This window comes from Lepeophtheirus salmonis, chromosome 14 (assembly GCF_016086655.4).
Source record: "Lepeophtheirus salmonis chromosome 14, UVic_Lsal_1.4, whole genome shotgun sequence".
Lineage (NCBI taxonomy): Eukaryota > Metazoa > Arthropoda > Copepoda > Siphonostomatoida > Caligidae > Lepeophtheirus > Lepeophtheirus salmonis.
Genome location: NC_052144.2, coordinates 4,688,344 through 4,807,576, shown reverse-complemented (window position 1 = coordinate 4,807,576; position 119,233 = coordinate 4,688,344). Strand labels below are relative to the sequence as shown.

The 119,233-nt window shown below is 31.4% G+C and overlaps 4 protein-coding genes and 1 pseudogene across 4 annotated transcripts in view; 3 read left to right on the top strand and 2 right to left on the bottom strand.

Annotated features, from left to right (window-relative positions):
* The window catches only part of LOC121129505 (uncharacterized), an 8,853-nt gene extending 5,625 nt beyond the window's left edge, over nucleotides 1–3,228 (bottom strand). Inside the window, 1 exon segment of the mRNA XM_071893534.1 lies at nucleotides 1–3,228. This exon segment is cut by the window's left edge and continues 44 nt beyond it. Within this exon segment, the coding sequence (XP_071749635.1) occupies nucleotides 1–733 (733 nt within the window). The 5' untranslated portion in view covers nucleotides 734–3,228.
* A 2,448-nt stretch (nucleotides 3,229–5,676) lies between these two features.
* Nucleotides 5,677–12,777, top strand: LOC121129506 (uncharacterized; annotated as a pseudogene).
* Nucleotides 12,778–14,627: 1,850 nt separating this feature from the next.
* On the top strand, nucleotides 14,628–16,570 carry SecS (Sec synthetase). Its single transcript, XM_040725120.2, has 5 exons — nucleotides 14,628–14,970; nucleotides 15,064–15,193; nucleotides 15,252–15,370; nucleotides 15,427–16,333; nucleotides 16,390–16,570. Exons 1-5 carry the CDS (start codon nucleotides 14,857–14,859, stop codon nucleotides 16,524–16,526), a joined length of 1,407 nt encoding a protein of 468 aa, XP_040581054.1. The 5' UTR covers nucleotides 14,628–14,856; the 3' UTR covers nucleotides 16,527–16,570.
* Nucleotides 16,571–20,394: 3,824 nt separating this feature from the next.
* Nucleotides 20,395–87,752, bottom strand: LOC121129784 (uncharacterized). Its single transcript, XM_040725511.2, has 6 exons — nucleotides 87,603–87,752; nucleotides 80,188–80,328; nucleotides 24,645–24,983; nucleotides 22,521–22,654; nucleotides 22,315–22,457; nucleotides 20,395–20,639 (listed from the first exon to the last, which is right to left on the bottom strand). The coding sequence occupies exons 2-6, from the start codon at nucleotides 80,240–80,242 to the stop codon at nucleotides 20,447–20,449; spliced, it is 864 nt and encodes a 287-aa protein (XP_040581445.1). The 5' UTR covers nucleotides 80,243–80,328; nucleotides 87,603–87,752; the 3' UTR covers nucleotides 20,395–20,446.
* Nucleotides 35,349–38,041, top strand: LOC121129783 (glutamate receptor ionotropic, kainate 4-like). Its single transcript, XM_040725510.2, has 2 exons — nucleotides 35,349–36,593; nucleotides 36,655–38,041. Exons 1-2 carry the CDS (start codon nucleotides 35,898–35,900, stop codon nucleotides 37,852–37,854), a joined length of 1,896 nt encoding a protein of 631 aa, XP_040581444.1. The 5' UTR covers nucleotides 35,349–35,897; the 3' UTR covers nucleotides 37,855–38,041.
* Nucleotides 87,753–119,233: the final 31,481 nt, after the last annotated feature.

Sequence of the window (119,233 nt, the reverse complement as noted above, 5' to 3'; positions counted from 1 at the left end):
TTAATTTATTATTCTTGGCATAATCCAAAAAGTATATTATTTGAAGAAACTTTTTCAAAGTGAATTTCTTCAGAGCCTCTTGATAACCAGGTCTATACAAATGAGGAACTGTAGGATGCATAAACTCCTCGGAAATAGCTGGATTGCTCAGAAGTCTGGTAATGATGAACCGACTAATTCCAATGATATCATAGTTTCCAGTAACATGAAGAATCTCCCCGTAGATTGTTTCTAATCCAATACGTAGCCAAAGGGGATTATAGTTCAGAAGAAGTGATAGAAACTCCTGCTTCATTCCAAGGTCCTTATTTAAACAACGATCATCTCGAACATATAGTCGTTTTTTTTCTATTTCAATCTCGAGTCTAGTAATAACATTCACTACTTTTGATGACTGCCATAGACGACATGCTGAAATGCGGAGATTATTCATTTCTTTACCCGCTGTATATGCACGAAAAGACATAACTTCTCGAGTTGGAGCTCTATGAGCGCCTACTGTCTCAGAGCATGCAGACCATAATTTAGCAGCGTCTATTTTTTTTTCAAATGAAGTTGAATTGAAGATTTCATTCCAGGGAGTGATAATAAAGTTTAGCCATTTAGTGAAACCCTTCTCTTGTTTTTCAATCCAACGCTCATCGTAATAAATATTATTGGCCGAATATAAATTTGGATGTCGAATAAGAGAAGCCGCATCATTACTTAATTTCGTATTCGTTGCAGCTGCCATTTTAATCAATGTTAAATTTTTTTTGAAGGTTGGTTTAAAATTTATCGCATTGTAAGCCTGCTGCTTTAGTAATGATTCCTTTTTCGAAGAACTAGATCTCTTATGAAATGTACTAATGATTTGCTGTTGTTTAGTAGTATCCATGAGGTTATTCCCTAAAGTTTTAGCATGTATAATTTCTTCTTTTTTTGGCTCTTTAGAATCCTCCAAAGAAATGACAAAGTCTAAAGATAGAGCAGACGTTTCAGAGATAGGGGAAAAAACCAAGTCATCACTTCGAAGATTTTTAACATGATTCGATTTTGAAGCACTATTCAAGGGATCTGATTTTTCAAAAAATATTTTAGAGGTACATTTGGAATCAAAATCAATTTCCTCTGAAATTTCATTGATGGTATTAAGTCTTGAGACATCGGGTGATTTTGTATAAGTTTCGGAGGAAATTTGGCATTCCTCTTCCTCAGTTTCTAGAATTGATTTTTTTATGGTCAACTTGATAATTTGGACCAACTACCGTGTCTGGAACAGAGTGACTGTCATACATAAAAGAACAATATTGCTCCTCAGCGAATAGATCTTTACTAAGTACTGAAGCTTTATCAGTACTAAAAAGAGGGTGGATATCAGCTTTGGTCTTGTCTTTGACAGCGGTGGAACAATACACTTTTTGGGGAATGGGCATGAAATTGTGTTCGTTAATTGTCGATTGAAGAAAGCTTTCCTTACACTCATTGAGATTTGTTTCGTACACTGACTCTTCTCTAAAGTCAAATCTTTTGACTCCTTCATTAACCTCAGAGGGTGTCAGATAAACTTGTTCCTTGGAGATGCAAATATCTTCGAATCCATTAACCATACCCTTCTTCTGTTCCTCTTCTTCCTCTTGTAAATGCTGAGCAACCAAAAGTGATACATCTGCCAAGTCCTTCTCACTATATACTTTATCAGATGAGGACATGTCAACTTCAGTGTGCTCCTGCGACATATCTTCAATTTCAAATGTACTTCCTTTAATAACCACAACTTTTGATGAATACGGCCCAAATCCTATAGGTTTTTTTCATCCATGAGTGGAGTAACACCATCAACTTCAATTTCGTATTCGTTCTCAACTCCTATGATTTTTTCTTCGGTGTATATAACCTCTTCGATACTTTGTTCTTCTGTGTATATAACCTCTTCAAGTATTTGTTCCTCCGTGCATAAAATTTCCTTGTATATTATTTCGGATTCATAGTCCTTGTTCACATTTTCTTCACTTATTTCGGTATGAGTAAATAACTCCCGTACTCGAGGTTGTTTGTTTTCTTTATCTTCGCTACTTAAATCCAAGTCATAGGTGTGTCTATTAGCAACATGCGCCTGCAAATGATTAATTATTGAACTATTTCTAGAAGGACTACAAATAATGTCAGTTTGGATGTCATTCAAAACAACTTTATGACTTTTGGAAGGATTCTTATTCCACTCTTCTTTTATGACTCTATCGGTTACAGATTCCTCAAGTCTAGACTTGACATTTTTAATTTCAGTCAAAACCGATTTGGTGCTCCGTTGTTGGGGAGGAGCTGCTGGAACAATAAAAGTATCCTTGAAGGAAGGAATTTGTTCTCCATTTGAGAATACTTGAGGTGTCGTGGAGTTGATTGTAAATGTTTCTCGACGTGTATCTGCATGATTGACATCTTTTTCTTTTAGAATGACAACTTGGTGATTCCTTGATAAGTAAAATGTTTCATTTTTGGCCTCATCCACTGTTTCCACATTAGAAGTGATGGTTGTGGTCGTGGTTCCTGCGATGTGCTCCTCCTTTCCCTCGCCCAATGGGACAAGGACTTCCCTTGAAGAGGATTCCATGTTCATATCTCTTCTTCGAATACTAATGTCGGGTACGTTGACTTCTCCCATCGGAACTTTGGGAGGACTCAATCCTACCTGTGTCTCTACGGGATGAGGGGGAGGCTGAAAAGTGGGCCCGGAGCCTTTGTCTTTGTTCTTTTTCGCGGTTCTCTGTGAGAATGGGACTTTTCTTCGTGGTTTCTCCTCTTGGGGATCAAAGCACAAGCCCGTCATTTGAATTATCGTCTTAAATGGAGCATATTTGAGCGTGGCCTTTTCTCTGATGGCTCCTTTGGCGGAAGGGGCCCAACCCAGACTCAAAATGGCATCTTCTTTGGGACCCAATGAGAAAGGTCCAAGGAAATCCATTCTAAACCCTTTCTCGTCTTTGGGGAAGTTTTCGATTGAAACGTTGATGCTTTTATTGGATGGATTTCGACATCTTAATCTCCGAATCCGTGTTTTACCGAGTTTCAATTCTCCGAAGTCTATTTTCGGAGCAGGATTGAATGGAGCCAAAATGGCGAGCGTCTCTGGCGGATTTTTCTCATCCTTCATCTGGATCTTACGTGAGTCGTGTAAAGTACTCTCGATATAAAGAGCTTCCGAACGTCTACATCCAGCCATCGCACAGAAATTACAGGATTAATAATAATAGAGGGTTCCAATTTTATTTCATTCCGATGGACGAAAGGCGATAACGTTCAAGTACTGAATTGACAATTTGAAATTCCCACTAGTAGCCAATGAATTCCCTCTTTTTTAGACACCACCAACGGATCCAATGAAAAAAGAGTATCCTTCTACCCCTCTATGACGTCACACATTCTTTATTATTTTAATTTAATTTAGCACAAAAACATCTTTTACTCTTTTTTAAGTAAAAGATGTCTTTCAATTTTGCAAGGCATTGTTATTATAATTTGATTATAAAGAATAGGTATCTTTAAAAAAAATTCAAATTTTATTTTTTCCTTTTTAAACCTGTTTTATCTAAAAAATAATGGTAAATAAGACATCTTGATACCAAAATAATGTCTAACTTCAATATTAAGGAAGTTATGACCAATTTTTAAACAGAATTTCACGGCTTTTTTCCGTAGTGTTTATGATACTTTTATATAACCTGGGACTATATAAAGGGGGATTTACATCTTATTTTCATACTATACCTTAGTAGGTATAGAAGAATGTATGATGATTATTATGTGGTTATATCGTAGAAAGGTGTTATATAATAAATCATTTATGAATATTATTTAATAGATTTATTTTAATTAAGGGAACATGTATCATTATGTTAATATTACGTATATATTTTTAATAAATAAAGAAATCAATTTATAAAAGAAACTTAAGAATATTAAATGAAAATAAAATAATACGCATGAATGTCAAAATAAAAACATCACATAATTTTACACTGATCCAATTGTTCCAAATACATCTATTTGGAACAATTTTTCTAATTCTAATTTTACTATGGAAGAATCTCAAGCCAATCTATTGTTTTATATATTAGGATACTTAGCCTCTTCCATCATTAAGTTTTTCACAATTAAAGATTGCGAATGCACAACCTTTTTGATTTCTGAGAAATCAATAACTCATGGTGTTGAATTTTCTGGCGAAGATCGAGATCTCATCGAAACTTTTCAAGGTAGTGTTAATAGGGGTGGAGGTCTTAAAAGGGCTTCAGATTTATTATACTTAACTACGTTACATCGTAGTCAGCTTTACAATATGATATTCTCAGCGACCAAAACTCGACAAATTTTATTGACCTCGATAAATCCAAGACGATGCTTTACAAATCTATTTATCAATTTATTAGAAACGGGATTCCTATTGGATTAAAGTGTAAAAATAACATCATTTTGCTAATTATATTGCTCAAGTTGGATTTGAATATTTAAATATATCTAGCAAAAAATCCCATAATTGAGGTTAATAGTAGTATACACTCGGGTAAAAAAGGTTTAATTCTCGTGGTGTAAGTTCCAGAAAAGTTATCTAGTTATATTCTAAATCTTAAATTTTCATTTTGGTTCGTTTAATAAAGAATTTACTCTAAAAAAGTGTTTTATTCATATCTTAAAATAATAAAACATTTTCATACTATTTATATTATGTGTATGTATAAATCAAAGAAAAGCAGGATAAAATATAAATATTTAGCTTTTAATTTTGAACGTCTGTACCAATCCCATTAATGAGTATTTTTAAAATAATCAATAATTAAATATGAGAATTTTTATGGGAAGCATTTATTAATAAGCTTTATTAGTGTGGAGATCCTAAATCTGCATGGGAGTAATACTCTAATATTAAAGTGATAAGTAATTAAGTTTTTTTTAGAAGATTAAGACTAAGTTTTGAAACAGCAAATATATTTAGGTTTTACAACAGAAGTTAAGAGGTAACTTATAATTTGTTATCAGATAATCACCTAGTACCAACAATTAACAAAATCTATTTATGTAGATAACAGTAAAATATAATTTGTATTGATATGTATCGATAAAAAAAAGCTGCATATTCATTAAGAGTCTAAAATTAGCTTCTACTTTTTTCCAAAAAGGAAACTGAAGGATTCTTAACAATGAAATATTTTTCTCAGAAAAAGAGACGAAAAAAAGTCGACTATGTAAGGAACAGGCTTCAAGAGTTTCAACGAAGGAGCTGTGGATGAGAAATGATAATTCTTTGTTCCTCACTCGGTAATTCATTCGGGAATTATTTCTTATTGTGGAACTCTCCAGTTCTAAATAACAATTTATATGTAATATCATAATAGAATATGTATTGTAGACCAAAATATTGAGAAAAGAGAAGCACATCATCTTTACGAGTCTAGAATTATCTTGCACTTGTTTTCCAATGACAAATGAGACTCAGTAGCAATAAATAAATCAAGTATAAGATTGAAGTGTCCAGGTTTTATAATTATCCGTTTAGACTGTATATAAAAAAGTCTCCATATAGTCCGTTTTCCGACTATATGTAACCTTCAACCTTCAGTAAAGGCCAGTTACCTAATTGTTAATGAAATAGTATTAGCATCAAAGCCGTACTCTGACGGTAATTTTGTTTAAAGATGCATGATGAAGGCGTCTGAACTTGTATGTCCCGAAAAGCGACAAGCCGTTGCCAAAATAAGCCTGACGAGGAACACGATAGCAGAGAGGATTTCTGAACTATCGGAAGATTCGACTAGTCAATTGAAGCAAAGAGTTGGGTGTTTCGTTTCATTTTCCGTTGCAATTGACGAGAGCACTGACATCACGGATGTGGCTCAATTGGCGATATTTATCCGTAGTTTCGATAATAGATTGACAGTTACTGAAGAATTTGTTGAGTTGGTGCCCATGATGGACACAACAACAGCTGAAGACATTTTTGTGTCTATCGTAGCTGTACTGGACAGAGTGGGAGTGGACTGGTCACTCGCTGTCAGCATTGTTACATACGGTGCACCATACATGATTGGAAAAAAGGCAGGGGTTGTGACAAATTTCAAAGCGAAAGTGCAAGTACAAAATGGAGGAGATCGCTTCTGGGGATTCTATTGTATTTTGCACCAGGAGGATTGTGTTGTAAGTCCTTGAAAATGGACCACGTTATGGAGGTGGTTGTTCGAACTGTAAATTTTATCCGAGCCAGAGGGCTAAACCATCGTCCGTTTGAGACCTTTTTTCGTGACAGGAACATTACACACAGCCTGCCATATCACAGTGAAGTAAGATGGTTAAGCCGAGGTGCTGTGTTGATGCATTTCTATGATCTACGAGAGGAGATCAGTCATTTTGTGAAGAACAAAGGAAAAACGGTTCCGGAATTACAATCCCAGGAATGGCAACAGGATCTTGCATTTTTGGTTGATATTACTGGACACTTGAACAGCCTTAACAAAATGTTGCAAGGACGTAAAAAAGTTATCCCACAGTTTTATAACAAAATAAAAGCATTTAAATTGAAGCTGGCTTTGTGGGAGACCCAAATGGAAAGTTGCGACCCTACTCATTTTCTATGCCTGAGAAATATGTGCGAAGAAAGACATAATACAGACTTGAAGCGATACAAAGACAAGATTGCAGAATTACTGGCAGATATTAAAACGATTTGGGGTATTTGATGAACTTGAGAGAGAATTTTCAGTTTTTAGGTCACTTTTCACAGTTAAAGACATTAATCTTCAAGCCGACATCCAGCTATAAATAATTGATAAGCAATGTGACGCAGATTTGAGGGACAAATTTAACTCCGTTGTTCTGAATACATTTGATCAGTATCTAATACCTAGATCAACAGCTCTTGCGGCTAAAATTCTATGCATGTTTAGAACAACTTATCTCTTTGAACAAATCTTTTCAGTTATGAATATCAATAAAACACAATTGCTTTCTAAAATAACCAATAAGTACTTAAATGGCATTATAAAAGTTACAACCAGTCAGGACATTACACCTGATGTTGATGCACTGGGTCAGGCTAAAAGATACCAAGTTGAAGGAGTAAAAACAACTCCAGAATAGATTTTTAATATCATGCCTTGCTATTTGAATTTGCAGATAATGTTCAGACACAAAGGTGCAGCTCTTTAAGAATGTCTACTTATTGTTTAATTTATTAAAATGTGCAATTTAATGTCCTTATTTCTTCATAATCTTTATAAAATCTCATATAAAGTGTATTTTTAATTAATTTATTTTTACTTTTTAAATTAAAATTTTAGCTAAATTTACCTTCTCTTTTTTACATAGGAACAAAGTAAATACATGAGGTGTGGTTATTTAGAGCCAAGTATGCTGTAATTTTAATAGCCGGGCCCTGAACGAACACATAACGCTCCTATGTGTTCGTTCAGGTGAAATGTGAAATGAGTTTGACACCCCTAGACTATAGTATGATTTTTGGACATACAATTGAATATCACATGGATGGTTAATGTCGCATTCATGAAATTTTGTTAAATTATAGTTACAACTAAGGAACTCAAGAGACCCATGAGTCTAGATAAAGAGTAGGAACGGGGCTCCTACTCCTCGTCCTTTAACCCCTGACCAACTACACTTATTATTATAATATTTTGTAATTAATTATCATAATGACAATTAATAAATCATAAATAAATGTATAGCTAATGGAAAACTCCTCTTTAAGTTTCAAGAGGTGACAAGTGATCAGGTCAAGAGAAGGCTGATACATAACAAATACTTACGACATTAAGTTAAATTCGAAGAGGTAAAAAATTACACACTATATCTCTATGGTTAAATTAATAATTATCTTTGTATGGTTGTTAAAAGATTGAATGTTTGGTAGTATGGTTGCTATTTATTATATATGTGGTAAAATGCTGGGGGGGGATAGATGGTTCAAGGGGTGAATTGTTAGTGGGCAAAAGGAGGTAAGTAGTGGGAGTTAAAGGACGAAGGGTTAGATCCCTACAACCCTTAGTTATATAGATTTGTTAGTTGAATTTTTACAGTTGAATTCCAGCTATGATAAATTAGAAACAAAAAGGTAAGCAAGCTTGAAAATCACAATTATTCAAACCTTAATACGCAGGTTTCAAATCATTTGGAAATAATCACATAATTACTACAGATCCGTTCCGTTGCGAAGAATTATTCACATTCATTAGCATAAAGCAGTACAGTTCTTCATCAAAAAGCCATGAAGATATATTGAATATCTACTTTACATCAAGGATTGTATTAAATACAAGTACGGCCAGCGTTTTCTATATATTTGTTACGTCATTAAAATGGGCCTGCTTACTTCTGTCAAATAATAAAAGTCGTGAGCGACGCAACTTTTTCATCTCACATCTGTCATACTGATCAACCACCTTGATTAATAAGTTATATGGAGTGGAATATATCTGGAGACATGCATTTTGTTCATATCCGCTATAAAACTTATATTTATACATATAACAATTATGTAATTAAATGTAATTCTTATATTTATTTAATACTGATACATGCATAATATTTTATTTAAAACAAGTTAAAATTATTTATAAGAAAAATAAGTCATATTGAAATTGTAGGGACAATGAGTTTTAGAATAACAACACTTAATAAAATTAAACTACCAATATTATACACATTATATTTTACACAAATGGAAATGATTTTTTATTTTATCTTGCAGTACTACAAGCAATTAAACTAATTAAGTTTTTATTTTTAAATTATACATGATTTTTAATTAATTTTAAATCAAACTTAGGTAATATCCATCACAATTATACATTTAAATAATTTGGTTTGTCTTTTTTTGGGTCTTTGTGATGACGTAATATAAAAATCGATTCCTGGCAAAAAAAATTATAACAAATAATAGCTACTATCAAAATTTAGAGGACATGGAAATTAAATATTGTAATATCAACGATCCATATCTTCAACACTTCCAAGGAATACTAAAAACAACTGCAAGTGGATTTTAAAATCCCGCTCACTTTTTTTCCACACGAGGTGGCTGACACATTCTTCCTTTGTTTTATAAGTTATTATAAAGGAAAACGTGGTTAACAAAAGTTAATTAATTAATTTTTTTATTACTTAGAAAATAATTTATAATGGTGTACATTGTCACTTTTTTGGGTTCCACGGACGGTCAGACAGAGAAAGAGACATTTGTGAACAGCTCCTTAATTTTTCTAACTCGGCAGAAATGGACTAGATTCAATCTTCCAAGCTCACTTTTATAATAGAGCAAATGTCTCATCTCTTCAAAAAGCCTAAAGGTAGAAGATATTCTTCTGGGCTCCTTCCGTTGCTTTGATATGGTACAATATCAGTTCTGGCCTCTACGAGCAAATATATACGTCTAATGCCCTGTCACTTTAGTCTCCCTGATATCTTAGGACCGTATCCAGTATAATTACGGTAGAAACATGATTATTTTCATCCACAGCAAGGTACTTAAAAGTACAAATTAGAAAGAGTAGAGAAAAAATGTAACACTGATGATCGACGAGATTTATTTGGCCCAAAGAGTAGAGTTTGTTAGAGGAAAATTTGTGGGAACTACAAATAATTCAACTTCTAAAACTGTCCTCACCTTCATGATCAAGTCAGCCTTGGAGAAATAAATGGACGTTGTTGCCCTTATCGCAGTGGTAAACTTAACAGCGGAGTTCCTGTTTAATCAGTATAATCCCATCATGAGAACTCTTTGGGAAATAGGTTTAACTGTTGTGACATTATTTGTTGACAATCACATAGTAAATAGAAAATTATACATTAAATGCAGTTTAAAATAACAAAATTATTCTAGCTAGTGCAAAAAAAGTGAATTCTTCTCGTCTTATCAATCTGTGATGCTTATATCTGCAAAAATAAGTTAGTTAATGTACTTAGCTGTACTTCAGTAAAAATCTGTTTATTTAACAAATATCCAAAGGATACTACATAAACGTAAATAGTTTCATTATTTGATCAAATTCGATCCATACAAAGCCGAAGAAAAAAATAATTTCTAAAATCTTACCCTTGAAAGTAGATCAATATTTGAGACCTAAATTGAGAACATTATGGGGAAATCTCCCCGTTAAATAGCTTTCTCTAGAGGATCTTCAACACCAACCAGTCGATAAACTTTTCAACGTTATGGTGAAGAATTATGTATTGCTTACTGAGGATAAAATATTTTCTATCATCCATAGAACAACAAGAACATTGTCAAACTGCATTCGAACTAACAGATGATTGTTCTTCCAATATTATATTTTTATTATTATATACGATAAAAAACTATTTTTAAACTTATGTAAAAAAATATATATATGCTAAATGAATGTGGAAAGTAACATAAATTAAGTTTTAATCTGTCTGGGTATAAAATGAAATTATTAGGCTGAAGGATAAATGTAATTTAGGATAAGTGAAGAAATTGACTAATTTATATTGTGAGAAATTGTTACAGAGTCGAATAAATTTATCAATGTTCATAAATCATACTTGTCATTTCTCATTTCTGTAGTTACAGAAAAAGAGAGTCAGCCTTCTTGTGTGAGCGCGATATTTTTGTTTCCTTTACAGTTGTTCTATGTAGTATTCCTTGACTCTTTACATGTCGTTATTGAGAGCATCACCATTTAAGGATACAAATGATCCACTACTGGATCCTTTTCCTCAAATTTAAACATTTGTTATTCCCAAAAATATTTTTTTTTATTTGCATTAATTAGAACAATAGAAATTCACGATGACTATAACCTATTTGCATAATCAAATTCAGTGTTCTTTTGAAGTAAAAAAAAATGATAATCAATTAATTTAATTTTCCTAAAAACAATATATTAGACTTGTCAAAAATGATTTATCCGAATAATAAAATAAAAGTTTAACATGTCAAATTTAAACTTAATATAAAAAATTATATTTTGCTCTATTCATGACGAATGTTATATTTGACTATTAAACGTATTATTTGATTTGATTTGGTATTCACAGACGTATATAGATTGGAGCAGGGTCGGCACCAGAGGAAGAGGCCGTAAGATCCCCCTACCACAAACGTAGCTCTTCACCTCTTGATTTATGTAGTAAATATGTGAAACTATTCCCTCCGTGGGGATTTTCAGAACATATTACTTCACTCTAATCCAAATAGCATTGATTATTATTTGCATCAAGTAGTATTCAATGTAGATATTAAGTCTTTTTAATTCTTAAATCCATTTTATATATGGAGTTTAATCAAGATTTATTATACATTAGTCCATTTTATGTAGTAAAAATATGAACTTTGAGCCTCAAGCGTCTCTTTCAATTATGATGTCATTTAAGGCACCAGTGAAAATGCTCTATTAATCCCCTTATAATTAAATAATTACCCCGGCTCTGGGTTCGAGTATGTATCTAATCTCTTTGGATAATTATATGTAATACTGTTAGCTCAGGAGCTGTATTGAAGCTGCATTTAATAAATTGAAGCGACATACTCATATCAAGCACATTGATACCTAAAAAATGTAAAGTATTTACTTTACAATTAAATAATGTTTTATATATCATTTTTAGCCAAAAAGTGGAGTAGCTAAATCGTCGTTTATATTAATTGAAGAAATGTATATGATTAAACAATTAGAGGATATGGGTGAGTTATACAATAATTGCCTATCATAATCGTTTATTATTATATTAAATAGATAAAAATTTACTCTTAGATCATGCATTTCCTTACAGGACACAATGTAGACTTTAAAGGGATCCTAAAGCATGATCCTGTACAAGAAATTAAGGGAAAGGGAATGGCTCTCAATCGAGAAAATGTCCATGCTTATAACCTAAAGGTATTAATAATGTACTATTATTACCGCTTACTCTTAAACATTTCTCCAAATTGATTGTCATTACGGTTAAAAACCGAAGTGTCCAATATTCTTAAGGACAATCGCTTTTGTCTAGTGATTGGAGGTGATCATTCCATTGGTTTAGGAACCGTTTCAGGATTTACAAGTGTTCATTCACATGGATGTCTCCTGTGGGTTGATGCTCACTCCGATATTAATACACCGGATACATCTGATTCTGGAAATGCCGGGCGTATCAGATTAGAGAGATTTACAACAGTTTCAAGGATAAATGTTCGATCTGTGACTGGCATGAGCCGAGATTAAGTCCAGATAGAATAGCTTTCATAGGATTAAGGTCCGTTGATCCAGAGGAAGCAAAAATATTAAAAGATTTAAATATAGAAGCTTACTACATGAATGACGTCGACGAACTAGGTACCACGGGAACACCAGGTATTCAAATGTTCAATAAAAATGATAGTCACTATAGAAAAGCTTTCAATATAGTTTGTGGTGGACTGACTCTAAGAGAAGGATTTAGAATCCTTTACGAATGTCATAAATCTGGTTGTTTGACAGCTTTGGATATGGTGGAAGTCAATAAATACATATTTGGGCAATGAAAAAGAATCTATAAAAACTTTGAATTCGGCTGAACAGTTAATTTATCTGCTTTTGGACAATTGACAAGGTGATTTTGGTCTTCTTCCAAATAAAGTTTACTATAATGTTTACTTATACTTAATGAGTGCAACTCTATCTAACCAATTAAAGGAACCAAAAAAAAATCCATATCAATTTCCATCACTAAGTTAAACCCAACTATCATTTTATAATCTTTGATTCATGTTGAATAAAACCTATAGAATATTTGCAATTATTTTTATACAATAAATGATTTTTTAGAATATATTTTTTCAAACAGGTCTATTTTGATTCATGTCCTAAATGAGCAAAATAATACTATTTCTTTCATTGAAAATTTTGTTAATTTTGATAATGAGTCTTCCTTTTGATTGTGAAAAAAAGAATGTAAATGCAAGTCTCTTCCCATTTCATTTTTTTGCAGCTGCCGGCTCAAATAATTACGTCACATGACGTCACATTTTGTAATATGATATCAGATATGATAATTATCAAGGTTAATGTATTTCTATTAACCTTGAAAATTTTAAATCTGGGACATATAATTAAAAATATATCCCAGGAGGATAATTCAAGAGAGAATACGAAGTGCCACGAAGCCTTGTACATTTAAACTACTTCATGGGGTGAAGGAGCAATAAATAAAATGCTTTGGCATATTTTTTTGAAAACAATTCGTGTGATAAACATTATACTTCAGTCAGAATACTGATATACATATTTAATATTATATACATCCAATTAATTAATTCTAAGACAATAAGGATATTTTGGATGGATCTTTTTCGAGGAATACTTATATATATATTGATCTGAATCACCTCAAAGTTCCATTGAATACATATCTGTTTATGTCATTGGGATATACTACAAAATGTTAAGGGAGCTCATTTCTTTAGAAAAGGTTCTTGGCCTTACTCGGAAGATGTCATCTCATTTAATGGAATTATCATTCATTCTGAAAATGTCCTTTAATATCCAAACTGGTTACTTCATCATCCATTGGTCTAAATACGCATCCGTCGCTCTATATCTTTATATGGAATTGTTGTATACTTAATACTTCTATAATAACTGAGGATATGTTTCATAAAGATGAATAATACTGGAATAAATTGTACAGTGAGGAACAAATAGTCCAATCATCCTTTATCTGCAGCTCTTCCATTGAAACTCCTTCCAGAGTCTACTCTATTTTGTCGCCTAATATTATTAGAAAACTCATTCATTGATTTGAGTCCTTAATTGTCATTGATGTACATTACAAACAAGCAGCTCAAACCTATGACACTAAACCCGTGAATAAGGCTGTATTATTTCTGTAATTGTAGACACTTCTCGAGAACCACAGCACTATTACATGATATGTAATTTTGTACAAATTGATCGGATCCAATTTCTTTGCTATTTCTGTTGTGATATAGCCGTATAAAGATTAGAACTGAATGCGATACTGCGATCAGCGATATAATATAGCAATTGATCGCCGATCAGAAAAAACTTCGATCAACAACCCTGAAAATTCCTATCAATGAAGTAAAAACATACGAATACAGACTACCCCAATGTATCTTCTCTCGCACGTTTTCTCTTCCTTTTAGATAAAGCAAAGCCCTATAATTATCTTATCTTATTATAGGGTTTTGAGATAAAGTATTCATTAAAGTGGTATAATTTCATAAAATTATATCCGCTGACATAGACGTTATTTGAATGGTGAAAATATGTTTTCTTATCACAATGACTTATCTTAGATATAATAAACATTAAATACTTATTATCAGTCAGGACTGATAAAGAAAATATGAAATATAAGAGACATTATGACGTCATATATATAAAAAATATTCAATCGAAAGTGGATGTCATAACTAATGCTATAAGGAAGGGTGTTTGTATGTTATACTTTATTAAGTATAATTTAAAAAAAATTATTAACCACTATTTTACAAATAAATTTATAATTTGTATTATAACCGATGGATTTCTTAGAAATTCATGTTTAACCTTTAATTTAATGGAAAATAAATATTAAAATCAATGGGCTGAGTATAGGATGAGGCATCTACCATATAAACATAAAAATTAAAAAGAACAAGTGACGTATTTTTTTGAAGAGGTATGAGGAGATATTTCAATTTTTGCCAGAAAAACTACAATTATTTAGTGCTTATCCGACAAATAAAAGTCATTTTGCTTTTGGTGTCAATAAAATTCTACAATCAATATACATAGCAGGAACCTATTTAAAGTCCTACATTCAGTTATTTTTAATTTTTCGAAACCTATCTTGTATCTACATATTAACAACATAAGTTAAAATATGAATGAAAAAGCGTTTAGTAGTTCCATGAAATGGATTCCGGAGACGTATGTAAATCTAGCATTAGAGGCCAAAAAATCTCGCGAATCCAAAATCACTCATCTTATTCAACAAGTACCGATGATTTAATTAATAATTACAATTTATTTTCATGTTGACGTTTAATTAATTAGAAAGACGATTTTATATTTTTTTTTTTGTATTTAGCGGAAGGTTCCAGATGAGGGTTGGAATGAGGAGGAAATTGAGACTCTTCTCCGAGAATGGGCCATGATGGATACCAATAATTTCTCTTCCAATGTGGGAGCTGGCGAAAGAGAAGCTCGTATTTACTCGAGTAAAACACTATGTTTTTCCAATATGAATTCATTGATAATTGATGCTTAATTTTTTAGAATTAGTTTATCACCGCCATTTTGGAGCTGGTCATGGAATTGGACGCTCAGGAGATTTAACAGAGGTTCAACCCAAAGCTGCTGGATCTAGTCTAATGAATAAAATCACAAACGGCTTGGTGTGCACTTATTCCAAGTTATTGTTAAGCTTAACTTTATATATAATTCTATCTAGATATTGGATATCATCCGTCAATCCGGTATTCGAAGTGCTACAGATTGTTTTTTAGTCCCTGTAGCTACAGGAATGGCACTAACTCTTTGCTTATTGTCATTTCGTCATATAAGTGGCCCTCAAGCCAAATATGTCATCTGGTCAAGGATTGATCAAAAATCATGCTTTAAAAGTATTTCAACAGCGGGATTCATCCCTGTGGTGATTGAACTTACCCAAAAAGGAGATGAACTAAATACTTCTGTGACTGGAATTGAATCTTGTATAACGGAAATTGGACCAGAAAATATTGCTGCAATCATGACAACGACATCATGTTTTGCTCCGAGAGGACCGGATGATATTCCTACAGTTGCTAAATTATGCCAAAGATTTGCAATACCTCATCTTGTAAATAATGCATATGGTATTCAAAGTTCAAAATGCATGCATCTGATTGAGGAATCTCATAAAACCGGGGGTCGAATTGATGCATTTGTTCAAAGTACTGATAAAAATTTCATGGTTCCAGTTGGAGGAGCAGTCATTTCTGGTTTTGATAAAAGTGTTATAGGAAATATAAGTAAGACCTATCCAGGTCGAGCTTCCTCCACACCATCCACTGACGTGTTCATAACTCTTATCTCGATGGGAATGAATGAATTCAAGAATCTTCTCAAGGTCAGAAAAGACAATTTTGTTCTTCTCAAAAGTCTTATGAGTGATGTTGCCGAAAAGCATGGGGAGCGTATCCTCAGTACACCAACAAACTCTATTTCTATGGCAATGACCCTTTCAACTATAGATAATTCAGGAGATGGAAAATCAGTGTCAGATTTAGGTTCTAAATTGTTCATCCGTGGTATTTCAGGAGCGCGTGTCGTCACAGGAAAGGGTTCGAAAGTTATTGATCAGCACGAGTTTCTACGTAATGTTTAAACTATTGAATTATTCACTTCTTACACTAATTACTGTTTTTTCTAGGCTGGGGTTCACATAGTGATGATACCTCTGTGCCCTATCTTACAGCTGCAGTTGCTATTGGAATGACCAAAGAGGATGTTTATGCATTTATCAAAAAGTTGGACAAAGTATTAGAAACCAAAATGAAAAAGTTATAAAAATAAATTATTATTATTCTTAGCAAATATATTTATTTAATCTATCTCAAGATTTGTACTCTCAAGCCATCGATATGAATAAGTTTATTTAATACTTAGACTTGAAAAAGGGTCTTGTGTTGTGTTGGTAGTAACAGTGGAATTGAAGCCATAGGCCCAAATAAACAAAAAATAGGGATCCAAATAATATCTTTTCTAAAAAACAAAAAAGAGCTGCATTTTCCTAATATAAAAACGTTTCCTACGCCTCTCAGTATTATTTGACTACATATAATTTTTTTTTAAAAACCTCATAAGCGTTGTTTTTCAAATACGTGTGCAAAAAGTGAAATCATGCCGTCAAATTTTGCTTAAAAAAAATTAGTAACGGGACGATCAATCGGAATCAGAAAATTTGGTGTTGATTTTTCTCGAATCGGTATCGCGAAAAGAATGTTTAATTTGAGATTCCTATCCGATTCGATACTTAGCTAGGTTATGAAAAAAAAAAAAAAATAGCCCCCTCAAAATTAAGGAATTTTGTTTTTCCTTCAAAATTTAATTATTTGTGAATAGTTGTAGATTTTTCAAAAAATACAGTCAATTTTCCTCCATGGTTATTTTCTCTTTTAAAAAATTCTCCAAATTTTACTCTTTTGATTTTTAGTTTTTAAAATGTCCAGAATGACAACAATTTTCATCAAAACATTAGATCGAATTTAGTACTTTGAATAAATCCATAAATGACAACTTTTTTTTGAAAATTAATTTTGTCTGAAAAATAAATTTTTTGGAAAAAAATTTCTAAAATCCACAGATATCCACAAAAAATTAAACGTAAAAAAAGTTCAAAATTTCGTAGTTATTTTCAAAAAATTAATCAGAAAAAAATTTCTAAAGTTCATAGTTATTCTCATAAAATTAAATTTTTTGGAAAGAAATTTCTAAAACTGAATTTGAAATGTATAATTTTTAAATTTTAAATTATTTTTAGAAAGATTTCAAAAATCTATAAAAAATAAAGAAAAATTAAATTTTTTGAAAAAATATTTTAAATAATTAATTTTTCAGAGAAAATTGTCAAAAATCCATGGCTATTTGTAAAAATTATATATTTTTTGGAAAAAAAACAACATTAGTGAGCGAGAGCGCACTCATCGTTTTGAATATTGAGCGAAAGCGCGTTCATCATTTTAGAAAAGTAATAAAAATCGCTCGAATTTTGTTGTTATAGATAATTAAGAAAGTTTATAAAATTCATAGCTATTCACAGATGATTAAATTTTTTGGAAAAAAATTTCAAATATTAAATATTTTAGTAAGAATTAAAAATTCCTTTATTTATTATCTTTTTTAGAGGGGGGAGGGTTACTGCCCCTCCAGCCCTCCCCTTGCGGACGCCCTTTCGGTTGACGAGTTTATTTCTTATGTATCTGGCCACTTAAAAAAGACTGAGATATCAGCTACTCCGAGAGATATCACCACCTCCTTCCCTTGTGGAGGTACCGTTGCAAGATGAATCTTTATTTTTGTAAACGATTTTTCCTAACTTAAATACGATTTATTATATTTTTTTTGTAGAAAATTGACGTAACATCTCAAAATCTCACGCAAGCATAAGTTCAGAAACTTGAGAAACCTTTATGAAAGTTCAAGCTAATTATCAGTATTAACTGGATAATATTACACGAAACCTCAAAAATACATGTCTCCTTAGACAGTGGCTCCCAAACTTTTACCAAAACACAAATAAAATTTTTATGGCACACCTATTTTAATTAAACCAATCATTTGGGTTATTATAAGCTATTGTAAATAATGTATGGTTGTCACAAATCGTACGGCACACTTGAACTTGCAATATATTGAATTTAAGTATTATTGTAAATAGTTGTCAAATTCAAATACAAATATTCGAGCGAAAAAATGAGTGTCCTCACAAAATTAGTAAATGAGCGTGAGGGGAGCGCGCTCATGATTTCTTGAGGGGACTAATGCTCTGCTTTTAAAGTATCTATCTGTATTGGAATCTGTGTACTTATTGTTTTTCTTCTTCTGTCGTATGTAATCGTATGTTTAACGCTAGAGGTGTATAAACATTACCTTAACACGTGCAATAATTTTTATATGTGACAATCTGAGGAGTGTTATTTTATTTTCCAAAGCTATTATCATTATTCATTAATTCTTGAAGAGACAACTTCGAAATATAGAATAATCTCTAGACAGTGTGCTCATGAAAGACAGGGAGTAATATTGATGATTCTTTGGGAGAGACATGATGTGAAGAAGTAGTTGAGGCCGTCAAAAAAAAGAAAAAAAAGAAGGAAATAGCAGACCAATACATTCGAATTATAAGGGTTATGTATGTTAAAAACATAGATGGCGCTTCATATTTTTTTAAATGTTAGTTGAAATAATATTAAATACATTATACAATTAATAAGTAATACCTTATTACTATAACTATATGAATTTAAAGATGTTAATAAAGTATTTTTGAACATATTATTTTATGTAGTACTAGGACGTACCCATATTAAATATATTTTATTTCAAATTATTAATGCTTTAAATGACTCAAAAATCTTTTAAAACTTGTCAATAGACAATATGACCCCTTTTTAACCATAATGAAGATGTATACTACAACTAACTCGCTAATCCTCTTTTTTAATTCGTATTCAACATAAGTTCTCCCTTATTCCGTTCGTTCAATAATTAGTTTTTTTGATTTTTAATTTTTTTTGTTGAATTTTCGAATCTACAACCCAAATCTTTACAAAAAAACTTTGAGACACGGAGAATCGATCTTGTTTTATGAAAAAAATTACCTTATTAGCGGAAAAAAACACTTGCCTCCAGAGCCCAGTTTTAATTCTCGGATCAAGATGAAACATAGCCTTAGGGACGTAATCAGAATTCTGAACAACTTTTATGTTTAAAGTCTGTATTTGTCTCTATTTTTGAAATAAATACCCTACCCTATGCGTTATATGAGGGGACATCATACAACTATAATATTAAATTGAAGTAGATATTAATATTTTATTCCAATTTTTAAATTTAAAGATAATTTCATTTACCCTTTTCAAAATATTAATGATGGATTTTGGAGATTATTTTGACTATAATTCAATTTAAGAATCAATTATTCTTAAATTGAATAAGATATGTGACTCAACTCCGATTTTTGGTCCCTAGAATCCTCTCACTTTCACGTTTTCCAAAAATATATAATTTTATACGTTTATAACATTTTGAAATATATTTAATTAGTGCCAATATATGGTTTGATTCAGGAAATGAATCAAATATATGATTATTAATAGATTGAAATACTCTGAAAACTGATATTTTTACAACAGCTATACTAATACTTTAAAAATTATTTGAGCTTATAGTGGTAAATAATATGTTTACAATTGTCTTGGTCAGTTGTTTTGTTTCTCTCCTCTGCTGTCACGACGTCAAAGAATTTTCCTTCCTATTGTTCTGCATCATCACTCTATGTATTTTATCTCTATGAGTATAACGCGATATAAGCAGCTCTCCTCCGAAACATTCTTCAAATAGTCAAGATTACCATATCATTTTTCAGTTTCTTTAATTTACATACCGACAGGTCATATTTTACACAATTCTATTTATTGCAGTACCTCTCCTGTAGATCTTATGTAAATAACAAATTTTGAAATGATGAGTCAAGTAAGACCTAAAATATCATTTGTTGCATTTTCACTATTCCCCCCTTCCCGTTCAAAACACTGGTCCCTCCTTGGGCTACCTAGATAAATTTGGTAGGTCCATCATGGGTAATAGTTAAATCAACATTTAACTTTACAAAGCATCACAACTCACAAAACACAAGTGAAAAACGGAAAACAAATTAAATAATTATAATGTTATATAATTAATAAACAGTAGAAATGAAACAAAATTTAAAGAATGCTATTAAACAATTCAACAATAATATATAAATGCAACAATATTTTCAATATAAATTCTGACTGTGGTCCCATACCACTACCACTGATCCGATCCGAAGATTTGGGAATGTTCGGCTTGAAATTTTTGACTAACACCGTTTCACTACGAGTTCTTGAGTATATTTTCATTATATTTGCTTCACAACTAAAATATATAAAAGTAAGGATACAAATATGAGCTTTTGAGTACAGGTTGAATTAAATAGGGGTATGAGCAAAAAAATATAAATTATATCCGCAAGGTGACGCTCCTGTACTTATATATAATAATTAACAAACAAGTATATGTACATTATATGTAGACCTGTTCAAATTTTAACTTTTTTTTCAAACCATTTAATATTTTACTTTGTGCCGTTCTCCAAGGGTTATAGAAACTAAATATACCAGTCATTTGGATTTTGGACCGCGGCTATGCTTGCCACATGGCCCATGAAAATTTATTGTTAGTAGCTCTAAAAAAAAAAGTTTAAAAAAACTGTGATTGTTTATATTCTTTTGTCTATAGCTTCGTAATGGCTTGTTGTATAGCATTAATATGGGTATTAAATCAAAGCCATTAAATTGTGCTTCAATTTGTGCTATAATTATATTATTAAACCTTTATTTGTGCTCAATTTACCCCAGATATTAAACTAATGCTTGTTTTTTATATTTTATACTATTGTTATTTAAGCATCATAATTGGAAGCTAATATATTTAAATATTTTTTTCTATTGCTTATTTTATAGCTAAAAATGTGTTGTCAAAAAAAAAAAATCGATATTAATCATTTTTTCAATTTAACCTTTAATTTTCTTATAGCTGTAGAACATTAAAAAAATTAACAATGTAAGTTTCTGTGACAAAATGTTCCGAAATTAAAAATAATTATGTCAATTGTTTGACTAATTGTAATTAGTAACTCACTTTTGAGAGACAAGTGGATTAATTCTAATTCAAATATGTTTCATATCCAATCTATTTGATTAGTATTTATTACACTCTGAGTCATCTAATTGACTTATTTATATAAAAGTTTGGAACTTTTCACGCAACCTTACTTTTGTATATTTATCAAATATTCCATAAGAAAACTAAAAGTTAAACTAAAAAATCAATCAAAGTAGACCTTTTTTTTGGATAAACATCTTTTGAAATTGTTATATAAAGTTTAGTGGTAAGTTTCAGTTATAATATAAAGAATTGTAGAAAAAAAGACATGGAAAAATATTAGTTTCCATCTTTGAAATGTTTTTATCAACTGTTATTCCCTTTATTTTTCTTTAAAAATATGATTTGAATTCAAAAGGCTCTAAAGGCTAAACCTTTTGAGGTTTAAGGTTTTAATTGTCATATTCGTGTTCTATGGCTATAAACGTTTAAATAGACAATGAGGGGATATGCGCCTTAAATCAGTTTCCTTCCTCGGATATCTAGATATTCTAAAACTATCTGATGTTCTGGGAGGCTCTTAATAACGGCTCTCTTGATGCCTTCAAATAGGATAAAGTATCCTGAATTCTAAGCCAATTGAGCAAGAGGGTGTGCACGAGACATTAATGTATCATAATTGAAATTGCTTGGATTATGCTCCGAACAACTTGGATGGAGTCATTCCAAATTATGAGAACACTTGTAAAGGGAAAATAAGTAAAAAAAAAAAAAATATACAACTGAAATCAAAATACAAAGCATTTTGTATATTAGTGATGTAATACCGTGATATATTGTTATACGGGGTAACTGTCTTAAGTAAAAACAGTATGAACAGGGCTGGTCAAATTCAATGTTTGAATATCTTACCCGGAATCTTTTTTTAATTTTGTATGATATTTACCTAACATGAATTCGGGAATTAACTACATGGTGACGTTTCACCTTAAGTTCCATTGATAAAATAGATGTCTCTGTCTTTGGTCGATCCTTTTCATTTGTGATGACATATTTTCTTAAACTGATATGAGACCTACGGCCTTTGATCTGAAAGAAAAAAAGGAAATCAAGACTTACTCAACATTCAACATGAAAGTAATATGTAGTCACCTTCTTATTATTGATATAAAAAGTGAGTTGAGCAGCAGGTTTTGACTTTAAAGACGTACAATTCAGAATGAGGGTGTCTCCTACTTCTACGATCTCATGATATCCCTGAATATGAGGACCTCCTTTAGGTATAACTACAATACATAATTTAATAAAAAAGAATGATTTTCAAATGTCATATTTCATTATTTTTTATTTATAGAGTCGTAAATTCTAAGCATCTATGCGTGTGTAAAACTTTTTGTAGTTGGACATCGGAAGAATGTTTTTTATATTTTCCAAAGATATTTTCATTAGTATTTAATTTTTGAGGAGGGAACATCTAATTAAAAACTGCGTGTCTTCATGAAAGACGGAGACTAACAAAGAGGATTTGCTGAGGGGTTTTAAGTGTAAGTCCTTGTTGGATTCGGATAATAATTAAGGATTGACATCGGAGTAATTCCATTGATAGATATGGAGTGGTATTTGTTTATACTTCCTTCTTCTTATGACTGCTTGAAGCTAATCTAGTAAAAGGCCATGATAGTTAAGCTCATAAATAACTATAGATTGCTTGAGGGCGTTGATATCGCATAAGTTCACGCTTGTCAAGGTTAATAGAAATACCAGGTTATACCATAACGCATGTACAACATAAGTTTGATTTCCACTATGCTTTTAATATTGACGTCATAGTAGACGAGTGGTTGTGTGTTTTGTCAAAATCTGTTTTTCCTTCCCGGCAGCCGGAACGATACATTAAATTGAAAATTCTAGCACTAGTGACTATGAATGGTTCTGTGTTTTGTCAAAATCTGCCTGTCTTGCCCAGCAGTCGCTACAATACCTAGTTTAATTCTAGCAAGCCCGATTACATGATGGTCTAACCTTGTATTTCTATTAACCTTGACGCTGGCCAGCAGTTTATGATGTACCAATATAAACTTGAAAATCAAGAAAAATATATAAGATAAAAATCTAATATATATAAATATGTAAATATTGCATAAATCCCCCAACAACAGTTGAAAAAAATTATGCGATCACAGATAAAAACTTGATCACTCTGTGATTAAGTTGCTCTCGTCCAAAACGTTCTTCAAATTATAATCTTTACCTTGACTATTTTTGATTTCTTGTTCAGCTCCCCCCTCTCCCCTTATGGATAAGATGGAGTTGTACAGATTAGGTACAAGTTGGTAATGTTTGTTCTTTTAGTAGATTTATGTTAAAATCTGAAAGGGACAAAAGTATATTAAATTGATGGCCGTTTCGGTAAAATATTATCTCTTAAGTATACCAAAACTAAGAGCTGAAAGCAATGAAACAGTCCTTTGCATACCTAATCCCCTCTATATTTTCTTCCTCTATGGCAGTTGTTCTAAAATGGGGGTCACGATCCCTGTGAGGGTCGTGGGGCACAACGGTATGGGCTGCGAGATGATTTCCAAAAAAGAAGAATTACATTACTTTGAGTAGCATCAAAACTTAAGCAATGATGAATGTACATAATTTTTATAAGTCTCTTCTGGATAATTTTAAAAAGTATGTCCACAAAAACTTAACTGGCTTTTACCACCACAGTTAATCATCTGTCTTTTGACATAGAAGATGCGCTTATCGAACTTTTATGTGACCAAACACAAAAAGCAGATTTTGATTCTAAAACACTTGACGAATTCTGGATTTCTGTAATGAATGAGTATCTCGTGCTGGTTAGAATAGCTTTTGATTTACTTATACTATTAGACTCAATTTATTTATGTGAGAAAACATTTTCTGTATCAACTTATATCAACAATAAATACATATCACTGCTTAAGTTGGAAGATAATTTTCAAGTGGGTGTGTCCAAAATTAAACCTAGATTAGACCTACTTTGTGTCAAACTCAAAAATTTTGGGATCTACTGCTCTATCGTACAAGTTGACATTTTATATTTCAATTAATCTAGATGACTTTGGAAATTGAAGTCTATATAAATTTTAATGTATATTTCTTACTCGAGGGGTGACTGGGAATCAAACCTATGTACATTGATTTCACACATCCGCGTTGGTCACAGAGTTACGCTGCTCCATTTATTATTTTTGCATAGCGAAAATGGTTAGAATTTACAACTTTCAACATTTAAGTACTCACGAATAACATCCATTTTAGCAGATGCTTGCACGGTTTCGAAGGTTCCTTCCGTAGAGACTTCGCAGGTATATGTTCCTGTCATGTCCACGTGCAAATTTTTAAGGACCACAGTTGTAGAGTCAGAGCGTCGTGGATCTACGTCTAAATTTTCTACGAGAAATAATTTTATTTTATTTTCATCATTGGGTGAGTATCGATAGAACTCGTGGGATCCTTTATACCACTTGACTTGATATAGCCTTTGTCCCTGAAGGTCATAATCACATGTTAATTTGACGTCAAGGCCTGCTTTGGCTGCTTGAGGAACATCAAGTACCCGTATACGAACCGATGATATAACTGTGGATTCAAATTGGGAAAAAATAATTAAAACATACATACACTGGTGAGTAATAATAAATATTTTCGTCTTACTGATATTATATGGTAAATGTAATAGAAACTCCAACTCAATATGTTTAATCACTTGAGATGGAAGTAATAATTGAATAAATAATATTGTTCATACATGTCTCTATGGAAAAAGGAAAGTTAATAGCTATAATAACGTATTTGTTGCCCGTAGATAGAATGATTTTTCTCAAAATTGAGTGTGGATTACATTTGTATCCTTCGAGGAACCCTCGTCATAATCTATCCACAAATTATTCTTATGGACCTGCAAATTACATTTAAAGTAAGCAAAATCAGAGTCACCCGCAGGATATATTTTGAGGGGTGGGGGAGGGGGAAAATATTAGGATTAAAAAAAAAAAATTAAAGAAATAAATTAATTTATTCCACAGATAGTTACAAAAATTAAATTTTTTTTGGAAAAAATTTGAAAAATTAAAGTTTTGGAATTTTTTTTTCCAAGTATTAAACTTTTTTGGCAAAAATTAAATTTCAAAAATCTATTGCTACTCATAAAAAATCAAAATTTTTTTTTTTTTTTAAATGAAATTACAAATACTAAATTTATTGGAAAAAAAGTGAAATTTTAAATTTTTTTGAAAAAAAATTCAAAAATCCATTCAAAAAACTATTCACAAAAAATATTTTTTTTTCAAAAATGAATTTACGAATATTTAATATATATATATAAAATTTAAATTATTAAATTGCAAATATTAAATTTTTTGGAAAAAAAAAATACCCGAATAACGAAAAAAAAAAAAATACTGGGGGGAGGGGGCTATAGCCTTCTCGTCCATCCCTACGGGCGCCGTATTGATCATCACAATAACATAATGAGAATTGGACAAATTTTATTTGGAAGACCATATCGTGGGCAAAAGTTCTAAACAATAGGTAAAATTTTTCGGTATCTAAACTCATCCCTTTTTATTTATAAAACATAACATGGACATGATATCGTCTTTAAAAATAAGTCTCAATTTATAATTACTTTGTTGTTAAGATGATTTTTTACTTCTTTGAGTGCAAAGGGATGAATCTAAATCTAATTTTTCTAAAAATACAACCCTAATCCATCCTCATTTTGAGAGAAATCATTCTAGCTTGATTTTCTGTTGACGGGGCATATATGTCTAATAAACTTTCCCATGTTTGGTATTATATTTTTTTGACTGGTTGAACCAATTTTCTGCTTTGTATTGGTGCCAAAAATATGATTCCTGAAGTTGTACTAAATTTGATGCATTTTTGAAAAGATTTTGGTACTTTTAGCTTTAAAAAATCATTTTTTTGCGTCGAAATTTTTGTGCATTTTCACCATTTCAATTTTCTTTGTAAGTGTTCTTTGAATTTTTTGTATTCAAATAAATGTTGGAGCAAAGCTTATATTTCTATAAAGTATAAATATGATGAAAATCGCTTTAATTTAAATTAATAAAAAATATCTGTTATTCTATATAAAAACCATTAGACAAGAGTTTGTATAACTTAAAATGCCCATTGTCAGTAAATTACCTAGTTTTATAGATAAATATCAAGGTGTACTCAGGGCTGTCGTAACGGGATAGTTTGTATAGGTAGAGTTTTGCTGTGGCTCTTTCAAGATTGATCATATGTATACTTATACATATTTTATACACTAAGTATGAAAATTAATAAAATTAACCCCCCCTCCAATTAGAATAAACTTATTAACCCCTCCCCCTCCTAGTATTAATTTTAAACTCCGTCTAGAGAAAAGGTAATTACATATTTTAGTGTGTAAAAATTAGGGGTTTGTTGGAAAGTTTGGTATTTGGTGTCTTTTCTAAAAACAGAGAAAGATTAAAAATACTTCTTTTCTGTATAAAAATGTGTCATCACTTTTATTTTTTCCATAATATAAAAAAAAGTGAAATTCTGACGTTACTTTATTTTTAACCGATTTTATTAAAATTTTCACAAAGATATACATTAAAACATAAATTTAGTATTCAATTAATAAAATCTCCGTGAGCTTGGACCACACGTACACAAAATCCCCGAAGCGTCGCACTGCCTTTTTGGCTGTCCCACTGGTTAAAGTCCGGAATACCCTCCTTATCCCAGATCTCAGGAATCTCGTGGAGATGTTCATTGGAAACCTGTTCAACATTGCCCGGACGAAATAGTTTAAAAAGTTTTTATTCGAGCAAGTTAGGAGGCAAAAAACTCGTCGTGACGTACAGACATTCTCAGAATCAAGAAAATCAAGTGTTTGCATTTTTGCAATTAAGAACTCAGTTTTATAAGCTTCGTGGTGCTTAGGTGATGTTGTAATAAGCCTTCCAGAGGGGCTCAAGCCACACTATAGGATCCAAGAATAATACACTCAACCATTCCGATGAGGAAATTTATTTGTAGAGAGTAAAATAGAAGAAGGAAAGACGATTTACTCCAATGACCAATGAATCGACACTTGCCTTCGATTTATTTGTATAATGAGATAGTTTGGCATTTTTGGGGTGAGTGAGTGAATAGGTTCCTTATAATTATTATTAGGACCAGATGTGTCTACTTCATATGGAGCCCGAGTCTCATTTCTCTTCTCTCTACGATTTGGGTTGGGCTCTTGTGATCCTGACCCTTCATCAAGGCTCCATGGATTACCTCACTTCGTAGGGTCTACAAAGCGATGGATATCGAAACAGGGGGTCCCTGTTGTATAACTCATATTTCATTGGAAATATGTACCTTCTTTTTTGGCTCTCAAATATAATTAAAATTTTGAATTTTGAAATCCCTCTGGTTCTGAAATTGACCAACAGATGGGATATTATATTCATTGAGGCAACCGTCCCTATTATTGATCCTAGTATTAAATTTGACAGGCTCATCAGTTCCTAGTACCGGGCCGTGCAGAATTATTTACCGATTTTTGTTCAGAACATATTGCAGACATAATGACATATCGAATGACTTGAGAAACAATTTATTCATACATTTTTAGAATAATAAAATAGTTTGTGATCAAATTTAATCAATCTAGCCACCATTTGACTCAATGACACTGGTCAGGTGACGTCTGAAGCTGCCACAGACTTGCTGGATGTAATCGGCGTCCATGGAGGCCCAGGCCTTGTTGACAGCAGCCTCTAAGGCATTTATGTTCTTGTGTCGTTTTTTTGCAGGCCTTGGTCTCCACATGCACCGAGATAGAGAAGTCTTGTGGGTTCAGATCTGGGCTCTGAGGGGACCAGTAGTCCTTGGCCAAAAGTTCATGTTGTCCTTGAGCCACTCCTGAGCTTTCTTGGAAGCGTGGGCGGGTGCTTCATCTTGTTGAAAAACCCAAGGAGAGTTGCCGACTATGGATTTGATCCACGGAAGGACCTTGGACGCCAGAATCTTCACATAATCCTCCGCTGTTAATCTGAGCCAGTGGGGAACTATACCGGCTTCATGGCCTTCCCGTTGGATCTCCAAACATCTCCGAAGCTCATAACACGGTCATTTTGCCTGTTGAAAACAGGATCGACCGTAAAAGTTTTCTCATCTGAAAAAATGAGGATGCGTCCAGATGAGCTCTTGATATCATTCAAGATTTTCTTGCCACGCTCAAGTCTGACTTCTCGCTGACATTCAGTTAGCAAAGGGCGTTCAGTACGCCTCAGGGACGTTTCTCCAGCCCTTTTCAATGCCCTTGAAACAGTTGATATCGACGTTCCCATCTTTCTGGTCATGTCGGCAATGGACCTGTTGGGAGTTCTCTTGAACACTGCCTTTACTTGCCTTGTTGAGACAGTGGGCTTCCTGCCAGCCCCAGGGGAATGCTTGAGATCACCCCCAGCCTCCAAGCGCTTGGAAACGTTGTAAATTGTCTTCATCGAGGCCCAACCTATTCCTTAATGTTGTTATGAGGCACTCCCGCTCGGAGGAGGGCTGCAATTTCGATCCTCTTTGTTTCCTGATTGGACATGGTCTCACGTGTGGAAGTTGTTACGCTCTCACAGGAAGGATTTTTATTTATTTTAACAGTAAAAATACGAAACAATCAGATTGGTTGCTACAAAACCTCTTAAAAAGTATATTTACATCATCGGTAAATAATTTTGCACGGCCCGGTAGATAGACAACTAGGTTCAATATCAAGCCCCAAGATGGTACCATTTCTTTCCAATAGTGTCCACATTTTTATTATTTTTAATAGTTCCAACGTACCCAAGGTAACTGATAGATTTTTAATAATGTATTATACTTGTATTTATTGCTTTGGCTTACGATATATCGCTAATCAAATATTCATCGAAATGTAAATTTCTTCATATTTAAGGCCTCAAAAATCACAGTTGGATAAAGTTACAGATGAAAAATTTCAATGATACCACAATCCAAATTTGTGTAAAATTTGCTTCCTTGTGGAAATACAGAGTGAGGATTCAAAAATTAGAAAAATTTAAAAGCCGTTTTCACTTCTCCATATTTTTACTTTGTGTCCTTTATATGGCAAGCTTGTGAACCAAAAGTTTCTAATTCAACATTTTTGTACACTTTTTATTCAATATGTCCCCCTCCATTCTGAATGATGTCTTCAATACCGGTAGGAACAGAAGCACAGCTGAACTTGATGAAGTGCCAGAACAAGTTGTTCAACTCCTCCGTGATCACAGCCTCAGGGTATTGAAATTCGGGCTATAAGTTTTGTTTATCTTGCCCTCCAAGACAAATCAAGCAGCAAAAACTGGAAGCAGCCATGTTCTCCCTGCAGAGATGCTGCACCTTCTTGGACGTACGTGCAGTGGTGTCGTCTTTAGTAAGCACATAGTTGTCCCTGGGGAACGTGCTCTGCATCCATGGCAAGACGTAGTACCTAATGACCTAGTAGTAGACGTCCGTGGCCAAGAAGCGATCCTTTCTCCTGCTCAGAACAGACTCCACTTGTCGACTTATGCGCGGAGGAGATCGCACACCCTATGCCATTTTGCTTGATGCTCGAACATTTTTGAGAACACAAAAACGAAACAAACATCAAAGTGTAGGTTTTTGTCAGCTCTTTTGAATGATGCCAAGTACAGGCTTGTATAACTGAGTCTAGAGGGTCTTGAAGAGGATCCTGATTTTTTAGGCTTCACCCTATCTATCATGAAATAACCCCTGAAAAAATTATCTCAAAAACAAGACAGCCTAATTTACATTATTCATATTGTTATAAAAGGAAATCATAACTTTGACATGAATTTGAAAAATAGTAGGCTAGTGTTGTTTTGAACTCGTGCTAAAAATTATTTTTTCACTTTTATAGAACTAAGATAATAAGTGGTTATGTACTTTTATAAAAATACACAAGGAGTATTATTTAATATAATGTTACTAATATCCAATAGCCAAAATATCAAAAAGAAGTGAGAAAAACAATTTTCTAATGAATATTTTAAAACCAATTTATTTTCATCTAGAAAATTGAAGAGATTGTACGTTTCCCTTTTGTAAAAAATGTAATATAACCTTGTGCTTGAACTGTAGGTATGTACAGGGAAAATCTTGTAACTATATCCCAATTTGTTTGGGAAGGAGGATCAAGAACCAAAGTAGTCAGTTTCCACATCAATTTTTCGCCTAAGCCATAATTAATTTTCTAAAGTGTTTGCCTAAAAAAGAAGCTAAGACTCAAAAGTGGACAGGTATATTTTATTGATTGTCTTTTCTCATCATATTATAATTGCCAACTAATAAAAGTTTCTACAAATTCAAGTAGATGCTCTTGCTATATTTTCCATGTAAAACAAAATTTGTTATAGGAGACCATGTAAAAAGTATCTGTCAAGCTTTTAGTCTTATGTTGCCTTTTATACGCTAAATTTTCTGACAAATATGCTCAGAATTAAATAAATCCATAAAAAAAAAATCGAAAAAATATAGCAGTGTATAATTTTTAGCATTGAAACTCTGAACAGAAATACACTAAAAGTAATCAGTTACTACAACAAGTTTGTATAAATCCTTAGGAGAATATATTGCAAACCAGTGTTTTTATTGGGGTGTAGAGGGTAAATCTTATCTTGTGATCCTCATTTCACTATTTTCAATCCGGAACTACATTGGTCCAAAATCACGGAAGAGGACAGCACGACATCGTATCTTTAAACAGAGCAAGCTGACACGGTTGGAAAGTGCAAAGAAGATTCTAAATTTTCTCAAGGCAAACAAAAATTAGGACAAAGTTTTTTTATTTTCTGATGATTTTTTTTTCTCTCTTTGATGCCACTGTAAATAAGTAAAATAGACGATAAATCCCAACTGATCATCCATCCCATGTCTAAGCTTCAGTAGAGCATACTTTCAGAACAAAAAAAAAATCCAGAAAAATATAAAATAATATTTGTACCACTGGATAAGATCAACAACACTTTATATTGAATCAATAATCTATACAATAATTTATAAAAAATCTCTCCGAGCATCAACGTCAAAAATAAATAATTTGAATATTTTATTCATTACACATAACAAAATTTGATTTAATTTTTTTCCCATTGAGTGAGAACAAAAAATTTGGTATACGATCAGAGAAAAATTTCAATATTTGGAAAACTAAAACTTAGATTAATTATCGATACACATTATTGATACAGAACAGTATAGTTTAGCAAAGAACCAGTTGACCCCGGAGATGAACATTTACTGCCAATATTTAAATATAGTTGATTTAATCTACGCTATAGGTAATGTATGGATCATACATAAATACTCAATTATTGCATAATCTTTCTCACATGCTCTGCAAATTTTTCATCTTATTTTTTGATAGCAACTTATACAATTTGCTTTTACAAGTTATAACTTGCACACACTTATATATATGATGTGTAAAAGTTAAAATTTTATACAAATTTGAGAAAAATGACTGCAATCAACAAATGGTATGAATCCCTTTTAATAAATGATTAATAATTCATTTCTGATAAGAATTATAATTTGCTATGATTGAATTTCCATTGGAATTTTGTATATTAGTTAGATAATTAATTATTTTCAGGTCAAAATCATTAATTTATAAGTATTCTGTCTTTCATTAGATCATCCAAATGTACAAAGATCTATATTTAATCAAATACATACCTATACAATGAATAAGATATTAAGTGGTCAAAATGAAAAGTATCCATTAAAAGCTAATAACTAAAATAGATTGTTTCATAACTGAACATAAGTGTGTTCACACCTCAGAGTTAAAAAAGCTAAACTAAATTGCTCAATTAAGTCTTTAAATACATTTTAAAATGTCATAATTTGAAGTCAGATATTTTTTTTCGTTATGAACAATTATTTTCAGTGGACTGCAGAGCAGGTCTTCCCCATTTCATGGTTTGATATGTCTAAATGTAAAATGAATGCTCTGAACTCAGCTCCTATTTAGTCCTTTTGCCCCTCAGAGGTCATAATTTTTTGCAGAGTTATAATTGTAATTCCTTGTTGAACTAGGAGTATAATTGAGGATTTATTCTTGCCTTTGTCATTGTTGATTTCCTTCTCCTCCTCATCACAGCTGCCTATAGCCGATCTAATGGTACACCATGACTCTCCTCCAAAATATTTTTCAAATTGTCAGGGTTACCATGTTAATTTTCTAGTTTTTTTTTAATATTCCCAAATCTAGAACTATAGTGTATACTTATATAAGTACTTAATCGGTGCACCATGCCCAATTAAGGGATTAATTAAAATAAATGGGCCTCAAATCGAGTGTTTACACTATTGTTAGATATTTCTGATGGAGCAATTAATTGGAAAGTTTGATACTTGGATAATAAAATATATAAAAAGTATTATGAATTATGTTTTAATTTAATGCCTTTTTACATTCAATCTCCTCCTTTATCTATACTTTTTTTCCAAAAACTACCCAAAATGATTAAAAAATTGCATGATGGAATGCCGATGAGGCAGGTTATGGGACATATTTAAATCCCTTTTAATAATGATTTTTGACTTTCTTACATTTTAAAGCATGAAGAAAAATGCAGAAACATAAAAAAAGTAAATCTTTGAACAGATCTTCACCAGCATTTCTCAAAGTGAGTAGCACGGCACAATTTGGTGTGCCACTAAGACCGTGTCAGGGGTTCTACCTAAGAAATAAGGGCTTTAACATATAATTAGAAAAAATAAAAATAATAAGTATGGCATTTGATATATATTTGTAAACATGAATACATTCTTTTAACATATGAAAGGATACCATTTTGAAATCATCTAATCAATCGTATAAATCTGTCTCAAGTACGCATTGTCAATGACGTGGAAGGTCAATAGCCCACGGAGTTCAGCGTGACTACAATGCACACCCCATTGTTGTTTCATTTAAGCGCCAAAATACTTTTAATTTCATAAAAAGCAAAGAAAAACAACAGCATCATGCACCGGTTTCTAAATAAGAAAAACCCCAGTCAATCATGTCCAGGAACTGGACATGATTGACTGTAAAAGGGAGCTTCAGCCTAATTCCAGCTCTGAGTTTGCACCAAAGATCGCAAACTAGTAAGGCTAAAAAGAGAATATAGAAAGACTTCAAATTTGGATTCATCAGTACTGGGGAAAGGCAGTATGCCTTCTTCCTTTGTTGGGGGATCATCCAGCATGAAATTGTCAAATGTCATGGTTGGTTTTGGGGAAATTTAAACTTATTATTAATATTCGTTCGTATAATGCTCTGTTCATTACTGTCTCGTCTAAATAAACAGGACATTAGAATTATGTAGTATCACTTTAGCTATATTTTACAATGGAGTTCCTTGAGATTTGAAGGTCTTTTGAAAGGTGCCCTGATTAAAGAACGTTTGAGAAAGGCTGGTCTACATTGTACTTATTACCCTCCAACCAATGATTCTTTTTAAGTAATTAAAAATATGAAATGGTATAAAATAGTCTAAGGACCGTTAATAATTATATAAATAATTCGGAATCTGTAATTTTTATGTAGAATCGGGATTTTTTCTTTTGGTAATCGTGACATCAATAGTTGATTTCTATAACGTACTTGTAGCAATTACAACTCACGTCCCTACCCTGACATACCTACTCAGGGCTTTGCATATAAATTAGAAACTTTTTCAAATTGCTTAATCTCGTCTCCTACTTTGAATTTTATGCAAAAATTGCTTTGTTGTGATTGGCTGAATTCTCCTTTTCATATGAGGCTTTGTTTAGATTTTTCCGCCAGTAAATAAAAATGGAGAAAGATAACAGGTTATCGATAGTTTTTTCTTGCTCGTAATCGAAGGACAGCAAAGGTGATAATTGAGGCCACCAATCTCCCCAAGTTGATGGCCTATAGGTTCGTGAAAGTGATCTCTAACGGAATTGGAAGTTCTTAGTAGGGTAATAATGTGTTACTTGTGCAGAACTCAGACGCTTGCCATTCCTCCAAGGCGAATCAATTCTTCATATCTAAGAGGATCCCGTTTTTTGTCAAGCCTGAAATCTGACCCAGCAATAATTGAGTTTTGGAAATTATTATTGATTTCAATCTGTAGGACATCTTTCAAGAACAGGTCAAAAAACGTTTCTACAGCAGTGTTAGGTCCTTGAAGCCTAGCATCACCGAGAACTGCAGGATAATCCCATCTGATCTTATAATCAAGGAAGTAGAACGATTCAGGCTTTATGTATCACAATGTTTCTGTAAGCTTCAGGAGGATGTCACATCAAAAGAATAATTGGCAACAACTTAACAAAATTTCATTATATTTGACCAGTCTATAAATACTATCATTTACCGAGAATAAATTCTTACTATATATGCAAAGCTTGGTATATTATGGGCGACAATAACCATCATTTGTGCGTGTTTGGGTTAGTAGTAGGGTACATTGAGCAATCCACACCTTGCTCTTTCTAAGGATAATACACCTGCTAATTAATTAAATTAGAGCAAGGGAGTACATTTTTTGTCTGTAGCTATTCCCTTAACTCATACCCTGTGTACTTGATATTTAGTTACTATGTGACTCTACATTGTAAGAGTCCTTCTGTTCTCTGGACGTACTCTTAAAAAAAAGGAGCGATAAATAATACTACGAGGTATTAATATTATGAGATATTATTATATCTCTATGATTTATGTTGCATTTTCCAGGCATTTCTCTTACTTTACTTATTTTTGAAATGGACCTTTCCAAAATAAGTATTATTATTTTTTGGAGAGTCTTCTCTCTACCCTACGCCACCCTATTTCTCTTGCTAGCAAGCCCAATTTGAAGGGAGACAACCATCAAAATTAAATAATAATGAAATAGGGGAAGAAAAAAACCAGAACGATTTATTATTAAGAGTATTCTTTATTTTATTCTCGTCACTTTATCACTGATATTGTCATAGATATCTTAGTACTAAGGAATACACACACACATTATATTCCTATATTTCCATTAACAAAAGTCTTATTAATTTCTCCCTCCTTCACATCGACATATATATTATTATTGTTTAAAGCTTTCATCTTTCCATTTTACTTTTTATTTCTAATGCATAGTACACTATACATACTTGATCGTTAGGAGATGGGACCCACATATCTCTCCTAACTGTACATACATAGACTCAACGTATTACTCGTATTATGAAGAAAATAAATATATAAGACCACTGAGGTAAGAAAGCTTTACCGTTGATCCAGGTCCGTTAAAACCTCTTAAACATTGGGAAGGGAGTGGAAAAAAAACCCGTATATTTTGTAAAAGTTGTGACTTGCTAATCGACTCAAAAAGTTTTTTTTTTTTGACTTTTTGAAAAAAAAAAGGCGGGTAACATTTTCTATATAAAACAATTATTGAAGTTACAAAGAACCCCCTCCCACTTGTGGTGACGGCCCTGTGATCCCATTCTAATTTTTGTTTGATAGAAATGAACTGGTTCATGCTCCTCCGCCTTCTCTTGATTACTTCATCCCTTGATCTCCTCCCTGTAACCATGCCCAGACACACTTCCGCCTTTTGCTCACCCCTCATTGCATTTCTTTCGGAATTTAAAGAGGGCCATTATGCTGCTCTTACTCTCCTCTCTGATAGACCTTTACCCAATTATAAGCTACGAGAACTTGTATCCTGTCTTGATGCCATGGGTCGACCCTTGAATGTTCTCAATTTATACGAGTATCCCTTGCTGCTGATTGAGGAAATGGTTCAGATCTATGAGACTTTCATTATCTACGTTTTTGATGGTAATATTACCGCAAAGTTTTTTGAGCTAGAGGATGCTTCTACCTTTATAATCAATCCTTGGATGATGATCTCTTGGGCTGGAAACTACGATCTTGTTCCTAAGGATTTGGAGTCTGTCTATGAGCTTGTTCCCCATTTGACGGTTCAAACCAAGTTTTATCACTATTATGTTGATGAGGAGGAGAGAAGAGGCTGGATTGCTGAGGTGTATCGAATATTTCCAAAGGGATCCCTCAAGGTCCGTCCCCTCTTCACCATAAATAACTCGTCCCTAAAAATCATCGATAAAAGCTATATCTGGGCAAGAAGAAAGGATCTTGAGGGTCTTCATTTTCGAATTGGATACATTGGAAGCTCTAGTTTTTTCTCTGTAACTCCTGTGCGTATGTTTCCATGCCATATACCCAATTTTATTTACTCATATTTGCTTTTCATTTTAGGGAGGCACCCCAAAAGGGATATTCTACGATATATACAAGATCCTTAAAGCCAATCTAAACATTACCGAGACTTTTGTTGAGAGTGTGGATGGATTATATGGAGCTGATGAGAACACAGGATTGGTTGGTATGGCAAAAAGAGGAGAAATTGACTTTAGTATCTTGGATTTTGACATCACAGAGGAAAGGATAAAGTATGTGGATTTCACAGTAAGCATCTACGTGGATTACAAAATCTTCTATACTCTGAACTTTGGAAATACTCAATCCTGGGGCGCTTTTACCGGAGTTTTTAGCAATAAATTTTGGATTGCAACACTATTATGCAGTTTTCTCTTCATTCCGTTCCTTTGGCTCGTTTTTAAAGCTGTTGACGGAGAGCCTACCATTGAGATTGTTAACTCAGTTGCGACCCCGTTTCGAACAATGGGGGCTTTGGATACAACAGATAAGCCCCTAAAGACCCCTGGAAGGATTTTAGTGATAACTGTTTGTATTTTTGGATCCATGATTTACTGGGTTTACAATGCAGGGCTTACATCGGTCCTCACCGTGGACACATCCACGGCTCCCATCAATTCATTTTCCGATCTCCTCACAAGTAACGAATATCAATTGGTCATTCGCAGAGGTAGCGCATTGGAACAGGAATTAAAGGCAGCAACAGTCAATAGTAGTCCAGTTTTAAAGAAAGTCTACGATCGTTTCATCAAGGATAACCCCAAGGCCCTTGTGAGAAGTCTGAGAGAGGGAAAAGATTTACTCCTCAGTGGCTCTATGAGTGTACTCCTCTTCCCCAAGGTTGCATTACGGATTCAATATCCTAACCTAACGTGTTTATTTCACAAGAGTACAGGTATTGAATTCAAAGCGAATATAGGCTGGTTGGTAAAAAAGAACTTTTCCTATCTACCCCTTTTCAACTTCCAACTCTCACAGTATGCCCAAGCAGGAGTACTCAAGCGATTTTGGATCAAAAACAAAGGAGGAAAGCTTAATGTCTGCAGTAATGAGGACTTTAAGCCCATAGAAAACTCGAGTATCATTTCTGCTTATCTTATCCTTTCGATGGGGATAATTGTGGCTCTGGGTATCTTTCTATTTGAGTTTCTACATTTTCTTTTAATGAAGAAACTACAACAGAAAATATATTATAATGATAGGGCAAGGATGAAAAAGCCCATTGCTAAAAGATATTGAGAAGAGAGGAAAAAATTCCATAGTTTAAATCGATATCATATGTAAGGGGGGTTCATTAAGTTTTGAATTCTTGTTGCTTAATGAAGCAGAGAATAACAGTTGATAACATGTACATGAATTCAATAGGGATAAAAGTATTTTTTTCTTCATGTAGTATTCTTTGAAAATATAATAATTATTTAAAAGTACATTTAAGGACTAGCTATTTTTTTCATTCGCGTATAAGAAAATAATCTCTTTAGGGATGTTAAAAGTGTCAAAATCCTCACAAGCACAAAAACAACGCCTGAGAGAATGTCTTCACAAATAAGGTAACTCTGACTGAGATCACATTAAAGTAACAGCTAGAATGCTCTTAATATGTTTTCAAAATGAGAAATACGATCGTCGAAGCTAAACATCAAGTGGAAAAACGTAGACCACGTTCTATAATTTAAAAAAATGGAGTGTTCTTTGATTAACATCTCTATTAAGAAGGCAAGTTTTTCAAAGGGATGATAGAATTACATACGTTACGAGAAAAAATAATAGAGTCAACAGCAACGTCGTAGCTTTTATTCGTATCACGCAACTTTCCATACGAAAAGAAAGAGGAAAATGGGTTCAAAATCAGTTTGTAGTAGTTGGCCAATTTTCCCCAAATATAGGATGATTATTCAATCATTGTTAAGAATTGTTCACAGCTAAGAAGACCTAACTATAATTCAACCAATCAAAGTTCAAAACACTGATTACGGGAAAGGAAGCAAAACATCGACAGCTGACAACTAAATGCACTCTATATATTTGTGTGTGTTAGGTAACACCGTGCTGTGATATCTCCAAAAAAAAAGGACATATTTTAGGGGAAACATTTCTTGTAGTACCTAAAGAAATCTACTCAAAAAACAAAATCTGAAATCTTAGCAGAGCCCTGATTTTGTATAATCAAGTATTTTAAAAATCCACAACTGTTTACAAAATATTAAATTTTTTCAAATATTAAATATTTTGGAAAAAATCTCAAAAAATAAATTTTTTCAAATATTAAATATTTTGGAAAAAATATCAAAAAATAAATTTTTAGTAAAAAAAATTAAAATTAAATTTCTATTATTAATTTTTTTTTTGCAAAAAAATTTCAAAAATTCACAACTGTACCCAAAAAATTAAATTTCAAATAGATATTTTTTTGGAAAAAATTTCAAATATACAATTAAAAATATCAAATTTTTTGAGAAAATATTCAAAGATCATATTTTCTAGTAAAAAGCAAAAACTCCCTAATTTTTGGGGAAGGCTACAGCCCTTGCAACTAACCCCCTGCGGACGCTCCTGAGTGCTCTAAATTATATTTATTAACCTTTTTTTTGGAGGTTGCAACTTGTCAATCTACTTACACATGTTACAATTTGTACAAAATCGTGTCTTGTACATACACAATGTATATGTAATAACTAATAAATTATATACTTATAATAGGAAAATAATACTCCACCGCCGTAGCTACTGAGGCACTAAGGGGCCACGCCCTCCAAAACGACGGTGGTGTCCCTCTTCCTGCAGAAAAATGAACACAATTTAACTTGTATAAAATATTAAAATTGCAAGAACATACTAAATTATTTTGCTTACACAAGCCTTTATTTTTAAATGTACCCTTCAGACCTCTGGGTAATGTGGGTAATGGCATTGCTAGACCATTTTTTGAGGGATTTTTGAGCCCCCCTTTAAAAGTTTCTCAAACCCATACCATACCCCGCCCCCCAATTTTTTATTATATCTTATATATATTTATAAGCCTATTTTTGGTGTTATCCAAAATGAATGAATAGATCAGTCTGAAATTTAGTAAGTAGACCTATAAAATAATCAAACATGTTCCTTTGATATTTTTTTGGGTATCCAAGCTCATCAAGAGCTGTTTTTGACTAAAAATTAAACCATATTTTCCTTTTGTTCTCCCTTTGTATCTTTCTATATCCCTCACTCTGTCTCTTAACTCCTGCCTTCCTTCTTTGTTTCTATTCCCCTCTACTTTGCCCTGCAACGAAGGTACCCTCTCCTCGTATATATATTTAATAAACCTATTTATATGAGTAATTATATAAAAAGGTCGATAATTTATGGGTTAACCCTCCTAAGGATGAAAAATAGCAATGCCCCTTCTGAGGGATATAACCTTCAAAGATGATTTCATATTTTTGTGGGTTTTATAAAAAAGGCATAAATAAGAAAATTGTTTGTCCTCCTACCCGCTAGAATTTGGAGTACACGCACCTGAATAGAGGCAGATCCGGGCATAATGTAGAAACAAATACCAGTTTTGATATTAGAAGATAAAATTATCGATCGTTCTTTCTTGTTCATTCTTTAATGGCTAGTGAGATGTGTTAACACATCGACACTCTGAATAAAGAATCCCCGCCAAAAAACAAATGCATAATAAAATATATATTTTATAGAACTTTCCTTGCACTAATCCCCCAGGAGAATGTTAAAGATTCTACTCTCTTTAGCAGTGATACATTTTATCACCCCAAAATCATATACCTGATTTTGACATGGCTCTTAATTCAAGTGTACCATGCATCTTCTCCAAAAATCCCACCCCTAGATATGAGTTGGATTACGTAGTTCTTATGCGTACTCTTAATAGATTCTTCATCTAAAATTATTGACCTTTCTTTGTTGGTTACAACTTGTACAATTTCCTTTTACAAGTTACCATATATATTTAATTACATAATTACATACTCATAATAATAACAATATGGATGATGCGAGATATAGAATAACTACTAATAACTAAGGAACCCAGAACACACCAAGGAACTAAGCCTTCATTAGGCTAGATAGAAATGAAAGGCGTAGGACGCAGAGGGAAAACTTAATTCATCCCATTAAAGAAAACGATAAAACAAAGAAGAAGAAGCGTCTTTTCATGTCCTTTGTCCTGCTTTTTGCTTCATTAATTTATTTTTTATTTTTGTTGTTGTGCTATGAAAATGATTATAATTTGAATGACTTGAGAGATCAGGAGTAGTAGAGTTATTTTTTTTATATCCTCTTCAAAAAGGGGAAAAAGTACAAAATAATTCAATTTCCTTCTCAAATCAAACTATATCCGGACCTTTTTAACAAGTTTTTATTCAGTTAGTATACTACGAACAAATATACATAAATCACTTACCTATGAATACATAAGTTTAAAAAAGTATGCAGTTCCTAAAACTTAATTTATTTTTTCATAGGTTAGGTACTTCTCTTGTTGTTGTTGTTATTATTATTGATGTGCCAGTACATTACCCTTCTTATACCTTCTTTCGTTCATAAATAAACATTTCACTTTTTGTTAACTTGTCTCTATAAATCCTTCGAAAATGTCAAAATAATATAGTTACACAAAAAACTTTCTTTCTTAAATGTTTCTACATATAAATCGACTTTGGATAAATACTGTAAATTTTCATTAGACGTTTGCTCTAACCTACATACATGCATACATAGATATATACATACTTCCTGATGGTTCCTTCGATAATAGGTACATATTACATGGCTATGATAAAACCATAGATCATCCGCTTAATGAATTGAAGAACCATAGCTAGATATATGTCTTGCTCTCCTAGGCAAACACACTCTAAGTCAAATTCTATACCAAATAGTTGGCCCGTCTAAAAAGTTTCAGACCTCACCATGAAGATGACAGCACTCGTAAATAAAAGCTAGTCACATCTAAAGAGACTAAAAAGGAAAGAGAAACAAGAGGGTTGAAGTAAACAGTAAATAAAAACTATGTAGATGAATCATGTTCAGGATTAATTTAACATCGATCAAAAAATATGGAATATAAATACCCTTCGTAGATGATTAGAGTTATGTAATTTTGTTTTAAAATAACTTTTATAATATTTTCGAGCATAATTATGATTAAGACACTATGCACTATGGATTTTAATTAATAGTTTATGTTTCTGCTTTATTCTAAAGAAAAATACACAACCCTGTCCGAAACGTTGACTAGTATTAAATTACATGAGATGAATCTTAGTCAAAAGACGTGATCACAATCAACTGCGCAAGAGATGAAAATAGCGCATATACTAAATTTTAAACGAATCAGAATTAGAGATAAGAAAAAACATTCTTGTTTGATATACATGACGCCTCTTTCCCTTAGAGTATATTTAGTCACATCTATCAAGCAGGTGATGACAGTTACTTAGCAGAGTTTCAGACATTTTGGACGCGCAGTTGTTTTGTAAAAGTGGTTTGAGTGAGTTGATGTGATTGTTATTGGAGAGTGCGATTAAATAGATATTTGAGCACAAACTATATAATTAGAGCCTTATTTCTAAATTAGACATCCTTTCAAATTTATCTCCATTCTTACTTTTACAAGATTATTAGTAGGGATGTATCGATACCAAAACTTAAGCCGATTCATATACCAACTTTAGGGACGATTCCGATACTAATTCTTTATTATTTATAAAGAAATTATATTAACAAATAACAAAATGATTTACTTTTTGAATGTTTAACTTTCTACTCATTTGGGTTATGCAAGAAAATACATAAATATATAAATCAAAATCAAGTTTAATATCACTTGTAAGTAATTTTAAATTTAAATTTATAAAAGTTAATTCTTCTCTGTTCTCAGGAATTCAATTTATATATAGGGTTGTCCACCATATATTACTTGCATAATTAAACAGTCTTTTCACTTTTAATGATGAAGGTGGGCATGATAACTATGTATTTACAAGCTATTTCCTAGCATCTTTGTTTGGTGAAATATGTTTGTATATAATAACAAATTATTTTAATAGACCAAAATGAAATGGCAGCATTAATTAATAGTTGGTGATTAAAATAGTATTGTGTCGACTTGAGTTAATTGAGTGGTGTCATACCCAGTCGATTCCGATCGATTTGGATTGATAAATTATTAAAAAAGAGGAAAAAACATTAAGTAGCAATGGCCTATTGCCCACTGCCCATTTATCAAATTGTTGGATAATGTTTATGTACGTGGACAACAGATGGCTAATTGAATTGTTCTGTATTATTATCATGCGTTATTTATCTACTTTTTCTCGCACAATTTGGCGATTTTTTTTTCTTTCTGAGCACACATAAGCATATATTTTTTTTAGTAGTAGTTCGATACAAAACCGTGGTAACCATGATATTTCTATTTTGGTCTTATAAGAAGAATTTTATTAAAAATTCTGATTGATTAGATAATTACTCGGACAGCAAGACCACGAAACTCAAAACATTTGATGAGGTTTAGTGATACAAATCAAGTCAACTCTATAAATGTTTATAAAGTTGGCTCAATTTTTTTTTTCAAATTTGAAAATCATAGACTCGATTTGATTGAAGTCGACACAACTTATATTAAATTAAAATAACTGATTAAATCAAATGTAATACGACGTAGAAATTGTACAATTAGCTTTAATTGGAAGTTATGACTAGTGCACGCGGAGCGCGTGTATTAGCGTTTTTTAAAATGTACAAGAAAGTTTTTTTATACATACACAAATTTAGAAAAGTGACAAAATACGTTTTTAAAGTTTGACAATTAATTTTTTTTTGAGACACAAATTTGAAGAAAAAAATAGAAGCACATGAAATTTTTTAGAAATGACAAATTTTTGAAAAGGGAATATTGTTCATTTCAAAATTGTGAGAACAACATTTAAATCACAAAAAAGTTTTCATTTCAACTAATTGAACTATAATTTATATATATTTTAGTTCTTGTAGTGCAGAAATTGCAACTGAACAAATACAGCTGTACAGCAGACAATATTATCAAAAGAGCATTGCAGTTCTTGATTTTTTTTTTTAGAAAATCCTGTTCCCATTTGGTTCTTTCGAGGATTTTTTTTTCTTCACATAGAAAGCCCAAAGCATATTATATATATATACGTGTGTATTTCAAAGTATTGATATGCCTTCAAGAAATAAAATCTATGAGAGGCGAGTGGGAGGTTATAGACATTTTTTTAAACCAAGAAATACAACACATAGTTCCCCCTTTCTACTCTGATATTTTGTACACCTCAAAAGGAATGTAATATTATTAAGAGTAACATTTCATAAGGAAGGGAAATCAATTACAGTTATTTTAGCCAAAGGCTCGTATTATAACCTTTTTTCGTCCTTTTTATTCAACATTGTTATACTATTTCATGATTTTGAAAAAAAGAAAGAAAAAAGAATAGATATTCCGTCAATATTAGAAACACAAGAAAAAGTTTCGCCTCATTTATTTGACAAAATAATAAAACATAATTGTTACATCAGTAGGTTTGTCCGGGACATTAATAAACTAAAATTAATTAAGAATTCTTCTGCTTAATATATGTAAAACAAAAAATAAAGACTGAAATTTTTTAAGAATATTTCTCGTTGTATGTTGATGCTAGTTATGTATCTTTACGCCTTGTTTATATAAGGAGATATAGTAGGTTGGACGGCCTCGCCCGCGACATTAAGAAATTAAAATTATTTCTGAACTCTTTTGCTTTTTTAAAATAGAAGATTTTAAGGTTCAGAGAAGAAAAAATATTCAAGTATCGTTCGCTTATCTTTTATGTAACGTTTTAGGGACGTCCGCATGATTGGTTTTTGAGCTTTAAATATACATAGCCATTCACTCAAAATTAATTTTTTTTGGAAAGAAAATTTCAAATATTATTTTTTTTTATATTTTTTTTTTTCAAAAATCCATGGACACTCAAAGAAAAAAGAGAATCCTTGGAAATAAAAGTAAAAAATGAAATTTCAAATAATATATTTTTGAAAAAATATTCAAAAATCCACAGCTATTCACAAAAGCTAAATTTATTGGAAAAAAATTTCAAAAATTTAATTATAATTTTTAAATTTTTTGGAATTTTTTTCCAAAAATTCATAGTTATTTTCAATAAATGAATTTTCTTAACTAAAAATTTCCAAACCCCATAGTTTTTTACCAAAAAATTCAAATGTAAAATTTTTTGCTTTGCTGAATAATTTGCCCAAATGACAAAAAACAATACCTAGTAAAATGCAAGAAATCTTGTTTTTGGGGAGGGGGGTTTGTAAAATATTTTTTGAATAATGCTACTTTAAGCCCAATTTTTTTTTTCATAACCATTATTATTATATACCTACTTCTCCAATTAACAAAGATTTTTTTTTGTATGAATGCGAGTAGAAGGCAGGAGACAGACAATTTAGTAATTTTGACCTTTGTTAATATCAGCTGTCTGTTTTTTTAATCAAACCCATATTCACACTGAATTTATCGTATTTAAAGAATATTCCATTCTTTTTTCAGAAGAGTATTGAATTATTTTTTTTATATATCTGATTTATTCTGTTCATATATATGTGAGAAATACATTGAGGCCACAAGAAACATAAATGATTAAGCAAAGATTTCAACTGACAAAACGGGTAAAATATGATGTCATACTTGTTCCTTTTCCTACCTTCACAACCGGTCATTCCAACTAGGGAAATGGTATTCAACGAAGATGGTATAATAATTAGTTAACAAATTAACTTTATACCCCGAGATAAAATAAAAAACTGTAATACATATGAGTAGAGATGGTTTTTTTGTAAGAGCAGGAAGAGAAGGCTGGAGTTAGACATATGATACACGCGAATTAAGCCTTTTGTTAATATCAGCTGCCTGTTTTATGATTTTGGAGGGGGAAAATGAATCCCTGCGATAAATAGGGTAACCTTCTCATGTTTAAAGTAGCATTAGTTCAGAGAAAATATTATAATTATATTTAAATTCATATATATTTATTTCATTATGCATTTTTAAATCAATTTCACCAAAGATAGGTGATAATTTTTCTTTTAGAGGTAAATGAATGCTTCCCACGACATTTAAAAAAAACTACCTTCGTATCAACTGTTTTTTTTAGACACATCCCCTCTTTAACGATTAGTATGGAAAAGGGAAATGTTGTATGTGATGCCCATAACATGTCCTGCCGGCATGTACAAATAAAATAACCCGTAAATGAATGTGGTAATCCTGATAATTTGATGAATATTTGGGAGGGAGAACTGCTTAGTTGTCATGACGTTTAAACTGATGAGCTACAAGTAGTTGTGAGAAGAAAGAAATAAACACGAATCTCTCTCCGTATAGGGAAAGTACATATAACCTGGAATTACTCCGGCGTCGATCCTCAATTCTACTTCAAGTCCAACGAGGACTTGCATTCATAACTCCCAATCAATCTCTTTTTCTTACTCTCCTCTCCCACTTTCATGAGCAGCTGCACTAGTTATTACTATAACATTATATGTTCCCTTATCAAGAACAAAAAATAATAGGTGGCTTTTGATGGAGCAACGGCCGTAGTTCTACTTTACCTGTTGCTACAACAAAAATGTAACTTATAACTATAGCAGCTTTGGAATATAAAAATCCTGTTTAAATTGCCAAATAGACAAATTAGCTCACGACATATTTTATACACCTCTGGAGATGTCTTATTACGTGTTGACCTTGTCTTTTTGTATAATTATTTATTAATTTAGGAATAATTTATCATAAAGAGCAGTGAGTCCCAACCTTTTTATCACTGTGGAGTTGGAAGGGGGCAATTATTTTGATCTATGATATTTTTCTAATAAGTTATCGTTTAGGTAACACATTTTTTTTTTTTTTTAAATTCTAGAAAATAATTTTCCTTTCTAGATAATCTTGACAAGCCATGGTAAGGGGAATCACTGCTCTTCAATCAACAAAGTTTAGTATGGGTTTCTCCAAAATATCTTTAAGATTAATAATTTTTTATTTGGTTGATCAGGAGGGACACAGGGAGTGGGCTGAAGGGGGTATAGCCCCCCCCCCCATATTAAAAAAAAATATTTTTCAAACTTTTGTTACAAAAAATGTAATATTTGAAATTGTTTTCATAAAAAATTGATTTTTTGTCAATAGTTGTGAATTTTTGAAATTTTTGTCAATATCTATGGATTTCTGAAATTTTTTTCAAAAAATTATAAAAACCAAACCCCACCCCACTCCCAATGTATAATCCTGGAGACGCCTCTGTTGATGCTTAAAGTATCTTATCTAATAATTACTAACCATTATTAAAGTTTAGCAGCAAAATTAAAGTTTCATATTTTACAAAATATCCGAGAGAAGGTTGCGTTAGTATCTGTAGGGAAGTAACACCACTAGTTATTTTATCCAATCACAACCTTTATTGTCAAAATGGAAGGGAAAAATTTAAAAAAAAACATCAACAGATGGTACCTAATCTTCCGTATTTTCCTTGTTGCCAATTGATAGTCTTACAAACAACAGATTTAGAAATGAACAAATTTTAAATGAAGGTCCTTAGTAATATTAAATAAGTATATAATCCAAATCCTGCAAAATACCATTTTTGAGATCATAATACTACTTTAAAAAGTTACATGAGTCAAATTATAAAAATGAATGAACACAGCTGAAAAGAACATACGGTAGATCTTTGTTTATTTAAAAAAGGAGACGTGTTACTGAGGGTAATAAACAGTGATGTAAATTGTTTGTATTTTTTTAGCTGGACCGGTTTTTTTTTGGTAATCTAAAAAATGAATTTTCTTTTCCTCAGTATTTGTCATTATTATTTCGTACCTGAGTAACCTTGTTGATTTTCGGTTTTTATTATTTTTTAACATGCCCATTATACTCGTACACATGATTTTAATGACTAGTAATTTTTTTAAAAAATCCAAATTGTCGAATAAGAGAGGTTGCATTAATATAAAAGAAACAAAGGAAATAGTTCCGCCTCTTTTATTTGACAAAAAATAATGATGTATGTAAAATATAATAATTATTATAAAATAATAAAAGATTCAAAATGGTGGGCTTTTATTTTCTGTCTTGGCCGTAAAATTATATGCACATAAATATTAAGAGACACGGTAGGGTAAGCTTAGAAATAACAAAAGAAACTCATAAAAATAGAGAAAGCAAGGTAGGTAAAAACAGGCAATAAAGCAAATTATATTAGAATCGTATATCATAATTAATGGAGGTCATGAAAAGGATCAGAAATATACTATATATAAATGCTAGTTAATTATCAAACTGCAAACTATTAGTTTGTAAGGGGCTTTTTTGAGTTTACTCCATTTTGGTTTGCTTATTGTATATATATTTATACATAAATGTATAGTATATATTATCTATCTAATGAACATTAATAAAACAACAATATCTCCCAAAAAAACTTTACTCATTAGAGAAGATAATTCTAATTCTAAACAGGGAGAATTCGTATATATTAATTTATTAGTAGGGGGGACATGGAATAATTGCAGCACAACACTTGTAATGCAATCAAACTTAAAGCTTGGCTAGTGCGCCATTTGGAATATTTCGCAGTAATGTTTGCATCGTATTTTTTCTTTAAATATTAGTTAGAAAAAATTAAAGGACTTGCTCTTTTGAGTATTAAAAGCAAACATTTTTGGAATCATTTATGTTTGAGGGTTGTAATGTTCTACTGAAGTTTGAGGATCCTTTGTAAAGGGCCAAAATTAAGGGACACCGAAAATGGCCTTCGTGCTCACATAAGTCAAATTTTATTCACAGTGTTGTTTTGGTAGGATAATTACCTTTACCTAAAATTACAAAAATCGGAAAGAACTTAATCAAAAATTTCCAAAAGGTGTATACATTTGACAAAGAATGCTCCAGCAACTTGTATTATTCGGTGTAAAGAGGGCCAGCGGCCGAGGAATATATTTTAGTTTGGGAGGCAAATTATATAATAGTAACGTAACGTCATCAGGTGTGTCGAAAATTAGAATAAACGGCTTGGTCATTGGGGTTTCCACAATATTTTAACACAAAAGTTTTTTGTAGTAAAATGCTATATTTTACAAATAACTCTTTCTCAACAAAAAACTTTTTTTTAAATTTTAGATTTGAAATTTTAAGAAAGAGACTAAATTTCATCTAATTTCATTTTTTTTTTTAACAGAGGAAAATTGATTTTTCCTCTCGAAAATTATCACAAGTGGGAGAAGGCAATGCCCCTTTGCCTTGATGGTTCTGGGCCACAGCATAGGGGCGGTGTTATGATTTTTCTTTTTGTTTGGGAGAGGGGGTTCATTAAATATTTAATTCAATTTTCCGAATAATATCTCATTTTTTAGACTTTAATGTAAGGTTTCTTTTTTAATATATACAATATAGTCTTTTTCATTTCCCCTCAATGTTATGAAAGGCCTTCTTAATAAATAATTTCGTCTAACGACTTTTTTTTAAAAGAAAATAATACTTTATTAAAAGGACTTTTTTTAAGGCTTAAAGGTCAAGCTATTTTTGAGTTCCTTTTATAAATACATTTACATAAGTTATATTAATTCTACTTGTAATTTGGGGATTTTTTTAAGAGTAAAATATGACTTTGAACGATAATATTTCCAAATTACTATCATCCCAGATATTTCAGACTGGTATCCTCAAAAATATTAATAAACCAATTTCAAATAAAAACAAAAAAAGATAAAATAAGTCGATTTTTTTTTTTGCATATCTATTTTCTATTAACTTTTCATGATTCTCATAATTATTTACGATAGTCACATTTCATTGGTTACAATCACAATATCGTCTTCTTTGAATCGGCAGAGGATAACCTGCAAGCTGTTAAAGGATCTCTATGCGATTATTATAGGTTATTAATATACTTGTGACTAGAAGGATGGCACAGTCGGTTATCCTCGCAAGTTGATTCATGCTAGTCAGTTCTCTGGATGTTTATCAAAATTTTAAAGTATGAAGAAAACTTGATGCGCTTAGATATAATTCAACAGCTCGCAGGCCATCCTCTGCCTGTTCAAAGAAGACGATATTGTGATTGTAACCAAGTTAATGTGACTATTTTAAATGATTATGAGAATCGTGAACATTTTGATTATGTAAGAGTTATTGCTCATAATATTGTATTTTGAATAGTTAATTCTTGTAAAGTTAAAATATGTTTATGTTTTTTTTTATTATCTCATGTTTATATTTGCTGTGAATTTAGATAACATATAAAAAACATAATATATGCAAAAAAAAAAAAATCAACTTACATTATTTTATTTGAAATTGGTTTATTAATATAGGTTGGAATTTACCGGAGGGGAATTATCTACAGGGAATTTCTCGGAAATCTTTTGAAGTCAGATGACTGAGAGAAAAACTGGGATAAGTCTTGAATTATAGATCAATTATATTATTGTCTTCAATTCATTTGTAAAAAAATTTCACCCTAATTGTTCCCAAGTGTTATTTATCAAAAAGATTAATTTATAAAATAACCATGACGTATTAAGGGAGACGAGGGAATCGACAGCTGAAAACCAAACATCTTTATTATTTGGTTTTCAAACAATAGCAGACAAATGTAGATATGAATGTCATGTTAAAATTTGGAGAGTCTAAGTCAAATCAGCTCAGAGTAATACGGGGAAAATAAAAAGTGTTGCAACTGTCGCTGGTCTTCCCTATATGGTAATAGTTTTATGTATATTAATACTCGTCTAAAGGAAGGAGAAAGAAATGATAATTTTTGACATCTTTATTTACCGAATAAATATTATATATAATGTTTATTTATAACTACAATGATGTACAGTGTTACCAAAAGCTTATTCTTTAAAAGAGTGAGTGACCAAGGATGCCCTCAGGCTTTTTCTTCTCTTTTTCTTTTTGTAGAAGGGATTAAATATGTAGTAGTAGTTGTACATACACTTCATATTATGGATGATTTCTGTAATCGACTCACCCCCCTCTCTCAAATGAAAAGTTTGGCTTTTGGCTCAGAGGATTTATTTATTGAATCTTTCTTTTTTTAATAACAAAGTTCGTAAATATTAATATCTCATCTTGAATGGAGAAGCAAATATATGGTACGTCACCATAAAAACAATCTAGAACAAAAATCCAGAAAAAGGGAAAATTCCCAATTTATTACCAGAGGTGAGTGAAGAAAGTTCTTATACTGCAACTCCTAGTCAAGGCACAAGTACCAATCAAGTTAAATGAGTCCTTGAATATTTGTTATCAAGTCAGTTCAAGTGCTCGGATTTCATTTTAAGTACATAATTAATGTATGGAGTCAAGAAATTTCTTGAGTTCAAAAGAATTTTTGTCTCAAATCAAATCTAGTTCTTGATTGTGAGTTTAATTAAAATTGAGTAGATTCATAAACAAGTTTGTGCCCGGTTCAGGTTCAGCAGTTCTATCGGTCTCAGTCTCAGTTCTTTCATTTCAACAGTTTCGATTTTGGTCTTGGTTCAGCTTTATCGGTCTCAGTTCCGGGTTTCGGTCTCAGGCGTTTTTTATGCAGGCTCTGTTTTGTAACAGACACTTAAAGCAAGGGGTGCTGCTAGAAAAGTCGGTCCCAGGAAATGATATTTGATACAAACAGGGCTGGAGCTATCTTATACGTAGATCGCGTACTGTCTAAATTTCCCTCAGGGGCCCCAAAAACCATGTTGCTTAAGAACATGGTTTTCAAAGTGAAGATCCAGGTTCCAGGAAGATGGATAATTGAGGATTGCTTTCAGTCTATAGATACATAGTACATATGTTTCGTATAAAGGGTGCCTCAGCTATTATTACTGATTGGAGCTGTGGCATAGTAAAGTTTGAGAAGCCCTTGCATAAGAAATATTATAGTTATCATTTTTAGGACCCAGCAAGCTTAGTAGCAGATCTGGGTCCATAATCTACCACACCCCTTCCCTTTTTATTTGCAGCTTCTGGTCCTATTCCATAAAAACCCTTAGCTATTTGGAACTCAGATAAAACTGTCTCACCTTGGCGACGTAAAATAATTATTGGAAAATGTTGAAATTTTAAATAAGAAACTCATATAAAATTGACTTCTTGATTAAAGTTAATTTATTTTTTTAAATATATGTATAATGTATTTTCTTTATATATTCTATACAGGAACAAATGCACAAGAACCGAGACCGATAGGCAATATATTGCAAGGAACCTCTTGAACCGCTATAATCACTAGACCAATAAGGACACTACCTTGTTCATAAATAATAACATAGACCCAAGTCTAAGCCCCTAATATTGTGAGACACTCAGTGGCCAATAATGTTAGCTATATGTAGCTAAGAACAGTGTTTTTAAACTCTGTACTCCGAATTATATCAAAATTTAAGTTTTCTTTAATTAAATAAGACCAATAATTTATGCATCCGACCAGTTTAATTATTCAATTAATCCACCTCGAGATATAAAAGATTGAGAAGCACTGACATAAAGTATCATTTGACTCATTATATTTTAACTACTTCCGATATGACCTTTCAAAAAAAGAAGTTATATTAACAAACATGAAAGTTATTAGAATCATACTTTCTCTCTATTTTTGCAACATCTAGTAACCAAAAGTAATAGATATTTCCTTAGAAGGGATTATATACATATGTACCTTTAAGAATAGAAATCATATTTATTCAAAAAAAAATTTAAAAATTACTCCGACAAAAAGGTTTAGAAAGTGTAATTGAATTGATGGACGTTATTTTTTATTTACTTAAATTTCTTTATCCTTTTATGGAACTTATCCTGATCCAATACTGACAAATTAATTAGTATCTTACCTAAACACTATCAATAATTGATTAAACACTTATGAAAATGGGGGACTACGTCATATTGTATTGTTATTTTATATGATTAATCATTCTGTAAAAGTAATTATAAAACATCTTTGGAGATTAAATTAAAGAATCATAATTTGAGAAGTAAATACAAATATTATGCACTCAGATATAAGGAAATACAATGAAACTGTTTTCATGTATTAAGATACAAAAATATACTAAAGTATTAATTGTTAGTTAATTCATTTTTTTTTAAATATAAAGAGATTTGACAAACACAAATGCAATTCAGACTCATTTCTGATGTGAAAAGGATCCTAGCTTTCTCTTAATGTAACGGGCCATATACATTTGAGTCATCCACAATGCTACGCCTTAAACATTAAAAATTCTCATTTAAAGATTCTTGTCAGTTATTGATCTCCTTGGTCTGGTCTCTTATTTGTAGAGATGAAGAATTACTCAATAAGACCCTTTTTAATATCATTTATCTATTATATAGATATATATATATATTTTTTTTTTTTTTTGGGGGGGGGATGATTCTTTGCTATGATGAAGAAAACCTTCCACATTTAAAATAGTATTAGTATAGATATCATAACTATGTTCAAATTCATATAAATCTATTTTATTATCCAATTAAGACCGAAGGTATAACATTTTACAGAATTTGAAGAGCTCCTTTTTTTGAAATGATAATTTAAAAAAATGAAAAATGAATCTATAAGTCTCAAAATTTGCACGTATATTTTCTAGATAGTACTCAACAATTAAGTATTTACATGCAAAAAGGTATGACTAACAAAATACAGAAGAAATTATTTTATTTGTAAAAATTGATTAAGTCTCCTTCATAAAAGTATGTTTGAAAAAAATGTCGTTACACTATGTTCAAAATGTGGGGGCACCATTTTTTAAATTATTCTTATGAATATAGCTAAAATATTTATTTTGAAAGTACTTCATATCTAATAAATATATAGAAATATGTTACTATCTCAATCATCATGAGTGTCCTTAGCAAAAACGGAGATATTTTGCATGTTTAAAATGGTAGAAATAGACGCGTAGAAACATCTACACTTTGGTCTTAATGGGTTATGCATTTTTAAAAAATACACCTAAAATAAGCGAGAATGCTTCGTTCAAAGAGGGAAGTAAACACCACAACCATCTTAAATAATGAACAAAAAAAGAAAGAAAGAACACACTCCCCATCCATTTTTTCTTTTCTAATCGCTTAGCTTTGTTGTTTTTTTCTACAAAAATACCATCCATACTTACTAGTACTCTGAACAATCATTAATTGACATCAGATGATTTTTTTATAGTATCTCTTAAATCGTCTAAAATCAATTGGCAGTAGTAATAATTCCTCTTTCCAACTACATAATTACCGAGTGATCCATTACATTATTAACAAATTATATTTTAAAATTCAACATGATATAATTTATTAATTAACAATAGCATTTCATCAAAATTAATATTCTAAGTATAATTATGTCTAAGCTCTCTTAATCATTAATTTAGCCGCTCTTAGTGGCAATGATGGCTTCGAGACAGTGGTGGAATGCAAGGCACCAGCTGTAGATGCAGTCCTCTGTCAAGGCAGCCCATTACTGGGTGACAGTGGCTTTGAGGGCCTCGGTGTTTGGATGACAGACACTGTAGGCCTTTCCCTCGACATGCAACCCAAAGCTTTAGTCAAGGGGGTTGTCATCAGGGCTATAGGGGGGCCAAAAGTGTCAAAAAAGAGTTCCAAAGTCTCAGTCAAAAGAGTTTTGCAACGGTGGCGATGGGTTTTTTCATTGCTTGTGTGATAAAAGTGGCTTTTCCACCCTCGCAAGTCTCTTTCCATCTGTTTTTTGGATTTGCCAGTTTTTTTCTTCTTCTTAAATTCTATAAAATATTGCTACTTAATGACCTTGATATTTTCTCAGGTAGTAGGCTATATAAAAGCTTGAGAACCAATGATATATTTATATTTTAAAACAAAATTTGTGTGGATGTTAAAATGTTTTAATATTTGGATTTTTAAGTGTTAGTACTTGATTTAAGAATTAACAATTTAGCAACGAGTGTGCGTGTTAAAAAATAAAAGAGTTTACCTATTAAGCATTAAACGCCTGTGAGATTCATTCATTTAGAAATTCTTACACGTCATATTTTTTAAAACTCTACACATATACTACTTTTTCTTATCTTTTTTAATATGATGTGCATGCTCAATGTAACATTGTTATCTCTTTGAGCTGCATGACAACTTGAACCTAAGATATAACAATGTTGCATCCAGCGTGTGCATGTCCTATTAAACAGCAAAAACAAAGCAAATGGGTGTAAATACTTATATATAATTTGTCTATATTAATAAAGCAAAGGTTATCTGGATATTTGCCGCAGAATCCTCATTTTTGAGAGTAAATTTGTACTTCATCTAAGAAATAACAATGTAGCAACGAGTGCGTGAAGCTATATATATATATATATATAACAAAAATATTGAATGTGGGGAGTTCATATATTTGGGGCTGTATATCCTAAGCATTTATTAGCGTACCAGTTTGCAGTTTCTCGCACCCAAACAATATTTATTTATTTTCTCACGCTATTATCGTATCTTTTAAGTGTACACGCAAATTTTCAATTCGGTTTTTTATACATCAATGTATTAGAAGTAGTACCCAGCATAGCCCACCAGAGTAATTAGGAGTCGACTAAAAAACAAATTTTCCTTTAATGGGACAGAAGATAACTCCACAAGAAATCCTCAGTTTTATTCCCGTTTTTCATGACTCAAACAAAACTAATGTGTAGAAGGGCGTCTGCAGGAGTATATTTTGGGGATGGTTTGTTTTTTTGATTTTTTTGCAAAAAAAAAAATCAAAAATACATAGCTATATTTTTAAAAATTAGATTTTTTGCAAAAAAAATTTCAATGTTAAATTTCAAAATTAAACTTTCTGGAAAGAAATTTCAAAAAGAATTTCAAATATTAAAGTTTCTGAATCGAAATTTCAAAAACTAAATTTCAAATATGAAATTTTTTTGCTCTACTGTATAATTTACCGGAATAAAAAAAAAGAAAAAAATCTTTTATTTAGGGGGGCTACAGCCCCTCAAGCCCACCCTCTTGACCCCCGTACAATGCTTAAATTAATTTATATGTACTCTCGCCTCAAGAATGAAATAATAACAATATAATTTCGTGAAATATATTTAATATGTTGGGATGAGTGATGAGTTCCTTAAGTTAAAGCATCGCTCACTAATTAAAATATACCAAATTCATTCATATTTAATACAAATCTTAACAGATACTGGAAATGACCCTGAATTATAATTTAGATAAGATACCAATAACAAAAGCAATCAGAAACAGTGCTTTTGTTATTCATGCACACGCCTGCAATATTTCGGTAACACGCCTAAATTATTGTTTTATGAATCAAAAATATTTACCCTGTATACACCTTCGATGCTATATGTACACGCCTGCAATATTTCAATTAATACGACTCCATTGTTACTTCCTAGATTAAAATTTGTTTATAATATACATCAGGAACACTATGTGGAGTATACTCTGTGACTATTTTTCATATACATATTCTTTAAGACAAACTTTGCTTTATTAATATAAATCTCATATCTACTAGAAAAGTATCAAATGATAGCAGCTATAAAAAAGAAAAAAAACCTCATCCGGTTTCCAAATTAAAAAAAAAAAACGGGCGAGCTAACATGTCTATAACTTAGTGCAATGGGACTACCTTGTAGTTATTTTTTTTTGTTTGGTTTCCTCAGACTTACCTAGTGTTGGATCGGTCTAAAAAAAACTAAAATGACTGTATTGTTATCAGCCCAGTCCTAATAAATTTTGTAACTCTTAGGACCGGTATTTTATGGTAACGTACGACAGCTGAAATGACGTAGTTACTAACTACGTCATTTCACTTGTTGAACAAGCCTTTTTCAAGACACAAGATAGCTGAAGTTTAGAGAAGAAGGTTTGAGACTAGAACTTATTATTAAACGTTTTAGCTTTTATTTATTATGTTCTTCGTTTTTATATTGTTCAATCTTAGCTATGAGTACAGAATAGCTATAAAGATAGCTGCAATGGTATGATTGAGGTATCGGTCCTTAGGAATGTTGAATATAGAAAAAAAACGAAAGGGGAAAAAAGGACTGGTTAAGATCCTTGGACCGATCCAACAGTACTTATACACAATTGAATAATTTAAGAAAAGGATAACGCCATTTCTGGGCTATTTTTTTAAATTTTCGAGGAGAGGTTTGGAGATGAATTGAATATTACCAAGTACAATATTGTATATAAAATCTAATATATTATTTACATCTATATTTTACGTCATCAATTCCTTCTTCTTCTTTAGATGAGACTCAAGTGATGGGGGAGAGGGAGTTGGAAACTTTCTTCATTAATTTTCTCTTTGAAAATGGAAAATAAATATATAAAAAATAAAACTTTAAAAAAAAGGAACGAACGAAAAAATGGACAAAATCAATTACATATGTAGTCTTACTGCAAAAAAAAAAAAAAAAAAAAAAAAAAAAAAAAAAGTTGTCAAGAAACAATAACAAAAAATAATAATCTGTCTTTAATACCTATTTAGGTCTTTCTTAACGGTGTATAGTAACCATGTACATATTATTTTATTATAAATATACATATGTACATGGTTAATAATAACTAAAAAAGAATACACCCCATTTCCCAATTTTTATTCCTACATTTGTGATTATAACTACCTAACTGACAAACTTATACCTACAAATAAAACTTCTTCAATTTAACAGAGTTTCCTCTTTACAAAGAAACATTTATGTGGAACAAGCATGTTTATTTAAGAATGTTTACTTGGCCCTCCAAAAGTTTTGAGACTCAAATGAACGAATTTATCAATGATGGATAGCACAGGGGAACACTCATTTTGTACAAATGAATTCAAGCCAAAAAAAAGAATTTATCTTTGAGCGGAAATCCTACACTGATCTTAGTTTTTATCTCAGTCATCTGAATTCCGAAATATCTGGGACTATAGTAATTCGTTTATAATTGTTAAAATCCTTTTTTTATACTTAAACCAATCCCCAAATTAAAAGTAGGAATAATAAAATTGTTTTCTATGATTAAAAAGTTATTTTATTGATTCTGTATCTTGTATTGAACTCAATATATTTCGATATGAGGAATATCATCGCATTTATTATACAAAAATTAGGATGTATAATTTAAAAAATAATCTATTTAAAAAATATGTATCTCCAAGGATTTTTGTTCCTCTTCTTATTTTTTAAGTAATCCCATTTTCAAATATTAAAATTATCTACTCATCGTGAATGGTTCGCTTTATTGTTCAGATCATATTATCTCATTCCTAAGGAAAGTGTCCACTCTACTCCCTTATGAAGTCTGGTAGTTTTCCTTGGATGAATTCTTGTCCCTCTTGGAATTCGGGAACCCGAATTCGAACATATCTTGAGATGGATGATCAAGTTAGAAGTATTTTCGTTCGATTGCCTTGATCTTACTAACGAGGCATGGAAAAATGTGATGATCATGTTGATTATTTGCTAATACAACCCCCCAAAAAAAGAGGATCACTACACTATGTAAATAAAATAATAGGGATGCATATTTTTTAAATAGATTGATTTTTAAATTATACATTGTAATTTTTGTATAATAAAATCTATGATCACTATGTATTATAAACAAGTTATAAGAATCTAAAAAATAGTGCAATTTTTCCTCATTTTTCAGCCTCAAAAGGGAAATATATCGAGTTCAAAAGAAGATACAGAATCAATAAAAAATCTTTTACATAAGGATTTATTAATCCTACTGATTGTTTTAAGGGTAAAAATAACTTTGAACGATAATAGGATTCTATGTTCATAGATAAATTCAATTATTATTTTTAATTCATTCGTTCCATTCCCCCCTTTTTTTATTGAAATTTTGGAGGGTTACGGCATCGAGGGGACAATTTTTATCTTGTACTAGAGCTGGAAGTGGCGTCAGTAATGTATCATTATCAAGGTACCACCAAAGTACTGGTATGCCAAACAACAATTGGCCCGGTTGGACCAAGAGGAATTTAAATCTAAAATCATAAATCCATAGTTTAAGTATAAGTCATGTAATTGGGCCTTATAGTATCTGAATATGAACTAGAAAAAACTATATATTGAATTTTAGTTGGAAGAAGAGTAAAAAATTTATACGTTTGTTTAAGGACTACACCAAAAAAAAAACCAAAAAAAACAACCAAGGAATTCCAAAGACCCCAGAAAAGTAACAAAGGGTTATGAAGTACGTTTTAAATCTGTGTTAATGGTGAACAATCACTTTTAGAAATACAGGCGCGTAAGCAATCTAGGCCGCCACTTTGGTGTGCTAACTAGGGAAAACGCGGTAACTTAGGCAGCTATTTTTTTAAAAATAAATATTGTTCAAATCTCTACTACTTGGAAAAAAATTTAATCAATTGACGATTTGGATGTTCCAAATATTTGGAAAAAAGCACAGAACCCTCCTTGGAATCCGTACCGGGAGAGACAGCATACCAATTGCTTAAGAACAAGGTGAAACCCTGGATGGTTGCCAATGATAGGTCTTACGTGTACTCGGCTCCCTCCCACATCTCACAAAAATCTCTAATCGCACCAAGACAATTTTGACGATTTCATCTTGTCAAACTTTTGGCCTCCCACTCGCCAGATCTGAATCCGATGATTTTTTTTTGTGCGGTGTGCGATCAAACGACAAACCAACCAAACCCGCACAACACCAAAGTAAAACCCTGGATAAAGAATGAATTCGAGGATTTTATTAGGGATCAGAGACGAAGGCCTGATTGCGCTTTTGGCCTCGTATAGAGAGTATGATTGAGACTGGAGGTGATTTTATTGTAGAAAATAAATCAAAATATATCAAAATTTCAGAATTTGGTTATTTTTTTTAAAATTTGATTACTGATTGGAGAGAAAACTGCGCTTAAAAAAACAAATTATTTTTGCGTCACAGATAGTTTGTGCACCCTGTATAGCGTAATATCCACTTGAGTCGAGTCTAACACTGTCGAGTTGTTAAGGATGGACTTAAGTAAGAGGAAATAGATCAATTTAATTTCAGTGTGTACTTTGATTGTGAGATCGTGCAATTCGTAACAGAACCGTGGTTATATCTTTGTCCGTCTCCTTAGAGATTCTAAGGACTTCATTAGAAATTCTGATTGATCAAAAAATCACTTGACAAAACTCAAAATATTTGATAGGTTTATTGATATAAACCAATCCGACATGTGAGTCTAGTCGAAAATCATTGATTTTAGTCGAATCAAAAACTAGGCGATAATTGTTTGGAGAGTTTACACATTATCCTTGATTTGAGCCTTAGTGGGGGGTAAATGATAATAATAGTATGCTTATACGGTACATGAGTAGTACCCCCCCCTCACTGAAAAGAAGAAAAATAAATGTAAAGCAACCAAAAGAAAAGCCGTACCAAAAAAAATATATCTAAAAAAATAAAAGTTTTATTTTCTTGATAAGAGGAACTTGTGTTATTGTATTTATGTATTTGGTGGAATCAAAATTCAAAAGTTTTTCTCACTCAACTGAGTATGTACATAGTATCTCACTCACTCAACTGTTTCTTCCGTTGTCCAGTATTGGAAATCAACTTTTCTTTCCGTTCAAAAGATTCTTTTTTTGTGCTACATCGATTTTGTAGAACAATATTTTTCAATACTTATTTTATTTTATCTTTTTTGTTCTTTTAATATTCTGGATACTCGTGTGTTTGTTTATCCCCACAGAGAAACAAACACACGGGGACAACAAAGGGATTTCAATTGACATTTTGTCATTGTAAAGTTGTAGTAGATTAAAATCTTCAGTTTTCCAAAAGGAACGTCAGCTACCGCAAAGGGTAGGAACAGAGCTACACCAATACCTTAAGATACAAATATTGCAAAACACAAATTTTTATTAAGGTACTAGCTGGTCCAGATTTGGCTACGGAACGTGGGAGCCACTTAACTGTTTTAATTAGTTATTTCTTTTGAGATAAATTGCCTTGAATTACAGGCTCCGTCAAGGAACGAATTAAATTCAAATGTAAAGGGCGGCATATGTGTAAAAAAACGCGTGTGCTCTTTCTTCTTTTGTGTTCATTATGTAATAAGTCCAGTCTCTGTTAACATCACCCTCTTAAAAAAGAATTTTTGCCTATTTTTGATTTAAATTGTTTTACAAATGAACAATAAAAGAAATATATGTATATGTTTTAAAAATAATTATGTTATGTTTCCTATAGTAATGCTATTTTAAATGTAGAAAGTTCTCTTGTCTAGAGAAGTAATTTATTTTGTCCCTCCAAAATCATAAAATAGGCATCTGATATTAATATAGGTTTTAATTCAGGTGTATATATATCTCCTTCCAGCCTTCTTTTCACGCTCTTACAAAAAACCCAACTCTGCTCATTTGTCAATGTGTTACAGTGTATCATTTTATCTCTGGGTATAAAATTGATTGGTTAATTATTTATTATACCATCTGAGTTGAATTTCATTTCCCTATTTGGAATGACCAGTTATAACGTTATATTATACACATTTTGTCAGTTGATACCTTTGCTCAATCATTCGTCCATCTTTTGGCCTAAATGTATTTCTTAAATATTTATTTATTGAATATGTAAGATAAAAAAAAACCTAATTCAATACTTTTCCGATAAAACAATTAAATATTCCTCAAATACGATAAATAAAGTGTGAATATGGGTTTGATTCAATCTTTAAGTCGATTTCCTCGTATAATTCTCATAAGGAAAAACTCTACTGTATGCATATTTAAATCATTCAAGCCAATGTATGTACACATATAGTCCAAATATGTATTCATAATTCAATAAACGAACTAAATTCAATATTATAGTAAAATATTGAATTTCAATACTAATTCTGGACATTCCTTATTATCTAACGGATCTTTCAAAAGTTTTCTCTCTATATATCCCTGTTATTATATTTATCTGTTATTCATATGTACGAGGATTGTCTGAAAAGTTTCTGACCTCTACGTGAAGAGGGTAGCACTCGTTAATAAAAGCTAGTCACGTCTATCTAGTATCAGTTGGCAGCTACTCATCAAAGTTTCAGTCATTTTGGACACGCTGTTGTTATGTTATAGTCGTTTGAGGGAGTTGATTTGAGAGTTACAAAGTTGTAAGAGAGTTGTTGACTATGTTGAGGGGAAAAAAATTATTAAAATTTTTCACAAAAACACTGATATCAACTAACTTAAACGATTATCATTTTTCATAGTCAATTTTTTTTTTTTTTACATTTTTTAAAAATAGAAACGATAATTTATTTAACATATATGTTAATATTACAACATAAATGTGTCTGGCACATGTAAAAATGAATTACTCTTAAGCACAATAATCCAGAATGTGGTTACAATTCTTCAGTTTTTGTAGAATAAAATTTTAATTATGTTTACATATATCATATGGGGTGAAAGGTTCCGAGCTTACAAAGAAAAATCACGTTTTTTTCCTTCAAAATTGTTATTTTTAAAATTATTATTATCATTTATTTGCTTTACAGAGCGAAGTCCCCATAATATTTTTCAAGCCATTGCTTGGCTTCAATGTATTTTTCCCCATTAAGAAGGAGTGTAAAATTAAAACCCAAAATTGATTTGTAATGTTTTGTAAATAACAAAAGTAACGTCACAAATAGCACAATAACTCACAAACGAAAGAACAAATTGTCATGGAATTTTGACAGATATCTTCTGAAAGGTCGAACTAACTGAAAAAGAGGTGAATTTAAAAAAATGTGCCATCTAACTGCAAGGACTTTCCTCGACGTGTGTTATTTTTAATTTATTATAGAAAATAAAAAAATATATTGAAACAACCTCTCAAGTCCTCGTTTTGCTGGCCAACCATGTATGCATGAAGCCCGGGACTGTTCAGGCGATGTATTTAATATATTTCCGTTGAGGACACAATCCCCTAGCCCTTCCTTATTATGGAACTGATTCAAGCATTTTTCCTCCTCTTGGATTTACAATGTGCACCAGAGAATATAAAAACTAAAATTCAGTAGCATTTGAACTAAATCCTATCCTCATTACAATTTTGGAAAAAAAATGGAGGATCGAAAACGGAGTAAGTGGATATTTTACACTTAGACATCCTTTAGTTACGATTATGATGCAAAAATAAAGTATTCCATGAATGATTGATATCTTCAGAGTGTTGTGTTGTTTTTGACATATTTTGATGAAAATTAGTAATTGATTAGAATTATGTGCTAATTATTATTGGCCATAGTTGCATCACTTTAAATTTTTGTTGTTAATAAAAATGGTTTATGTTATATGTAATTAATTGAAACATTACATATAAGATGAACAAATCGCATCGCCACTTGTACATGTTGCAAGTGTCAACAGATATTTCGTTCAACATATACAGGGTTGAGATTTTAAATCCAAAATTTAATTGATAATGTATATTTCAATTTAATTTTCATAATTAATTCAGCAATTCACAAATCTTTTGTTCTTACATGGGGGGATTTGTAGGGATGCCAATCACTCAAACCAGACACCTCCAGCTTCAACCACCACCTCCGACATGACCCTGAATCTGGCACAGGCCTTGATGAGGCAATCCTTCTCCATATTGGCCACTATCTCAAAAATGTAAGCCCCCCAGGCGTCAGCAGAATTATGTGCACGTTTAATGGTCTCTCTCTCCAAGACGCCCCACTCATAGTAGTCCAAGGGGTTCAGGAAACCACGTGAAGTCTTAAAAAAATTGGGTTTTCCGGAATAAATCTGAGTCAAAAATTCCCCAATTTGAACAAACCACACTAATTTAAAATTTTAGAATAACACTGTATCTATTAATATCAAATTAAGTTCACAAATATTATTATCTATGGAGTTATTTGCTTCCTTGAGCGAGTCCCCTGGTACAGATCCACACAATAACGACTGCACGACGTTCGTATTCGGATAACATCTCAAAGATTTGTATTTAAAGTTATACAGTTTTGTCAGTTGAATCTGATGAGCACAATTTGATAAACATAGATCTCAGGGTTGCCAATATATTGATGTTAAAATGTTTAAAATCTCCACAGTGTAGTCAGAGGCAGTTTTAGGGAGGGGCAGAGGGGGCATTTCCTCCAGGGCCTGCACTTAATTATATTTGTAACGGAAGTCTGTCATATTAATATATATTTTCTAAAAATTCAAATATACAATACAATTTTTTTTTCTAAATAGTCCTGTAGAAGAAATTGTTTTCAATAAATACTAAGCTATTCGAATAGTAAAACAGAATATTAATTTCTTAATCAAAGATTTAATAAATTTTATATACATACGATTGATTAAAAAAGGCCGTAGAAGAAAATCAGACTTTAATAAATAAATAAAATCTTTAGTTTAAATTGAGTTAGATCTATTATATATAAGTAGACAATTAATCCATCTAACCTAGGAAATTAAAGTTAATATTTTATGCACAAGTATAGCTAAGCTACTCATCTCCAAAACATTATAAAGATTATTTGAGTAGCTATGTTGATTTTCGGGTTCTGTCTTTAGGAGCGTCTAAGTATTGAAGCTTCACATTGAGAATAATTTTTAATACTTATTTTATAACTCTAATAATTATTAGTAGAATTCATAAAGTTTCCTTGTATTGAAGTCACATGTAAATAAAAGTAAGAACAAATAAACAAAAAAGTAGAGATTTAGCTCAAAGAATAATCTTGGATGACAAATAGTCTTCGATTTGTACCTTCATACAATATGTTTTAAAAAAAGAAGAAAAAAACAGGAATTTTATAAAATTGATCATCATTTGAATAAAATAAAATAAAAGACACACTTTAAAAAAAAAAAATGGGGAAAGAGTTTTTGATAGATGATGTCATCATAATCCCTTCCTTTTTTCCACATACATACATGGGTTGATGGGTTGTTTTCTGGTAATAGTGGAGTAAGCCCCACTCAATAAAAGATTATAAATCCAAAAGGTGAGAATGATTGATTACCCATGTATATATTCATACATATATATATATATAATTCTACTTTCTAATGATCTCCCAAAAAGATCAATGTTTAATAATAATTCATAATAATTGACTGGACAAAAATAAGAAACGATATATGTAGACAGAGTTGCCAAGAGATGATAACTCACAAATGATGTGGATTATTATACAAAAAATATTGAATGATTACTCGGGGAATAAGGCATAAATAGAATTAGGATTATTGATAAAAATTACTTAAATGCAAGTTTAATGAAAATATATCACAAAATATGATTAGTGTTGTGTCATCTCGAGAAATGATCAAATAGGTTCGAATTCACTCAAAATATGAGTCAATTATCCAAATAAAAAAGGGAGACCAGAGAGTCTTTTCGTTTGCAATCCCTCACGGGGTTATCTCAACAACTCAAGATTATAAACTGTAATTTTTTGTTAGCTGCAGATGATTTCGACTTATTTTACCTTTGTCAGAGTTCTGAACGTTGCAGCTGGGAAGCATTTCCCAACATTAATGAATAATTATATGAGGTGTTCCGATACATTGGTCTTTTTTTAAGTATCGGAATCGTCTTAATATCGCCAATTACACCGTTACTTGTGTATACTTATTTACTTTGGCCTCACTAGCCCTACCAAAAGTTTATGAAGCCCCCTAAAATTTGTATCATATATATACGCTGTATAAGTTACAATCAAGTTGCAAATTGAAAACAAAAATGAGACAAATAATTCTAAACGAAGGATTTAGAAAACTTCGGATGGTGGGCATGCAATAATTGAATATTCCTTGGATGATGTAAAGGGAGCGGGGATCAAATTGTCGCCAAAATATTTTTCTACAAAAAACAACACAAACTATACATTTTTTAACTTTTTTATTGAAAATCAAAACAATGACGAGCATATAGGTATAGAGTGGCCATTCATTCGATATAATCACCGCCGGCATCAATAACGGCCTCAATACGGCCTCTGAACCAGCTGCAGGCTCTTCTGATCATCTCATTGTCCATGTTGCCGAATACCTCCTTGATGGAGTCCATCAGGCTGTCCTTGGTGCTATGGGGATGTCTGTTGGTATGTCTCTCGACATAGCCACAGACAAAATAGTCCAAAGGACTAAGGTCGGGAGAGATAGGAGGCCACAAATCCTTGGTTACAACGTCATAACAGTTCTAGGTTAACCACTTCATGGAGATTTTGGACACATGGCAGGGTGCTGAGTCCTGTTGCCACACCCAGGGCCTGTCTCCGGCCACCCCTTGGACCTGGTAGGTCATCCTTAACCATCTTCTTCACCTTGTCGACAAAGTTGGTATCCCTGACCTTCCTGTCGGTGCCCTCCTCCTTGGGTGCCCTCTTTATGGTGGCATCGACATCCCAGGTGTCCTCTAGCTTCTTACAGATACGCTGAACAGTCTGTAAATTCACTCTTAAGGTTGAAGGAATCGTTGAATTGGAGATTTCACCTCCATTATTAACCAATGACATTACTACGGCGGACCTCGAAAGCTCCTCGTTCCACTTATAGCTCTTTATCTCCTCATATGATGACGGCATGATGCTAACTGAACTACGTATCGTCAGCTGACAAGAATAGCTTTCCTATTTGGTAACCGGTTTTTTATTTGATAATGTCGTCTTCAAGTTATCAAGGTTTAAAGTAGGAGACAATTTGATCCCCGCTCCCTGTATATATTTATGGTGTAATTTTTAACTATTTTAATACAGATTACTAAAACATATGTTTTCCGTAGCACATTATAAAGTTAAATTGCCCAGAGTTATATTACTTATAGATACATAGTAACCATGTAATTTTAATAGATCAAAATGAAAGTTAATATATGATCATTAAAACGACGAATATTGGAATGAAAAAATGAGTTTTTTGAAACGAAGAATTTGCAACTTGTACAGAGATCGTCACCTTTACTCAGCATATATATATATATGTAAAATAAACATATTTATATAGTAGTTATATAACAGTTTTGATGACTGTCTTGGATAAGCCCCCTCCCCTCCAAATGATGCCAAACAGAAAGAAATAGACCGATCTGGCTGAAAACTGGTGAGTGCTCTTCCGAGAGAGGCTACTAACTAAATATAACCTCGATACGTGACTAGTTCTATATCTCGGACTTTGCATATGTTTAAATTCTATAGTTAGTTATGTTTTTTATTTAATATGTCCTCATTCACAAGCATTTTACATTTGAGACGTTGGGCCAAACTTCTAAGTCCAGAGTGTTGAGGTTGAGGAGAGTTTCTTGGAGGCAGACCAGAAGTTTTGGTTCTTCTTGGTTGTATGGGGCTGTAATAGATTTCTTGATATTGTGGGAAGTACAAATGGAGATGCTAAAGGTCTTCCCAGCTTTCTCCGGACTAACACACGTGCAGAGGAGATGGGCCACGGTTTGCATTTTTTGTTATTGCTCCGACATTGTTACATTTGGAGACATGAGTTAACAACAAAATTTATTTATTTTTGTTTAAGCTGTCGTTTTGTTGCGTAATGAAACCTTGTAATGATTAATAATGGGGATAAAATCGTCATTAAATGCGACTGCATGTTTGGCAAAGCCCATAAAATTTGTTTATTTCCTACTTCTTGTTTTAGGATTCAAAGTTTTATAAAGCTTCCATTATTTCTGTTCAAATCCTTATGTAAGGTCTGTCTTAGAGTGATTATCCACACAATATAAAAATCAGTACTGCTGGGTTGAAACATGGAATGCCCGACTTCGACTCAAACACACAATTTTACTATAATATATTTAATACCCTATGGAAGTTTTATTGAGTCATTTAACTGAAGAGACAATAACTATATATTTAAATTAAAGTTATAAGGTAGTTATTATTTCGATGTAGTAAATAATAAAGCCAGGTATATAGAAAATATTTGGATAGAAGATATATATTAGGATGAAAAGAAAATTAAATGGATCAATAGCTATTTGACTTATGATAAATGATTCCCAATAAAGTAGAATTTGCAGGCTCTAAAAATACTAAACTGACCTTAGTTAGGTGTATTGATAAAGTTCTAAAACAATGATAATTAAACTTTGCTTAAAATTTCGTATATTTTCTTGAAATATAAAAAAAAAATAATGAAATTTCGCATTATTTATTATTTACTAATAGGATCCTGTTAATTCCCGGATTCCCGCTCAACGACAGCTTTTATTTTTTTCCGAGCCATCTTTGGATAAAATGGTGTGTGTTCCACCTAGGACAATTTTCCTGGTCGCCCCATTTTTTAATATTATTCGTTGAGGTATATAAATAATAAAAACGAATAAAAAACATTATTTGAAAATTTGTTGATAAGTTCTAGGATTTGTTAATAAGTATTTCTCAATTTATATGGTAAATTCAGAATATACGAAGAAAGTGAACCAAAAATATAATATATACAGAATAAAAAAATAATATTTCAATCTTTGGGGTAAATAAAGACCCCATTGAAGATTCCAAAACCCTTTTTATGCTATTTATTTATAGCTATCCTTGTTTGAATAAGAAAATAAATGTTTTTCTTCATAGGCTCATAGCTCAAATATATATTTATATATATATATATATATTGAATGATTACTTGGGGTATAAAACATACATGCCTAAATATAGTGTTATTGATAAAAATTACCACAATGCAAGTTCCATATAAAAATATAGACAAAACACAACAACGCTGTATAAATTGATGAAAAACTTGTTAATTTAATAAATAGAATATATTTATTTATAAATAAAAAAATGGCCGTTATGTATATACAATATATATTAATATATGCGTTGTTTATTCTTTAGTGAGTGAAATAAAAGTTTAGTGATGTTCTCATATGTAAATAACTAAAGCAAAAAGTTCCCTTCTGGAATACCCAATGATCTTCGTTTTTCTTTTCTTTTTTTGATTGGATTCTCCTTCTTTTTTTCTTCTTTTACCCCTTTGTTATATTTTTGTTATTATCATACACAAGGTGTGTCTCCATTTTAGTAGTTATTCTATTAATATAATTAATCCATGGGGTTTTTTGTGAGTGTCTATTGTTGAGTCCAGGCTTTTTCTTTTTTCATCATGATCTTCACCTAACCACCCAGTCATTAAGGTCCTTCTTCTTATGTTGTGATGAGGCTTTCATAGCCCCATATCTACCGTGTGTAAATTATATTATGCCACACTATGTTTAAACTTTTTTTTTTTTAGAAATATGATTAATCATAATTAAGGGTGTGCCAATGCACTTGCAAGTATCGGAATTGACTCAATAACACCGATTCCACCGATACCTTTGCTTACTTAAGTATAAACTTTATTAGGGGGAAAAAATTATATTGTTTCAAATGATAAACCAATAAAAGACAGTGAGGATCATTGTATAGACTAACCCAGGCTTTAGAATAAGGGTTCCTACCGGTAGAGTAGCGGATAAATGATTATTCTTTCATTTTAACATATCATAAGTAAAATAATAATAGACCTGCATAACAATATTCATGTCATTTCAGTAGTGCAGACAATATATATGAGCCAACCAGGAATAAATTGAATCCTGAGCACAAAGCGGAACTAACTTATTCTTACGATATATTTATCTCTTTTCTCGTTAAGCCCTAATTCATAAAAAGTTAAATATTATAAAAAGTGAATCATTTTTTTCATTTGTTTATATAATTCCTTTATAGATAATATTAATAAAGAATCGGTAGCGGAATCTGAATCAGCTGAAATGTTGCTATCGGTAAATCCCTAAACATAATCCAAAAGTTCAGCATATAATATTAACACTATGCCAGGAGAACGTGGGGGGGGGGGGTATCCAAGCACTAGAGTATTCTTTTGAACATGGAACGTTCATTTATTAGCCAAATTTAAAAAAAAAAAAAAGCTTTTTGGGTATATTTAATCACAAAATATTTTTTTTTGTACCATCATTATTTTTCTCTCTACATTATTCTTTAAAAAAGTTTGGTGATATCGTAGAGTCTAATTTGCTCTATTTCTAAGCTATAAAAAAAGTATAGTTCATAGATTATCCTATAATTATATAAAATAAACCTATAAGTAATCATATAATGGGTTGATAATTCTTGTGGCTAAGCCCCTCAAAGAATGAAAGCTAAAACATAGCTGCATTAGAGTATACAACATCTTCTTTTTGTGCCTTTATTTAGACAACAAACAGAAATTTAGAATTATCTAAAATTTTCTGTTGTAAATTCATTTACAAAGATATAATTGAATATTATAGTTTCAAATTTATTCACCAGATTAAGGCCTACAAATATAAAATATTCATATATCTAAATCAAAAATGTTAGCACCTAAACTCAATAAAATTCAAACATAACATTAATAGCATATTTGCTTTTAAACCAATAACTAGCTCGTTTTTTGTTTGTTTGTTTTTTTGCTCTCTTTACTTCCAACAGTCACTGTCGATGATCTCATGGATAGTAATGTCCTCACAGGTTTAAAAAAACGGCTTGGTAGTAGTATTTTCACCGATCTCAAAATGTGAGAATGACAAAGGGAATCGAATGCTTTTGAAATATCTATCGCAATAATAACTCCAAAACGCTTGTTCCTATCCACTGCTTCAATCCCTGTCTGAATATTCTGGGAAATGTCAGATATTTTTCTTCCTTTCAAAAACCATTTTTTGCTCTGGGCCAATCTTTTTATTTAAAATAGGTTCAATCTGACTTGCTATCACGTTTAGTACAGTGATTGGTCTCCAATTGTCAAGGCTTAAGCCATCTCTCTATTTGGAGATTAGAGCAATTTGTCCTTTAGTTATTCTTCCGGCAGATATCCCTTCTTTTCCATAAAGTTTCCCATTTTATATAAATACGGGACGATCTCTAATCAGCAGAGAATATAGAGGTTCTTTTCCTTTTAGGGAAATTACTTCTGATCCCACCAACTAACTTCTGGAAGGTTTTACGAAAGGTCTCTGCAATGTCCTCTTACTTTTCTAAAGTTTTACACCCATACTCTCTTTATTACTGAAGCTGAGTAATTATTTTTGTTGGTAAGATTTTTAATCATTGGAAGGGGATTATTATCATTTTCTATTTTAGCACTCACTTCTAACTACGCGATTTCCACAATCCGGAAGGAATTATAAAATTCAGAAGTTATATTTCGTTAAAAAAGTGAATCCGTGTTTAAGGTACGTTCCAAATTATCGTTAAAATCATCCATCACTTATCTCTTTTCACTAATGCAGCTTCTAGCAGTACTATGTATTGTGCGTTTAAGTGAAAAACATAACTTTTTTTTACAGAAAATGAAGAATTAAAACTATTTGTAATGTTAGTTTTCATATTATTAATTTCATTTTTTATCATGAATTAACCACAAAGGGAGTTTCTGGGGCTTTGAATAAGTTTGGAGTACAAAACTAACGACTATCATCTTGTAATCGGACAATGCTTCAGAACGATAAAAGGCAAACTTAGTATTTTTATAGATGAATTTTGACGCAAGTGCTAAATCAATTTGTGACGTTGATCGGTCTCTTCTCTATGAAACATTATCACCGGGGCTAAAATAGGCTGTTAAATCAATCAAATTTAATTCACATATAAGTTTCTCCAGATATTTTTTATTTTGATCTGAGTTGCTGACACAGTTTAGGTCAACGTTAAGGTATCCTACGAGTAAGATTGGTAAATTATTACCTTTGCAATTGTTAATAATGGGCTGGAAGAATGATTGACTATTTACATTAGGACCATATGCATTAATTAATTCAAATTTAGCCTGTTGAGTAGATATTAAAATTTTATGCCAGTTCCTCGCACTTGAGTAGGATTTGGTACACGTGGGTTCACCAAGATATTTATAAACCAAGGACAGAACTCCTCTATTTGAACCCGAGCCGGTAAAAAAATATTTAAACTCTTTTGGAAGACAGAAGGCGCAATCATCTTTACATGACGAGGATACTTAAGCTTTGATGTCCTGAAGATATATAAAATCTGGATAAAATGGTAATACTATTTTAATTAAAGCATGGCGTGATAAGCAATTCTTGCCCCTCTCGTATTCAGCAATAGGATCTTTCCAATGCCGATAGTCTTTTCAATATTGCAATAATTAAAACTAATATTAGTTGCATTTTGGTATTACTCATGGGAAAATAATTTACAAAATACCAACTGTCATTTAATCGGAGATCCTCAATTGCTTAAGGAGGATCTCCCTCTTATTTGTAGATGGTATTGTATGCAGTTTATTTTGTTTCCCCATTGATTCTGAACGAAAACTCTGGGAAAAAATTTGTCAATATCAATATGAGACTTTGGGGGCTTAAGTACCCTTTTCTTTTCATTTGGGTCCTTAGAGCTACTAATATCATCATAGATTGAAATATTTCGTTTGCAAATATTCGATACTAAAAAGATTATTTATTACGATTTTTCTCTTTTTGTATTTTCGCTTATAGTAACTTCTGATTGGTAAGTATAAGAGTTTACTCTTTCGTTTTCTGGAATGTTTTCTTCACTAGTTGTACCTCTCTTTCCCGTCTGAATCAACCACATTATTTGTGTTATTTTTAGTACTGTCTACCTGTTTCGTAACACTTTGCACTTGTAATTGACTAACATACGTAGCCTATCCGAGTCTTTAAACATCTAAAACCTATAAATCCTGGAAGGTCACGCTTTGGTATCAGTCCAAGAACAAAATTTCCATTATTAATCTTTAAATACATTATCTATATCACCGTGCTTAACATCCTCAAGGGGAGAGTGAATAGTTATTTTCTTTTCAAATAAGATAGGATTTCCAGACTTGTCTTTACGTTGGGCTCTTAACCATCTCATAACTCCTTTATTAGAAAGATATCGAAAGATATCATCTACGTGAGAAAATCAATACTACTATCCAAAAAAAATTTCAGTACTATAACCACCATAAGGCGAGATCCAGTACAAATATGAATTCCTTGAAGAAGGAGTTTGTCTATCTTGAGAGTACCAAAAATTAAGTTTTCAACTTCTGGAACATTTGGCAGTTTAGAAATGCGACCTCCCTCAATGCTTATATTATCAATAATGATCTTCTTTCTAATTGCTTTTGAAGCCAAATCTTTTTTTAATGCATTTAATTAGCTATGTTGCCCACCAAATGATTCCTTTATTATTAAAACGTAAATTTCTCGGAACTTTTTCTTATATGAAGTGATACACAAATATATGCAACCTCTTACCACCTGATCGATGTCAAAAGAATTTAAAGAAGATATGCGAAAATTACATAATCACTTTTTTCTCCCAACTATTCCACACTTTACGATATGTGTCTTGCTAAATATACCCACAATATATCTAGAGTCTCACTTATACACAAATTCAATACAAAACTTCATTATAATTATATTTTTGAAAAATAAAAAATCAGAGTGCCAAATAATATGACTAGTCACTCTTCTTCTCGTTCTTCATTCTAGAACATTTTCACTGACTTTACAAAGTGTATCATAATTGAAGCACATAAAATAAAGAAATTCCCAATAAATCTTCATGAAACTTCATCAAATGGCTTTAAAAATAAAAATAAACTTAGCATCTGCATTGAATACTACTTGCTACAAAATATACAAAATTGATATTTGAATTAAATCTAAGAAATATCTATTAGAAAACCCCATAAAATGGGTAAAAAAGTATCGATTAGGGATCAACAAATATGATAATTAGAGAAAAAGATCTCGTTCATTCCATTGCAATATTTAATTTTTATCTACAATATGGAAATAAAATTGTATAACGATGTAACTTCATATACTTAATACATCTTAGTGTCAAATATATAATGAAACAAGGCATTAAAGGAAATAAATTTTTGATAGACGGTAAGCTTAAAGTTACTACTATTTTGAACAGGTTATTTTAAAAGCCGCGAGTAATTATTATATATTATATAGTTTTAATTATAAAGAACCTTCAAAAGTATAGACTAATTTATAAATGCAACTAAGTTACTGATTAATACTGTGCAGTCTTATCGATAGATTTATAAAAAAAAGATAAACCAAAAATGAACGTGTTAACCCTGAAAATTTGAAGAATATTTCGGAGAGGAGCTGCTTAGCTGTTATGACTAGTGTTGAGTCGGTCCAGTATAGTCTTAGGCCCTGTTCCATTGGTCCTTAGGATTATCGACAATTAGGACCGGTCCTTAACTGTCGGTCCTTGGAATTTTTCATAAAAATATCGATGGTTTATTAAGCCAAATAAGATATATGAAATATATATTAAGATTATCTTGTAAAAATATTATTATATTTTTCATTATAATACAAAATTATAGGAACATATTATATTGTTACTTAGTTATATAATTTAGTATATTATATAACTGAATAATAAAAAATAAAAAACACCCTCATTGACGTCACGAGGGATAGATTTTACCTTCTTTAAGCACAGACAAGTGACTCATACAGGATACTTGACTGGACTCAACCAGGGTACTCTGTCCTAAATAAGGACCGATACAATACTAGTTGAATGACGTCCAACCCCTGGTCAGCAACAAATCCTCAAGATTACTCAACCTTTTTTATGAGCACAGGCAAATGTTCAATCTGATTTAGTATCTATCAATGATATGTTGCATGTGGTAGACAAGGAAGTTTACTCCTCAGGAATGAAATAATAATGAAAACAGCTGGGGAAAGAAAATTCACTCTTCAAGTTACAAACTCCAAAGAAATGGTGAAGGTAAAAAATGCTACCGATTTTCATAACCATTGATGAGATTCTGCTGATAAATGGGAGTGCAGGAAGAAAATAATTTTAGAACTATATGTGACATAATCGTAAGCACCGCTTGCTAAATTTTTCTCTCAGATGATGAGGTCACAAAAACTATGAACTTTACTCAGTTATCTCACTTCCTATTCGTGTAAAAGGTAAAAAATTCGAACTTTTTTTGAGTTGTACTGAAGATGGTGTCTTCCTGATTAAGTGTTATTTTGCGTCTTCCAAGATCGAAAGAAAAGAAGGAAAAAAAAACATAAAATTTAATTTTTAGGTACATGCTTCCAGACTCAAAAATGTTTTCATTATTTCTAGATCTTTTTCAGAATGGGAAAAAGTGTCTTGTACATACGATTTATTTAATCACGATGAAGACAATTTATATGCGCATTCTAGAATGAAGACATTATAAAAAGAGCACATGAAAAATTATAATTCCATAAGTTATTTAAGATTTGATGCTTTCAAAATAGTTTTGTATATTTATTAACCTATCAAGATTGACTCTGATTGATAGTATATGAAATATTAATCTTTGAAGGCCAAAAATGCAGAATGTTTCCGTTATAATGGTAATTTTATGTGTCTCGATTGTAAAAACAATCATGAGCACACCATCTCAATCTAAGGTGTTGTTGCTGTTCTATGTTTACAAAAAAGTATTCAAGTATTATCACATCGTAATTTTTAGATGCCAAATGAAATCCGCAATCAGATCTCAGACATGCTCTGCACCAAAGCTAAAGAGTGTGAAATTTGTAAGGAATTGACATTTTTGGTGAATATAAGACTAAGTATTTTATCACAATAGGGCTCCTGCCCATAAGCCAAAAACAACCACAATTTCTTTTTGATGAAAATGTATTTTATTGCGTGAAGTACTGTAGCATCCATCCTTGTCAGACACGTTTAACAAAGGTCCAAACGTACACCAAATTTAAATATCCTCAAATCAGAAATAAATGAGGAACTGACAAAACTTGATCCAGACTTTATTATTCAGGTATGCTTGTCACTTTCTCATTGAAAAACCTCACTGAGGCCAAAGGGCTTAATATTGTAGAAAATATGAGTTTTAAGTTCTTTGTGCTAGGATATGTCAAAATATCAAGTGCATAGTAGTAATATGTAAATGTTTAATTAATCTAGACTCTAGAGCGTGTCAGAATTAAATTTATTGCTTGTATCTCTTCTCTATTGACGAAATTATGAACTTCATGTAGTGTGCTCTTTCCTTTTACACATTTCTTATATATATGCTATTTATTTTTTCTTCACTTCATTATTTGAAGAAGACATTCGAAAAGTTTTTTTTTGTTTTCTCCCTTCTCTTCCCATCCTTCTTCATCACGCAATACCAGGAATTTTCTTCTCTATTGGCAGTATATAATTAAGTTTTATGTGCAAATATTTTTAATAAGATGGCACCCCCATAACATATTCCAATGGATGAATATCCTTTTAGGCTGTCGATTTTTCTTACGTTCGATCTCATCCACGCTGTTATTTTACTAAAAAAATCCTTTTCATTCTTTTTTAGTCGTCAATTTTTCTGCTTCTCATCCCATATTTAAGTAATCTCAACGTTTATTGGTTGAATTTCAATCAGCTATGAACTAGTCTCCAAGAATGATTGAATTTCATATTTGGGAAGAATCGTACCCATTGAGTTTGGGCCTTTTTTCTGTTTTTTATAGGTTCCATGATAACATGATAGCCACGTGGGTGAGGTCGAATTATGTGGTTTTTTTTTTCTTTTTAAAGAAAGGGCTCAGACTACCCGTTTTTGACCGCTTCATCACATTTTCTGATGTCTGTTTTTCCTCCAGATTTGATGTATTTTTGAAAAGATTTTATAATGATACTTTTAGACTGAAAAATACGGTTTTTTAAATAAAATTTCAATTATCCAATTTAAATTAAAGGTTTTACGATTTTGAATTTTAATAATAACTAGAGTAGGTTAGGACATTACGACAATCAAAATTAATCCTGAACTTTTCTGTTTTATATAAAACAAAAAATACAGACTTTAAAATTTCAAGAATGTTTGTCGATGCACGATTTTATGTATCTGTACACTCTTTTTTTTAAAGACTATAAGGTTTAGAGAAGAAAAAACATTCAATCGCCTTCAGCTGCAATATTGATTTGAAGGTATTTATTTTGAGGAAGAAATTTCTCGAAGGTCAAGTGTAGACGTTGTTTTTTTTCGTGATAAATAATGAATTATATTGTATACAAAAGGAAATTAATAATAAAGATATCATTCCGAAATATAGTTCTTTAAATTCCTTAAAATATAAATTACATGATTGTTTTGATTCAATTACCTCTTTCATTTGATAACTATTACACAAAAAAACCAGCCCTTTATGAGCAAAGATAGTTCCTAATGATAGATACATCTTTTAAACCCTACATATAAAATTAGAATGGAACAGACTAATCAGTTTGTATTTCTTCTAAATAAGACACTAATATAATCTTATATAGCTAATCTTTCATGAATCATAAAACCCCATCCTTATGTGTCCACTCATAACACGACAATCACAATCTACCTAATTTATCCTTACAGAGCCTTCAAGACACATCTTATCGCCCCTCCCCTCTCCCTTACTTCCACATTCATCTTCCTTTTGTATTCCAATCCGGAAGTGAGGTTTGCCAAGAGGCAAAGGAATGGTCACGGTATGCTTAGGGAGAGTTAATGTTGGTACATAAAAGTATAGTGGAATTATGTATATTCATGATATCAAACGATACAGGGAATTCCCATCTCATAAGTAGTTTAAATGAAGACACATCAGCAGTGGCAAAGGATATTGGAGTGTCAGTCCTTATTTATTCGGTCAAGTTTAGTCTAATCTTAGAACTATCCGTCTTTGGGAACGGTTCTTAGGAATGTCAGAACTAGAACGGGTTAAACAAAGAAGAAATAAAATTGAGTTACGTCATCAAGACCGATATTGAACTGGAAGGGACTGTAGTCTTTAGTTTTAATTAAAGACGGGCGCAATACTAGCAATATATCCCACCTCCTGAAAATCATTTTGTAGATAGTATTAAAATAATTTATGTGTGTGTTTGTGTGTAATGTATGTCCCCTTAGAAAAACAATGATAAAAATGCATTTATTTTATTAAAAAAAGGGGCTTTAGAAATAAAATAAGAGTTGTTCAGAATTATGATTTACGTACGTCAGGCTATGTTGAATTCTGATCAAGCTAGATTCCCGGGCTCTGGAGGGCAAGTTTGATTTTTCGCGAATAAGTTGATTTTTTTCATAATACAAGAGCGTTTCTCAATGTCTAATTTTTTTTAAATTTTATGATATGGGTTGTAGATTCTAAAATACACACAAAAAAAAAAAAAAAAACTGGCAATGACAATAAATAAATAACAAGTAAAAACATTTGAAAAAATTGCTTAATATTTACCAAAATCAGTATTTTCACATGGTCAATTATATGTTACATTTTCAAGAGTGTCAAAAGGGGGGGGGGGCGGACAGGTTTGATTATACTATGTAACAAAATGAAGGTCTTGGAGTGCCCACATACTGAAATCCACATTTATTAATTTTATTTAAACCGTAGAACACAAATATGACCATTAAGATTTTCATCTGATAAAGGTTGGGCCTTTAAAGCCTTTAAAAAAAAAATCTATTTTAAGGTGTAATTACGATTCAGTGACATATTTTGACATGAAAGAATTATATATTTGAAAATCAAAGTAAATTACAAATTAATAAAAACATTTTAGCATTTGAAAAATGAATTAATTATTACTTTATCTGGATTACAATAAATAAAAAATGTATATAACTACCAAAAAATTGAGTAAAATTATGGAACTTACGTAGAAGCTAATATCTTTCTTTATTTTTTATTCAAGTGCTCTATATCTTAGCTGAAGTTATAGAATGCATTTAAAAAAGGTAGATTTGAATTGATTTTGGGTAAATTTAGTTTTTAACATTTATTAAGAAATTTAAATATAATACGCTGGTTTGGTTACGTGGATATGGATTACACTCACATTCCAAAATAATTGATAGTTATAAACTCAGAAGTAAGTATTTTTTTTTTGCCTAGGATATTATTGTAATATATATTCAAGCAACCTAACCCGTTTCTTATATTTAAATTTCTTAATAAATATAAAAAAAACACTGCCCAATACAAAAGTACTTTCTACACTCATGATCATGTAGACATTAAGCTGTTAATTGTCGACTCTTTCCTCAAATTTGATCCTAGAGATGACTACTTCGTTATTTGAAAGGTATTATTGCTAAGTCAATCAAAATTATTTTCTGCGTAAATAATAATGGAAATTTAAAAATAAGAAATTTGATATCACATCCTTCATTTTGAATGTAAGGCCGAGATAGGTGACAGTTGGAATAGTTCCTTTTTCTTGAACATCAAGAAAGATATTTCGATAAAATTTTAAACAATTGTATTACATAATAAAAATTATTATTTAAAAAATATATATATATTTTTATTTAATACATTTTTCTTTGAAATTCCAGATAAAGTACGACTTAGAGCACGCGCGAGATTTTTTGTAAATGGCAATCTGAAATTTTCCAAAGCTGATATTCTTTAATTCTTGAAAAGATAGCTTCAAAGTATAAAGTAATTACTGTCATATGTGCTCAGGAATGACGGAGAGTAACGCTGACTCCTGGGGAACTCCTAAGTCAGCGTCGGACGCTGAGTTGAATTAAAGTGCAACATAGGAGTAATTCCAGTTTCTATGTCTTTGCTAGATACAGACTAGGATTGATGTTTATTTTCTTCCTCTAACCTCATCCAGATCCCAATACCACGGCCGAGTGGTATGAATTGAAACAGTGATGTAGGCCCATGAAGTTTGTATTGAAAATTAATATACTATTAGATAGAACCCCAAAATTCGCCAGTATGTTTTAAAGCTTTAGCATCGTCCAAAATAAAAAGTGTTGCAACTGTTCCCGTTCTCTCCTTTACAGATAGAAATGAAGTGAGTAACGTCTGGTTTGTGGGATTTGTATATTATAATGGACGTGGTGCAACTGACTACCTTTTAATATTTATTTTCCTTTTTAAAGTTCCTCCATAAATTATGACAATATTAATCGGGGTTTACTACACAGCACACAATAAAGGGAGCACTAGGGCCACACACCATCAGAGCCACCTGGACCATTTTTTATTAAAAAGAGATAGAAATGAAATAAATAATAAACAAAAGAAAGGAAATAAATGACCCAAGAAGAAGAAGCGTTTCAGGGGGAAAACAAAAAGATTTATTCTTTTTTTTATACGAAGGTAAAGAAAACAATAATAATAACAACATCTGACGCCATTTTGATTTAAAGTCCCTTTAAAATTCTGCAATATGCATAGACACCAGACTCCATTTTTCCTTTTTTTTTCTTTTCCCCCTCCCTTTGGGACCTTTTTCTCTCTCTCTCTCTCTTTCCCTCTCCATTTTGTTTGTTTATTTATATTTCCACACTACTCAAATCAAATTTATTTATTTATGTCAAAAATAATAGAAACTTTTCACATATTATAAATCTCTTTTTTTTTTATATAATATACAACTACAAAAAACACAACTTTATTTTTTATTGTAAATAGTTGATTTACTTTAGTGTCATCCTTATTTACATAGGCAAATACAACAGAACTTGGTTGTTTTAAAGTACCATGTAAGTTGGTGAATGTGTATATATGTATATGTTATAGTAGACACTTACTTGATATGGAGAATCCCATGAGAAAATGTAGGAAAAAGAGTATTTTTGGAATCATGTTGCTGCGATGTGTGTTGATTTCTGCTACTAGGATGTCTATGGCGTACCTTTTCAGGAATATTCACAAAGAGAATAGTTCATCATCTGGAAGAAGGAAATAAATTTATTAATTAACAGATATTTTTTAAAATTAATGTGAAGTAATGTTGTTCGATATATCCCTACTACTAAATACAACTTGGTTAGTGTTGTGTGTCAGTTATTATTTATTCGGTCCAGTTCAGTCTTAGGACCAGTCCTATAAGCCCTTGGGATCGGTCCATAAGACCACCGATCCTTCGGACTGTCAGTACTAGAACTCATTTAAAACGAAGAAATAAAGTCGTGTGACTTCATTAAGGACAGAACTTAATAAGTTTTAGAACTGAACTGGACCGGATTGAGACTAAACGAGACAGAACTCCAGTTTTCAGTCCTTATTAAGGACTGACACAACACTCATAGTGGTACCCGGATAGCCCTAATTTAAAATTGTACTACACTAGACTCATATTAGAGTTGCTATTTGCAGCCAGGGCCGGTTTTAGCATGAATAGGTCCCTTTTCTTGCTTTCTCTTTTTTTAATATACATAATATTTTCAATTTTGAAGAAGGTACAATACATTTGGGGATGTTTTGAAGTAAATAATATTTATTTTCATTTTTGTGGGCTTTTTAAAATTTCTTGTACTTGTATGTATACTTACAAATTCTCATGTTGGGCCAATCTGTGCTCCCTTAAAACCCGGTTCTGCTTGCAACTTTACTAAATCAGACTACAAAGTTATATTTTACATAAATTGCAAAAAAAAAAAATAAGTCATTAAATATCTGTTATACCTCCCAAACCAAAACGACATTTTTGTCATATTTTTTAATTGAAAAAGTATCGAAAAGTACCAAAATAGCGATGCCTATATTGGTACCTGAACCGGTGCAAAAATATTGGTATCTTCACAATGCTAATCTGAAGTATTAAAAAATTTCTCACTCAAAAAAGAATGTATTTGAATGAAATATCAATGCCCTCCGTTATTTATTGGTTATAGACACATCCATATTGTGGCTTGACAAAAAAACAACTTTTTGAGTTAAGGTTTTTTCTCAGCTCCTTTTGTGTGATTTTTATAAACTATTCTCTTAGGGAACATAATTTGATTGAGTCTATCATACGAATTTGTACACTTAAACACAAATTAACTTAGTATTATATTGAGAGTTGTAAATTTTTCTCCTTTTAGTATAATAGCTTAGTTAAAATTAGTGCTAGTGAAGCAGCTGCCAAAAAATCACAACAATTATTGAATAAAAATTCTATCGTTGTGAAGAATTGGCTAACTGTCAACAGTTTTGACCCTTTTTTTCAGTTTATTTTTTGGGGAAAGGTCGCAAAATACAATAAAGGTAACAACGTGCCCTTGAATATTGATTGGTTTAATTGGAGTTAGCTATTTTTAACAGCTAGCAACAATTCTCAACAATTATTGAATCCCTTAATTGGGAGGTATGATCTAATTACAAACTGATTTTAGATTTTTTTCTAGTTCTTTTCGAAGAAGAGGTGGCAAAGTGGAATAAAGATAACGACGAGCTATCGTGGATTTCACAGGAGAAAGATCAAAACAATAGAACACATTTTTCTACATAGATTACTAGTCATAACTTTTCCTCCTTTTTTCTACAAGTTGAGCCTTTCTCTCTGATTTTTTTTTTTTTTGTCCATTGGAAAATGTCAAAAAAATATTTTGTATTGTTTTGTAGTGATATAGGGTGGGAAATTTATAAGATTTTAAATAATGCAATTTATATAGTTCAGCTGATATAGTGTGGTTTTGTATGGTTCTGTTAGGAGAATATGTTAAAGAACAATAAATATTTTATTTTTTGGGGATCTCTAATATAGAGGTGAGATGGAAATTTTCATACTTTTTTTAAATAATATTTATTATTCTAAATTTGAGAACACTAAACTTTTAAAAACATTGATTGTATAATTTTTCAAGGAATTTACAACATAATGATCGAAAATGCAATTTAAAAGTTGCTAAAACACATCTTACTTCACGATGGGAACTACTTCCATGAAGTTCCCCAATTGATCAAAAAGAGGTTCTATTTTCATCCAGTTTTGACCAAGGCTTCCTCCTAAGATTTTTTTTTTTTTTTTTTGACAAAATTGATAATTTAGGAAATAAGACATCCCAATTTCTCTTCTGAATGACAAATGATCCATATTTTGACCATCATTGTTAGCCACAAGCCATGTATTTTGGAATGAGGCTTCAACCACCAACCAAGTAAAAATCAACCACACCATTTTTTACCACTTATTCCAAAATGTTCTGCATTTATATTTTAATCAAATACGATCAGTCCCCCCCCCCTCCCCCCCAATACGTTCATTATATTCTTTGAGTACTTTGATATGGATATATTCTATATATTTATCCTTCACGTCATACCTTCTCTTTCGATCTCAAAATTGAAGACAGTGACAGAGGATAGTTGAAATTCAATTATCGCAACCTTTTAATAATAGGCAAATTTCTTACAAATAAAATTATTGGAGTGGGAGGAAAAGGATTTCATATCAAATGGGAAACAGTTCTTTACTTAATGTCTCTTCCGGTCTCGTCCCTTAGTCCACCCATCAGGCCCGAGATACCCTCCCCCCGAAATACTTCATAAGAGACCAAATCACAACCTTCTCCACATAATGAAACCTTCCATATACTTTCATGATCCTCCAAAGTGCTAATTGTTCGAATATTTCGAATAAGCCGAGATCTCTCTCCTTCTACTCCAATAATACACTTCTCGATCATCAATTATTATCATTGGAAATGATGGACTATTAACATTGGAAAAAATTCATGGATTAACCAACATACATCCAATGGATCTCCAACAAAGTTATGAGAACCATAACAAGTGACCTATAGGCTCCTTCAGAGAATTTTTAAGTGTAATTTTCTAGCATGATAAAAAGACAATTGAATATTTAACTTCCTTTTTAATCAGAGTCTTAAGTGGTATTTATCAAAGAATAGGAGTTTTACTATTTTATATATCCATTGAACACAATATTCTATTTAGAACTAGAATATGTTTACAATTAATATCAAAGCCTAAGTCAGTGTTTAATTCCATCAAGTAATGTATTATTTTATGACTAAAACAGCTGTAAATATATGTATCATTATATTAAGTAACATTTTCCTGCCAAATGTCCCAAATGGTCCTTCCGAAAAATGTCCGTTTGACAATAATGTTTCTGGTCAATAGTCCACTCACAATATTGGAGTCAAGTTAAGTATCATCAATCGAATGAAGACTTTCAGCTATAGCTAACAAGCTTGGATAAGTCTTGACTCATCCCAAAAATTGAAATACAAAGCATCTCATTGACCAAAATATATTTATGAAATATTGGGCTGTATATTAAATATGTGATGAAAAGAAAATGTTTTGGAGATGTAATTTTTCCTAGTTTTGGTTTTTCTATAATCTTTACTTTCAAAAGTTTTTTGTAGCCTAAGCTGAGGTATTCCTTCAATAAATATCCAAAATAGGCGTCAATATCCAATTAAATCATTTGAATAATTGCTTCTAAATAATATAGAATATTTTTCAAATTCATCATATTTTTTACTTTAATTAATTTGTCAAGACTTGTTGTTGAAAATAATGATCCTAATTTGTGTTTACTTGATGCATTGGCTAGATTTGTATGTATTCCAGTCCAGTACAATAAATAAGTTGATTTTTTTCATAAAACATGATCGATTCCATATGTCTCGAAGTTTTTTAAGGAATGGGTTGTAGATTCGAAAATGCAGCAGAAACATTAAAAATCCAAAAAACGAACACATGAACTAATTGAATAATATATTAAATACGAATTAAAAAAGGAGGGCAAGAGGATTAGCAAGTTAGTCTTAGTATGTATATTGTCTATGGATAAGTTTGACTAAATTCTGAAGCTATTTAAAGCATTAATAATATATATAATACGGGTAAGTCCTAGTATAATATCATATAATTATTAGAGAAGGTAAAATGAATGTGTTGTATAATTTGCTTGTACAAGTTCAAAATGTACTTTAAAAATATAAAATAAAAATCTATATAATTTGACAACGAATTATTAAATGATTAATATAACTATATTGAATTTGGGGAAATATAAATCTCTAAAAAGCTATGCAGTAAATTTGTTGCAATCGGTGGTTAAGGGTTAAATAAAGTGTCATCAAATATTATTTGGGAGCAAAATCAAGACCAAGGAGGAAGAAACATCCTATTAGGACGGCCACAAAGGAGAAAAGGTTGTTAAGAGCCATCCTTCTTTTTTAATGTGTTCAAAAACATCTGACGTTCCAGCTCCCTCAATTTCCTTTGGGTTATTTCATCTGGTAATGGTCGAGGGAGCTGCATGAAACAAGCCTCACGAGTCTGTGAGATCATTGGAATCCTCCATCAAGACTGCATGAGCTGACTTGTCAGAAGACTACATCCGTAAGGTTTAACCAGCCTCTAGGAAGTGGTTGAAGGCCATTACTGATCCGGTGGAAAGGTATATTGAATAAAAAAATGTCCATTTCCGTTATAAATCCGTACTGCTGTAAAATTAATTTTGTTCCCACTGTCTTCACAAAATAGTTTTTAATAAAGTTTGAAAAACAATCTTCAGTGTAAGCTTAAATATGACGCATGAGGAATATTGTAGCAAGTCCATGGAAGAAGGATTAGAGGTCTCCAGGCGAATATTGCAGCTTCGATTAGAATACAAGGAGGGGGACGAACCAACTTCTAAAAATTTGATCACCTAACGCAATACGTCTTCAAACTGAATCAAGGTTTTTGTATTTCTTAAATGTATAACATTTTCACTGTTCGATGAGTGAGTAAGTGACCCCGTGCTACAATTCCCACGGGTCTTCATACTCCAACCTTCTGCAACTTTTTTATTTTGTTGTTATGATTATAGGTATGTATGATACAGAACAAACAGATTTCCCAAATTGTTTTCTAATTTAATAAATGGTTTTACTTTTCCTTTTCCGGAATGATTTATGTATTAGTACATATACATAGGAGAGTAATTTCTTTTCATTGAGTCTTTGAATCAAAAGACTCTACTGCGTCCCATTCACTTTTCTTGCGTATACGTGTGTATGTAAACCGATTAATAAGATCCGATGATTTGAAGGGAGATGTACTCACATTCTACAATAAATTTACAGCAAAATGTTTGTACAAAAATATCTGGAACTCTGTGATAAGTGTCTAATGAAGAGCTTAACTCACATTTAATTCACAGTCCCTTCAAGAAGAAAATGGAATAATTAATTATGAACTTCAGCTTCAAGAAACTAGGGATTTTATTTTTATTGTAGAGTAGTGTTCTCAGGATATAAATATTTTCGACCTGGTTCGGGTACTAAAATAGATCTCTGTATACTTTTTCGACTCAAAATGTAACACAAAAATGACATTAACGAACAATCCATAGGCCCTTGACTGCAACAATACAATACGGGGTCCAATGCCAATTCAGTAGAGTAATGTACTCCAGTACAACTAAAGTACTAGTATATTGTTCAACACTCATGTATAGTAGCATTGGGTTTTGGTCTTGAAACCCAAGACCGGTCGTAGACCGCTATAATTTTTAACTTTTGTTGGTCCGAACGAATATGTCAAATAAAAATAAGTTCAATACAAATTGGTTATATCACATTAATCATTATAAATATAATATGTTAATGTTTAGTTTCTTATTTATTTTTATATATCATTCCTTAAATTAAATACCGATACAAGATATCGGTTTTCTAAAACCCTTTATCAATGACCACAACTAAGTCAACATTAGATTACAACTAAAGTACTATTAACTATGCTTTGGAATCGGTGTCATAGTTGTATTTTAATTATAACTTTGCAACATAAAGAACAAAACAAAAAAACGCCCTCTACTATGTCAGTGATACCAACCCTCATTTTATATCTTTAGCATGTAAATAGTGGATTTTATTATTGAAAGGATTTTGTAATAAAAAACTATGTTAGAGAAAACCAAGACTGATTTAGTCTGGAATAAATTTTTTAATGTAATTTATTTTATTAAATTTTATTCATAGTATGGGTTCGAAACTATTTGACCATTTAACATTTATATATTTGTAAATCTATGACCTTTGACTTTTAAAATTATTAAATGCCATGGATAAATCATTTCCGTTTTGTCTGCTCGAGGAAAAAAAGTACATATATATATTAGTATTATAAAGATTATTTTATCCCTCTTTTAAAAAATACAATTGACGATATTTTAATAGAAATCCATAAAAAAACCTGGTAGAAAATAATGGAATGTCTACTACTGCGTAAGTAAAGAAATTAAATATCTTCTTCATCACGACAGATTCCTTTTTGTTTTTTTTTCTCCTTTGTAACCTTTGCCAAAATAATGTTAACAAAAAAATAATAGAACAATTTTTTTGTATTAGTATAAAAGTAGTCAATAATAAAGGAAATTATCTTAATAAAAATCTATGAAAAAAGAAAAATATCAAGAAATTATGGATTTAAACGAGAGAAAAAAGAAAGCCGCCGTTAAAAAGCCGCAAAAGAAACGAGCGCAAAAAAAGCAAATGAGAAAAAGAGGGGGGGGGGATAAGCCTTCCTACTGCCTTGCAAAAATAAGCCGAATGCAAGAAAGAAACTCTATTAATGAATAAATGTAAATAATAATTTGTTAACAAATTTTGTAATGATTTTGTTCCTTATTTTTTTTCCTTTTTCAAAATTTGACAAATTAAAAAAAAAATGAACAAATGCATTTTAAGTGTCCAATATATTTTTTACAAATTATAAAGGCCGGTACATAGATCAAACTATTTTAAATACATTTTTCAGTCAATCAATGGCTTTATATTCACATTTCTGGGATGATTTGGGATACACAAGGATTTGAACAATCGTCAAAAGCTTTCATTTGATATATGAGACTTAAGTTAAACCCGATATGAGCCATATCAAATAAAATATATTATTTTTACATCATATACTCGTAGACATAAGAACCAAATATTTCATAGACATATTTTGGCCAATCACAGACTTTGTATTCAAATTGCTGGACTGAGTTAAGATACCGAATAATGTATTGGATTGGATTTTATTTTTTGCTTTTGTATTAACTAGCCACAAGTGTTCTTTAGCATTGGTTTTAGTTTGGAAATCAACTTTTTATTTAGTTTATTTGCTAGCATCACAATTCTCAGCATTTAACCAGATTTAAATTGTTTTTTCTCTAAAGACTTTAGTGTTCACGAGCCACAATTACATATTTAAATAATAATTTACTTACTATCTCTATTGATGCTTAAATAAGAATACTTTGAGCACAAATTACATCACTTAAACAATCTTTATAGACGCATTATCTATTTAGCTTATAGTAATGATTGTCTTAGATCTCCATGAATGAACGTCTTCCAAAGGTTATATTACAACAACTAATACCAATACTATTTGTGATGCCTTTAGAAAAATAAATTCTCACACAGAGGCAGTGGAGAGATGAAGCGGGATTCCCCCTTTGGTCTATGTGCTTTTTTATGTAAGTAGCGGAGAAAGCAAAAGCTCTCCGCGGCTTTTTCTTCTTCTCTTTTTTTGCTTTTGCGCTTACGACGTGAATTATTATGGTAATGGTGGCTTTGTATATTTTCAAAAGATATTTTTTATATACATATGTGTAGAATTAATTGATATAGTCAAACGGCGGAAAATATTTTTTATTTCAACCACTTTTTAACAAAATTAAATTTAACTACTTTCAACAATTATTTCCCTCCATCAAAAGAGGAAGTTGCGTGATGTGCTCCTTATATTTATAGATTAGGTATTATGTAATCCATTTTGGCAGAGTGCTCCACAATTAGGCTATGTATCTTCTCTGTTTTGCTGAATGCCCCATCGATGATTTAATGAATGAAATTTATTTAATCCATTAGAAATGATAACTTCATCAATTTACTGTTTTTTAATGTATAAATGCCAGTTGTATTAATTAATGTCTGTTTATTTGTTGTCTGCAATACAGTACTTAATATTGAACTGCTCAAAAGAGAGTGTTCTTGAATTCAAAATTTTGTCTTCCCAGAAAAGTCTAACGTCTTGTAAAGCATAAGGTATTTATATCAAATTTCAAATAGAGATTTTATTTTGGTTCTGAGTGTTGCTCAGGCTCAAATTTTAATCATTTTCATTCATTTTTTTATATTTTTTTTTCATTCTACATTATGATAGTGATTTATAGGAACATGTTGTTTTCATTAAAAAATTTCTTACTGTTTCTAAATTTTAAAGACAGTTTCAAAATTGTTCCATTTTCTAAGGCAAGAGTGATAAAATAGAGTTCAAAAAAAAGTATTTTAACCCGAAATTTCAAATCATATAACCTTTCTTACATATGAATACTACTGATATTGGCAATAAATGAATGGCCTTAGTGGGAATCCAGTGATATTTTGAGACTTTTTTAATTATTTTATATTCTCCTTTGATTCATAAATAGATGAACTACAGTACGAGGCCAAATCGTGGACATTCTCATAACGAACAAATGATGAAAACTTTTGCAAGAATAAAGAAGATTGCGACATTGAACCTCTACTACAAACTCTACTTCATCTTCTTAGCCGGTCTTCTGCTGATCGGGGTGTTCACTTTCTACATGATCCCGATTTTAAGCCGTCTACGACTGCCAGGGAACCCCTCAAGGCAAGTATGTTTATAATCTAGTAAACAAGAATCCAGGACCAACTTATGACATTCATGATCTCCTCCTAACTAACTTGGGTATGGAGAAATTCAGATGCCCTTAGCTTCATCCTAACAGTTGTTGATTTTGATAGTTTGTTGTTGTTGTTTATTAACCAGAATAGTCCTTACTTATAATAACGCACCCTTGTATCTTAAAATATTCACCCGAAAGAAATCCAGATTGATTTAAACCAAGTCCACATTTTACCTCGCACAATTAATATCCCCCAATTTTTTTCGAACTATAACTCTAAATGATTTTGACCTTTTATGAGTTGAGCTAAAAACTTAAAAATGAATATTTTAAGACATGCTAATCAGAAACGCTCGCAGAGGGTGTGCTGGAGGGACTGTAACCCCCAAAGAAAAAAAAAATCAGTAATATTTGCTTTTTACTATAAATTACTTCATCATTCGGGCAGATTATGAAGTAAAGCAAAAAATTTAACATTTGAAATTTTTTCCCCAAAAAAAATATTTTTTTATTATTTGTAAATAGCTAAGGATTATAAAATTATTTTCACAAGATGTAATATTAGAAATTTATTTTTAATTTAACTTTTTTATGATTAGCTATAGATTTTTGAAATTTTTTCCCAAGATATTTAATATTTTATAATTTCTTTCCAAAAAAAAAATGATATTTGAATTAAGGCTTGAAATTTTGTTCCAAAAAAAATTTTTTTGTTTAAATTGGTATGGATTCTTGAAATTTTTTCAAAAAAAATTAATTTTTGTATTTTTTCTTCAAAAAAGTCATAGCCCCACTCCCCCCTCCTCAATATAATTTGCAGACGCTCCTGCCAATAACACTTTTTTATGATGTTATAAATAGTGTTGTGTCGACTTAAATCGAGTCGATAAATTAGAAAAGGAAAAAATAATAAAGAAAAATATAGTAGAGTAAAACATGGCCACTGCCCATAATTAACTTTTTATAATTTTCGACTAAAAGAGGGTCGTTTTTATAGACCGTGCAAAGTCCAAGGGCATACTGGCGCGTATTGAGGTTATGTTTAGTTAGTAGCATCTCTTGGAAGAACACACACCAACTTTGAGCCAGATGGGTACATTTCTTTCTGTCTGACATTCGTTTGAACTAAGGAAGTGGAGTGATTTTCAAAAAATGAACAAAAAAGAATTTCATCTGTTGATTAAACATTACTTTATGAAAAGCAAAATGCCTTAGGATATTAAAAAGAAGCTTGATAAACATTATGAGGACTCTGGAACTTCGATTAGAACAGTTCATAAGTGATTTCAAAATTTTGAGAGTGGCCATTTGGGCACAAATTTACGCTGAACGTTCTGGACCATTAAAGTCTGAACACTTTGTACTTTAAACTTCATCAAGATATAATTTATTATCTAAATAACAATAGAATTTCAACCAAATTAAAATTATAAATAGATGTGTGTATGAGCTCTCTTAATCATTAATGTAGCCGTCCTTAGAGGCAATGATTGCTTCCAGAGGTCTGTGAAAGGCCTGGCACCCGCAGCAGATGTAATCCTCTGTAATGGCGTCCCAGGGCTGGATTACAGTGGCTTTGAGGGCCTCCATGTCTGGATGACGACATTCCCTTTGACATGTCCCCAAAAGATGTAGTCAAGGGGATAAGCATTAGGGGCTCAAAAATATCAAAAAAGAGTTCAAAAGAACTCAAAAGAGTCTTGCAAAGGAGGAGATTGGTTTCTTTCATGCTTATGTCAAAAGTGGCATCTCCACCCTCACAAGGCTCTTTCCACCCACTTCTTTATAGCTGTTTTGTCAGTTTGGACAGAACCCCTGAGATCTCTTGCATCGGTCATCATGGACATGAGGGGATTGGCCATGTTTGTTTTCTTTAACTCCTCCTAGTCCAGTTTGGACTTTTTGACATCGCCTTCTTCTTCTCCAACATTAGGGACTTGTTGAAGGTATAGATGGTGGTCCTGGTGACGCCCAACCGCATGGAGTGCACGAATGGAAATTTGTCGATCACGTTCAAGTGTCATTTTCTCAAACTTGTACGTAAGCCAGAGAGCTTAGGTTTGCTGTGTTTTTTAACTTATTGCTTATTCTTTAATATATCGAAATTAATTTTAATCACTCCATTTTCATTAATTATTGAATTAATAAATGGTCAGATTTCAATGGATCACCCGGTATTAAGCTACTTTAAAATCTAATTTGGCTCTATTAATAAGTTAAATTGGGATTGATTAGGAAATCACATAGGGACAAAGCTGGCTGCTAAATTCTAAAGATCTGTTCAGGGTTAGTGATAAGATAATAGCTCACTCAAATAAAATATAAAGTCCACTCATGGTTTTTCGAATTTAAAAATCAACTAACCATTTGAATCGAGCCCATACGACATTAGTTATAAATTTTAAGTAGTAACTAATTAGGGGTTGAATAAAGAAGCTATTAGTATTTTGCAACTTTATGTCAGAGTAGCTTTACTTTAAAACCATTTAACTTCATACCATTAAAAAAACAAATTTAGAAGCCATCCCTTGTTTCAAAATCTGTTATTTCAGAACAAAATAATTGCAAAGGATATTATTTAGGCAAACTTGGCGGTCTTTGAAATTTAGCCAAGAAGGGGTTTTTAGGACATGTCGTTGTCCTTATTGTATCTTGCAACCTCTCCTTAAAAAAGAAACAAAGAAAAGTCACAATATCAGTTGGTACCAAATTAAAATATTACGTATGACGGGCCGGCACTGATTTTCAAAATTATCTACTGTACTGACTGCATTTTAGACGTAGGGGCCTGTATGTTATAAAAATCATTTGCACATTTATCCTTGTCTTGATTTTTATTTGATTATTTTTTTGGGTGAACTCATCACATTTATTTATATAAACTATAGATTTGTAAATAGGGCGAGTCCATTGTTGATCAAGTGCGTTACCAACGTTCATTGGCTATGATAATACTTAGGTTTGTCCCTGAATTTCCTTGATAAATGCGATAACGTAGCAACATGTCACTTTTAGACTTTATACTATTAACTCATCTCTTTGCAAAACTATGATTAAATAATTAAAATAATAATAAAATATCCATTTATGGCTTAGATTAATTGCATTTGATTCCCATGAATGGGAGTCTCATTAATTCCTAATGATTCTGACCTATCAAAATTGGCTTGGACTTTAATACATAGACATAATAAATTAATTTTTTTGAAAAAATGTTAAATGAAGAAGTATTTATTAGCCAAAAATATATCTTGATGGTCTTTACCTGAGACGGATTACCAAATATTCATAATATCGAAGACCAAGCGGGCCTGTGAGGCCCAATTTATTATTTAATGTTTATCAGGGACTTTTATGTACAAAACTTACGGTTTAAGTCATGCTTTTGTTATATATCATGTATATCATAAAACTATCAAGTATAACAAAAAGCGACATCTTGCATAGAAAAATATTAATAAGCCAAGGACTCTACTTAAGCTAACAAACACGTTTTACAACTTAGTTTATAATTATGGTTCGAAATAATGTAACATTTTCTTCCTAATGCCCTGCCGTGAAAAAGTGATATTTTCGATAACTACAATAGTTGATCCCAAATTTGAGTTTCATTGTTCGTTGTCTTCATTGCCTTTATATTTAACTGATTTCAGTGCGTACCATTTATACTAATATTCCCGATCCTAGCGGCGTATTGGTATAATTTTTACATGAGGGACCATCTGAAAATAGTTTAAACACTCATACCCAACAGATTTACATAATATGTTTCTTTTTAAAATTAGCTATTTGTTAATGAAATTTCAGATCTTTTATTTTGTTTAATCTGAAAAGATTTCCTCTCGATTCGTTTTCCCCTTCTGTATGTTCCGTGACGTTCCTAGGCAAGTTTTTTTTAATTTTCTTCGAAAAAAATTTCTAATCTTTTTGTTATTTTCAAAAAATAAATCTCATTCTTGTTGTTTGATTTTTTTGTTTCCTAATTTGATGCCCCTCTAACTTTTCCCGCCTTATAAAATATCCATCACAGGAAGAAAAATTTACCCTGAGGTCTCCCTACCGCTCTGGTACTGCACTGGCCTCATATAATTTTTGTAAAATTAGTAATCTGAAGAATGAATTTTCTTTTCCTACGCTATTGTCATTATAAGTTAACTCCTGAGTAGTTAACTTATAATCCTACTACATTCAATTATATTCAAAGCTTGATTAAACATTCGTGTGTTCTCTTAAAGGACGGAGAGTAATCTTAAGGATCTGTTGCAGAGTTATAATGGTAAGTCCTTTTTGAACTCAAAGTACAATCGACGATTGACATCAGAACAATTCTTGCCAATTTCCTTCTATTTCCTCTCCTTCCTTGCCACAGCTGATTGTAGCAGATCTAAGAAAACGCCAAGACAGCTAACCTGCTCTCCTACAAAAAAAAAAAATCATGTTTTAAGAGTTACCATGTCGATAGTTTTTTTTTTATTTAATAGGACTTCTATAAATATTTTTATTAGTTGAAAAAAAAACCACAAAAAAAAATTATACTTATTCCTAGTAACGAGCCTCTCAGGCCCATTGGTTTTCCTAAGGTTAAGAAACACTCCAAATTGGCTTACTTATGTAATACCTGCGCTTCTTCTTTTCATTTCTTACTAAGTAATTGCTATGCCTATAAATGCATGCAATGCCCAAAATGGGAAGGCGTCTGTTTTCATTAATTTTAAATTATATTTTTTTCTCTCTGATCGAATCCAACTAAGATTGTATATATAGACATAGATATAAAATTTATTCCTAGATGCATGACTATGTGTTTGTATTGAATTTGATTGATGAAGTTACTTCCCAAAAAGAATTAAATAGTGTTTTTACCTCTTCAATGAAAAAAAAAATATTAAATAATTGAGTCATTCTAAGTTTTATGTACTTTTTTAGGAAGTAAGCAACAACAACACAGCCTACACGATGCTGCTAATTTAACAAACAATGAGTTTATGAAGCAATGTTCTTAATACAGGATCAATTTTACCGTCAGGGGGGACTAGAGAAAAGGTAAATGTAAGAGGGTTTTTATTATAAAAAAAATTGATTTAAGCTCCAAATTTTGTTTTTGTGAAAAAAAAATTTGAATCTATCTTTTCAATATCATGCCAAAGTGAATTGGACACTCCTATATGCTAAAAAGTAAACTTTAAGAATAATATCACCAAAAAAATATAGTATGTTGAGTACTACTTTGCAATTTCTGTACAAATTACAACTAGTATCAGCAGATTGTACTAGTTACAATTTAGGGCCCTATTTAATGAAATCATTAGTTCTTTTAATTACTTGTCATCAGGCATAAAACGGAATGCAAAGTTTACTAGTGTTCATCGGAAAACCAGCTGAAAATACTATTTTAGCGTTTTGTTCCATTACTTCTAGCAGCATCTACTCTTTAAGTTGAAATAACCAAAATTAAGGGTTGCCAAGAATCCCAAACCTATAATTAAAACTTTTTCTTTTCTTTTTTTAAATTTCAAGCCTATTTCAGCATGTTTTTTTTTACAATCTCGAAAACAACGGATTTGTGATGACGCATGACCAAAATCATATTTTTTTAATCCATAAATTGTATACAAATTTAAAAATATATATTTGACAGGAGGACGGGTCATATTTTAACTTTTGTTATGACGGTTGTCAAAAATATAAACCTTTGCCATGTTGTTACCTTAGTTGTATCACGCAACCTTTCATCCGAAAGAAGCAGAAAATATTCTAATAACTATTGATGGTTTGTCAACTATGGAATTACTAATTTAAAAGGTGCTGATAATTATAATTCAAACAATCAAAGTTCAGAGCACTGATTAGGAGCAACATTGATAGCTGACAGCAGAATTCGCTTTATATTTTTGTGTTAGCGAGGTAACGCAGTACTGCATTCCTAATCTATATTTCTCAACAAATTCATCGACAGATACCTACTGATCTGATATAATTTAACGTAACAGAAATGGAGTAAGCATAAAATAATTTGAAATGTTGAGTCCTAGATAAACAATTTTGAGTAACTTGAATATAGTGTTAAAATTTTGAAAATCAGATTTTGAATACATGAAATATTAATATTAGGGATGGTTAGACACAGGGCTGTACTTTAGTTCGATTCGGTACTCTTCTTACGGATCGGTACGTTATTACCCGTGGTGCTCTACGTATACACTTATATAATTACATATTAAATATTTTCATACTATAAAATTGAGGTACTTTTTTTCAATTAATAGATTTAGATAGTCAGGTAAGATTTTAATCCATAAGCATCCTTCTATATAAAAAATAATTTCTGCATTTGTTTATACAAAAAAGAGATAATGCCTTACAAAATGATAAAATACATCCCAGTTGACGAAAACCCTGTGGTCTAGTGGAGAGTTAATTTAAACAAATTTCCCAACTTAACATCACGATAACTCGCAAATACAGATACATCAGTATCCAGCGAAATAATTAGGTCGACATAGTGTGATATTGTGACTGATAATCAGTTTTGTTTATTACAGGAAAATGTAGACATGCTTATCTTTTTGCAAATATATATATATATAAATTCATGAATAATAGTATCATATATCCTATCCCGTTTATATTTTATATCAATCTTTGTTTTTTTAGAGAAGTTATGTATATATTTAGAAATAATTTATGTGCACATAAAATAAATTGTTAAAGAATAAAATAAAATAAAAACTTGAAAAACTACATTAAGTCCATTTAAAAAAACATTTTTCTATTATACCGTACCAAACAACGTACTGTGAAGTGTGTGCAGCGATTCGTATGAAACCGTGGTTTTAACATACCGTTCCAGATCTAATAATTGTATAAAATATATTGACTTCACATCTAGCACCAAATGCGTATAAATCGTAACATATGAAATTAGCTTATGTTAAAATCTTTAATATTAATCAATCTTACAACTAAAAGCAGGATTCCTAATTTTTAACACACTATTCGAACCAAATGAATCAAAGATAATCTTTTAGTTCACTTGATTATATTCTAAAAACTAGGATTTGTTTGGAAAGTTATTATTCCTAAAATAAAAACTGATTATAAGATGTAGAATTATATTTTATAAAGCTCTTATTGTAGACTATACCTCAAGCTACCAATTCATCTGTACATATAAATTGTAACCCCAATGTATACTTTCTATTTAATGAATTGAGCACTGAACGGGACGCTAAAATCGGCTGAAGCTCTAAATATAAACTAAATGGAACGGCAAAAAAGTGGAATGCTAACAAGCCTGCTTGTCATTAATTGATACTTGTATTTCATTGTAATATATCAACTCAAATATTATTAGTGTTCTGTTTTGATCTCGCAAAACCAGGCCAATCAGAAACTGATGTAATATTTGAGTCCAAACTAAGTCGGCCATTTATTTATTATTTTTTTTGGTGTATATCGATTTCACTAAAAAGAACCGGTCTTGCAAGGGTGTCTGCAGGATTTTAATTAGGAGGTACCTTTTTTATAAAAAAATCTTAAATTAGAAATTTTAGAAAAAAATTATAGAAATCCATATTATTTCATCAAAAAATTTCAAAATAATTTCACACAAAATTGTAACTAACCTCAAGCTATTCAATTCAGCCGTAAAAATCAAAAAAGGAAACATTCCTTAATTTGGGGGAGGGGGATAGAGTCCATGAGTGTTTCATATATTTTGTTTACATAAATTCAATCCAAAGATAATTTTTTATTACAAAAAATCACTTTTTGAATTAATTCTCAATGATTACGTATTGATGAATCAGAAAACTGTGGACCAAACCTTTATAACTAAAATTTCAATTTTGTAATGTGCCACAGAATACGTGTAAGTTATTATTTTTTATTACTATAGGTCAAAAGTTATATAATTATCATATTCACTTATTTTATTTTCCAAAAATATACTAAATTTTTTTTTACAATTTATCATCTAATTTTTTGTTGCTATTTCATTATAGAACTTTTAAATTGGTCAAGTTGCAAGGAGAAAAAATGAGTTGATTATTTAAAGTAAAGATGACTAATTGATGAGACTAATATTTTATGACACATTATAAAGGTCAAATGCACATGGTTACAGTACTTGTTAATACAAAATACGTAATTATGTTGTTAAATTAAAATGAAATGATGGGATCCATTAATTTTTGGTGCTTAAAATGACTCATGTTTTAACTAAATTAGGAGTTATGAGAAGGTGCAAATTATAACTTGTACACAACATAGATTTATGCCATACTAGCAATGGGTTACCGGGCTTTGCTTGTGTAAAGGAGGGAGCAAGAAGAAATCACATTGATAATGGTCAAAAAAATTGAAAAATTATTTAGCAAATACTTCGATATACTACACATACTAATAATTGCAATAAGAATGTTTCTTTATTGTCGAGAAAGATCCTGATAATTCTAATTCTCTTTAGTCATAATAACGATGATGCGGGAAATTGACTATCCTTTATAATACATATATTTAAATATAACATATACTAATCACACTTCATCACAGCCAACCATTACACCCCCCTTTCCTCAATAGTCTTATTATTGGCTGGCTCTTATAACCTTAGTAATATTATTATGAATGAAAACAATATATCAATATATGTTGTGTTATAAACTTCTAATAACATATCAACATACATGCATAAAAAAATTGCCAAATATGGTTTCGCAAAGAAAGTTCCAAACACTATTTTGATCTAATTTTGCAAAAAATAGCCAATAGCATTTATTTGCATTGTAAACAGAAACACAAACCTACTAATATTTTTTTTTGTACTTGCGAAAGCAAATAAGTTATGAAAAATAATGTTCTGGAAAAAATAACTTGCAGTAACTGCTTCATTTTTCCAAATATCGCAAAAATTATTTAATAAAATTTTTCGGAAATCGAAAGTACTAAACTGTAATGTTAGAGTATAAAATTTTATACTCAAAATACATCTTTTTCTGTCATTCCTTATTGAAAATTGAAATTTGATGAATAAAAAGAGACAAAAAATGAAATACTATTTAGAAAATGATAAATATTTCAGTTAAACATCAATTTGTATATGCCGAATTTATATGCAAATGACTCTCCCGAGAAATTTCTACAAACTTTATTTTATCTACAAATACAGTATTTCATTGAAAATCCTTCCTTTCTTTTTTCGCACCCGAAAAAAACCAAAGTGCAATTTTACCCCATTTATTTTTTTGCCAATAACTTTTTTTATTTTCAATAAATTTCTAAAACATAGTTATTTGTCTAGTTGTTTTTAGAGACGCCAATCACTTTATGATTTATAACTCAACCCCCTATCTAGTCTCCTTGAGCTCCGAAATACAGTCTTTTTGTTTTGACAATAGCATAAGGTGTATTGTATGACACTCCTTCGTCCCCCAACAAAAAAAAAATCGGTACCCCATGGCTCAGCCTGACAAGTTTTGAAAAAGGCATCCGTGCCAAATTTAAGCCTCCTAGGTTCAACGGTGTCGGCACGCATAGAAGACACACAAACTCTATTACATATATATAAAGATAATTTACTTTGTTAAATCGTCAAATAGGTGATAACACTGTCCAACAGCAAAAATGGTACAAAAATAGTATATTCTTTTTGTTCAGAGGCTCACAGTTTCAAGACGAATTGATTCAAAAAGTATTGCATTTCATAGCTGAAAGTATGAACTTTAATTTTCAAAAAAGAGCCTCTCCAAAACGCTCTATATCGTTGTCAATTTAAGATAAGACCACGACGATATTTCAAGGAAAAAAACTCATTTTTGAATTGATCTTATAATAAAAGTCTCAAAGTATTCGTATGCCCCAGGCAGAAGAGATAGAAACAAAGACAGAGAAGAAGAAAGAATATAGAAACAAAGAGAGAGAAAAAGAAAAAGGATTTGCTCAGAGGACTCCCTTGAATGTCCGTTTTTTGGAATCCCTTACTCACTACGGGTATTTAACGAGTCCTCTTGTGTCCATGAAGCTTGAAATAATTTATTTATACAGTTTGAGACATGAGGCTTATTGTTCTAAAAAATTCTATAATATATATTTTCTTCTTTTTCTTTATCTTTATCTGTCTTTGTTTCTGTCTCTTGTAGTTGGGGCATAGGAATACTTATGGACTTTTATTCTAGGCTCTTTTTTGACAATTAAAGTTCCTACTTTCAGCTATCAAATTCAATACTTTTAAGCTTTTTGAAACTATTCGTCTTGAAGCTATGTGCCTCTGAATAAAAAGCACCTAGTTTCCACTTTAAACAAAGATCATTCGAGTTAAAAGTATGATGCAGTCATTTTGAAAATGGGTTAAAAATTTTTTTACATTCGGCTTTAAAATATATTAACATAATTTATCCCTATCGTCAACACAGAGGGCTTAAAACAGATTCGAACCTCAAAAATAGCCAAACTTAACAAAAAATGTATGGCCTTTTTCTGAAGGCCACGAGGCTATGAGAGAAAAAATAAAACTATATTTTGAATCAAGGGATCAAACTGTACTAAATTGACCTTATGCTGTTCTTGTGCAAAAAAAAAAGTGTGACTTTGTTGGATAGTTAAGTTGCTGTTTTTTTGTCTGCTTTTTGAAATCTGCATTGAATTTTGGATAGGAGGAAAACAAGACCCAACAATACTCATTTATTTCAATAATTGTATATATATTCCTATAAACAGTATTTTATTCATAGACATTAAAAAATTACCCATAAATGAATTTTTGATATTGTCATTGTTTTGTTTAAATTTATTTCGTACATGAGATACATTTTAAATACTAAATATTCATGTAAGTGACTCGTGGACCCAGCAGTGTATATACTATGTACGATCTGCATTGGTCTGCTTCATCTCATACGACCCTTGAATGTAGTATGTATCCATCAGATTATGATTCATTACATGCACATGATGAAATGATATTTTAAGGAACTTGCCCACGCAATTCCAAGTAATTGTTGGTTATACACACAAACTTAGATAATGATTAATTCAAGTATGTTAAGAATTCAGAAGTTTTAAGGTCGATTCGCCCTTCCCTTATTTATTAAAGTTGCTTACTAGACTGGATGTGAGTTATCACAGGCAAGGGCGTCCACAGGATTATATTTTGAGAGGGGATTTTGGATTTGTTTTTTTTTTTTTTGTGAAAAAAAATTCAAAAATTAAAATTTTTTGAAAAAAAACCCTCAAACCCCAATGGTATTCATTCTTTTTCAGAAAAAGTTTAACTTATTATGTTTCAATATTTAATGTTTGGAAATTTTAATAAAAAATTTCAAAAATCCATACACTCAAAGAAAATAAAAATAAGAAAAATTAAATTTATTATTGTAACTATTGTTTACAATGAACAATAATCTACTTACCTTCCGGCTCTCTTCGACATCTAACAACATGGAATATTATGATTATTATTTTACTCTTGCCCAATTATAAATACACGTTATTCATTTGCAAGATATAGCTAAATATACATTAGTTTTTCAATGATTTTGTGTTTTTAAACACAAGAAAACATACACAAAGAAAGAAAAAAACAATTAGTAACCATATCGAAAATTAAGGTCAAATTTACTCAACGTAAAACCTCACCTTAATCTTCATAGGAGGCATTCCTTTTAAGGCAGTCTTCTGTTTGAAGAATCTCATAATTTATTATGATAAAAAGTACGCAAAATATTTGTTACATATAGTAGAAAACTAAATTATAAAGAGTAACCTCCCTCATTTAACTCATATTTCGTAGCACAATTCCAAAATTAGTATCAGTGATTCCAACACCTTCTCAGGAAGGAATAGAATGGATCTAATGCACTGAGATGATGTCATCTATTCCATCCATTTCTGATGCTCGGTTAATTTTTTTCTCTGGAGTCTAACCCTGATCAAGGATTGTATCTAGTCTTTTGAGGTGTTCCAACTCATTAGTTATCAACTGTACAAGGATGTGCGATACACAATAAACTGGCCTTTGACGATGGAGTTTAAAGACACCATGGACTCGGAGTAAAGGTATTGCAATTCCTTGAGCTCTGATTTGTCTCAGAATATCTGTTATATAGACACAGATTTGTATGAACTCAACTGTATTTATAATTTATATAATTGGATTCATTAGTTTAGATTTGTAACTCTTTTGATAGGAGATATTTAATATACACAAAAAAAAAAAACATTTTTAAGTACAAGTGATGGACCAGTGCTCTTTCATTTGATATGCAATTGTTGAGTTGAATTAATTTCTGAGAATAAGTAACTGATTTTTTAACGGAATAAGAGTCTAATTTGGTAATTAATAACATAACCTTATAATGTAACCATTATACAAAGTAAATAGACAAGACAGAATATTTTTCTACGTTGCTATACATACAATATTCGTCATAGCACTTCCTTTTTTTATTCAGTAATTAAATATATACGTCGTACACCCTTCAATGTACTATGAATAGTGATGTTGATATATTATTTTTATAACCTGTTCACTCTTAATAGTTATTACATTTTCCATTTTAATTTTGTGAAAATGATATATTTAATAATACGGCTACATTGTTATTTGATAGATCAAAATATGTTTATATGATTTACATCATGGAGCGCTATACACAGTGCACCCAGTGATTCTTTTTCATATATACATACATTCAGAAAGACAAACATTGCTTTACTAATATAGATATCATTTCTCGAAAAGTGTTCAAAATATATCAATTTTTGAGAGAAAAAAAAACATTTATTTTATAATTTTAGCTATGTTGGTTATGTTAAATAATGGTTTTTTTTAATTTTTGCTGTCCATTCCCATGTTAGCGTACCCCAAGGTTAATAGAAATACAAGGTTATACCATAACGCATGTACGACTGATGATTGACTTCCACAATGCTTTTTAATATTGACGTCATAGTGTATGATTGGTTGCGTGTTTTGTGAAAATATATTTTTCTTCCCCAGCAGTCGGAACGATACACCAAATTGAAAATTCTACCAATATTGATGTCATAGGATATGAGTTGTTGCGTGTTTTATCAAAATATGCTTGTCTTGTCCAGGAGTTGGTACAATATATAAAATTAAGAATTACATTATATACGTACTTACAGTAAAGATATAACCTTTATTGTAACTCGTACAATTTCCTCCAAAAAGTCATTGAAAAGGCCTTGAATTAGTTTGTAGTGAACCAATTTTTCCAAACTATCATTTTTCCAATGGTCTTCAATAATAGTGAGGAATTGAAACTTACCAAGGGGGAATTAAAGTTAAGCCAATCAACGTTGTTCAGAAAATAAATTAAGGACAATATCACTATAAAAACCCCTTCTACGGAAAATTGCCACGAAGAAAATTACCAGTAGAAAATTGCCATCGGGAAAAATTGCCCTGGAGAAATTGTCATTGGGGAAAATGTCTTTTATCAACCCATGGGCCCGAGATTCATTTTGAAGTATTTGGAGGGGGCTTAAATACTTTGTGAAGAGCTGGCGATTTTTAGCCAGCTTGTTGACCCTCCCATGGTATTCATCAACCCATAATCCTTGGGGTTATTTTGGAGCTTTTGGAAGGAGCATATTTGTTTTGTAAAGCAGTGGCGGTAGTTTCTAAACAAACTTGTTGTCTTAATCAACCCACGGATCTGGATTTTTTTTCTTCAAAATTTGCGACTGATATCCCATTTTTCCGACTCAAATAATTAATGGGGCTGTCCCTCCATTTCGACCGTGGTAACAACATGAATACCTCATGTACTACAGAAATTCTAAAGAAATTTTAGGGACAAACGTATGAACTAAAAAATATTATCAATTATTGTTGACATGCGCTATAATTATCTTTAGACTCGCGTCATTACTAGAGATGGGATTTTTGTGGAGAAAAATTATAGTTTAATTATCCTCGCCCCTACAAAAGTACCTTTCCTAGTTCCCTTTTGATCGAGCGTGTGTAAATTAATAGAATTAGTATTGGTATTATTTCAACAGTCTTGTTTCCTCTTTCCTTCACTCCTCTTTACTCGGTACCAATAGTAAACCGTTATACTGAAGAATACAATATTTTAGTTGATATATATATATGTATCGTATTTTCATTCTCTTAGACTCAAAGCAAAAATGATCAAATTTCCGAAAACTTGAATGTAAATGAACAAAAGAATACCCTTATCTGATAATAACGTTATTAGTATCTTTGTATATGTTCGTCCATTATAAACTGAATGTATCAGGGTCACTTATCAATTAGACATTACTTTGCATTTTTTCCCTCTAATGATAACTTAATTTTAAAACATACTTCTGACTTAGTTCCTTAGTTAATTTTTTTTGCATTTTTACTTCTTTTGCATTTATCTTCCATGTTACTCTAGGCTTTTATTTGAGGTCATTCCTCTCCGAGGGCATTACAAAATGATCTTTAAGATTATGTTAATTGAAGTAACAATTATTTTACATTGTACAAATAACTGTTATGTTGATATGGATTATTATCATAATTAGAGCTGAATAAAATGGACTTGTATTACAGCTGTTCAGTCACAAGAAGAGGCTTTACATAAATAAATATGTATATTATGATGAATTGTATGTGGAGCTCAAAATATACTGTCATACTCATAGGAATTATCATTGTATCTCTCAAACTGTCCTCTGAGAATGTTTCACGGCGTTAGCTTGCTAATACACAAATCCCCAATGCATTTTGTTGTCAGCTATCGATTCCCTCGCCTCGCTAGATACTTCATGGCTATTTCATAATTTATTGTTTTTAATTTATAAACGAAGTAATAAGTTATACTTTAGTACATTTGTATGCTCTCCAAAAGAACAAGACTACAATTTCTTGTTAATTCCTCCGTCGTGTAACGGGCAATGTAAAAAATCGTGATTTTTTCAAAATGCCTGCGCAATGTACAAAATTCCTGTTAGAGCGGGCAATGTGCATTGCAGCCCAACTAAGGTTTAAGCATGGGCTCAAGTGGTATTTTGTAGCAAAATTGTTGTAATATCATCAAAACGGGTAGAACGCTCATACTACGTACAAATATTGAAAAATATTTGAATATATCTCGTATTTTCTGAGCCTCTAACAGGGTTTCCAGATTTAATCAGATTAGCCTTGAGAAATTAGATTTGGCTTTTATTATATATTTGGTCTAAAAATGAAAATTAATTGTATTTAATAGTTTTGTTTTAGGTAGCTATTTTCAAGAAATTTAACTTTAATAGGTTCTGCGGCCCATTATATTAAAAGATTAGACATCCTTGATCTAGTGCACTTTCATGGAAATTTATATTGTATTCACAAGAAACTCTATTTTATGTTGCAAAATATATCTCGACCAACAAGTTGTACAGGTGGACAGCTGGTCCCCAAGGTAGTTCAAAACATATCACCCCCAATAGTTTGAGTATCAAGGACCCCTTCAAATATATTATAAAATACCCCGGTCCACGGGTTACGCTATTGAACCGCTTGTCCACAAGGGGGATCAAAATTTATTGCCACTACTATCTTGAGTATCAAGGACCCCTTTTAATATTCTATGATGCACCTTATCCCATGGATTTTGTAAGTCAACCACTGGTCCAAAAGGTGGATTACTACTCACTGCGACTGCTTCCCTGAACATCAAGGAAACCTTTCAACGCCACCGATTCATTGAGTATTTAGCACCCCTTCTAATAGTCTATAATAGACCTCACCCCACGTGCTGAGCAAGTGAACTTGTACATGGAAATATTCATCACTCCCAATCTCAGGAATCATATAAGAGAGCAAATTGTGACGTTCAAGAAATTCTTATGATGTAGCAACGTGAAAAAAAGACAAGTAAGTTTTCTGATGGATATTGGTTTGTTCAGAATGCCAAGAATTACTGCTTTCACTCTGGTATTGGGCGAACTTCATACCAAGTAATGCATGGCCATCCGATAAAGGTCGGACTTGATGACTTACATTAATCCAAAGAGTATGGTATAACCACGGATCAGTATCTATTAGAGATGTGTTCAAATATAGACCAGGAAAGGCATGAAGTGGATTTTATAGAAAGAACACCGGTGGATGACAAAAAATGGGTATTTTGTCAACAATCTGTATCCAGAGAACAAAATGATTCCATATGACACTTAAATGCCACGCTTCTGAACCTTCCAAAGTTGCTATGAGGGAAAATGAAGATGATTGAAAATATTCAAATCTACTCAGAACGACCAAGTGCAACAGAGAGGAGCTAATCCCAAGCAAGAAGAACAAGCAAACATGATTATGTAACTCTAATCAAGACAGTTTAAGGAGACTAAGGTAGGACAGTGCGTTAAAATCCCAGTTCCAAATTAAACCACGGAAAAACTGATCCCCTTTTAGGTCTTGGCTGTGGTGATCCATGGAGCATAGAACGGATAATATAGATTTGGGACAAAAAATGATGTCTTTAAACAATTCAATGTAAGAAAAAATGGTGAGCCTTGCAAGGAGTCATTACACACTTTTGATGAAGTTCCCAGAGATTAGGATGGATGGATGGATGTCAGATGGGAATGAAAAAGGCTTTAAGGGGTGCAATTGCAGAGACTCCAGACAAATACATTTATCTGCAAAAAAAAATAGACATTTCTGTAGTAGCTAATGCCAAAATAGTACATCATGCTGCAAAAGTAGTTCATTTGGTGAATGTGTATATGTTTAGGATAATTAAGTAAGAATATTTATCTAAAAAAACGGGCATTTTGCCCATTCCCCAAGCATTTTGTAAAATTGCCCGTAACATATCTATATATTGGCCATTTTATTATTTCTATGAAGATATTTTGGGTATCATATACAAATGTATTAATAATATTAATAAAATATTACTAAGCAATATTATGGTACTGTATTAACTAAAATACTATATAGGATTTTTTCATAATGAAATATATATATATATGTAATTCTTTTTTAAAAATTGCAGAGAAATAGTATGACAATGATAGTCTTGGAGTACCTAAAAAATAAATAACAATATGTGTAATTGACTAATTTGACTAATTACCAGATGATTTCGGACACTTTTTCTGTTTCTTTTTGGAGAAAGGTTGCGCAATACAGTAAAGGTAACGACATGGGAAAGGAATAAGACTCAAAATTAGCTGGTGGTTATATTTTAGCCAATATTGTCATTGTTTCTAGCTGTTGAGTTACTATATATTTAGTAGTAAGGATATGCCATAGATTACCCGAGATAAATATGGGAACTAGAGGAAATATTTTTCTGCGTACTCTACATGAGTTGTCATAAATTCCCCTTCTTTTATTCTATAACTTAATAAACAGCGAGATAGAATTTATCTTAAAAAAAAAAAAAAAAACTCAAATAATTCCATAGCTATCGAATAAATATTGACATGTCTGAAAGTAGAAGGAAAAGCTCCATCAAATAAAGCTAATTTTCGCCTACAAATCTTTATAACAAAATTAATCCTTTAATTAACCTACATACTTCCCTCATTGTAGTATAAATGGATATGTTAATACATTATATTTAGAAGCTGTTTTACTCTTCAAATTTATTAAGCTCTCATTGCTTTAATTTTTGTGAAAGTATCAGGCTGTTTTATTTCCCTGGGATGTACTAAAGGTTATCCGGGTTATGAAAAACGGATCATACGCAGCATATAAAATCAATTGTCCTCGTCTTAGATAACCATTTAAAATCTTTATCATTTTTATTTATTTTTTGTTTCTTTTTGTAACCAATTGATAAATATGGAAGGAGCAGCTCAATGCAGATACTCATGTCAAACCTCTGGATAAGAACGTGTAACCTTGGGCAAGAGAAAAGTTCGAGGAAAACTTTGTTTTCACTTAAGACGGAGCTCCGTATCATTGCGCCGCTAAATACAACTTTCCGAGCTTTTGGTGCCTCAACATGTGGTCTCCCTCCTCTCCCGACGCGAACCCCTTGGACTACTCTATCTAAAACCTGGTCTGAGGGCTTGAACGATTTTGCAAAAAAGGGGGGGGGTGCTCAACAAGGTAAAAAAGTACATTCGAAACAAATATCATCCTTACAATTTCTTCATTAATTTCAAATTTTTAAGTAGTTAAAGTTTTTATAACAAATTTATCTAAAGTTGCATGACTCCTACATGTAAATGTGCTATAAGAAGTGGCACTGATAGAGGAGTTCTATAATGACTTATTCAAAATTGGGTAGCTCAAGTTTATATTTAATTCCTGGGGGTCGATGATTGAGCGACAAAACCTGTAGAGTGTAGATTTAGATCATGAGAGATGCTGATAAATTTGATATTGCAGTTAAATTTTCTAACCTAAATCTTGAAATTTTTCTGTTTCCTGAGATAAGCTATGATATTTCCGAGTACAAGGTTTTGATCGCAAAACTATACCATGTAGTTCTTGGTTACAGTCCTAGTATTTAGTAAGGAATCCTTTTCCAGATGTCGTTTTTAATTTTTGAAATAGTTACAAACTGGGTCATTTTTTCTACTAGGTCCAGAAACATAAGGCAATGCAAAATTGCAACTAGATATCCAAAAACTACTTTACAAAACAAAAGAAATTATATACTCATAGTTAATTAAAAAATCAAAGAAAATCAAGTGAGTTGTAAATATGGGATTATGCACCATACTAGTGTATGAGTTAAAGTGTATATCCGACTATTTTTAATTCTGTGACTCAGACTATAAATAATTTTGTAACTCCACAACCCTGTAATATCATAATATAAATCTTCTTGCCATTATATCTATCTTCATATAACAGTTATTTTTCTTATAAACTTAATGATTTAAAGTAACTATATGAAAATATGGAAATGCCTTAGACCTAGATTCTATGTTGTTAGGAGTTATGATTATTTTCATTAATAAAAAAATATATGATTTGAATTAAAAAATCATTGCTTCTCTTAAAATGAATTACTACTTTTAAAAGTATTTACCTTATTTACCATAAACATTTAAAATAGGATTAGTGCTGGAAAAATATTATAATTATATTTCAATTTATATATATTTACTTTTTATGGATTTTTAAATCAATTTACACCGAAGATAGGCAATAATTCTTCTTCTAAAGGAAAATGTTAACACACACACAATTATTAAATAATGAACAAAAAAGAAGAAAAAGCACGCGAATCAGCTGTTTTTCCTTTTCTAACAAGGCTAATAGAAATACAAGGTTATACCATAACGCATGTACAACTGATGATTGACTTCAAACACACTTTTCAAATATAGATGTCATAGACTATGAGTGGTTAGGTGTTTGTCAAAATCTATCTGTCTTGCCCAGTAGTCGGTACAATACATCAAATTGAAAATTGTAGCAAGCCCGATTACATGATAGTCTAACTTTGTATTTCTATTAACCTTGCTTTTCTAATAGCTATACTTAGTTTTTTCTTTACACATACCTCTTCTTTACTTATAGTTGACCAGTGTAAATTAAGCCAATTAAAGGAACATTACGACATTATCTTCTTTGTATCCTGCCATTTTCCATCAACAATGAAAAAGAAGAAGGTCTTAAATCGATGGGTAGTTGGCCAATGTTTACAATAACTGTTGAACTATTTTTCGTTTAATATTAGGGAATTGTTGATAGAGGGATTAAGCAATCAAAATTCCTAAAATTATTAAGAAATTAAGAGAAGAAGTATAAAAAATTGATTATAAAATATAAAGGAGTTGTTGATATTTAAGAATACCATAGGATCTACTTTGCTGGATCAAAAAGTGTATTTATATTGGAGATGAATAATTTTATTATTGTATTTCAGAGTTTTTTAATCCTGGATACAAAAGTAATTCATTGATCCAAAATGGGAGTGAAAAAAGGTACGACTTCCAAGAAACCATCCAAATATTATGTAAACACAATACACTTACATCAGTCACGATTAAAGGTGGGTTCACAAAAGTAAATGTTTATGAAAATATTCTTCATTTTTTGCTATTATTATTACTCTGACGTAATTTGCTTTAACACCTTAAACCTCATTTCTTCATTTCGATGCTCAAATGAATAGGAAAAGAAGAGAAGAATTGGGAATGTGTAATGTGGAGTGTGAATCACGTGCAAAAATATTATAAAATGGTGAGTTTTGGGCCCTCAAAAAATTATGAGTATATATGTGAATTGCCAACATAAAAGCAATCTTGAACAAACATAAATGATTAATTATTTTATTGACTTTTTTGCCCAATTAAAAAAAAGAAGAGTTGCAATTAAGAGAGATATAAATTCTTAAAAGGATGATGTAAAAGGTGAAATATGATTCCAATACCTATACTTTGGAGTCAAGACACACTGAAAATCAAAGCACCAATTGAGGTAATAGTCTAATGTTTAATTATATTTTCTTTAAGCAAGCTATTCAATAACTTCTTGAGAAGGAAAAAATGTTTCTATGGGATAGTAGAGAAATTGTAAAGTTTTGTAGTAAACACTCAATTACCGTTACCTATCAATTATAATACCCTCAAATAAGAATGAAATGCTTTTGTGATATTCCTGGGGCATACACCATTTATGTTTAAGCAAATCTTGTGTTTTTAGTCCAATTCACATGTAATACTTATTCTCAATAATGGTTATTATTAGAATAGCATATATATTTTTAATAAAACCATGTAATGTGAATGTCTTTAATATATTTATTTATGTATATACGTGTCTCAACAAATTTAAAATCTCATATTTCCCAAGTTCATATACCCTGCGCTCTAATCTTTTTTTCCACAGTTACTTTATCTTCTTCAGATGAAATTTTATATAAATCAGAGTATATGATGTTTATATATTTAAGGTAAAAAATATGGTCGATATTAACCATACCCTAGTAAGTAATTTTTAAAATATTTAGGACATTCATGCTTACTTCATGGTACAAAAGGTGATATTGCCGGTGTAGGAGGTAATGCCCCATTGGTAAACTGAACCAAAGAGTTCAGTTTTCCTTTCTAAAAATCCAAAAGATACTTTCACCCCCAAGTCTAACTTTTGGGAGCATCGCAAGGTTTGACGGAAATAGTCAAGGTTCGACCAAAAGTATCTGCCATTTTTCTATGTAATGGACAGATACCTTCACCCTACGAGATGCCCAAAGGATCCCAACAATTCGGGAAGGAGTTTGATCCAAAGCGCTAGCTTTGGTTAGCATATCTGCCACTCATTTCCAGTGGCATTACTGAGACCTCTTACCCAGTAGAGGGAGAGAAGGATCTCACTAGCTAACGACCTCAAAAGAGTTTTGCATCTCAGAAAAGAGAACTCTTTGTCTCTATTGACCGCAAAGTTCAAATTGCTGCTTGAAGGTCTGACCAGATGCAAAGTTCCCTAGGACCCCCATTTCTTACGATTGTATTTAATCCAAGAATGAACCTCTTTTTAGGCAAGTATCTCAGCTTGGAAAACAGTGCTTTGAGGAGTGAGGATTATGGAGGCTTCCCCCACTACTTGATCACTTACAGATTACAAATCCCGAACCTACGCCTCAGTTGCTCTTCGATCCATCTTTGAATATATGAGTTTGTTTTTCAATCTTCTTATCAAGATAGTCGCATTTCCATATTTTTGTTCGATTTGTTTAGGTTTTTTGTAGGTTAGGAAACAGATTGGAGATAATTGTGTACTGATCAAAACTAAATGGAACACTCTTCGTTTTGAGAAGACGCAATTTATTCATGATCTCATCATAGTTATTGACGATGCGCAGATGAGCAATCATTGTAAGATGCTGTGCCTTTAAGAAAAGGGGATAATTCCAAAGAATACCTCGAACCCTCGTGTGGGAGTCGAACGCATAGTATGACAGAGACCAAGCAATCCTATTCTCTGGATTTTGTCAAATAGATTCTGTTGGCCTAACGTAATATGATGTCCTCCTCATCCTTGTTGACTTGATCTTCTAAGTATAGTTCATACTTTGAATCAATTTATCCTGACTATTAATCAATGGGGTCATGCCAAGTGTTTAACCCTTCCAAGACATTGGCCACAGTCTTCACACGTAAAAAGAAACATTCACTTTCACCTTGTCCAAGTCTTTCAATGGGAGGCCAACAAATATAATACTCTCAAGAGATGAAGTATCTCAGGGTTATATTAGACCCAAACTTAGATTCCACACTCTACTCAGAGCAAAATAATCCAAAGCCAAGAAGCTTCTCCATGCAATGAAGGAACTTATTTGACAAAGATGGGGCATTGACCCTCACAATGCCCTCTGGGCTTACCTTAGTGTAGTCAAACCTGCCTTTACACATAGAACTCTGATTTGGGCACACACACACATGGTTATTAGAGTAGGAAAAAATGGGTTGTTAGTACGAATTTTTGGATTATTTGCGCATTCACTTCAAAAAATAGAAAAAAAAAAATTTTAATAATATATAAACACTACTATGTGAAAAAATTTAATATATACACATTATCTTGCCTTAGAATTGCCAATATTAAAACTATCGCACGCGTTTCAGGTTATATTTTTTACCATTTTAAAAGTGATAATAATAACCAAAACGAAGAAGACTTACGTTAAAAATTATACTTTATTTGCATCATTGCACCCACTTGCTAGACTATAAATAAAAAATATATATTTTTAAGTATTTAGAAAAATGATGTTTATTCTGAAATGATTTATGATGACTCAATGCTAATACGTATTACTACTCATCGGTTTTATCATTTTAGTGTGTGAATATAACAAATCTCCCACTTTTGTTCATATTTCACCTATTTACTTACATAGGTGCAAAATTTTAACTTGAATACTTTCATTTAAAACTATATCAACATATTTAGGAATATTGACAGACTTGCACATATTTGATTGACAATTTGTACAATGTCCTTAATTATTGTTCAATATATAACATTATCACTAATTCCGGATTCGATCCTTGTTGATTTTTCTAAGGTTGACAGTCTCAAATAGACCGGATGACAATAATTTGGTATATTTCCGCAACCGGGAGTAGATATAATTTATAAATTGGAGGGAGCCATTTTGCAAATATCTATATCAATAAAGCTATGTTTGTTTGTAAGAGTATATGATATCTGTAAGTCATTTTTTAGTGCAAATACTTGATCGAAAAAGGAAAATAGAATCGAGCTTCCATGTTATATTCATAAAAAACGTACAACAACTGTATGTAAAAATGAATTAAATCTCGGAGGCGTTTATGTCAACTCAAACAACTCTAAGCTATAAGATACAGGTTGAGAGTTCATTTTTTTTAAAAGGGCAGGGTAGTAATAAAGCTCAAGGAAGTACTTTGGTCTCTCATCACATCGTATTAAAAGAAAAATATCAAGCTCCTATTATTATTCTTTTATTCTACAGTAGAGAGTATCCAGGTATTATGTAATCACGTGTAAGTATGAAAAAGGGGAAAGCAATATTAAAGGAATATTGGGAAGTTATATTCTATATTATTGAAGCAAAGTTTGAAAATGGGGAAATGGCTCTATTGATGTAGTGATTAATACAAATTTGATACCTTGTCCGGTTTCGTCCAAATTGAACACAGTATCCGTCACATTGACCAATCAGTACCATATGACGTCATCACAATTAAATTTCACCAATTTCTTTAGAATAATAAATACTTCTATTGGGCCTGAAATAAGAATAATGGCAAAATGTACTCGTTCATGAAAGATGCTTAAACTTTTACAAAACTAATTCAATTGGATTGCTAAGATACTTTCCTTTAATATTACAAGGGCGTTCGCAGGATTATATATATACATATTTTTTATTTTTTTTTTGAGTCAAGGCATAGTTTTTGGCATTTTGTTTTTTAAAAAAAATCCAAAAATTAAATTTTTTCGAAAAAAAATTTCAAAATCCTGACGTATTCACACAAAATTTATCAAATTAAATTTCAAATATAAAATTTTTTCAAAAATCCAAACGTAGTTACACAAAATTTATCCAATTAAATTTCAAATATTAAATTTTTCCGAAATTTTTTTTTCAAAAATCCACAGCTATTTACTTAAAATTAAAGTTTTCGAAACAAATTTCAAAGATCCTCAGGTATTTACAAAAATTTAATTAATCAGAAAAAAATTTCGAATATTAAATTTTTTTCCTATCTTTTTGCCTAATATTTTTTCATCCTGACCAAAATAAATTCTAGTCAAAAACCTAAAATTCCTTAATTCAGGATGGGTCTACAGCCCCTCCAGCCTACCCCCTGTGGACGCCCTGTATGATCTAAAATGTATAGGTCTCTTAAAAATTTAGTATATTATTGAATAACTAGGTTTGTCCAACAACGGGGGCAGGACATCAAGCCCTCCTTACCCTCAATATTCATTTTATTAACATCTTTTTTATTTACTAAATAAGGTAATTTAAAAAAATTGTCCCCTACTCTAAATTTCAAACTCCACCGAGGGGTCCCATTTAAAGTCCGATGTTAAGGACTCATGCAACCCTGCTGACAAGTCTATATTCATTTAATTCGTGACTTGAATCTGATGTCCGATCTCAACCTATGAAAGATAGTTGTCCAATTATTGAAAAGGATTATTTGCTGTAAAGGATTTGCTGATTTATTTAATCCCTTTTTAAAAAGAATCTGTTTCATCCAACATGTTTTATTACTTCAAGTTATCTTTTATGAACTTACAAGCACAGTTACCCGGCGTTGCTCCGGCCAAGGAGGGAGCGGGAAATCACAGTGACAATGGTAAATATTATATCTTCTTTTTCTTTAGACCCCTACGCATTATGTTTATAATGATTTTTTTTTTCCAAGTTGTGTAATATTCTTCAAACAACATATATGCATGAAAAAAATTGTCTAGATGAAAAGTGCCTCTTTCATTTTTTTCAAAAAATTGCCTAATTGAAATTCTTGATATTTTTTTTACAAAGAACATGTTTTCACTAACTTTGCAAAAAAGTATACAATAGCATTTCTTTGAATTGTAAATTGTAATTATTTTCCTACTTGCAAAAACTAAAAAGTTATGGATAATAGTGTCGTCGAAAAATAGCCCTCGATAACTGGTTCATTTTTCCAAATATTGCAAAAATTATGTAATACAATGTTCAGGGAATTGAAAGTACTTTTTTTAGTTTTAGATGTTAAAATTTTAGTTCTAAATGCAGCGTTTACCTGAAACCCCTATAAAGGTGATGAAGACTCAAATTTGACTAAATAGATAAATTTAATGATCCCATAAATAATAAACTGAAGTCAAGGTAAGCAATTAAACACATTCCTGTTTATGAGTCGTTTTATATAGTCTCTTAATCAACACATACTCATTTAAACTTTCCCAGAGCCATGATGTTGATTATATTTTACTAAACCGCATTCCTTTGATTGAAAAGTGGATTTGATGTTGTAATTTCAATTCTTATATTTTATATGGGTACATTTAACTAGTGTTGATTATTTCCTTATTTAGGATTGAAAACGGCAGTTCCGCCCAGTTCAGTCTCAGACCGGACCAGTTCAATCCTACATATCAGTCCTAAAACTGATTGAGTTTGATCATTAATTACGTCACTCAACCAACTTCTTTTTTTAATTAGTTATAGTACTGACCGTTTGAAGCATTGACGGTCTTAAGGACAGGTCCTAGGACTAGAATAGACCGAATAAATAAGGACTGACATAACAACAGAGACGCCCCAAACTGCAAAATCTAGGGAGTTGAGGTCAGTTCTAGAGAATGGCCACATGGAGCAAACTGTTTTAGAATTGCAGTCAAAATATAATTTTAAATGAATAACTGCATTTTCTCAGTATTTTGGTTAATTTAAGCTAATGTAAATAAATAGTGGTCCTGAAATTCTGATATAGACAAGGTGCATCCAAGTGAACGATTTTTGCATTGGTAGGCATTAAGACGATATTCAAGGGTTTTTGAATAATTCATATTTTCTTCTGCCAACGATGTTTTTGCCTCTGTTAGTTTGTTTGTCTGTCGGGTATCAGGATTACAGTACAAATTACTGGTCTATTTTTATCTAACTTGCTACGAGGATTAAATATGGTCACAATAAGTGGCTATTTAATTTTGAGAGGTCATAGGTCATCGTCAAGTTAGCACAAAACGTTAAAAATACATAATGGACCATAATTTTAGAACATATTGAGTTACAGAGCTCAAATTGGTGTTCTTATGTATGGTTAATAAAGATGCTTCAAAAACAATTTAGGAGAATTGAAAATAAGCAAAGGTTTACACTCTACCGAATGCCCATTAAAGCTCCTTTCTTTATTTAGTGATTCAAAATTTTTGTAGTTAGTGTTAGGTTTAAGTCTCAAAAATATAAACCCGGTCTGATAAAGCTAATTTATTTTATTAATTTAGTCCAACTTTGATCTGGAACGGCTTCGTAGTGAAATTCGGTCTACAAAAAAAAATCCGTTTTAATCTTTTCCTAAAATTTCCCCTAATAATTATAAACAACAAATAACACGAAGGCTGTATGGTTAAATTCGGTCTACCTCCACCTAAAATCATTTCCCCTAATTATTAACAACAAATAATACGAAGGCTGTATGGTTAAATATGCGAATGTTTTAATAGCTCCTTCATTTTTATAGATACTGTAAAAATTTAAAAAACAGAAGACAATTTCATTCATACCAAAAGTATCATTACTTTGCAAAAACTGAAAATCAAAATGCCTTATTGGCTTACACCCTCCCAAATAATAAAAATGACGAGAGTTCGTGATTTTGTTTCCAACCTCACTCGTTGAAATAAACTATTTACTTAGACCCTAAAGTTGGTCAAATAACTGCTTTGGAGTCTCTGCCATCTCAGATTCTCAAATTTATGGGATTATTGCCAAAGTTTGAGCAAAAGAGGACACATCAGATACCCATGGTAGATCCAAAATAGAAATGGACACCGGAAATGATTGAGTCAGTGCTTCTAGATGTGGAGATGTATGGACGTGTTACAGTAGATGAGCTTCCCCTGGATTATTACCTTTCATTGTGGACCATCAACCGAATCCTCACCAAAGATGTTGGTGTCTTAAAACGTTGTGTAGGATGGGTACCTCAAATTCTCATAGAGAAGAACAAATTGAAAATGGTGAAATGTACAAAGGAATTTTTGAGGGCTTATCGGACCCGTCACGACTATATAAAATCAATTGTGACAACTGACGAGTATTAGTATCCTTCACCACACCCAAAAGAACAATTAAAAAAATGCAAACTTAAAGGAAGTCAAGCTCCCATTAATGCCAAGGTCATTAATTCAGCCAAAAAAGTAATAATTATTCAATTATTTGATTACTATAGCTAGATATACACTCATTATGTGCCTAAAGGCTAAACTGTTGACTCGGACTACTTTATCCATGTTATGAGGACGTTTTTACATCTTTTTTGGAAAAAAAGATTGGAACTGAAGGCTGGAAATTGGACCTTTCACATCGATAATACCCGTCCTCACACTTCCAAGCAAGCTAAAAGTATCTTGGATTCCCATGGGATCAAGAACATATCCCACTTACCCTATTCTACCGATTTATCACCGCCTGACCTCTTCTTGTTCCCTCAAGCCAAAAAAAAATATCGCTGGAAGATCATTTGCGACCGTGGCAGAGGTAAATTAATTTTGGGAGCTACTTATAACCCCAAAGTCAGAAATTGACTTTGGAAAGGGTACGGACGGGTGGATTCAGCGATGGCAAAAGTGCGTCGACATTGACGGATGATAGATCGAAAAATAATATTACTCATGTTTTCTTTTTAATTAATTAATTTTCCCCGAAATAAAAAATTCACATATTCAATCATACAACCACGTACTTATTTGAATTATGTATGCCAATTTGTTCAAAAGTTATTGTCAATTTTGCATTTTCAATATATTTTGTAACCTCTACCTTGACCTTTCAAAATTTAATGGCCTCTTACTTTTAACATATATAAGGTAACCAAAAGTTTTAAAACTTTTTAAATTTTATATATTGAGTGATCGTAGAGAAAAAAAACACCACTTACCAAATATTTTAGAAAATTTAGAAAATTTTATTCCATATTCCATACTTCCCTTAGACGTGATTGAAATGCTTCACATGCTACAAGCACCATAGACTTGTGAAGTTTCGCACATTACATCTGAAGTGAAGCGCAGAGATCGTCCAGATTTAAATATTGACAAGTTTTTAGCTTTGACTCGAGATAACCCTACAGAAAGTAGTCGAGGGGGTTATGATCTGGACTCGAAGGTGATAACATAGATTTGTCCCAAAAAAGAATATTTGCCTTAAGCCCAAACCAAAAGGGGTCTACTATTAACCCGTTTCAGAATTGTTCTTTGGTCTAAAGATACATCTTTTGGTGATAAGGCAAAGATTCGGTCGTTTAGATGGCGGAATTTTTTATTCAGGTCCTATTTCTTCTCATCCTAAAAGACTATGTTTCCTCTCCCTGTGCAAAGTTCTAATAACGTTTAACAAAATTCCTTTGTAACTCTGTAACGTAGGGCGTATTTTATTTCAAGTTAAAGCTATTACTCAATTTTGAATGTTAAAAATCCGTCAACAAATAAAGGAAATACGAGGGTTGTCTGAAAAGTTTTCAACTACAACCTGAAGATGGTTGCACTCGTAAATAAAAGCTAGTCACATCTAAAGAGACTAAAAAGGAAAGAGAGACAAGATGGTTCATATAAAAAGTAAAGAAAAACTATGTATCATGTTCAGGATTCACGTAACATCGATCAAAAAATATAGAATATAAATACCCTTCGTTGATGATTACGGTTATGTATTTTTGCTTTAAAATAACTTTTATAATTTAAAAAAAAAATTGTGATTCTGATATTACGAAATTTGGTTTTGATTCATAATATATGTTTTTAGTTAAATTTAAAGAAAAATACATAACCCTGTCCGAAAAGTTGACTTCTATTAAGTTACATTAAATGAATCTTAGTCAAAAGACGTGATAACAATGAACTGCGCAACAGATAAAAATAGCTCATCTAGGTACATAATTTTAGACGAATCAGAATTAGAACTAATAAATAAAATTATTTATTGATATACATGACACCAATTTCCCTTATAGTCTCTTTAGTCACATGTATCTAACATCTTTCGACGGTTACTCACCAAATTTCAGACATTTTGAACTGTTATGTAACAGTCATTTGAGTGGGTTGATGTGAGTGTTGTTGGGAAAATGGACAAGATCTAGTAGCGAGCTGTTATTAATTTTAATTTTTGAAAGTGTAACCTCTAAATGGGTTCAAACAATATGGGATATATAACGGCTTATTGTCCTAAAATTTGACGCGTCTAAATCAATCCATCTTGGAGTAATTGAGCCAAAAACAAAAAGTGTATCGTGAACAATTATTTTGCAGAGAAAAATCCCAAGTACTATTTGTATAGTTTACAGAGATGGGAACATCGCTGTGAGAAGTGTATAGAGTTACACGGAGACTTTGTTGAAAAATAAAAGTTCAGAAAAATGTCTTATATCTTTGTTAAGTGGGAAAATTTTCCATCGTTTTTTCATGATCAGCATTTCAGAAATATAATTTAGCTAATAATGAGTAAATATTGTCCTTCATTTAAAATTCCATTGTGATTGAAATTTCGAAACAGTGTAATGTACATACATATTATTTAAGGATCAATGATTAAATTGTAGACATAGATTATTATAGCAGGTACTAGCCTAGAGATTTGGAAGAATAGTGAAGATGTCCATAAGAAGATTTAACGTTTTGACGAGAGGAGCGATGGTGGGTATGGAATGGTATAATCATGTTTACCAGCATCTCTTTTTTAGAACTGGCTCGAGATCCTCTCCCAATCTACCGGTTCTTCTTCTATTTTTTTTACCTGGTGATATTTTATTCTTATTTTCTATTATCCTATTTTTTTTTGATAAATGAAGGTAATTTTTAATAATGGTTAGTGATGGATAAATCTAATAATTTTAGGGAATTTTTAGATAAGCAATACTTGAATATTTTATGCAAAAATTGCATTAACCAAAAAAGAACAGCTGACTGTTTATCTTTTGAACACCTCATTTACCAAGTTTATGTCATAAATATTTACGAAAAAGGAGCAAAATAGGCAAGAAATGGCTCTTTTAGTAAGCCTTTAAAAAAGGTCCATTTTGATTGA

What these genes read in the sequence shown, in the direction of transcription:
- LOC121129784 (XM_040725511.2), bottom strand. Translation starts at nt 80,242, where the DNA reads ATGATTCCAAAAATACTCTTTTTCCTACATTTTCTCATGGGATTCTCC. An exon ending in CATGGGATTCTCCATATCAA is followed by an intron (nt 24,984 to 80,187) that starts GTAAGTGTCTAC and finishes TTGAATCCACAG; the next exon opens with TTATATCATCGGTTCGTATA. An exon ending in AATTCCCGAATTCATGTTAG is followed by an intron (nt 20,640 to 22,314) that starts GTAAATATCATA and finishes TATATATTTTAG; the next exon opens with TTGTGAAGCAAATATAATGA.
- SecS (XM_040725120.2), top strand. Translation starts at nt 14,857, where the DNA reads ATGAATGAAAAAGCGTTTAGTAGTTCCATGAAATGGATTCCGGAGACG. An exon ending in TCACTCATCTTATTCAACAA is followed by an intron (nt 14,971 to 15,063) that starts GTACCGATGATT and finishes TTTTGTATTTAG; the next exon opens with CGGAAGGTTCCAGATGAGGG. An exon ending in ATAAAATCACAAACGGCTTG is followed by an intron (nt 15,371 to 15,426) that starts GTGTGCACTTAT and finishes AATTCTATCTAG; the next exon opens with ATATTGGATATCATCCGTCA.
- LOC121129783 (XM_040725510.2), top strand. Translation starts at nt 35,898, where the DNA reads ATGAACTGGTTCATGCTCCTCCGCCTTCTCTTGATTACTTCATCCCTT. An exon ending in GTTTTTTCTCTGTAACTCCT is followed by an intron (nt 36,594 to 36,654) that starts GTGCGTATGTTT and finishes TTTTCATTTTAG; the next exon opens with GGAGGCACCCCAAAAGGGAT.